The sequence below is a fragment of the Convolutriloba macropyga genome, chromosome 15 (assembly GCF_964194025.1).
Source record: "Convolutriloba macropyga chromosome 15, txConMacr16.3, whole genome shotgun sequence".
In the NCBI taxonomy this organism is placed as follows: domain Eukaryota; kingdom Metazoa; phylum Xenacoelomorpha; order Acoela; family Convolutidae; genus Convolutriloba; species Convolutriloba macropyga.
In genome coordinates this window covers 40633914-40778092 of record NC_134482.1, presented here as the reverse complement: position 1 = coordinate 40778092, position 144179 = coordinate 40633914, and the positions used below count along the sequence as shown (strand labels likewise).

General features: G+C 36.4%; 2 protein-coding genes across 2 annotated transcripts; one reads left to right on the top strand and one right to left on the bottom strand.

The window, feature by feature from the left end:
- Positions 1 to 36178: 36178 nt before the first annotated feature.
- On the top strand, positions 36179 to 127972 carry LOC142353913 (uncharacterized). Its single transcript, XM_075406143.1, has 17 exons — positions 36179 to 36374; positions 55749 to 55819; positions 72160 to 72259; positions 88096 to 88540; positions 107812 to 107860; positions 108412 to 108533; positions 109202 to 109301; positions 111726 to 111824; positions 112481 to 112561; positions 115547 to 115733; positions 118344 to 118699; positions 119039 to 119143; positions 119550 to 119954; positions 120383 to 120553; positions 120738 to 120934; positions 125501 to 125699; positions 125982 to 127972. Exons 1-17 carry the CDS (start codon positions 36227 to 36229, stop codon positions 127590 to 127592), a joined length of 4446 nt encoding a protein of 1481 aa, XP_075262258.1. The 5' UTR covers positions 36179 to 36226; the 3' UTR covers positions 127593 to 127972.
- LOC142353914 (uncharacterized) lies at positions 121537 to 124606 on the bottom strand. Its single transcript, XM_075406144.1, has 3 exons — positions 123893 to 124606; positions 122173 to 122310; positions 121537 to 121817 (listed from the first exon to the last, which is right to left on the bottom strand). The coding sequence occupies exons 1-3, from the start codon at positions 124325 to 124327 to the stop codon at positions 121644 to 121646; spliced, it is 747 nt and encodes a 248-aa protein (XP_075262259.1). The 5' UTR covers positions 124328 to 124606; the 3' UTR covers positions 121537 to 121643.
- Positions 127973 to 144179: the final 16207 nt, after the last annotated feature.

Below are 144179 nucleotides of genomic sequence, written 5' to 3'. Positions count from 1 at the left end.
GCCTTGCTATACAGAAATGAATATGCCTGTGGAGAGTATACAGAAATGAGTATGCGCGTGGAATGAATATGTGTGTTGCATGTAAAACGAGGGTTAATAAATATTTTTGAAGACATCGTCGGAAGAAAAATTCTGCAGGTTTCATCAATTTTTTCAATACCGTTTTTTGTGTTGCGAATGCCATAAGTCATACGTGTTTTAGATAGCTACATTGGTGCAAAAAATAAAATAACATTTTGTAATACAATTTTTATTGCTTGCGTATGTCTTTCTTTCTGTTCATTTTCCGGCTCCTTTACTTGCAATAGGAGATTGCAACTTGTATTCTGAAGTCATCTTTGTTCATGAATCCTTTATATTCTACAACATCACGAACTTCTTTTCATTCACAGTCTGTTTTTCAAAAACCTATTCAAGCTTATAAATAATCTAAGGATCAGCAAAAAATTACACGCAATTAACAAGTTTTATGGATTTAAATGTTCAGAGTAGAATGAACCTAAAACGAAAAATTTCTGATGAGAACGATCGGTTGTCGTAAAAATTTTAACGCTGAAGCCCGTGAAATTTGGGAATTTTGATCACAGTAGAGAACAACAATTCAGCGTATGTTTGTACCAATTTTGATATTCTAACAACAATTAATAAGCGCAAAATTAGTGGTAGGAGTTCATAACCGTGAAATACTTTTTTCAATGCTTAAGCAAACAAATAGTTTCTCAATTAAAAAGGACTTTTAACAAGAATGTGCATTTTTCATTGAGATCTGAAAAAGCAACGGAATGTAGAAGTGATGCAGAGGAGCCTCCGAAGAAAGCGAGAGTTTTCATCATTACATCCTTGATGCCCATTTCATTAGAGAACGTCTATGCACTATTATTGATCTTCGCCCGAAATAGACCGTCAATGGCTAAGAGAAGAAGTGACAAAGCAAAAGTAATCGAAGAAAAGCAGGCGAAATTCAACACACAAAACTAGAAAAACTGAGAACTGATCTTAAACGCTTCTATCATCCATTATTAATTCAAAAAGCAAAATGATTTTCTGAGTAGACTTAAGGCGGTCAATGCGACAAGAGTGCTATAATTCTGGTTTACGTGTCGAATTTTGGCGGACATTTTCGATTTATCTTTTTACGAAAAAAAATGAAAAACAACGAAAATGTTTGTTCAGCACCTACCAAAGTGTTACAGGAGACACGTGTAGTTCGGAAACGCAAGAACTTCCGTTGTTTCTTAAATGAAATTTGTCTTTTTTCTAAACTATTTTAACTAGGCACGTCACAGTGACTTATTACAGCTTCAATTTCCTCTTTGTGCTGAAAGCCTAAAGCTGTCCAGACACAAAAGTCATATGGGCTAATCCGTTGTTCAAAAAATCTTGCAAATAATTTTTCTTGCGAATAGCTTCTTTGGGGACCGCTCTTGAAAACACTCCCTGTGTGATTTGGAGGCAGTGGTGACCTGATGCTAAAAACAGGTTAGAAGAAGGCATAAAAAAGTACACAGTAAAGAGTCTTTGCTCAAAAAAAATACAGTCTCACAGTGCGCTACTCATGTCGGTCTGGCACCCACGGTGCGCTGCTCAAGTCGGTCTGGGATCCACAGTGCGCTACTCAAGTCGGTCTGGCACCCACAGTGCGCTACTCAAGTCGGTCTTGCACACACAGTGCGCTACTCAAATCGGTCTGGCACCCACAGTGCGCTACTCAAGTCAGTCTGGCACCCACAGTGCGCTACTAAAGTCGGTCTGGCACCCACAGTGCGCGACTCAAATCTGTCTGATCAGAGCCGATATTGATCTGGACGGTCTGATCAGAGCTGGTTTGGGTTGCGCACCTCACCCTGGGTTCCCTTTTCCGTGAACATTTGCCATAGTCTTGTTAAGTTAATAAAAATAGAAAACCCTTGAAAAAAAACTATTTGCAAAAAACTGAGGCCGCCATAAGTATATAACAATATGTTTTTGTAATACAAGCGCAATCAGATTTAAATTCCAGGTTGAGTTGCAAACCCAAGTTTTTGTCTGATCAGACTATCCAGACCGAAATTATTTTTGACCTGACTTTCCAGACGGAAATTAACACTGATCAGACTTTCCAGACCCAAGATACCTCTGATCAGCCTTTCCAGACACAAAGGGTCTCTGATCAGAATTTTCATACCGAAGGTGTTCTGATAAGACGAACTTCAGACCATGGTCCAGACTCAAAATCAGACCATTGCCCAGACCTTAATCAGACTATGATCAGACTCAAGTGCGCTCGAAGAGTTTTTGATCAGACCCAGTTGCGCTCGAAGCCATTTATGATCAGACTGAAGCGCGCTCGAAACCGGTTCTGATCAGACTCAAGTGCGCTCGCAATAGTCTGATCAGAGATATATTTAAATTACGGACAAATCGCTTAATTTTGCTATAATATATTCCTTTCATAAAAACTGATAGTTGCAGTATTTAATTCATCTAAGGAAAAATCAATTATAAAGGTATTGCTGAAGAAAAGGAAACCCAACTGTTGGGATTAAATTTTTCTAGAGTACCGCTTAGTGTTTTTCTGACTGAATGGATGAGTTTAGACAGCTTTCCATAAGAAACATCGTGGTCTCCATTTGATCAAAATTTTTTCTGAAGGGGACCGGCCTTTGATATCAGCTGGAATCCTGTTTTCTGATCAGAGCTATCGGACTTCTGATGAGTCTCTGATCAGAAAGCTGCTTTATTGTTGCTTCTTCTTCTTGGCGGAGTCAACATCTCTCAGTAAAAAAAAAACAAAAAAAAAAGAAAAAATAGGGCGCTCAAAACTGTCCCTGATCAGACCCAATTGCTTTCAAAAACATTTCTGATCAGACCCAATTGCGCTCGAAGACGTTATGATCCGACCCAATTGCGCTCGAAGAGGTTATGATCCGACCCAATTGCGCTCGAAGTCGCCTCTGATCAGACTCAAATGCGCTCGAATCCGCCTTTGATCAGACTTTTCAGACCCAATTGATCTCTGATCAGACCATCTCTAGACCATGGTCCAGACTTTTCAGACCAAAATTACTTTTGATCAAACCATCTCCAGACCATCGTCCAGACCGTAGTGCGCTCGAACTTCCGGCCAGACCCTTTAATTTCGGTCTGGGAACACACGATTGTGCGCTCGACTGGGTCTGATCATAAACCAATTTGGGTCTGGACCATAACCTGGATTACCAATACCCGAGGCAACAGATTTCTTTAAAATTAAACTTTACGGCGTAATGTTAACTTAAGGGCTACCGATGGGTTTTTTGTTGGACAGGGTGGTGGCTGAGACACAACGCTTGAGACTGCACAGGGCAGTGAAATGTTTACTAGCTCTTTGTTAGAAGCGGTTGCTCTATGATAAGTTGCTAGAAACTATCAAATCAAGATCTTTGATAGCCGTCGAAGTTCCGAAACTGAAGTCGTGAATGCGTAGATCACGGAATCCCTTCACAGGACAGTTTTACTTTTGGTTAAGTTGATCGACATTATAATTTCTTTGGTTTTCTTTTCCAAACTCTTTTGACGTCAATAACAGGAATATTTGGATTGGATATATAGTTCGCATTGCACAGGTAGTAAAAGATATGATTTTATTGATTACGAAGCTTTAACAGTATAGAAAAAGAGTGTGGCCCCGGGCCGAGGATTTTACCCAAAAATAACGGGGAAAAGAGTGCTAAAATAAAAAAAATTTACCCCTATTTCTCCGCTTAATTAACGGTGGAAGGGTGTAATTACAAGAGTGCAATTTTAAAAAATAAAGGCAGAAGGAGGTGGTGAGGCTCGATCCCCCACCCTTCCCTATGTCCAACTTGTTACTTTCGCTTAATGCATTAACCATTGCGCCAACTGCTTCAAAACCTAAACGTTTCATTTTGGTTATAATGGTAATTGTATAAGAGTGTAATTTTTTATCAGTCCACCCTAAATTACACTCTTTGCAAAGAGTGTAAAAAGAGTGGAGAAAAGAGTTTAAATACAGTGTAATTTTTTAAAATTTTACCTTTACAATCTTTTCCCCACTAAATAGGAGTTGAATCTGCATTACACTCTAATCCCAGATAATTAGGCCTGGATTAAGGGTAAAACTTCGGCCCGGGGATGCAAGAGGTGACTAAAAAAGAAAATTAAGAAACCTTAAGTACGACAATAGATATAGCAAATATCTGCAAATAGGGCAGTCACATTCTATTGACTCAGTACAGGGTAAATTGTTATTATTAATAGAGTCACAGAAGTTCTGAGAGATTACCCAGAAGAGATCTCCAATTCGTTATTGGCCTAAGTAGATTGAAAACTCTATAATAGTTCAAATCGTTGTCAACAATATCGAAGCCATGAAAATGTGTTGCTTTTAGCGGACAAAAAATATGTTGAACACAACCATTTCTTACAAATCAGTTATTCTGCACAATTGTAACGTATGCGCTAATTAGGAAACAACTTTCACCACTTCTAATAGCAATAAACTAAAGTGAGATTGCCTTCAATCAAGTGATACAATATCGGAGTGCAGTTAGCACGTTGCAAGAGAGATAAATGTTCCGAGTTTCCAAAACACAATTAAACACATTTCAGGTGAAATATACCGTCAGTCGAATATAAAACACATCAGGACAGCATACTTGTGGTCGACATCGAAGAGTCGATAAAAAGCAACAATAATACAAGATTATGTTGACTTTGCTTGACATACAACATGGTGCCTTTGCTAAATGAAAAATTTAGATAATTGAAAACCTCTGATAAATGAAAACTTTTCAGGCATGAATTGACAAATTGATATAGTGGTTGAGCGAATGAGAAATTCCCATTTGAAAGTTGACAATAAATAAAATCCGAGGTCCAGAGCTCAGGGGTACAATCAATATGTTTCGGTATTTGATCATCTGTTATAATGCAACAGTGGAGTTGGCAGAAAAACCAATTAAATCGCAGTGGCTGTGATTAATGATCAAACCATTTTCTTCGCGCCCTATAGAAAGTCCATCAATATTGATCTGAGAGTTAGAAAAAACAATTAGGTTGTAGAAAACAAGCCTTTGTTTCTTCAATAAAACAAAAAAATTTAGAACTCATAGTTAAAGAAAGCATTCATCTAGATACAAGAGGATTAAAAGCGCTTCAAGTAGGCAACCCTGGGTGATACTGCTTGTTATGTCAACTTTGCCTAACATATTTCAATCAAGTCTGACAAGCCCAGTTCTACCTAATAAATATCCGGTGATAGTTTCTTAAACTAATAATGGAGACCAATTGGAGACAATTTGTATGGAAAAAAGTTGAAATAAACGTAGTCATTATATTTGGATAGATGACCACATCTATCAAATTAGCGTAGAGTAAATCAATAAAAAAATTTGTTAAAACATTAGTGGAAAGGATCATTTTAGAAATTTATTCTATTTTGTTTTTTGGAGTTAATTAATGAAAGAGGATTCAATGAGTCAGGAATATCGTTTTGTTATTGAATTTTTTCTAAGGAACTGGGATTACAAAATCTGAATTCCAAAGCTAAGGCCATTCATAGGTTTCATAAACATAGCATAATAATTGGTAGAAATGATAAGGCAAAATTTTCAGCCCAAAGACTCTCAACAAAATTTGGACCATCATCACAAGTTGCTAAGGATCCCTGCGGTATCCTTGTTGCTTCAATGCAAAATTTTCTCCTTCCTAAACCGATCTTTGAGAAGAAAACAATGAGTTTTTTGCTCTGCCAATGAAAAGTTGAATCACCCGTGTTCCAAAGTACGAACTGGGAAACATAAAATAAAAGTATTGGCTTGATCATCTTCAACTTCTGCGATAGATAAAAAATAACTTACAGCTCCGGATAACCGTTTTTGTTAATTGAAAGAGTCTTTAACTGTGAAATTTTAAGAGGAGGGGTTAAGTGCACTTTTTACCACTTTTTATTTTCCTGATTTCACGACAATGATTTCCTTGAACAATGGTGTTTTGAAGATGAGCAATAAAAGCATATTCCATTATATAATGCGTATTCGTTTTAAGGCGGGGGTAAGTGTTTAACAGAATTTGAATTTCAGCAAGAAAAGGAAGCATCAGCTAATTATAATACACATGCAGCCTGATACAAATGAAAAAAAAACAGATATCGCTGTCAACGCTGCTAGTTGAACAACAGATTAATATTGGCGTCAGACAATTTTTTCTCTTTATGCTGTAAGATGATTGTATTATGATCCGAGCGAGAAAAACTTTATATCACATTATCTTTTGAGTATAAATGTGAAATGGAAACAAGATCAAGATTTTATTCCGTTTGAAAATTGAATATCGAACGGTTTGTTCATGCAGAAGATCGTTCTAAAAATAACAAAAACACTATTTTTCAGAACAAATAGGTCAAATAGCTGTGCCGTTAACGTCAAGTACATTTAAATGACAACAAAAAGCTCTTAAAAACTGTTGGGATTGAATTGCAATTAGAAAATATCAGAACTCTGAGAAATTATTTGTATTTTTTCTGGCTCCTAGCTGCTGATTTATTTAAACGATTAGTTGGTCTCTAGTTTTCCAGTCCAAAATCTGCAAAGTTACTTATAATTTGTGCGCAATAGCTAAAAAAAAGCCCAACATACCTTGCTGGCGTTCGATTTGATCCCATGTTGAACAAAGCATACGGCAAAAAAGCAACAAAAGCGCAGATGAAGGTCTTGAGCCAAGTTTCAACATTTCTAGCGACTGCTGATTTTTGTTGAAAAATGGATTCACAAAGATTTAACCTATGATTGCTCCTAAAAATGTTTTGGACAGAATGATGCTGAAAATCGTTTGGATTTAATTAGCGGCCATTTCTGAAAATGAATTTTTTTTCTGTATCCTTTTGCGGCAACATGCTTTTCTTCATTCTCAATTAATAAATAGCTTGACTCTCTAAATTATCGGGTTCCATAATTTCTGTGTGATGTTCTGATGGCACGCCGGGAAATCTCTTCTCTAAAATGATTCTTGCAAGCTTAATTATTGAAAACTGCCTTCCTTGGACCTCTCGTACTTCGAAAAATTGTTTGCTTCAAAATCTTGATCAACCATTTACGATTGATTTCCATCGGCTCCTTCTGTTATCAACACCATTGTTAGTTGTTTCAGAGGGAAAACACAATGGAAATCAGACTCAATTTTCCATAAATGTTGCTGAATTTGTTCGTTGCATAATTCCAGTGCAATGCAAGGTCGTGCTTTCTGGTCCTGTCGACAATAATTGACCAGTACGCTAGCATGGTTGCCTTTTGCCTGTTGCGCGGAAGTATCCCAAAACCCAAACAAAAAATCACGAGAACAGTCAAACTATGTTGCGACCACAGACTTGGTCACAAAAGAGCATGAATTTTGCAATTCCATTGGCTCCTTCTGTTATCAACACCATTGTTAGTTGTTTCAGAGGGAAAACAATATGGAAATCAGACTCAATTTTCCATAAATGTTGGTGAATTTGTTCGTTGCATAATTCCAGTGCAATGCAAGGTCGTGCTTTCTGGTCCTGTCGACAATAATTGACCAGTACGCTAGCATGGTTGCCTTTTGCCTGTTGCGCGGAAGTATCCCAAAACCCAAACAAAAAATCACGAGAACAGTCAAACTATGTTGCGACCACAGACTTGGTCACAAAAGAGCATGAATATTGCAATTGATTTCTTTTCTTAAATTTCGTGATGTTGTCGTTGTTTTCACAATGCGTGCGTCAATTGACGCCACTATAACTGGAAACACGAGCAGAAGAAAAAACACAAAGGAAATCAAGAATGTGCAAAAACTGCAACCAAATTGTCTGCAAAAAAAGGGGCAAACATACTCCAAGCATTGAGCACCTGAGAAAATATTAATGGCTAAGGACGACAAGATTTTGCCTGGGATTTGCAATCTGCTGGCGGAACCTAAAATTCCATTAAAGTGAAACTGACCAAAGAAAAATGATGCCTAGCATCAATATAACTCAGTACTCCAGCTGGAACAGAATTATTTCACCCTGGGGTGCAGGTTGAGAGTAATTCAAAGATTTATCACAACAATTAGGCAACACGAATTCAACCAAGACATTACTCGATTAGGTAAATCATTTGTAATAATCAAGAAGGAGAAGCCCCGGTAAAGATCCTTTTGTTCCGCTGTAAATTTTGAGAGGGCTGCACGTTAGACTCGAATTTGTTAAAGTTCGTTGTCTGCCTACAAGTTAACGTTTGATTAACTTCAGATGAGATCCGTGCACTCCTATGGAAAATTTTTTCCTAGCCACCTGGTTGTTGACTTTGTCAACGGTATATGTTTATTGGAGAATCTATTGTCCAAAGCAAAGCAATAACACCATCTAAGGCTAAATTCTAACGCTAATGCATTTTTCAAGCAAGTCATAAGCCCTAACAAAACTCAAAGTCCACCTCAAACGTCAAAAAGCCATTAGTAAACAAGTTCAGAGCTAACGAAGATTAGCTTCCTTCAATGAATTTTTCACGCAATTTTCCATCCGAATGAAGATTCTAGTAAAACGCTCTCACGAATGAAAAACACAAACTTTTAAATTTCATCCTCAGGAAAATGTTCGTGAAAAAATGTCACTTGTGAAAAATTTAAGATCTGGGGGACCAAATGGTCTACCTCAAGCGTGCCATTGAAATACTTGTGGACACAACTACTTGTCTTTTAACGAGTTTTTAAAAACATTAAGCGCACGCGTACAATACCTGATATATGGAAAACTGTTGCAAGATCACCAATACACAGAAAAAGACCATCAACAAAATGGTGAAAATTTCAGACCAGTGTCTTTATTAGATATGAAGAAGTGCTTTGACTTTGACAAAGTGTTATCAACAACGTTCTCTATAAACAATTTAGCAATTTTCTTACTCAGTATCAGCACGATTTTGAAAAGAACAGACCTGTCGAAGCCAACATGCTATTTTTCTCAGAAGCGTGCTTAAAGCTCTCAATGAAGAACCCCATTCGGAAATTATGGCTTATAATTTTGAATCTCTCATTCATCAAGATCCACATATTTTGTGTAGTAATCTGATGACAAACTTGAATTTGTCAAATTTTCCATGAAATCACTTCTCTTAAGTGTATCTTGCATTTTGCAAAGTTGTTTGCTTCAAAATTATGATGGGCAACTGATGGCTGATTTTTGTTGCCTCTTTCTGTTTTCAACACGATCAATAATTGTGTAAGAGGGACAATAACTTGATAATCAGATTCAATTTTTTAAAATCTTTCCGAAACTGTTGGCTGCTTAAATCCCCTGCAAAGCATGATCATGCTTTATTGTCCAGTTGCTGATAATCGACCATTACGCTCGCATGGTTGTTTTGTTCCTGTGGCGCGGAGGAAGTCCAAAACCACAAATTTGCGAGAACAGTCAAACTATTTTGCGACCATAATATTGGCCACAACCAAACTTGATTCTTGCGATTGATTAGTTATCCTATGAGATACATATTGTTTATGATAACTTGATGACAGTCCTGACCTTTCTGGTAAATCACTTCTTTTCAGAGCATCTTGCAAACGTAATTATTAAAAGTTGCCTTCCTTTGCTTCTCTTATTTTGCAAAAATGTTTGCCACAAAATCAGAATCGACAACTGAAGGTTAATGTCGGCCGGCTCTTTCTGTTATCAACACGATCAATAATTCGTTAAAGGGGAGAACGTTTTGGTAATCAGAGTCTTTTTTAAAAGTATTCTGAAAATTTTTGCTGCTAAATTCACGTGCAATGCATGATATTGCTTTTTTTGTTTTGTCGTCAATAATCAACTAGTACATTTGAATGGTCGCTTTGTTCCTGTGGAGCAAAAGTAAACCTAAACCCAAACACAAAACTGCAAGAGCAGTCAATTTGTTTGGCGACCCTAGGCTTGACCACACGGGAACATGAATTTTGCAATTCATTTCTTCTCCTATGAGACATTACTCCAAGTTGTGTGATGTTGTCATTATTTTTACATTGTGCACTCCAATTGACAAGGCTACCACTGGAAACAGAAGATTAAAAAGAAACACCAAGGAAACCAAGAATGAGCTTAAACTGCTACCAAATTGTCTCCAAAAAAGGGCCAGCATGCTGCAAGCATTGAGCACCTGAGAAAATTTTAATGGCGTTGGAAGTGTTGTTCCAATTGACCAAAAATTTGCCATGGATTCGGTGTCTGCTGGAGGAATCTAAAATCCCATTAAGGTGAGTTTGGCCAAAAAAAATTTGTACCTAGCATAAATATAACTCAGAACACCAGCTGGAACAGAATTGGTTTTCCAGGGGTGCAGGTGGAGACTAATTCTGAGATTTATCACAGCAATTAGGCTAGACAAAAACCAACTAAGGCATTATTCGATTAGGGAACTCATTTATGAAAATTAAGAATAGTAAGCCCCGGTAACGATCCGTTTGTTCCGCTGTAAACTTTGAGAGGGCTGGACGTTAGGCTCAAAGTTGTTACAGTTCGTTGCCTGCCTACAAAGTAACGTTTCAGTAACTTTAAATGAGATCCATGCACTCCTAGAAAACATTTTTTTCTAGCCCCCTGGTTGTTGACTTTGTCAACGCTATATTTTTATTGAAGAAGCCGTTCTCAAGTGCAAAACTATAACACTATCTATGGCTCTATTTTAACTCTAAGCATTCTTCAAGCATCTCAGAAGCCCTAAGAAAATCCAAATTCTATCTCAAACGCCAACAATTCATTAGCAAACAGGCTCGGAGGTACCAGAAACTAGCTTCGTTCAATGGGTTTTTCACTCAATTTTCAATCCGAATGACGATCCTAGTAAAAACGCTCTCACGAATGAAAAACACAAACTTTTAAAATTCATCCTTATGAAAATGTTCGTGAAAAAATGTCACTTGTGCAAAATATAAGATCTGGGGGACCAAAAGGTCTAACTCCAGCGTGCTATCGAAATACTTGTGGATACATCTACTTGTGTTCTAACGAGTTTTTAAAAACATTAAGCGCACGCGTAAAATACCTGACATATAGAAAACTGTTGCGAAATCACCAATACACAAAAACACCATCAACAAAATGGTGAAAATTGCAGAACAGTGTCTTTATTAGATATGAAGAAGTGTTTTGACAAAGTGTTATCAACAACGTTCTCCATAAACAATTTAGCAATTTTCTTACTCAGTATCAGCACGATTTTGAAAAGAACAGACCTGTCGAAGCCAACGTGCTACTTTTCTCAGAAGCGTGCTTAAAGCTCTCAATGAAGAACCCCATTCGGAAATTATGGCTTTTATTTTTGAATCTCTAACTTATCAAGATCCATATATTTTGTGTAGTAATCTGATGACGATCTTGAATTTGTCAAATTTTCCAAGAAATCACTTCTCTTTATTGTATCTTGAAATCTTAATAAATAAAAGCTGCCTTCTTTTGACTTCTCGCATTTTGCAAATTTGTTTGCTTCAAAAACTTGACGGACAACTGGCAGCTGATTTTTGTCAGCTCTTTTTGTTATCAACTTGATCAATATTTTGGTAAGAAGGACAATACTTTGATAATCAGACTCAATTTCTTAAAATCTTTCTGAAATTGTTGTCTGCTCAAGTCCCCTGCAAAGCATGATCGTGTTTTTATTGTCTTGTTGCTGATAACTGACCAGTACGCTTGCTTGGTTGCTTTGTTCCTGTGGCGCGGAGGAAGTCCAACACCAAAACACAAAACTGCGAGAACAGTCAAACTGATTAGCGATTATAGTTTTGGACACAACCAAACTTGAATCTTGCAATTGATTACTTATCCTCTGAGACACATATTTGTATAATAACCTGATGACAGTCTTGAACTTGCCAAACATTCCGGAAAATCATTCTTTTTCAAAGCATCTTGCAAACTTAACTATTAGAATACGCCTTCCTTTGGCTTCTCGCATTTTGCAGAATTGTTTGTCTCAATGTCAGAATTGGCAAATGACGGCTAATATATGCCGGCTCCTTCTTATATTAACACGATCAATAGTTTGTTAAAAGGTACAAATTTTTGGTAATCAGACTGTTTTTCAAAAATATTCTGAAATTTTTTGCTGCGTAATTCCCGTGCAATGCTTGATCTTGTTTTGTGAACATTACTGGTCCATTATTGTCTTGTCGTCAAATGTACTGGTCGATTATTGTCTTGTCGTCAATAATCGACCAGAACATTTGGATGGTTGTTTTGTTCCTGCGCAGCGAAAGTAAGCCCAAACCCAAACAAAAAACTGCAAGAGAAGTCAATCTGTTTTGTAACCCTAGGCTTGACAACACTTGAACATGAATTCTTGCAATTGATTTCTTTTCCTATAAGATATTACTTCACTTTTTGTGATGTTGGCATTATTTTCACAATGCGTACTTCAAATGACGCGGCTACAACTGGAAACAGAAGATTAAGAATGAGCATGAACTGCTACCCACTTTTTTGCAAAGAGCGGCAAGCATACTGCTAACATTGAGCACCTGAGAAATCATTAGTGGCGTTATATGTGTTGTTCTAATTGACAGGAATTTGTTTTGGATTTGCAGTCTTCTGGCGTAATCTAAAATCCCATTGAAGTGAGGCTGTTCAAAAAACCATGCCTGGCACCAATTTAACTCAAAACTCCAGCTGGAACAGAACTAAATAACCCCTGGATGCACGTAGAGAGTAATTCAAAGGTTAATAACAACAATTAGGCGAGGCAAACTGAATTCACACATTAACTGATTAGATACGAGAATAATTATCTAAGCTCAATTAATTTTCCGCTAAGTCTTCAGTTCAAAAGAAGATTTCAGTAATAACGCTATCATGATCAAAAGACCAAAATGGACAAATTTTAGCGTCTCAAAACAATAAATACATGAAATAATGTCTATGGTGGATATTATGAGATCTGGTGGACCAAATTGTCTACATCCTTTTCTCTCAAAGTACTTTTAGATATTTTTTAAAAACGTAGAGCAAAGGCGTAAAATGTCGAATAAAATAAAAATTAATTCTGCAAGACCACCATTACACTGAAAAGACAATCGACAAAATCTTGAAAACTATCGACCAGTGTCTCTATCAGATATCAAAATCAAAATGCTTTCAGAATCCAATAACATGTTTTTGACGAGCATTTCAGCTATTATTTTACTCTGTATCAGTACGTTTTTTGAAGAACAGACCTGTCAAAAACAACATGCTGTTATTTCTCGAAACCTTGCGTGAAGCTCTCGATGATTATATCCATTCGGAAATTAGGGTTTTTTATGCTGACTTCTCAAAAGCCTTTTGGGAAACTCCTTCATTCAATATTTTCCAAAAATGTTCGCATGTAGGAGTAGTTGGAAGCAAGCTCGATGTGCTGCTAGACTGTTTGAAAAGTTGGACAGAAAATGTGTGTGTCGAACTCGTTAGTTCCAAAACATTGAAGGCGAGTTGAGATCCACACGGTTCATTGCTTGAACCACTTCTTTTCTGCACTTTTGTAAAAAAAATTCAAGACTCTCTTGTTCTTGCTAAACCGTTTGAATTTGCAGATGACTTGAAAATTCTCTATCAATAGAAGTTTCTACGAAACACAAATGGTAATAGATGCCAGGCCACAGAAACTAGAGTCCTATGAATCAAGATGGAACTACTGATGGACAAATGTGCAAAACCTACTTTCCGAGAATATCTTGTTTTCATCTTGATGGAACCAATGCTCCGAAGAAGTGAGTGAATAGAGGACTTGAGAGTTCACATAACTTGAGACCTATCATTGCAAACGCTCTTTAAAAAAAGACTAAAGAGAGCAAACAAAGTGTTTTATTTGCTATCTCTATAAAAAAATTTACTCCGCTATGAACTTTGAGAGCACTGGACGTGAAGTTCGCTGTTAATACAAATGCTTGTCCACCTACGATGTAACCTAATTTCAGACGAGATCCGTGCACTCCTAGGGAACATTTTTTTCTAGCCATCTGGTTGTTGAACTTGTATATATTTTTAGGTGGGAAATTAAAATCTAGTGCAATATTATAACACTATCTAAATCTATACTCTAACTCTAATGCATTTTTCAAGTTCGGAGCTACGAGAAAAAATATCTCAGCTCAATTAATTTTTCCCTCAGTCTTCAGTCCATTAGAAGATTCCAGTAATAACGTTATCAAGACAAAAAAGGCCAAAATAGACAATTTTTAGCGTCTAAAAACAATAAATCCCTGACATAATGTCTCTGTTGGATATTGCGAGATCTGGTGGACTAAATGATTTATATCCACTTTTCTTTCAAACTTTTTCCAGATAGATCTGTTTGTCTTTTTTTGATTTTTTAAAAACGTAAAGGGAACGCGCAAAATACTGAAATAACAAAAATTCTTTAAAATGACCGTTACATAGAAAAGACAATAGACTAAATCTTGAAAACTAGCAACCAGTGTCTCTATCAGATACCGAAAGCAAATAATAAAAAAATCCATTAACAAATTTTTGAGAAACATTTCAGCTATTATCATACACAGTGTCAGTACGTTTTTAAGAAGATTAGACCTGTCGAAACCAACATGCTGTTATTTTTCAAAATCATGCATGAAGCTCTCGATGAAGATCCCCATTCGGAAATCATGGTTTTTTACACTGACTTTTCGAAGGCTTTTTGACAAAATTCCTAAATCAAACTATTCCATAAAATTGCAGATTTACGAGTGGTTGGAATCATGCTCTAGCTGATTATAGACTATTAGAGAAATCGGAAAGGAGATGTGCTTGTCGAAAATGAAGTTTTTAGAATCAAAACATTTCGAAATGTCACGAGTTGAGTCCCACAAGGTTCCTTGCTTGAACCACTTCCGCTCTACATCTTTGTAACGGTTTTTCAGGGGTTCTTTTGTTCTTGATAAAAAGATCACATTTTCAGATGAGCTATAAATTCCACCTTTCAATTCCACCTTTCTACGAGACACAAAATGGCTTAGTTGCCACTGGAACTTGGGTCCAATGGATCAAGACTGAACTACTGATGGACAAATGATGTGAGGGAATAACAGATTTACGAGTTCACATAACTTGAGACTTAACATTGCACATAGAATAGAAAAAAGACTAAAGAGAGCGGACAAAGTGTTTTACTATGTGTCCCTATAGAAAAATTAAACCTGCTATGGACTTTGAGAGGGCTGGACGTGAAGGTTGCATTTTTTACAGTTTCTTGTCGGCCTACGATGTATCGTTCCACTAAGTTCAGACGGGATTTGTGCACCTTTAAGGAACAAATTTTTTCTGGCCAACTGGTTGCTGAGTTTGTCAAGGCTATGTTTTTATGGAGAAAGCAATAAAAATAATTATAATAAAAATAATAATAAGAAAGACTTAAGAGCAAAATATCATGGGTCACGGGACCCTCAGTTTTAGGAGTTCTAAGCTCGTAGTTTAGGAAAAATTGAGTTTTTTACTTCTTTGCATTTGGTACATCAGCAAACAATTCTCCATGTACATGAGATGTTCTCGTCATATTGATTGTAGAAAAACAGAAAAAAAAGATCCAAAAATTTATTCTTGCAGTCTTCTTTAAACAAAATTTCCCTTTTGAAATAATCGTTAAATATATAGGCAAGATTACGGGCTCGCATCCAAAAATCTGACTTGCATTTTTTTAAACGAAAATTGAGGCACTGGAAATTTCGAGTTGTCTGCGCTCTTTTGTTTCCAATATCTGATGGCGAGACGAATTTATGCCAGTCAATATCAACTTTATGCCAATCGGTAATCTAGCACAATTTTAAAACACTATCTAACTCTATCTAGCTTCAAAGAAGAGAGGGAATACAAGATATACGAACTCACAGAACTTGTGACCTATCATTGCACATTGAAAAAAGACTAAAGAGAGCAAACAAAGAGTTTTACTAAGTGTCCCTACAGAAAAATTGACTCAGCTATGGACTTTGAGGGACCTGGACGTGAAGATCGCAGATATTACAGTTTCGTGTCGGCCTACGATGTAACGTTTCATCAAGTTCAGACGGGAGTTGTGCACTCTTAAAGAACAAAAATTTTCTAGCCACTGGTTGTTGTTTTTGTCAACGCTATATTTTCATTTGGAAAGCAATAATGTAGTACAATATTATTACGCTATCTAATTCTATAGTCTAACGCTAATGCATTCGTCATGCATCTCAAAAGACTTATAAAAGCTAAAAATTTATCCCATACATCAAAAAACCAACAGAAAACAAGTGTGGAGCTGCCGGAGAAAGTCACCGTGCTCAATGAATTTTTCACTCAGTTTTCAGTCCGAAAGGTTATTTTAGTAATATAATTAGGCTGTCAGGCTTGAAAAACACAAATTTCCTAATATCAGCGTCTCGAAACAAATTCGTAGTTTAGGAGAAGTTCGTAGTTTAAGAGAAGTTCGTAGTTTAACAAATTCGTAGTTTAAGAGAAAATGAGTTTTTTCACTTCTTTGCATTTGGTACATCCGCAAACAATTTTCCATGTACATGAGATATTCTCGTCATATTTATTGTAAAAGTACAGAAAGTAAAGATCCCAAAATTTATTCTTGCAGTCTTTTATAAACAAAATTTTGCTTTTGAAAAAATCGTTAAATATATAGGCAAGATTACGGGCTCGCATCCAAAAATCGGACTTGCATTTTTTAGACGAAAATTGAGGCACTGGAAATTTCGAGTTGTTTGCGCTCTTGTGTTTCCAAAATCTGATAGTGAAAGGTATTTATGCCGGTCAATATCAACTTTATGCCAATCAATAATCTAGTGCAATTTTAAAACACTATCTAACTCTATACTCTAACTCGAATGCATTCGTCATGCATCTCAAAAGCCTTAAGAAAGCTCAAAATTTATCCCATACATCAAAAAGCCATCAAAACTCAAGTGTAGGAGCTGCCGGCAAATGTCATTGTGCTCAATGATTTGTTCTCTCAGTTTTCCGTCTGAAAGGTTATTTTAGTAATATAATTAGGCTGTCAGGATTCAAAAATACAAATTGGCTATTATCAGCGTCTTGAAAGAAAGTTTCATGAAATATTGTTCACGCTGGATATTACAATATCTGGTGGACCAATTGCTATACCTCCAGCTTTCTATGAATCTATTTCTGGATATATGTTTGTCTTTCAACAAACATTTTGAAAACGTAGAGCAAACGCGTGAAATACTGGATGAAATGAAAATTGATGCAATATCACCATAATACAGAAAATACAATCGACAAGTCGTCGAATATTACAGACCACTGTCTTTATCAGATATCGGAAGCAGATTGTTTCAAAAATCCTTGACGAAGTTTTCTACAAATATTCCAATTTTTACCTTACTCATTGTCAGTGCTGTTTTGTGATGAGCAGACCATTGCTCCAAAGAAGTGAGGGAATAAAATATATTCGAGTTCACAGAACTTGAGACCTATCATTGCACATTGAAAAAAGACTAAAGAGAGCAAACAAAGAGTTTTTCTAGGTATCCCTACAGAAAAATTGACTCAGCTTTGGACTTTGAGGGCCTGGACGTGAAAATTGCAATTATTACAGTTTCTTGTCGGCCTACGATGTAACGTCTCACTACGTTCAGACGGGAGTTTGGCACTCTTAAAGAACGACAATTTTCTAGCCACCTGGTTGTTGTTATTGTCAACGCTATATTTTTATTTGGAAAGCAATAATCTAGTACAATAGTATTACACTATCTAATTTTATACTCTAACGCTAATGCATTCGTCATGCATCTCAAAAACTTAAGAAAGCTAAAAATTTATTCCATACATCAAAAAACCAACAGAAAACAATTGTGGAGCTGCCGGAGAAAGTCACCGTGCTCAATGAATTTTTCACTCAGTTTTCAGTCCGAAAGGTTATTTTAGTATTATAATTAGGCTGTCAGGCTTGAAAAACACAAATTGACTAATACCAGCGTCTCGAAACAAAAGCTTCGTGAGATAAATTTCACTCTGGATATTACTCGATCTGGTGCACTACGTGCTCTACCTCCAGCTTTCTTGCAATCTACTTCAAGATAAATTTGTTTGTCTTTCAACAAACATTTTAAAAACGTAGAGCAAACGCGTGAAATATTGAATGAAATGAAAATTTATGCAATATCACCTTTATAAAGAAAATACAATTGACAAAATGTCGAATACTAAAGACCAATGTCTTTATCAGATATCGGAAGCAAATTTTTTCAAAAATCCATTATCGAAGTTGTCCACAAAGATTTCAGCTTTTAACTTACTCAGTGTCAGTACTGTTTTGTGATGAGCAGACATGTCGAAACCAACATGCAATTTTTTCTCAAAACCATGCATGAAGCTCTGGATGAAGAGCCCCATTCGGAAATCATGGTTTTTTACACTGACTTTTCGAAGGCTTTTAATAAAGTTCTTAAATCAAACCATTCCAAAAAATTGCAGATTTAAGAGTGGTTGGAATTTTGCTCTAGCTGATTATAGACTATTAGAGAAACCGGAAAGGAGTTGTGCTTGTCGAAAATGAAGTTTTTAGAATCAAAACATTTCAAAATGTCACCAATTGAGTCCCAAAAGGTTCCTTGCTTGAACCAATTCCGCTCTACATCTTTTTAACGGTTTTTCAGGGGTTCTTTTGTTCTTGATAAAAAGATCATATTTTCAGAGCAGCTATGTTAGAATATCGATCAAACTACAGTCTTAAACTTAGTGAAAATTAGAAAGAAAATTTGACTTACCAGATTAGAAAGACAAGCAATATGATTTCGATCAAAGAAATTATATAAATGAATCGTCAAGAAATGGTGCTGAGAATCAATATTCGGTTCAAATTGGGGAATCTAGATAACTATTATTAGAGTTAGATTAAGTGATGTAAAATCTTCCCAGCATGTATTAAATGATGATGATATCTCCGGAAGTGTGAATGAATTCTTAGAAAAGTGCAAATGCATTCCATTTATGGTTCCCTTTGCGACTGATTTGCACAAGCAAACCATATTGGGTAACCCTTGCGACCCCCACCATAAATCACGGTGCTAAGATTAGTTTTGTATCTTGACTTTTTCACACTGATAAGGGGTATATGTACAGCTGATTTTTGAGTCCTTTTTCATCCCCAAATTCAAATCACCATCTTGATCTAATAATCAGATCTCTCCTGTAAATCTCTAAATTCTATTGTAAAATATCATTTTGTTATTCTCTCAATTTTTGAGAAATTAATTCTTTTACTTAGTTAAAAACGCTTTTTATTCCGCTTGCGAAAGTCCATAACCCAACAGGTTATGGGCCCAGCAATTTTCTAAGTCATAAAATTGATTTCCAAAACAAAACCAATTTGTTGTTGACAGTCATAATCCTTTTCTGCTTAGTACCTTTTCTTTTCACAACTGTTTTGCCTGCTCAAAGTTCAATGGATCAACAGACAGTGAAGCTGCTGACCTACACAGGAAAGGCACAGGACTTTCCAATCTGGAGCACAAGATTTGTGGCGATGATGCAGACGAAGGAACTCTGGTCCACTGGCCTGCGCCACTGGCCAATGGGGCAACGAATAATGAGAAGAAGAACCACAAGGTGCTGAAGGATGCATATGAGAAGGAAGTTGCAGACATCAAGGACAAACGGAACAATGTGTGGTGCCATTTGGCACTGACTCTAGATGCAACAACCCTCATGCTGATGAGACATGCCTGTGTGGGCGATGATGGCATTGGAGATGGAGCAAAGGCTTGGAAACTTTTGCAAGAGAGATTTCAGAGTGTGGAGACGCCGACAGTGGTGACTTTAGTGGCACAGCTTGCTCGACTGCAGCTCGAGGATTCTGAGGATTTGGACAGCTTCTTCATCAGAGGACAGGAGTTGCTCATAAGGCTACAAGAAGCAGGGGAAGCAGTCTCAGAGACCCTCTTCAACGCCTTGGTCCTCAATGTTCTGCCAATGAGGTATGAAAGTTTTGTTATACAGGAAAGCTTCAACCCGGCAACGAACTTCACAGAGTTGAGGAAAAGGCTGCAGAACTTTTATGAGAGCACGTTGCAGAGACACAAGGGACAAAGTGGTTCAGTGGCACTGGCAGTGAAGCGTGACTTCAAGAAGGGACCCAAGAAAGGAAACTGCTTTGTTTGTGGGATCCCTTAACACTTTGCCAAGGACTGCAGGAAGAAGGAGACAGCACAATGCAGCAAGTGTGGTGAGAAGGGTCACCTAGACAGGGCATGCAAGAGACAGAGAGATGGAGGCAAACATGAGTCAGTGGCAATGGGTCCAACATTGGCTACACCAGACGAAGAATGCTGGGCAGCTCTTGCCCAGTGGAAGACAGCAGGCATGCTAGTGGACAGTGGTTGTACAGATCACATAGTGACGAACATCGATGCGTTCCTGGACCTTGTGCCCATTCAATCAGTGGTCAGAAATCCCAACGGAGAGGCTTCCAGAGTGGTGGGCAGAGGCTGTGTGAGGATCAGCATACCCTCAAACAAAAGGGAATTCCAATGCGAACTCAAAAATGTTCGGTGTGTGCTGGACTATTCTTCAAACCTCCTATCAGTCTCAAGATGCACGGAGTGGGGACATAGCTTCACTTTCGAGAGAGGAAACAGCTGCATGAAACTCCAGAAGGGAACTCGGGTAAAACTAACACAAGAAAATAATTTGTTTTACTTACCCTGCAGCGTTCTAGAATTCAAGATGAGTTCCAACAGCGTGAAACTTGACAGTGCAAGGAAGTGGCACAGATGATTGGGTCATTTGAATCAAGCGGATGTGGTCTGGAATGCACCAGAGACAGTGGGGGAACTCGATGATGTATGCAATGTGTGTGCATTGGCCAAGATCACAAAGACTCCAGTACCAAGAGTGGCAGCGACCCAAGCAGAAGAGAAGCTGGAGAGGGTGTTCACAGACATGATGGGACCTTTCAGAGTAGAGTCACTGTCAGGGTTCCGGTTCTGCATAGTGTTTGCAGACCAGTACACGAAGTTTGTGTTTAAGGACTTGCTTAAGGCAAAGAGTGAAGCACTGGCCAGCTTGAAGAAATTTGTTCTCAGTGTGGGGGCGCCCAAGAAGCTGAGGCAAGACAATGCGAAGGAGTTTCTCTCAGAGCAGTTCAAGAAGTACTGCTTAGATGCAGGCATTCTACAAGAAAAGACCATACCAGAGACGCCACAACAGAATGGGTTAGCTGAGAGGTGCAACAGGACACTGCTGGAGATGGCAAGATGTTTGCTCATTGACTCAGGACTTCCCAAGATGATGTGGGGAGCAGCAATTCTTCACGCAGCAAGGATCAGAAATTTGGTTGTGAGACGAGGAGAAGAAAAATGCCCAGCAGAGCTGATGAGAGGTATAAAACCTAAGCTTCCATTAGTAAATTATCTATTTTTGGCTGGACAGTCTTCATGAGGAAGAGGGACAGAGACGTCAGCAAACTTGAACCCAAGGCACTGGAAGGAAAGTTTGTGGGTTACACTGAAGGAGAAAATGGATGCCTGGTGTACATACCCAACACACGCAAGGTGATGGCAGTTCGAGATTTGATCATCAAGGAGTCTGAAGTGGGCTCAATCCCTGACAACAAAGAAACGGCTGACCTACTAGATGATGGGTCGGAACTGGGAATCTGGCACCCAGATGATGGTCATCAAGATGATGACAACAGAGAACGACAGGACACATCTACTGCAATAAAGGAGGAGTGGCATGATGCAGGGAGCGTGAATACTCAAGAAACAACACTGAGACCAGAGGCCTCAGATGTTGGAGAAACAGCACTAGATGAAGGATCTACTGCAACAAGAGGGAGTTACAGAGACTCAGAGTCACTGGAAGACAGTGACACAGAAGACTTCTCACAGTTAAATACAGTTGGCTTCAATGAAGATGCACTGGAACACGCGGACAGAGCAGAGCCCAGACGAGGGACACGAGCAAGGAATGTTCCGCAATTTTTTGGAGAAGTCAGGACCCATCTTGCTGTGACTGAGGGCGACTATGTGGAACCCAAAACAGTCTACGAAGCCAAGCGAGGTAACGATTGGGACCAGTGGCACCGGGCAATGAAGGACGAGGTCTAGGCACTCCAAGACAACGAGACTTGGAACCTAGTGAGACCACCCACAGACAGGGACGTCATACCGGGCAAATGGGTCTACAAAGTTAAATTGGGACCCAGTAGTCAAGTGGACAAATACAAAGCGCGCTACGTGGCGAAAGGCTTTAAACAAGTGGAAGGACTGGACTACTTTGAGACTTTTGCGCCTACCTGTAAGCCAGAGACATTCAGGATTCTACTTCAGCTATCAGCGAAGCAGGGCCATGTGATGCACCAATTTGATGTCAAGACTGCTTTCCTGCACTCACCAATCGAGGAAGAAGTGTATCTGGAACAGCAACAGGAGTTTGTAAAACGCGGATCAGATGGGGAGAAGTTAGCATGTCGACTAAATAAATCAGTTTATGGTTTGAAACAGGCTGCTAACAACTGGTACAAAGAGCTGGCAAACTTCCTACTGAGACAGGGGTTCACCAGAAGCAGGAACGATCACTGCTTGTTCGCAAGATCAGAGGCAGAGGATCACACCTTCATCTTGGTCTGTGTTGACGACATCATAGTAGCATCAAGAAGTATGACAGTGGTCTCTGATGTCAAGAAGGCACTAGAACCAACCTTTCACATGGAAGACAGAGGGAGACTACACTGGTTTCTGGGTCTAAGAATCAGACGAGAAGAGGGCAAAGTCACAGTCGACCAAGAACGCTACATAGAAACAATGCTTGAGTGGTTTCAAATGGATCAATGCAAACCCTCAAGAACTCCAGCTGATTTGAATTTGAAACTTCAGACAGCACAGAACGGAGACGAAGAAGTGGACCAGAGGATCTACAGAAGCTTGGTTGGATCACTTCTGTATCTGACCAAACAGACGAGGCCAGACATCATGTTCACAGTCAACATTCTGTCCAGACACATGAATCCACCTACCAATCAACACTGGATGTGCGGAAAACGACTTCTGCGATATCTTCAAGGTTCAAAAGTTTTAAAACTTACTTACACAAAAGAGGCTAGTTATGATTTAGTGGGGGAAAGTGATGCAGACTGGTCTGGAGACGTGAACGACAGAAAATTAACAACGGGCTATTACTTCAAGTTCAACGGACGTGGCGCAGCACTCAGCTGGGGTGTCAAGAAGCAGGCCACAGTTGCTCTTTCTTCATCAGAAGCAGAATATCAGGGCGTTGCAGCAGCAGTTCAGGAAGCACTCTACCTGAAACAACTTCTAGAGGATTTTGGCATCCAACAGAAACGTCCAATAGCAATTGGAGAGGACAACCAAAGTTGTATCAGACTCTGCCAAAACCCAGTCATGCACAAAAGGAGCAAGCACATCGAAACAAAGTTTCACTTCATTCGTGACAAGACTGAGGATGGGACTATTTCAATTCATTACGTCCCTACAGACAAAATGGCAGCGGACATCTTCACAAAGTCCTTACCCGTTTCGAAAATGGAATCATTCAGAGCAGTTTTGATGGGAGCGGACTCTACGCAATCAGCTCAAGTCTGAGTGGGAGTGTTAGAATATCGATTAAACTATAGTCTTAAACTTAGTGAGAATTAGAAAGAAAGTTTGACTCACCAGATTAGAAAGACAAGCAATATGATTTCGATCAAAGAAATTATATAAATGAATCGTCAAGAAATGGTGCTGAGAATCAATATTCGGTTCAAATTGGGGAACCTAGATAACTATTATTAGAGTTAGAATAAGTGATCTAAAATCTTCCTAGCATGTATTAAATGATGATGATATCTCCGGAAGTGTGAATAAATTCTTAGAAAAGTGCAAATGCTTTCCATTTATGGTTCCCTTTGCGACTGATTTGCAGAAGCAAACCATATTGGGTAACCCTTGCGACCCCCACTATAAATCACGGTGCTAAGATTAGTTTTGTTTCTTGATTTTTTCACACTGATAATGGGTATATGTACAGCTGATTTTTGAGTCCTTTTTCATCCCCAAGTTCAAATCACCATCTTGATCTAATAATCAGATCTCTCCTGTAAATCTCTAAATTCTACTGTAAAATATCAATTTGTTATTCTCTCAATTTTTGAGAAATTAATTCTTTTACTTAGTTAAAAACGCTTTTTATTCCGCTTGCGAAAGTCCATAACCCAACAAGCTATAAATTCTAACTCTCAATGGAAGTTTCCACGAGACACAAAATGGCTTAGTTGCCATTAGAACTTGGGTCCAATGGATCAAGACTGAACTGCTGATGGACAAATGTGCAAAATTAATTTTCCGAGAAGATCTTTTTTTCATCTTGATGGAACCAATGCTCCAAAGATGTGAGGGAATAACAGATTTACGAGTTCACATAACTTGAAACTGAACATTGCACATAGAATAGAAAAAAGACTAAAGAGAGCGAACAAAGTGTTTTACTATGTGTCCCTGTAGAAAAACTAAACCTGCTATGGACTTTGAGAGGGCTGGACGTGAAGGTTGCATTTTCTACAGTTTCTTGTCGGCCTACGATGTATCAGTCCACTAAGTTCAGACGGGATTCGTGCACCTTTAAGGAACAAATTTTTTCTGGCCAACTGGTTGCTGAGTTTGTCAAGGCTATGTTTTTATGGAGAGAGCAATAAAAGTAATAATAATAATAATAATAATAATAATAATAATAATAATAATAATAATAATAATAATAATAATAATAATAATAATAATAATAATAATAATACTAATGATAATAATAATAATAATAATAATAATAATAATATTAATAGTAATAATAATAAAAATAATAATAATAATAATAATAATAATACTAATAATAATAATAATAATAATAATAATAATAATAATAATAATAATAATAATAATAATAATATTAATAATACATACAAATATAATAATAAGAAAGACTTAAGAGCAAAATATTATGGGTCACGGGACCCTCAGTTCTAGGAGTTCTAAGCTCGTAGTTTAGCAAAAATTGAGTTTTTTCACTTCTTTGCATTTGGTACATCAGCAAACAATTCTCCATGTACATGAGGTATTCTAGTCATATTTATTGTAAAAGTACAGAAAGTAAAGAACCAAAAATTTTTTTTGCAGTCTTCTTTATAAACAAAATTTTGCTTTTGAAAAGATTGTTAAATGTACAGGCAAGATTACGGGCTGGCGTCCTAAAATTGAACTTGCATTTTTTTAAACGAAAATTGAGGCACTGGAAATTTCGAGTTGTCTGCGATCTTGTGTTTCCAATATCTGATAGTGAGAGATATTTATGCCAGTCAATATCAACTTTATGCCAATCAATAATCTAGTACAATTTTGAAACACTATCTAACTATATACTCTAAATCGAATGCATTCGTCATGCAACTCAAAAGCCTTAAGAATGCTCAAAATTTATCACATACATCAAAAAACCATCAGAAATCAAATGTTGGAGCTACCGGCAAAAGTCCTTCTGCTCGATCAATTTTTCACTCAGTTTTAAGTCCGAAAGGTTATTTTAGTAATATAATTAGGCGCTCAGGATTCAAAAACACAAATTGACTAATATCAGCGACTTGAAACAAAAGATTCACGAAATAATTTTCACGCTGGATATTACAAGATCTGGTGGACCAAGTGCTATTCCTCCAGCTTTCTATAAATCTTTTTCTAGATACATGTTTGTCTTTCAACAAACATTTTGAAAACGTAGTGCAAACGCGTGAAATATTGGATGAAATGACAACTGATGCAATATCACCATAATACAAAAAAACAATCGACAAAATGTCGAATATTACAGACCACAGTCTTTATCAGATATCGGAAGCAGATTGTTTCAAATATCCTTTGACGAAATATTCTACAAATATTCCAAATTTTATCATACTCAGTGTCAGTGCTGTTTTGTGATCAGCAGAACATTGCTCCAAAGAAGTGAGGGAATAAAAAACATACGAGTTCACAGAACTTGAGACCTATCATTGCACTTTGAAAAAAAACTAAAGAGAGCAAACAAAGAGTTTTACTAGGTGTCCCTACAGAAAAATTGACTCAGCTATGGACTTTGAGGGGTCTGGACGTGCAGATCGCAGTTATTACCGTTTCTTGTTTGCCTACGATATAACGTTTCACTAAGTTCAGACGGGATTCGTGCACCTTTAAGGAACAAATTTTTTCTGGCCAACTGGTTGCTGAGTGTGTCAAGGCTATGTTTTTATGGAGAGAGCAATAAAAGTAATAATAATAATAATAATAATAATAATAATAATAATAATAATAATAATAATAATAATAATAATAATACTAACAAAAATAATAATAAGAAAGACTTAAGAGCAAAATATCATGGGTCACGGGACCCTCAGTTCTAGGAGTTCTAAGCTCGTAGTTTAGGAAAAATTGAGTTTTTTCACTTCTTTGCATTTGGTACATCAGCAAACAATTCTCCATGTACATGAGGTATTCTCGTCATATTTATTGTAAAAGTACAGAAAGTAAAGAACCAAAAATTTTTTTGCAGTCTTCTTTATAAACAAAATTTTGCTTTTGAAAAGATTGTTAAATGTACAGGCAAGATTACGGGCTGGCGTCCTAAAATTGAACTTGCATTTTTTTAAACGAAAATTGAGGCACTGGAAATTTCGAGTTGTCTGCGATCTTGTGTTTCCAATATCTGATAGTGAGAGATATTTATGCCAGTCAATATCAACTTTATGCCAATCAATAATCTAGTACAATTTTGAAACACTATCTAACTATATACTCTAAATCGAATGCATTCGTCATGCAACTCAAAAGCCTTAAGAATGCTCAAAGTTTATCACATACATCAAAAAACCATCAGAAATCAAATGTTTGAGCTGCCGGCAAAAGTTCTTGTGCTCGATCATTTTTTCACTCAGTTTTAAGTCCGAAAGGTTATTTTAGTAATATAATTTGGCTGTCAGGATTCAAAAACACAAATTGATTAATATCAGCGACTTGAAACAAAAGATTCACGAAATAATTTTCAAGCTGGATATTACAAGATCTGGTGGACCAATTGCTATTCCTCCAGCTTTCTATAAATCTATTTCTAGATACATGTTTGTCTTTCAACAAACATTTTGAAAACGTAGTGCAAACGCGTGAAATATTGGATGAAATGACAGCTGATGCAATATTACCATAATACAAAAAAGCAATCGACAAAATGTCGAATATTACAGACCACAGTCTTTATCAGATATCGGAAGCAGATTGTTTCAAATATCCTTTGACGAAATATTCTACAAATATTCCAAATTTTATCTCACTCAGTGTCAGTGCTGTTTTGTGATCAGCAGAACATTGCTCCAAAGAAGTGAGGGAATAAAAAACATACGAGTTCACAGAACTTGAGACCTATCATTGCACTTTGAAAAAAAACTAAAGAGAGCAAACAAAGAGTTTTACTAGGTGTCCCTACAGAAAAATTGACTCAGCTATGGACTTTGAGGGGTCTGGACGTGCAGATCGCAGTTATTACCGTTTCTTGTTTGCCTACGATGTAACGTTTCACTAAGTTCAGACCGGATTCGTGCACCTTTAAGGAACAAATTTTTTCTGGCCAACTGGTTGCTGAGTGTGTCAAGGCTATGTTTTTATGAAGAGAGCAATAAAAGTAATAATAATAATAAGAATAATAATAATAATAATAATAATAATAATAATAATAATAATAATAATACTAACAAAAATAATAATAAGAAAGACTTAAGAGCAAAATATCATGGGTCACGGGACCCTCAGTTCTAGGCGTTCTAAGCTCGTAGTTTAGGAAAAATTGAGTTTTTTCACTTCTTTGCATTTGGTACATCAGCAAACAATTCTCCATGTACATGAGGTATTCTCGTCATATTTATTGTAAAAGTACAGAAAGTAAAGAACCAAAAATTTTTTTGCAGTCTTCTTTATAAACAAAATTTTGCTTTTGAAAAGATTGTTAAATGTACAGGCAAGATTACGGGCTGGCGTCCTAAAATTGAACTTGCATTTTTTTAAACGAAAATTGAGGCACTGGAAATTTCGAGTTGTCTGCGATCTTGTGTTTCCAATATCTGATAGTGAGAGATATTTATGCCAGTCAATATCAACTTTATGCCAATCAATAATCTAGTACAATTTTGAAACACTATCTAACTCTATACTCCAAATCGAATGCATTCGTCATGCAACTCAAAAGCCTTAAGAATGCTCAAAGTTTATCACATACATCAAAAAACCATCAGAAATCAAATGTTGGAGCTGCCGGCAAAAGTTCTTGTGCTCGATCATTTTTTCACTCAGTTTTAAGTCCGAAAGGTTATTTTAGTAATATAATTTGGCTGTCAGGATTCAAAAACACAAATTGATTAATATCAGCGACTTGAAACAAAAGATTCACGAAATAATTTTCAAGCTGGATATTACAAGATCTGGTGGACCAATTGCTATTCCTCCAGCTTTCTATAAATCTATTTCTAGATACATGTTTGTCTTTCAACAAACATTTTGAAAACGTAGTGCAAACGCGTGAAATATTGGATGAAATGACAACTGATGCAATATTACCATAATACAAAAAAGCAATCGACAAAATGTCGAATATTACAGACCACAGTCTTTATCAGATATCGGAAGCAGATTGTTTCAAATATCCTTTGACGAAATATTCTACAAATATTCCAAATTTTATCTCACTCAGTGTCAGTGCTGTTTTGTGATGAGCAGAACATTGCTCCAAAGAAGTGAGGGAATAAAAAACATACGAGTTCACAGAACTTGAGACCTATCATTGCACTTTGAAAAAAGACTAAAGAGAGCAAACAAAGAGTTTTACTAGGTGTCCCTACAGAAAAATTGACTCAGCAATGGACTTTGAGGGGTCTGGACGTGAAGATCGCAGTTATTACCGTTTCTTGTTTGCCTACGATGTAACTTTTCACTATGTTGAGACGGGAGTTGTGCACTCTTAGAGAACAAAAATTTTCTAGCCACCTGGTTTTTGTTTTTCTCAACGCTATATTTTTATTTGGAAAGCAATAATCTAGTACAATATTATTACACTATCTAACTCTATACTCTAACTCTAATGCATTCGTCATACAACTCAAAAGCCTTAAGAAAGCTCAAAGTTTATCCCATACATCAAAAAGACATCAGAAATAAAATGTCGGAGCTGCCGGCAAAAGTCATTGGGCTCAATGAATTTTTCACTCAGTTTTCAGTCCGAAAGGTTAATTAAGTAAAATAATTAGGCGTTCAGGGTTGAAAAAGACAAATTGACTAATACCAGCGTCTCGAAACAAAAGCTTCGTGAGATAATGTTCACTCTGGATATTGGTAGACTACGTGCCATACCTCCAGCTTTCTTTCAATCTACTTCAAGATATATTTGTTTGTCTTTCAAAAAACGTTTTAAGAACGTAGAGCAAGCGCGTGAAATATTTAATGAAATGAAAATTTAAGCAAAATCACCATAAAACAGAAAAAACAATCGACAAAATGTCGAATACTACAGACGAATGTCTTCATCAGATATCGGAAGCACATTGTTTCAAAAATTTTCTAGAAATATTCCAGCTTTTATCTTACTCAGTGTCAGTACTTTTTGTGATGAGCGGATCTGTCGAACACAACATGCTAGTTTTTCCCCAAACCATGCATGAAGCTCTCGATTAAGACCCGCATTCAGAAGTCAATGTCTTTTATACCGACTTCTCGAAGGCTTTTGATAAAGTCCTTCAATCAAACTATTCCAAAAAGTAGCTAATTTAAGAGTGGTAGGAGGTATGATCGAGCTGTTTATAGACTATTTGAGAAATCAAAAAGGAACTGTGCTTGTTGAAATTTTCAGTTTCAAAACGTTCCAAAATGTCACGAGTTGAGCCTCACAAGGTTTTTTGCTTTAACCACTTCACTTCTGCATCTTTGTAAAGGTATTCCAGGAGTCCTCTAGTACTTGACAAAAAGATCATATTTTCAAAACTAGCTTTCCGAGGGAATCACAATTTAATCTTAATGGAATCAGTGCTCTAAAAATGAGACTAAAGGAACCAGGAAATCAAATAACTTGGGACGCATCATGGGAAAATCACATTCAATAGAGACTACAGAAAGCAAGATGTCCTACATGCTCAGGAAAACGCGTGCCATGTAAGAACAATCAGTAAACCGTCCTCAACAAGGCTTATTTTTACAGTTGTTTTTGCTTTTCGGCTCTCATGTGCGGTAACGACACGATCATCATCCAAATACTTGAACGCTTCAAAGCAAGGCCGTTTAGGTGGGTAACCGGTTACGAAGTGGCGTCATATGTTAGTCCTTTAAGATTTTTAAACATCCTACCCCTTCCAATATTCCGGTAGCTAAACAATGTGCTTTACGTTTTAAATCTATTGGACCAACAAGAATAGCTCTAACCCGAATGTACACTCGAAGAACGCCCGAACGACATCCTAGGAGCGCAGACGGAATTTTACTACCCAACGACACGGTTAAAAAATCGAATGTCTAGATACCTGAGCATAACAACTTCAACGGATTAGAAAACCGATTGCATGTGAAATATTTGATGAAAAAAATCTCTGCACGTGGAAATTGTTCTGATCTTGTTATTTGTGCAGAAACACGATCATAAGTTTTTAAGTTAAGACAACTGGGAGTTACTTAATACGAAACTCCAACATCCACAACTCAATATGACCTATAATGAGAGGTGTTCTCTTTTTTGCGTTGGAATTTTGAGGCTGAAGATTTTTGAAGCTATCATAGCCATTTTACTGTGAAAAAAAACGCCGGCACTTGGCATTTGTGATTGTTATCTCAGTAGAAATAAGTGGGCAGTATTTTAGAACTTGATGACTGGAACTAATAACCCCGCGACGGAATTAGCGAAAACACAAAAATAGTTTTTTAGTATCAAACTGAGAACTGTTTATCTTAGTTGATATACAAACTAAATTGAGAAAAGCCCCTCACCAATACTGGCCGAATAGTGGGTGGTCTGGTCTCTCCGAGCACGAATTGTTCATCCGAGCAAGTTGCGCTGCAAACGAGCTCATCCGGTTCAAATTTTTTTATTTGAAATGGAAATGAAAACACTGAAAAATTCCTTCGTCAATTACCTGAAATCCAGAATATCAATTTATTGTGATATGAACTATTTGTGTTCACATTTTATCAAGTGTTAGTGTACATTTTGGCGTACATTAGTCATACATGAGTGTTTTCTTAAACCTTATTTTAAAAGGAATTAGTCTTTTACAACTACTAATTGTTGTATACTAATTAAACTAAGTTTTTTACTACTAATAATTAAGTCTTTTTACTAGACTAATTGTTGTGATAAACTTATTGAATAGAATGCTTTCAGATTATTTGATTGTGAGTGGCCGTGGGGGCCCACTGACATAATTCTGACATCAGATGTTAGTACTTGCAGCCAGTTCATTGCACCACGCAATTTTCCCGAATACTAATAAACGACGGAAGCTCGAACAAATTGTCATTCCCATCAGCCCCGACGACACCTACACAAACAATCCCCGGCCTCAGTTTCAACTTTCGACAACCAAACTTAGACAAGCTTGCCCATAACTTGTTGACCGAGAAGTTCAAAGGCAAGAGAGACGTGATATTGTGGCCGGACTTAATCAACAATTCAGTTTCTAAGCACCCAGCCAACGGTTCATTCCTGTCTCCCCAAGAGTTGATCAACTTATGGACCCAGTTCGAAGATCGTATCAAAGCAGTTGTATACATTCGACTTGAATTGACCCCTGACATCCTGAAAGAGCTCAAAACTACCGATCTCCTCGTTAACGAAGTGATCAAAGATATCCTCTCTCACAGAAAGCGCACTAACGACGACTACGTGAGCAACCTCAGCAAACTTCATATCAATCGAGAACTGGAACTCAGCAGTCTTCAAACAATCACTCAAAGTCAAGACTGTCTGGACGAGATCCCGAACAAGAAGAAGAGATTGACCCCAAGAAGAAAACGTGCAATCAAGTACAAAGAGGAACAAGCTTCGGCCTCAGCTACGACTGAGGTCAACTGATTGAGTTCCTTTCTTGTGACGCCTTTAGGTAGTAAGCTCGAAACCCTTTTATATTCTTTCTGTATATCTATTTACCGCCTTCTATCAATTTACGTCTTCTTCTAAGTTATCTTTCTTCTGAGAAAATTCCCTGTGAAACCTCTCAGTATGAACCACATATCTCCTGTTTTTTGCTCCTGTGATACCTTTAGGTAGGAATCGCAGCTCATTTGCTCCTGTGAAACCTTTAAGTAGGAATTGCAGCATAGCTCCTGTGATTCTTTTAGGTAGGAATAGCGGTTCATTCGCTCCAGTCATTATCCCCTAGACTCCGCCCAAAGCTCGTGATACTTTCCAGTAGGTATCGCCAGCTTACCCCAAAAATGTCGGAAAAAAAGAGACTCCCATCTATTCCTCAGTACTACCCGACGATTAAAAAACTGCTTTCCGCTGATGACGACGAACTGAAAACCTTTATAAGCCGTCGAAAGAAAACATCTCTCGAGTACCTATTGAGAGAGACACTGTCGCTGCTAGGAAGTGTTTTGAGTGAGAAAGAAACCCAAACGAAGAGGCAGTTAAATACAATCTCCGAGACACTGAATGACGTGAAGGATCAGTTGCAGAGATCTGTCGCTGCAAAAATTAACGAGGCCGTCCTCGCCACCTTGTCTAAAGTCAAAGAAGGACTTACCCAGACCCTGATAAAAAAGAATGATGAAAGGCAAACATCCGCGAAGTCAAAGCCGAAATAGCTAACTCAAGAAAGGATGTCACATCACCCTTGAAGAAGCACGACGAAAAGTCTAAGAAAGAGAAACTATCAGCAGAAGCTGAGCTCATTCAGCACCAACTAAGAATTGACGGCAGTCGAGAAGCAACCAAGCACGGGCCTGATAACCCTGCGATCAAACACGAATCGCATAACGACGAAGCTGAACTGGAATTTCTGGAAGAATCCCCAAAAATGGAAAACATTCGCCGAATTGGAAAGCACGACCCCAACTGCACGCGACCACGAACAATGTTGGTTACCCTCAAAAGCATCTGGGATGTGCGAAAGATTCTCGCGAAGTCCAAAACCTTAAGGAGTTTTGAAGCCTGGAGTGTGCTTCTTTTCCCGAGCCTGAATGAAAAAGATCAGAATCTCGAGAGACGCATCCTCAAAAACCGACGAGAATTCTTCACGAAAACGGGGAACGCAAACAAACCGAGCAGAATCAATATAAACAATCTAAAACTGTTTGTTGACGGAGTCGAAGTGAAAAACCTGAGCTCTGAAGAGACTCCAAAAGGTTGACTAGAGAACAAAACTTGTCAAATTTTTAGCTACAACGTGAGAAGTCTCATGGACACCCGAAGAGGAGAGTACTTTGCAAATTTTATATCACTGAACACATTTGACATTCTTTGTTTACGCAAGCCCTGGCTTGACAGTAGTTGTATTTTTAAAGATGGGTAACTTTTATAACCCGACTATTATTTAGTTAGAAGTGGAAGAGATCCTGGACAACATGGAGGAGTCCTCATTGGAATTCGCTCTTCAATTTACTTCGAAGAAGTTACATTCCCTGTGAACATGATTGTCAGCGGCTTCTGTTTCGCTACGGTTCACATCACCTGTGAAATTTTTTTTATTATTCTTTTTGTCTATAATCCTCCACGCAACTCAAATTACCTCTGGCCCTCCACCCTCTTTCGTTCTCTTCTTAGCACACATTTTTCTGTGCATCCTATGGTTCCCATTATCCTTGCTGGGGAAATTAATTTATCAACAGTCAACTGGGACGAAATGTCGAGCATCAACTATTACGAGCAAGAGTGTTTTGATTTCTTTCTAGGTTTAAATCTCACTCAATCAAACAAGACAAATTATCGCATTCTTGACGTATGCTTATCAAATAGCCCATCACTTATCGTATCTGTCATCACATATTCGTCACCAATTTTGGATGACAGCCCAAAATCAGATCACGAACCGCTCTTTATGCACACGTTGATGTCCAATGGCTCACACAGAACGACACGCAGATGCCTCTTTAACTTCAAGAAGATGGACAAAGAGAGTATCCTAAAAGCACTGACAGAAGATCCATGCATTCCATACTACTGGACAAACCCGTCGCTGATGGTTCAACATTGGCACGAATGGTTAGAACCCAAACTGGACACCTTTGTTCATAGAAAAAATTCACATCGAACATCACTGCCTCAACTGATTAGGCCAACCCCTTCCAACGTCATCAGGTGGCTCAAAACCGCAGAAAACCGAGCTGAAAAAGGCATAATAACTGAAAATCAGAAACACAAAGTTGCTCAGCTGAAAACTGATGTGGAGCGCATGTCTGAGGAGGATCTATCTGAATATCCAGACAAACTTTTTGCTAGACGTTCTACAGAGAAAACCTTCAAACATCTGAAGCGAGTCAAAGGGGCACCTATTCTACCGCTTGTAATGAAATTAGCAGACGAGAAAACCAGAACAGCGCTAGAAAAAGCCAACGCGTTCAATGAGTCCATCATCTCAGTGTACAACCCAAGAGGCACTTGCAAAACTGAGAACCTCCAACATTCACTAGTTGGTGACTTTGACACAAGTTCTGAGAAAGTATGCGTAATACAAAGAGAGCTCGACAACACTAAGGCAACGGGTCCTGACGGTATTTCCCCATGTTTCCTGCGAGGTTGCGCGGAAGGGTTAGCCCAGTCCGTGTCCTACATCTTCAGAAAAGAGACAAGCAAATTACCTACATGCTGGAAAATCTCTTGCATTAAGCCACTGCACAAGGTAGGAGCCAAAGACAAGGTCGCTATCTGTCGCCCAGTTGCTTTGTTAGCTTGTGTCGGCAAAGTTTTTGAGAGATGCTTTTACGACAAACTACTCAAAATCGTTTAACCCTAAATCTTCGAGTGTCAGTTCGGATTTCGAGGAGGCAGATCATCTGTACTCCAGCTTCTGGTCTCTCTGAACAAAATCGCGCAGAGCAAGGACAGCTCGATTGAAACTCATGCTGTCTACTTAGAACTGAAGAAAGCCTTCGACAAAGTGGATCATTCCATTCTTTTAGCAAAACTTCAAGCTCTAGGAGTTAGTGGTCGATTGCTCCAAATAATCGAAAGCTACCTACACGATGGAAGACAATTTGTTCAAACCGACGACGCCAAGTAATGAGAAAGGAAAGTGACCAGCGGTGTACCCCAAGGCTCTAGATTAGGACCGCTCTTCTTGGTGTACATAAACGATCTTACCGAAGCTCTCAATGATTTGTTCGTGAGTGTGTTCCTCATGACAGACGACAGCGAGTCAATCGGCGCGGTGAATAGTCACTGGGACTTGGGCCTCATAGTTTCTTCAAATCTGTCATGGTCAGAACACATCCAGAAGGCTTGGCAAGGCATACTGATCACTCAATCTGCTTAAGAGGAACGTCTCCATCAAGCTGAGAGTTAGTGCGAAGCTCAATCTGCACAATATCACAGTCGTCGCTGTCATCAGCTACGCATCGCCCTGTTGGTACGCTTCAATAGGCGACATGAGGAAGTTAGAACTGCTCAAGCGTCGCGCGACGAAATGGATTCTGCCAAATCATCAGTGACTACAAAGAGCGCTCAGTCTTTCTGGAGGTGCTCCCAATTCTTCTTTACCTTCAAATGTTGGACGTTCTCACTTTGACTAAGATATGCAATGGAGCATACGATCTCAGGACTTCATATCTCTGAAGGACGGACCCAGACGAGAAAATAGAAGAATTCCGAGTTTCAGAAAACCACGATTTGACTCATCCCACGACGAATTTTTTGCTCGCACAACTCGACTATTATCATTTCTTCCATCTATTGACATTACAAGACCTATTGGGCTGAAACCATCGTTACTTCGAATATTCTGGCGATACTTCACTGAAAACTTTAGCGAAAACAACCTTTGTTCATGGAGAATTGCTTCTGATTGAAATCTGTATTGGCTGAAATTTCAAACTTTTAGTTCGGGACGAGAGTCCCTTCAACATGTTGTAAATTCAAATTATCATTATTATTACTACTACTACCTTTTCATAACGCATATAAGCAATATTTAGTGTTTAGGCAATATTTTCGGCTGAAATTAATTCTGCTTTACATCATATCTTGAGTTGACTTGATTATGTTATTTTTTTGAGGTCAAATGAATTGACGACCGGTTTTTGATTTGACATTGTTGAGTGACAATATATGGAGGTTGGAGAGGGCTGTGAGAAATTACAGTCCGAAGAGGTATTTGAATCCAGATGCGGAGGAGTATATGTAATTAAACAATTGGTCAATGGACCTGAGATTGTGCAGTACACTACAGCAGATGGAACTGTGTATCGGCGTGGTGGTTAGTTCTGTAATTTGAGACTAACAGTAAACTAATATGCATTTCACCCTGAAAACAGTGCTCAGGTAACTTAGGAGAGAATATCGGTTCAATATTTTATTGGGGGGGGGGGGGGCTTTTTTGAAAAGAGTGCAGTCTTCAGGGTTCTTTGGTCCTATGACCTAACTTTTTTTTTTAGTGTTTTATAACTTACCGCGGTGGTGCCCTTGCTGATTGCTCTTCAAGGCAGATCTGTTAAAGAAAGTCCAATTTTGTAATCTACTGAATTCTAACAGAGCTGGAAATAGTCGCTTAGCTCTTTTATGTCAAAAGAGTCCTTTTGAAAAGATTTACTGTTACGAGAGCTCAACTCTGGCTATCTCTGTATTAAAATTACTTGACGGAAATTTTTATTTTACTTGTCTTCGATCCAAAATTCATTAAGGACTATATTGTCGAAAGCTTTTTTGTATTATTTTAGGCTGAAATTTCGTAGATTTTTTGATCGGAGATAAGAGAATGTATTCTCTTATTGCGTTGATGACATTATCTTAAATGAATTTGTCTTATAGATTAGTGCTGATGTGATGTTCAAGGTCATGGCGCAAAAATACCAGTTTCATTTCATGGGTAAAAGCAAAGACAAAATAGCAGTGTTCGTTTCTGCTTTTTAAAATGTGAAAACTTAATAATAATGCTTATTTTTCAACGAGATATTTCCAAAATAGAGACAAATGAAGGCAATTTAATAATAAAAACATGTCAACATAAATTGGAAGAACCGATAAGGAAGTTTATAAAATAGATTTTAGCCTACAAAGTGCCCTTGTGTTAAAGGCCACATCGCAAAAAGATTCCCTTTCAGAACTAAAACTGTACCTGAACTATTTCACGTCAAGATGATGTCAAGGTGGTCTGAGAGACTTGTTCTGGGAAACTCATGAACAAATTACTTGTATCCCAGAGCTGTGAAGTCCTGTGTTTAGTTATACGGAGAAGCTACTTTAAGAGACCTTCTCTTGCTAGACCCCTCTCGAAAGCTGAAAACTGTTATCATAGAAGTTCCCCCAATGAGTTCACTTTTGTCTGGCATTGTTTGTTTGATTTAATATATGTCAAGTTTGACCCGTCAAATTTTATTGTTCCTCAATACTATTTTGTTTTCTAATCAACCTCACAAATTCTCATGTGATAATCAGTCTTTCGCACGAATATTAAATTTCCTAAACTATTCATTTGCTCCTTTCTAAATTTCCCAGCTATCCCTCCCGCAATGTCCTTAAATGCGAGTCTGGCCCTGCATATGAAGTATTCATAGATCAGACAGATTACTGCAGCATCATGACGGCGGTTGGCTTCACGTACGTTGTAACAGCCTAAAGCGCTTGTTTGACCACCCTCCCGGATTCCGTTGTCCCAGATGTCAATCTCCGCATAACTCAAGCGACAATCAAGAAGAACAGTCCCATACACAAGTTTCTTTGTTCTCGAACGCCACAGGTGTGGATCGTTTTGAAAAACCTGACAAACACCTCACCGGGTGACGAAACCCTATCCAATGATGATTGCGGTTTCGTCCCAGCATCGAAGAAGATTTTGCTCAACAAAAACAAAGTGGGGCTCAAATTTGTCTATTGTGTTGTCAAAATTTTGAATTGCTTTCAAGAAAAGAAAAAATTTTGTACCTTATCAGGGTCGCAGCGATTTTTCCACACTTGATTCTCCCATGCGTGAAAACTAAACCACGGGTCAATGACGATTACTTTTTATCTAGGCGGCTTCAACAGTGGTGTGAAAGTCAACCTGACCAACTTTTTCTTGAAAGCAAAGCCCTGCAAAACAAGCTTTGTAGAAGAAATGCAAGCGAAAAGAAGGTTGAGCCGAAACAATTGTTCGCGGAGACAAGAAAATTTTTGAACGCAATTATGTGTTTAACAGGAGAGTTCATCAGGGATCATCTCACAGTATAAAATCTGAGGAAACACTGTACTTGAACTACTCCATGAAAAACTCCCACAGCACTCTCCAGTCAATCTAAACTTTTTTGATGACCCCCGAGCTTTCCATTCCATGCCACACATCTATAATTGAAAACATAGGGGCAACGGCAATCATAAAAGCTTCAGTGAAAACCCATGGCATCCACGGTCCGTCCTTTTTGGACGCAAGCGAACGGAGACAAACTTTGACATGCTTCAAAGAGAAATCAGTCAAAATTGCAACGTTATCTAAAATTGCCATCAGATTAGCCACCGAAAAAATTCTAAACATTTGGCAGCATACAGCGTTTGTCATCACATAACCCTGAGCAAAAACCCTGGGTTCAGACCAATTGGCGTTGGAGAAGTCTTCCGCCGTATTACTGAAGTGTATCATGAAGTGCATAAATTGACCTGCAGAGGCAATAGCCGTTTCTGTCTAGGCCAAAAGCGCGGATTGAATATGCCATACATTCAATGCGGTCTGCCATATTAATGCAGACCGCTGAAAACCAAACAGTACTCCTAATAGACGCCAGAAATGCATTCCATTGCCTCAATGGTAAATTAGCTCTTGGAAAATAGAGAATATCAGATAAGTTTGCCCTGCTTTGAGCTGTGTTGCTCACAAATTTGTACACGGCCCCATCCGACCTGTTTATGGCCCGGAGTTGCCTGCAGTCTCAAGAAGGCACCACCCAGGGAGAACTTATTGCCATGGCAATGAACGGGTATAGCCATACTCCCTTTGATTGACCTCACGTGGAACTCAAGCATAACTCAAAAATGTAATGCGGACAATGGCAGTGCTGTAGGAGGTTTGAAAAATCCTGTTGAATTTCTTCACGGGTTTATCCGATCCTGGTAAGCATATTAGAGACATAGTGGATGCTACAAAATGCCAATTGATTGTAACGGACCTTTCGAAAGTCTAGAACCCACGAAGTTTCCAAAGGAACTGATTCTGATTTTTTTAGACGGCTGCCGCGTGAATCTTTTAGCAACTTCCTCCAGTCAACATTATAAATTTGGAAAAAGTGCGAAAACCCAAAAATTTTGCGAAACTCCTCATGATTTACTAGATCTGTTCATCAAAAACTTGCTTTCCTTGCACGCCACAATTAACGCTCAGAACGTTTTCTTGGACCAAAAGGAAAATGTTCAAATATTGTTGCCGTCGTTCTGTGACTATCCCTTCACAGACGACCCGCGTCATTTGTGTTCGCTACCAACCCTGGAGGGCGAAATCAACTTCAGGGGCCCAACAGAATACGACATTGACTATGCTGTATCTCTGGTCGCTATAGGATTACGCAAGACAGCTGCAACGCTTGACTTAGGAAGTTGGAAGCTGGCAAAACTATATTCCACGCAAGCTACCCGAAATCAAACGTTACGTTGCTGGCTTGCCATCAGAAAAAGGTGACTCGAACTGGATCACAGCCTTGACACTGAAACGCTACGGTAATATGTTGATAAAATCAAAGTGCGCGACGGTTTGTGTTTCGGTACAATCTTGAATAAAAAGTACGCCTATCTACTGTCCTATTGGAGAAAAGTTCACACTAACTCATGCCCTCCATTGTGCAAACGGGGGATGTACACACATGCGGTACAACAAAATTAGACACGTTTGCGAAGATAATGCATGACGTGCGCTGTGACGTCGAAATTGACCATTCACTTCCGCTGCTCGAAGGCGAAAGCTTTTACAAATAAAATAGCAAGTAGTTTTGTTCCATTCGTGTTTTTCTGCATGAGAGATGCAGAACTCACTGCAACACGAACTATAAAGCAACTGGCTGCAAAAACTCTCTGAAAAAGAGGACGACACCTACTCGGACACAATAACATACATTTGAACGAAGATAAGTTTCGCTGTCTCATGCAGTGCAATTATATGTCTGAGGCTGCCGCGGTTTTAAACGTGTAACTGAGGTTGATAATGCCTATGGTGTGTTTAGTAATTTATGCTTTTTTGCTTCTCCGAATTTATGTGAGCATCTAAATTTTCTAAATTACTTAATGTTGTTTTCCCTTTGTATTTGTACTTGTACAGATTGAAAAATTAATTGAATTTTTGTTTTTTTTTTGTTCAATTTGTTAGTGTTCTCTATTCTCTGATGCTCATTGTGATCAGAAACTAGGTTAAGATAGTCTTCTTTTTCTTTGATGCTCACTGCAATCATAAACTAGATTTTTGTCAGGTTGACTTTTTGGCGAAGCTATCTTCGAGTCTTTTCCGGAGTTCTTCCGGCAATGTGTTTTTAAATGAGTGAGCAAGTTCAGGAGTGAAAAAATCAAGACCGGAGAAAAGAGAGAGTGGTTCTTTTGTTCATGCCCTTGTATGAAACAGTTTAAAAGTAGGTGTCAAAAATTTTTGGTAAGAGAGCAATTTTTTTTGTTAGTCTGCGGCTTTTTCAAGCTGTTTTTATTGCTTTATAATAGCCGCCGTCAGCTCCCCATATGGCTATTATTTATGCGCTCTGATTTTTCTTATTTTGATTTACCTTTTGATCACGTTTTTCGTTTTAGTTGACATAGTTTTCACGTTTGACTTCTGACATACCTCAATCACGTTTCAACTGAATGGATTCTAAATTATTTCACGCATTGAATTACGCAATGCAATGAATACGGTCTATGTCAAATGAGCAAAATCAAAAGAAACGGGTTAAACTGATAAAGTCCGGTCATTCAGTCATAGTGCATTAGGTTATTAGAGCGATTGGTAGCTGATATTAGTATGAAGCCTAATACCCTTCTGTTTAGAAACTTAAGTAAATATAGGTTTAGAATCTAACTGAAACAGCACGTTGAGTTATAACAAATTTTGAAATATAGGAAAAAATTGCATTTTTTCTTCAATCCCGATGTGCGTCTAGCGCGTCAGCGGTCGCTATTTTACGGCAATCTGTCGACTGTTTTAAAATTTCAATGTTGTCTAAAAGGTTAATTAAGGCTCAAGTTATAATTTTCAGGTTGTTTTGATAGCGTTTCAAAGTTTATTATTATTGAAGGGAGTTTTACGCTAATTTGGAGGTTTTTCAATGTGTTCTCCGCTTTGAAGGCGTTTAGCAATTTTTGGCCCATTAATGTAGGATTGCTTATACTCATTACCGAAATTAAGCTTATTGCTCTTGGGCAGTTTCTATTACAATTTAAGTGCAGATTCTTTGATACCAAGTAACGTTTTGTTTTAAATTTTGACAAGAAGTTGCAAAAAAGTATTAGAATTCCTTAATTTCTTGGTTTTTCGCTGTAACTCAAAGTTTGAGTTGCTTTTTGCGATTATTTTGGCTTGTCCGAGTTTTTCTGAGCAATGAAATTGTCTCGATTTGAAAGCTTGTTTTCTCTTTGTTTTTGTGCTGAGACAATTTGAAAAAAGTTTTATGTTTTGTTCAAATTATTCTCTGTTAAGTTTCCTTTGTCTCAATTAAGATAATCTTTTCTTCCGGAATATTTTTATAATTCAAAGATTTTGGATTGTATTGGGGCGGTGTGTTTGTTTAAGATGTCTTCACATTTTTTCAATGAATTTGATCTTTCAAAACAGGATAAACAGGTAAAGCCCAGCGGGCATTAAGTTCCAATAGAAGCCCAAAATGGGCTTTAGTAGTACTTCAAGTGCTTAGAGTGGTGCAGCTGCTTGGATGGCCTTAATTTAAGGTTAAAAGTTCATTTTCAGGATTTTTCGGGCTCAAATTGGTGCAGTTTTCCTTTTGTATTTTTGGTTGGATTAAACTTAGTTTGAACTTTTTAACTTAATTTGAACTTAGTTAATGAAGGCTCTTTTCAAGAAGAAATTACTTGTCATGACCTTTTTCTGAGCTATATTTTTTGTAACTACAAAAACAAATACGCCAATTGATACTAATTTTTACATTTTTTGAAGATCTGTCATTTTTCAGCCTCTGGGGCCAGTCACCCTCTTTTAGGTTTTGATAATAGGGCACAGCATAGTTTCTAGTAACAATGGAATGGTGTTCAACATTGTTGTGATAAATAGTTTAGCCTAATTGTAGTGATAAACTTATTAAATAGTCTCCACGTGCACCCGGGAGGCTATTTAATTTTGTTTGTTTTAATTTTGATTGTAATTATTTACTGTTGTATCAGAGGCCGGACTTTGTTTTGGTAGCCCCAGTTACCGGGGATTTCAGATTCCGGCGGAGGAAACTTGTACGCTTCATATTCGACTATTGCAAACGGTGTAGTGTTTAACGAACACTGAAGTCCTGACTTCCGAGATCAAGCTTTTTGTGCAAGTATTCTTCGCAATTGTTTGAGTTTTGGTTACATTAGGTTATTCTCTCAGTCAACATTTGGCGCGAGGGTTCTCGGCATTTGTTCGACTGATTTAATTGTCTTATAGTTATTTATTTAGATAAAGGGATTTAGATTATTCGTTTAATTATGACTTATTCAGCGCTTACTGCAGTCTTTGAACTGTTTTTATTTGTCCCAAACAATGACGTCTTTGTCCCCGCCTCCTCCCCCATCCGATCCGCCATGCACTGTGTGCATGGGTATATGTACAGAAGAAGAACGCGTTATCTGCGGTCGATGTAAATCTGAATGTGTTCATGGATCGTGCCTTGGAATTGCTCAGACAACAAGTTGCATTGGAATGATATTTTTGTCCGAGTTGTTTGCCAACTTTTACAACAGAGTTATCAGCCCATGATCGAATATCTGCTCTCGAAGTTAAATTAGAGAAAGTAGACTCGCTGACTTCTGAAATTCAATCACTGAATCTGGAGATAAATTCTCTGAAGAAACCGGATTACCCGTATCTAAGCTGCTTTCAGAAATCGGACTGACAGTACTGCTAGTGATCGTAATTCAAAGAAACGAAAAGCTGAAGGCAATGAAAATGTGCTTGCCGGCAAAGAGTCTCACGACAGGAAACCAAAAGTTTTCAATACGGGCAGAAATATTAATCATCAGACGGCAGTCAGTGCAATTAAAAGACCACAGAAAAGACGGCATCTCTACATTGGTCGTTTAAGCAACTCTGTCTCTACGGATGATATAAGAGAATGTTACAAGAACAGGGGACCTGATATACTGTGTATCCTTGAAATATCTAGGGAGGATTCTTGTCTGAACGCTTTCCACTGTGTATTCAATTTCGATAATCATCAAGTTGAATCTCCCGATTTCTGGCCCGAAAAATGTTTCATTTTCACGATTTTATTTAAATCAGAAAGCGAGGGAATGGCTAGCCTCCTTTGATACATGACTATCAAATTTCAAAACTGTCAATGGCCGTGTAAAAGTGTGTTTACATAACGCAAGATCGGTTCGCAACAAGACCTGGCAAATAAGAAATCTTATTGAAGCTAATGATTTTAACCTCATAAGTTTATCAGAAACGTGGATCAAAGATAACGCAAATGATGAGTTTTATCTCCAGCAGTGTTTCCCAAATAGCTATTATTACTTAAGTGCAAACAGAAAAGAAAAAAGTGGCGGATGATTAGCGGTGTTATTTGATAGATTTTTACGTGTCGATATTTTTTCAAACAAGTATTTTACAAACGCGGAGGTGGCTTTTCTTGAATTTACGCAGGGCAAGTCAGTGTGTCTTTTGGTTTGTATATGCCGTCGACCAAATACTAATGTTCGTGTCTTTTTAAGCGAGTTAACATCGTTTATTGAGGAGAAAGTGCTGTTGTTCAAAAATTCACTTATTGTAGGCGATATCAATATTTCTATGCTGCTATCAAATGATGCGCCAAAAATTGGATTTCTTTTTTGGATGAATTTGGTTTGCAACAGCAAGTTAACGTTCATACTCACAAATGTAGTAAAATTTTAGACCAGGTTATTACATCCGAGGAGGTTGAAGTATCAGAACCTCTTGTAAGTTTCGTTACAAGCTCTGATCATGGAGTTGTGCACTTTGACCTTCTGCAAAAGAACAAGAATTTAGCTGTAAAGAAGGCCTCGTGCAGAAATTGCCAAATTTCGACGTGGTAGCGTTTGCAGGAAGTGTTGTTGCTCCGATCGACAGAGATAATCCTGAAAATGTTTGGAACTGTTTTAATGAACGAAATCAGCTATGCCGATAAGAACCATCCTCTGAAAAGGATGGTGCCCTTTCTTTGACAATGAGCTAAGAACTATGAAAAGATTGAGAAGAAAGTTTGAGAAAGCGTTCCGAAAGAATGGTAATTCTTTCGGAAAGCCGGTTTCTTAATGCAGTTTTGGAGTATTTTGAGCTGTTTACCAAAAAAGATAAGTGAATACCTCGAAAGAAGTGTCGCTAGTGAAAATAAGCGTGATAGGTATTCTATGCTGCAGCAACTCTTGGGAAAAAATAATGTTGTCCTGCCGCAGTCACTAGGGGAGCCTGAGTGTCTAGCAAATAAGTTTAATGCTTCCTTTGTTAAGAAAATAGAAGCCGTATTAGTTTCACTACCTCCAACGAATGGTCTAGAATTAATTGATTCACATACAACAACCCTAGAGAGTTTCCAAGTTTTCACATTGAGCAAATTGCAATTACTTGTTCCAAAAATTTTGAACAGTACGGCACCAAGTGATGTAATACCAACGAGGTTATGTAAAATTGTTTTAACAAATTCTCCGGACTACTTCATTGCGTTAATCAATTTAACTCTCAGACCGGATATTTCCGAAATGAATTCAAACAAGGAGTCGTGAGGCCGCTCATAAACAAGTCTAACCTTGATCATGAGTTGTTGTCGAGTTATCGCCCGTTGACAAATCTAAGATTCCTGTCAAAAGTTATTGAAAGAGTTGTTTTTGAGCAAATTAATTTCTATCTGGAATCCAATAATCTCATGAGCAAGTATCAGAGTGCTTTTCGTAACTCGCATTCAACAGAAATGGCTTTGCTTGAAGTCTTTTATGATCTTCTTTGCTATCTAGACGAGTCGCACTCCGTGATGTATATTGAGCTAGACTTGTCAGCAGCGTTTGATATTATTGATCATCAGTTTTTATTTGAGATATTAGCGAAAAGGATTGGTTAGCAATCGGTGGTGTTACTGTTTATTAAAAATTTTCTTTCGCATCGTTCGCAACAAGTTATCATAAATGGATGTCTGTCTGGTGATGTTAAAATTAAGACGGGTGTGCCACAAGGTTCGGTTCTTGGCCCTTTACTTTTTTCCTGTTACATGCTGCCTTAAGAAGATAAGCTGAAAAAACTGGGAATTAAGTATCATTTTTACACAGATGATATCGTTCTTTATTTTGTATTCGGTTCGACCCTCAGTCAATGCATGTTTGATGATATTTTGACCTCGGTTCATCGTTGGTTCAGCAATGCAAATTTGAAATTGAATGCGGATAAGTGTGAGTATTTGATTATTCGGAAATGTAGACTTGTTAAACATCGTCGTTTACATCTGCCGGAAGATGGTGACTACACTGAACGGGTAAAATTCTAGGTTGTTATATTGATTGTCAACTTACTATGCAACGACAGGTCAACTTCGTTTGTTCGAATTCATTTTATTATCTCCGTCAAATGTGGTCAATTCGTGATAGTTAAAACATCAGTCCTAATTGAGTTTTAGTGTTTTCACGTGTTGACTACTGTAATTCTCTTTTTTATGGTCTGCCAAACTTTTTATTTGCAAAACTTCAGCTAATAATGAACTCTGTCGCGAGTTTGATATTTCGATTGTCACCTTCAACACCAACCTGGTCGTACCTGAAGCAGCTACACTGGTTGCCAATTAGTCAACGTATTGTGTTCAAAGTCCTATTGTATGCGCAATGGCTTTGTACATCAGCCTGGCAAACTCCCATATTTATCGGAGCTAATGAAACGAAACACGATGGTTACAAGGTCTCAATAATTTTACAATTTACTTTTTCCCAAATTTCGCTCTAATTTTGCAAGACGTTCGTTCTCGCATGCTGTCGCTGTTGACTGGAATAAACTCTCATTAGATTTGACACTTAAACCCTCTGAATTTTTTTCAGGCGAAATTTCAAAACTTATCTTTTTAAATTTTCCTGCACTGTTGGGATTTTAAATGGTGCTTAAACCAATAATTATAATATTTTAATGTCTCGAATTTTAGCATTTTTTTGGTTTCCTTAAGTTTTTCTATCAATTTTCGGTACTTGTCCATTCTCAGTTGCAAGAAAACCTATTCAACAGTCTGATGAGAAGTTACAGCATGGTTGTTAGTGTCAATGGAATTCTTTTCAACAATTTAACATTCCGAATTGTTTGATAAAGTTTGCTTTTTTTCAAGTTTTTTGAAACTGTATTTTGTTCAGTTTTTTTGCCTCAGTACCCATGTAACTTCCTTCAGGGTTTGATAGTTTGTTATTACATAGTTGCTATGGGGATATGGAGTGCTTTTGAACATTTTAATTGAACGAATTTCTATTCTTGAAAATTTGAAATTTTTCCTAAAAGTTATTGCCTATCGACCTTTGAGAAAATGAATTCTTTAAGGCTTGGAATTGATTTACTGGATAGCCTCTAGAAACACGGAAATGATTCTTAAGACATTAATATTACAATTTTGAGCAACCTTTCATTAAAATTTGCATTTGGTTTCGTTTTTTAAAAAATTTCTTGTCTGAGTTAATCGATCTGCAAGGGCCATTGTATTTTTTTCAGTTCTTGCAGATATAATTTTGGTCCGATTTCAGAGACAAAAATTGTATTTGGACAATTTTTTGAAAAAGGTATATTTAAAGGGATCAAATGTTGCCTTCGTGGTAAAAGCTTCAAGATTTTTAGTAATTTTTGTTAAGTTTGTTTGATGTTTTAGTTTCTCAACTTTTTAAAATAATTTTTTGTGTTTTGGCTGGCCTGATGGTCAGGATGAGTACTTCTAAGTTTTTCGTTCATTTCTTTGGATTGTATTGCAGGACTTGTCTTATGTTTTTTTATTCGCTTTTCCTTATGATCACGTTTTTCATTTTACACGTCACGATTTCCACGCTTGATTTGTGACTTACTTCATTCGCTGCTTCAACTGAATGGATTTTACATTCTTTCACGCATTGAATTACGCAATATGGTGAATACAGTCAAAGTCAAAAGAGCAAAATCAAGGAGACGGTATAAGCATATGAAGCGAGGTCATTAAGTCATAATGCATTAGGTTATCAAAGTTCATAAAAGCTATCGCTGGCTGGCGTTATTTCTTTGCTTAATAGCCTTCAGCTTGGAAGGTGAATTAAGTGTAATTTTAGAATCTACCCGATTATGCAGAATTTTCACACCAAACAGGAACACTTTGACAACTCGAAAAATTCTGTCAATTTCTTCATTTTTTATTCTGTTTCAATCCCACTGCGTCAAGCAGGTCAACGGCGGCTATTTTCCGGCAAGTTGCCGGCTTTGTTTCAATTTTTAAAATCAACTCAAGTTTTTATGGATTTGTACTATGAAAACAAGTATCATCGGCAAACTTGATTGTTAAAATTATTTTGTACTTTTTTTGCAATCCTTGATATTTAACCAAAAAGGCAAAAATGTGCCTTGGAGAAAACATCAGTCCTAATTGAGTTTTAGTGTTTTCACGTGTTGACTACTGTAATTCTCTTTTTTATGGTCTGCCAAACTTTTTATTTGCAAAACTTCAGCTAATAATGAACTCTGTCGCGAGTTTGATATTTCGATTGTCACCTTCAACACCAACCTGGTCGTACCTGAAGCAGCTACACTGGTTGCCAATTAGTCAACGTATTGTGTTCAAAGTCCTATTGTATGCGCAATGGCTTTGTACATCAGCCTGGCAAACTCCCATATTTATCGGAGCTAATGAAACGAAACACGATGGTTACAAGGTCTCAATAATTTTACAATTTACTTTTTCCCAAATTTCGCTCTAATTTTGCAAGACGTTCGTTCTCGCATGCTGTCGCTGTTGACTGGAATAAACTCTCATTAGATTTGACACTTAAACCCTCTGAATTTTTTTTCAGGCGAAATTTCAAAACTTATCTTTTTAAATTTTCCTGCACTGTTAGGATTTTAAATGGTGCTTAAACCAATAATAATAATATTTTAATGTCTCGAATTTTAGCATTTTTTTGGTTTCCTTAAGTTTTTCTATCAATTTTTGGTACTTGTCCATTCTCAGTTGCAAGAAAACCTATTCAACAGTCTGATGAGAAGTTACAGCATGGTTGTTAGTGTCAATGGAATTCTTTTCAACAATTTAACATTCCGAATTGTTTGATAAAGTTTGCTTTTTTATGCAGAATTTTCACACCAAACAGGAACACTTTGACACCTCGAAAAATTCTGTCAATTTCTTCATTTTTTATTCTGTTTCAATCCCACTGTGCGTCAAGCAGGTCAGCGGTGGCTATTTTCCGGCAAGTTGCCGGCTTTGTTTCAATTTTTAAAATTAACTCACGTTTTTATGGATTTGTACTATGAAAACACGTATCATCGGCAAACTTGATTGTTAAAATTATTTTGTACTTTTTTGCAATCCTTGATATTTAACCAAAAAGGCAAAAATGTGCCTTGGAGAAAACCATGTATTAACTTTAACCAATCAGAATTCATGTCATTCAAATGAACCTTTCTTTCGATTAGCTAAAAAGGATTTAATTATTTTTCGCATCCCCGTAGAATCCAAAGTATTGTTTGAGAATGCAGTGTCTGATATTGATTTAAAAGCTTCTGCAAGACCGAGGAATATGACTAAAAATTGTTCATGAGTAATGTAAGGGTGTGGCAAGATTGCAATTGAGTGTAACAAAGCATGTGTTTAGGATTTTTGTTTTGAAATCCAGATCGTTTCTTATTGCATTTTTTCTCCCTGAAAAAAATTTGTTCTTATTAAGGAGGGCTGTCTGGGAAAATTTTGGAAATATTTGACTGAAATAGGCAGAGAGTTTCCACTTATCTTTAAGTATCTTTTTTGTTGATTGGTTTAAAAAGCTATTTCAATTATTTTTCTGGAAAAATATGACGCAAGTGTTGAAGACGAATAGTATATGCGTATGCTATTGATTGTTTTTGCAGCTTTGATGACCAATGCATGAAACATACCTAGACCAGGCGCTTTACCATTGTGCAGAGAATCACTTATTCAGCGCTTACTGCAGTCTTCGAACTGATTTTATTTGTCCCAAACAATGACGTCTTTGTCCCCGCCTCCTCCCCCATCCGATCCGCCATGCACTGTGTGCATGGGTATATGTACAGAACAAGAACGCGTTATCTGCGGTCGATGTAAATCTGAATGTGTTCATGGATCGTGCCTTGGAATTGCTCAGACAACAAGTTGCATTGGAATGAAATTTTTGTCCGAGTTGTTTGCCAACTTTTACAACAGAGTTATCAGCCCATGATCGAATATCTGCTCTCGAAGTTAAATTAGAGAAAGTAGACTTGCTGATTTCTGAAATTCAATCACTGAATCTGGAGATAAATTCTCTGAAGAAACCGGATTACCCGTATCTAAGCTGCTTTCAGAAATCGGACTGACAGTACTGCTAGTGATCGTAATTCAAAGAAACGAAAAGCTGAAGGCAATGAAAATGTGCTTGCCGGCAAAGAGTCTCACGACAGAAAACCAAAAGTTTTCAATACGGGCAGAAATATTAATCATCAGACGGCAGTCAGTGCAATCAAAAGACCACAGAAAAGACGGCATCTCTACATTGGTCGTTTAAGCAACTCTGTCTCTACGGATGATATAAGAGAATGTTACAAGAACAAGGGACCTGATATACTGTGTATCCTTGAAATATCTAGGGAAGATTCTTGTCTGAACGCTTTCCACTGTGTATTCAATTTCGATAATCATCAAGTTGAATCTCCCGATTTCTGGCCCGAAAAATGTTTCATTTTCACGATTTTATTTAAATCAGAAAGCGAGGGAATGGCTAGCCTCCTTTGATACATGACTATCAAATTTCAAAACTGTCAATGGCCGTGTAAAAGTGTGTTTACATAACGCAAGATCGGTTCGCAACAAGACCAGGCAAATAAGAAATCTTATTGAAGCTAATGATTTTAACCTCATAATTTTATCAGAAACGTGGATCAAAGATAACGCAAATGATGAGTTTTATCTCCAGCAGTGTTTCCCAAATAGCTATTATTACTTAAGTGCAAACAGAAAAGAAAAAAGTGGCGGATGATTAGCGGTGTTATTTGATAGATTTTTACGTGTCGATATTTTTTCAAACAAGTATTTTACAAACGCGGAGGTGGCTTTTCTTGAATTTACGCAGGGCAAGTCAGTGTGTCTTTTGGTTTGTATATGCTGTCGACCAAATACTAATGTTCGTGTCTTTTTAAGCGAGTTAACATCGTTTATTGAGGAGAAAGTGCTGTTGTTCAAAAATTCACTTATTGTAGGCGATATCAATATTTCTATGCTGCTATCAAATGATGCGCCAAAATTGGATTTCTTTTTTGGATGAATTTGGTTTGCAACAGCAAGTTAACGTTCATACTCACAAATGTAGTAAAATTTTAGACCAGGTTATTACATCCGAGGAGGTTGAAGTATCAGAACCTCTTGCAAGTTTCGTTACAAGCTCTGATCATGGAGTTGTGCACTTTGACCTTCTGCAAAAGAACAAGAATTTAGCTGTAAAGAAGGCCTCGTGCAGAAATTGCCAAATTTCGACGTGGTAGCGTTTGCAGGAAGTGTTGTTGCTCCGATCGACAGAGATAATCCTGAAAATGTTTGGAACTGTTTTAATGAACGAAATCAGCTATGTCGATAAGAACCATCCTCTGAAAAGGATGGTGCCCTTTCTTTGACAATGAGCTATGAACTATGAAAAGATTGAGAAGAAAGTTTGAGAAAGCTTTCCGAAAGAATGGTAATTTCCAAGCCAAAAGCCGGTTTCTTAATGCAGTTTTGGAGTATTTTGAGCTGTTTACCAAAAAAGATAAGTGAATACCTCGAAAGATGTGTCGCTAGTGAAAATAAGCATGATAGGTATTCTATGCTGCAGCAACTCTTGGGAAAAAATAATGTTGTCCTGCCGCAGTCACTAGGGGAGCCTGAGTGTCTAGCAAATAAGTTTAATGCTTCCTTTGTTAAGAAAATAGAAGCCGTATTAGTTTCACTACCTCCAACGAATGGTCTAGAATTAATTGATTCACATACAACAACCCTAGAGAGTTTCCAAGTTTTCACATTGAGCAAATTGCAATTACTTGGTCCAAAAATTTTGAACGGTACGGCACCAAGTGATGTAATACCAACAAGGTTATGTAAAATTGTTTTAACAAATTCTCCGGACTACTTCATTGCGTTAATTAATTTAACTCTCAGACCGGATATTTCCGAAATGAATTCAAACAAGGAGTCGTGAGGCCGCTCATAAACAAGTCTAACCTTGATCATGAGTTGTTGTCGAGTTATCGCCCGTTGACAAATCTAAGATTCCTGTCAAAAGTTATTGAAAGAGTTGTTTTTGAGCAAATTAATTTCTATCTGGAATCCAATAATCTCATGAGCAAGTATCAGAGTGCTTTTCGTAACTCGCATTCAACAGAAATGGCTTTGCTTGAAGTCTTTTATGATCTTCTTTGCTATCTAGACGAGTCGCACTCCGTGATGTATATTGAGCTAGACTTGTCAGCAGCGTTTGATATTATTGATCATCAGTTTTTATTTGAGATATTAGCGAAAAGGATTGGTTAGCAATCGGTGGTGTTACTGTTTATTAAAAATTTTCTTTCGCATCGTTCGCAACAAGTTATCATAAATGGATGTCTTTCTGGTGATGTTAAAATTAAGACGGGTGTGCCACAAGGTTCGGTTCTTGGCCCTTTACTTTTTTCCTGTTACATGCTGCCTTAAGAAGATAAGCTGAAAAAACTGGGAATTAAGTATCATTTTTACACAGATGATATCGTTCTTTATTTTGTTTTCGGTTCGACCCTCAGTCAATGCATGTTTGATGATATTTTGACCTCGATTCATCGTTGGTTCAGCAATGCAAATTTGAAATTGAATTCGGATAAGTGTGTAGTATTTGATTATTCGGAAATGTAAACTTGTTAAACATCGTCTTTTACATCTGCCGGAAGATGATGACTACACTGAACGGGTAAAAGTTCTAGGTTGTTATATTGATTGTCAACTTACTATGCAACGACAGGTCAACTTCGTTTGTTCGAATTCATTTTATTATTTCCGTCAAATGTGGTCAATTTGTGATAGTTAAAACATCAGTCCTAATTGAGTTTTAGTGTTTTCACGTGTTGACTACTGTAATTCTCTTTTTTATGGTCTGCCAAACTTTTTATTTGCAAAACTTCAGCTAATAATGAACTCTGTCGCGAGTTTGATATTTCGATTGTCACCTTCAACACCAACCTGGTCGTACCTGAAGCAGCTACACTGGTTGCCAATTAGTCAACGTATTGTGTTCAAAGTCCTATTGTATGCGCAATGGCTTTGTACATCAGCCTGGCAAACTCCCATATTTATCGGAGCTAATGAAACGAAACACGATGGTTACAAGGTCTCAATAATTTTACAATTTACTTTTTCCCAAATTTCGCTCTAATTTTGCAAGACGTTCGTTCTCGCATGCTGTCGCTGTTGACTGGAATAAACTCTCATTAGATTTGACACTTAAACCCTCTGAATTTTTTTTCAGGCAAAATTTCAAAACTTATCTTTTTAAATTTTCCTGCACTGTTGGGATTTTAAATGGTGCTTAAACCAATAATAATAATATTTTAATGTCTCGAATTTTAGCATTTTTTTGGTTTCCTTAAGTTTTTCTATCAATTTTTGATACTTGTCCATTCTCAGTTGCAAGAAAACCTATTCAACAGTCTGATGAGAAGTTACAGCATGGTTGTTAGTGTCAATGGAATTCTTTTCAACAATTTAACATTCCGAATTGTTTGATATAGTTTGCTTTTTTTCAAGTTTTTTTGAAACTGTATTTTGTTCAGTTTTTTTGCCTCAGTACCCATGTAACCTCCTTCAGGGTTTGATAGTTTGTTATTACATAGTTGCTATGGGGATATGGAATGCTTTTGAACATTTTAATTGAACGAATTTCTATTTTTGAAACTTTGAAATTTTTCCTTAAAGTTATTGCCTATCGACCTTTGAGAAAATGAATTCTTTAAGGCTTGGAATTGATTTACTGGATAGCCTCTAGAGACACGGAAATGATTCTTTAGACATTAATATTACAATTTTGAGCAACCTTTCATTAAAATTTGCAATTGATTTCGTTTTTTAAAAAAATTTCTTGTCTGAGTTAATCGATCTGCAAGGGCCATTGATTTTTTTTCAGTTCTTGCAGATATAATTTTGGTACGATTTCAGAAACAAAAATTGTATTTGGACAATTTTTTGAAATAGGTATATTTAAAGGGATCAAATGTTGCCTTCGTGGTAAAAGCTTCAAGATTTTTAGTAATTTTTGTTAAGTTTGTTTGATGTTTTAGTTTCTCAACTTTTTAAAATAATTTTTTGTGTTTTGGCTGGCCTGATGGTCAGGATGAGTACTTCTAAGTTTTTCGTTCATTTCTTTGGATTGTATTGCAGGACTTGTCTTATGTTTTTTTATTCGCTTTTCCTTATGATCACGTTTTTCGTTTTACACGTCACGATTTCCACGCTTGATTTCTGACTTACTTCATTCGCTGCTTCAACTGAATGGATTTTACATTCTTTCACGCATTGAATTACGCAATATGGTGAATACAGTCAAAGTCAAAAGACCAAAATCAAGGAAACGGTATAAGCATATGACGCGAGGTCATTGAGTCATAATGCATTAGGTTATCAAAGTTCATTAAAGCTATCGCTGGCTGGCGTTATTTTTTTGCTTAATAGCCTTCAGCTTGGAAGGTGAATTAAGTGTAATTTTAGAATCTACCCGATTATGCAGAATTTTCACACCAAATAGGAACACTTTGACACCTCGAAAAATTCTGTCAATTTCTTCATTTTTTATTCTGTTTCAATCCCACTGTGCGTCAAGCAGGTCAGCGGTGGCTATTTTCCGGCAAGTTGCCGGCTTTGTTTCAATTTTTAAAATTAACTCACGTTTTTATGGATTTGTACTATGAAAACACGTATCATCGGCAAACTTGATTGTTAAAATTATTTTGTACTTTTTTGCAATCCTTGATATTTAACCAAAAAGGCAAAAATGTGCCTTGGAGAAAACCATGTATTAACTTTAACCAATCAGAATTCATGTCATTCAAATGAACCTTTCTTTCGATTAGCTAAAAAGGATTTAATTATTTTTCGCATCCCCGTAGAATCCAAAGTCTTGTTTGAGAATGCAGTGTCTGATATTGATTTAAAAGCTTCTGCAAGACCGAGGAATATGACTAAAAATTGTTCATGAGTAATGTAAGGGTGTGGCAAGATTGCAATTGAGTGTAACAAAGCATGTGTTTAGGATTTTTGTTTTGAAATCCAGATCGTTTCTTATTGCATTTTTTCTCCCTGAAAAATTTTGTTCTTATTAAGGAGGGCTGTCTGGGAAAATTTTGGAAATATTTGACTGAAATAGGCAGAGAGTTTCCACTTATCTTTAAGTCTCTTTTTTGTTGATTGGTTTAAAAAGCTATTTCAATTATTTTTCTGGAAAAATATGACGCAAGTGTTGAAGACGAATAGTATGTGTATGCTATTGAATTTTTTGCAGCTTTGATTGACCAATGCATGAAACATACCTAGACCAGGCGCTTTACCATTGTCCAGAGAATCACAGGCAATCTAAAATTCTCTTCGTATTACTGGTCTGAAGCTAAACTTTTTACTCAAGTGTGAGAAAATGCTTTAAAAAGCGACTCTTGGCTTAAATTTTGGTAAAGTTTCCTTTTGCTTAACTGATAATTTCTTTGTTTTTGTATGATTTTTCCGTCAGTATTGCTATTGCATTTTCGGGTCTTTCCCATTATACCCCCCCCCCCCCCCCCCAGCTTAACCTATAGCCCCCCCCCCCCCATCATGGTAATTATACCATAATGGGGGGGGGGCTCTAATTTCATGGGAGGGCTATAATGGGAAAGACCCGCATTTTCAAGTAAGATGCGATAAGGTCAATACAACAATTTAGAGTTTGATTAACGACTACATGAAGAAAAAAAACTTTCAAATTATTGCTTGATTTCACTTTGTTTGAAAAATCTTAGCGTTTTAAATTAAATTTTCGGTGTGATAACATATGTGCTAAATCCGCATATCTGAATCATTTTCGGTCTATTAGTGGAATCTATAGAGCCATGTCAATAGTTTTTTCTGAACAATTTTGCGACATTAGTCGTTTGCGTTTGATCTGCTAATCAGAGCTAGACGGGTTTGTAGATAGAACATATTGGGTGAATAAGTTGACTATTTAAGTACAATTTAATACGGATCAAATGTGTTTGACTTAAGTTGATTGATAGAACAGCAGGAACTGTTTGCTGAGGGATTAACTATTATTTAATTTTCAGATTGTGTCTATTTGGAGAGCCGATCAAGCGACACTCCGTTCTATATCTGCAATCTTCTCAACTTCAAACTGGTTAGTTAGTATTTAGTTAGTACTACTAGTAGTAATAACCGTGCCTCCAACTAATGTTATTTCCCAAACACAAATATAAACATTACCATTCAACTGTAAACACAACTTAGGGCAAACTTTATTTGCAGTGCTAGAAATGTTGCCCGACAGGGGGGTTAAGCCGACAACTAAAAATGAAAAATATAGCCGGCAGCTCAGTTCTGATTGGTCCTCAAATCTGATTGGTCAAAGTATTATTCCGTGATCCAACCATTAAAATCGACATTCGGTCGGCTGAAATTCTCAATTCTTGGTTATCGGCTAAACCCTCTGTCGGCAAATTCGTTGATCACCTTTCTATGCCTTGTTGGCTAACTCAACCTAACTTTACTTGCAACTAATGCCAACATAATCAACAAAGTTTAACTTAACCCACTCCCCCCCCCCCCTCCCGCAATTCACAGTTCCCAGGTTCCGGTATATCCTATGCACAATTGAATTGATTTCATTTGGAGCTTGTTATTATTTCAAGTGCCTTAGCAAGTTGTTGCTAAGCCGTTGTGAAGTTGTATACGTGCAATTGTTAACACAATTATAACCTCTAAAACCGTTAGGCTGTCCCGATTTATTTCAGCATGTGACTAGTGGAGATATAAAGTGGTTTATGATTTGCTTTGTTACTAACAAGTGTTTGACCAAATTTGTTGTCCTAATATTGCTGCCAAATGTCGGGAAAAATGGGAAAAGTTAAATCAAATCCTCATAACTTCAGATCAACCCGAATCTGTTTCGAATTGCCATTGATAGTTTTAAAACCCTCCAAGCTTGTTTTTCGTGATTTCTGAAGTGATTTGATTTATTTGACTCAACTTTCGATCTTTTACTACTTCGCACGTAATTATCAGTTTCACAAGGCTGCTTAACTTCATTTCAAGCAATAATTACATTAACTTGGCGGATCGTTTCACGTAATACGGTTGGTAAGTTTATAATTTTTAGTAATAAAAATTGAAGAATAGATTTTTCGCTTTTAGTTCTTAAATCGTAATTTTTCCTGTAAATTGGTGGAGTATATCGCCGCTTAAAAATAACTAAGTTCTAATTTTATGCTTAGTAACTTTCTTTGATCCAAGTTAGTGAAAAAGAATTTATTGTTCCTCACTTCTTATAACCGCCAACTTGAAATTCGCATATTTGCTCACATATTTGTAAATTAACCCAGATGGAAGTGCATACGCCATGCGGCTTATTTCATTCAAGTCAAATACTACACTTCGTTGTTTTTCGGTAGCATAAATTTGTTTTGGAACCAATAGCTATACGTTTTGGCTACAAAATTGACTACGAGTGTTGATAGTTAACAAGGAGGCTTGGTAATGTGCGGTTGCGCATAATGTTGACAACCCGTTCATCAACATTCTTGGCTTAAATATCTATCAACTCAAGAAGAGATTGGAAAAAGTGAAAATAATAAATGGGTGATCATGCTGTGTAATTTAAAATTGATATTTTCTCAACTTATGACAGACATAAATACCCGAGAGGTCACTTCCCGTCTGATTATTTTTTCCTCCACTGAAAAGAACAGAAATTGAGCCCGTTAACATTTCACATTCAGTTGAAAAATAAATCAACAATACGATTTCTCGAGCAGACAAAATTTGGCCAAGTAACCGCCTAATTTTGTCAAACACTGAAATGAGATTCTGAATTCAACTTCATTAAGGTCCTTCAAGAAACAGTGTATTTGTATTGCTAGTTTTTTCGGCATTATTTTTTTGGGTGGCGCAACTTGTGATGAAATTTTTTCTCGAGATTTTTCCAGATATCGTTTCTGGCCGTTTTCATCTTATCGTTCGTCTGCTATTGTTTCAAAATGATTCGCAGATGTAATTAGCAAGCTCATTTTATTCTTTGAGTGGTTTTTGGGGCCTAAAGGAATGTGTACTTTGATTCGGTTCCGGAGTCTTCCGGTTATGTTTTTTTTAATTTATAATGACGGAATTGACTTCTTGTATTTTAGTGTATTAGTGTGTAAATCTTATAGACATACATTCTTTGAACCTATGCGTTTGCCTCGAGTCATGTGAGTTATGGCTTTGAGAAGCAGTTGAGATATTGTATTTGATAGATTTAAAAATCAAAAGATGGATGGAAGAGAAACGATGAAACTTTAGGTTTCTCTTTCCTCCATAAAAATTTAAGTTTCATCGTTTCTCTTCCATCCATCTTTTGATTTTTAAATCTATCAATGCAATAATATCTCAACTGCTTCTCAAAGCCATAACTCACAAGAGATAAAATGATGAGAAAGTACGGGAAATTGAATTCATCTGGGTTAATGACTGAAAAGAAAAACAGCGTAAAAAGTGTGTAAGATATTCCTATCCTTGAAAATAATAAAGTCCACAGAAAGCATTGTGATATGTTTTTTTCTGATCTAGTTAACATGCTAGCACTTTTGATATTGTATGTAGTGTCCAAATATGAAGTTTTTCTGAGGCTTATTCCTATTAGCTTGGAATTAATGCCGGTAAAAAATATGTGGCTATTTATTGCGCTGACATCCAGTTTGCCGATCCTCTAGAAATGTTTTAAATATATTAATAGCTGCGTCATCTTCTAAGCTGGCTCTTATTGTGCTCCAATTTTCCAGGTTAAGCAGCTTTTTGTTTCGCTTTACATAATTTTACTGCTTTTTTCAACATGCTGCGTAATATCTTTTTTACTTATTTCGGTTAGTTTCATTATCGGCTCAATCTGCATTTAATGCGCAATTTCTCAGTGAAGAGAGCTAAAACGAGCGGAGTGAATGTAGAGAATTTGAATTGAAAATATAAGTGGGATAAACCAATAGTTTTTGGGTGTCAGTTGTATAAGCTTTGTCTAAATCAGTCTTAGTTGCTTCGTAAAATGCTAGTGTTAGCTTATTTTTCGTCCTCGCCTTAAGACAAAGGTATAAGCCTAATGTCTAAGTCCAATCTAAATAACAAGTACTTCTTAAGGATTTTTGCACTTAGATTAATTTTCATCTCAATCCCAGACGGGGATATAAAAATCAACAATCGAGGCTATTTTTCCGGCATTTTGACTGGTATGTCTAATTTTTTGTGCGGCCATTTTCTAAAATTCGTAAATTGAAGTCATTGACTGCAGATATTGCGTCCCCCTGTACTGAATTTGGTTTGTTTTTTCAACGTTCTAACGATTGGCGGGACATAGCTGGTGGCTTGGAATTGATTATTGTTTGTTGATATCGAAAAATGTGAATAATAATGTAGTAATGTCTTTTTAATTGCTGTTAAACGAAGTTCATAGCAATTATTGTAAACGTGTGTGTCTTTTTAATGCAAATTTTTCGCATGACCATTTTTTGCTTTTCTAGAAAATTCTTTGACTTCTCAATTGACTTTTTCACAGTTTGGGAAAATAAGTGACCCATCGCGCAGTGGTTAGTGAAGGGGATATGGATCGGGAGGTCGAAGGTTCGAATCACGTTGGGGGCAAGGTTTTTTGCACCCATAAAGAAAAATTGATCTAGGCTACAGCCCCTGAATTTAAATGCCTCGCCTGTCGGTCAAGAGCAATTCTTCGAACATTTGTCGGTTCATGTTTAATAACCGCCCTCATCTTAGCCAGCTATAATTTTGGCCAAATTTTTACGACTCACAGTGGAGTTATGATATTTTTTATCGGTGACTTTGTTTGACACAGGATGAAAAGTCAAATTCTGAACGTGTAAACAAGTTTTTAAGAGAATCTGCTAAACAAGAGTCAAAAGCAGAGCCAAAGAATGGTTTTTGCTCATGCAGCAATCTTAAGAGAGGGCACTTTCTTAAGGGAAAAGGGAAAATTTTTTGATCGCGTGCGGCTTTTTCCGAGCGTTTTTTTAAGTTTTACTCCACTTTTTGAAGCTGTTGTGTTTGTCGCAAATATCTCCATTTACCGGCCTTGTCTTCTCAGCTGGCTATTAGAGCAGGCCTGTTTCCATTCGTCGAATGAAAATATGGTTCACTTTACCGTACATCACAGCTTTTTCAACATTTTGCTTTTTCAACTTTTTCTTCGGTCATTCTTCTCAGTGCATCTAAACAGCAGTTGCTCAGTCAAGCAATCTAAAATGAACGGGTCATAAGAACGAAATTGAGAACGAAGCGGGATAAAACTATAGAGCCCAATTTTAGATGCCCGCTACTTTTTGCAAATTTTAATCAGCATCTCTAATGCTTTTTTGTATTGATATAATCTCCACGTTAAGAATCAGAAGTATGTCTAAATACGTAATGATACAAAAAATTTTTCAATCCCAGATGGGTTATGGGACTCGATGGCGGCAATTTTCCGGCAATGGTTCGGGTATGTTGGCTAGTATTAGTATGTTTGAAAGCACTTATGACCCGCCGGGGCGAATATTAGACTTTTAGATGATATTTTGAGCTTTCTGCCATTTTGCATGGGTGAACTTTTTAACACTATGCAAAATTCAGTTTTTATAGAAATTGGGGTCTTTCTTCTTTTAATGATAGTTGTTTTTATTGTTTTTGGTGAGCTTTTGATTTGATTGCTGTCGATTTTGAGTTGTGTTTGTTGTAAGTAACAGAATAGTTTTGATCAAATTTTGTTTCAATTTGTGTTTTTAGTAATATTTTCTTATTTCTGATTTTGAGCTTTTTAATTGCCCTGGAACGAAACTTAAAGAATTCATCGTAAACGTGAGTGTCTCTGAAATTGTTGCTTGACGCTTTTGTTCTAGAATATTCTTCAACTTTTTGAGTTACTTGTTTACATTTTAATTCATTTTTAAGTAATCTAAGTTGCTCTTTCTGATTTACAATTGGTTGGTAAAAGTGATTTTGAGAGAAAGAAGATCAATGCTTTTGTAGTTGAGTGGTTGAGATGTCTCGTTGCCAATCTCGAGGTCCGGATTTGAACCCCAGTGCGTGGGGTTGTGTTTTTGCACCCTTATAACTTCTCGAAGCTACGCCCCCTCTAAATGAAACTGCCCCTGTCTGTCGATCGAGAGCAATTCATCCGATGTTAGTCGGTTTATGTTTGTATTAGTTTTGTGTTCATGAGTCAAAGAAGAGTTCTTGTATGGGTGTTTGTTACTAAGAGGTGATACTTCAAGGTTATGTGCAGTTTTCAAAATATAATAGATACAAATATATAATTTTTTTAGGTTTTTGGTTTGCATTTTTAATGGTCGATTTGATGTCTCCAACAGGCATTAAGTGGTTCACTGATTAAGCAGAAACAAATTTGTTCTTATTAATAGCCGCCCTCATCTTCTCAGCCGGCTATTATTGCGCTCGTATTTTTTTTTTACAATTCAAAGAATTTGAATTGTATTGGGGCGCTGTCTTTTTTTTTTTAAGATCTGTTCACACATTTTCATGATTTTTGAAGTCAAATTGGAGTAGTGATTTTGGTCACGCCGAAACAGGAAATGGAGCGAAAAAGCGAGTGGTTTTGCGGCGTGAATTTTTTTCGCTCTAATTTTAAAGTAGAGTGAGAAAATGGTGTTTGAACAAAAATTCGGTTTCTCGGTAGTGGTTTTTTGTTCACATGCGGCAATTTCACTCTAATTTTTACTGTTTTCTGGATCGGATTTTTTTTCTAAATGGTTTTCCCAATCCGTTCACAGCTCATTCTAGGCCTAGTTCTTTGTTCGAATTGATTTTTCATTTCTCGCTAGTGGTTTTTTTGTTCACATGCGGCATTTTGACATTGATTTTCTGTTTTTTTTTAATTTTTTGAACTGATTTTTTCTCAATTCACTCATAGTCCATTCAAAATGGTTTTCTCAATTCACTCATAGTCCATTCTTGGTCTAGTTTTTCTGTTTAGTCAATGAAAATTCTTTGAATTGTACGTCAGGACTTGTCCTGCTATGTTTTTTTACTTCGTCAAACTTTTTTTCGCTTTACCATTTTGCCGCTTTTTCGACATTTTGCGTGAAATCTTTTTGACTTCTCTAGGCTAGTTTCTCTCTTCTCTCATTCTGCTAAAAGTGAATTTGAACATCAGTTGCTAAGCAAAGCAATTCAAAATGAACAGAGTCGGTATAAAAAATTGAAGTCAGAAATAGAAACGGGATAAACCCATAAAGCCCAATTTTGGATGCCCGCTATTTGAACGTCGTTCCTATAAGTCTTAATTACCACCTCTAATGCTTATTGTTGTTGATAGTAGCCCCTGTAGCCTCTCTCTAAGAAACAGAAGTATGTTCAACTACGAAATGCCATCAAAATAAATCAGACTTAAAAAATATTTTTGTACAAAAATCTTTTTTTTTCAATATATTCTATTCGTTCAATCCCAATCATGCTTATTGGAATCAACGGTGGCTATTTTCCGGCAATCTGCCGGGTATGTTTTAGTTCCCATCAGCCTTAATTGTAATAAAATTGAATACAATTGGTAAACGATTTAAAAAACAATGAAATATTACAAAAATGAGTTAACAGTTATCTCTAATAAAAGAGTTAAGTAAAATAATTGCAATTTCCAAGAAACTTATTAACAATTAATTTTTACTGCAATATTTTGTCACATACCGTAATAAAATTTGAACATTCTCATCGCGTAGTCCTTTCAGAATGTTCAAATATAAAGATAGGGTTTTGATGTGGTTTTCTGTTCAGTTATCCGATGCAAGGTTTAGTCTTGGCTAGGTCTTAACTTGTCTTGAGCTATGTTCTGAAAGACGTGTTCATCAATGGGAATGAATACCAACATATACAATGCTCTGCTTTTAAATATCAGTGAAGTGAAGAAAGCACAGGCAGACACACCATTGTTCGAAAAATTAGCTTCTACGAGAATGAAAAAGTATCATATATTAATGTATGATATTTGATGTATGCTTGTCACACCTATTTTTTAGAGGGGTTTTTTGGTGAATAGCTGCATTTTAAAGTAGTAATGATTAGTTTTCGGGATAGCTTCTCAGTAATGCAAATCAAAATTTTTGACAATTTTTTTAATTTGCTTATCCATATCATTTTCCCAAAACTCGGTGTCATTATTTGTTTATAAGTGAATACGTTGCTGAGATTTGACTAAAGACTTAATACAAGACGTGATCAGCAATGATTTGGTATTCCACATTAATTTCACTGGAAAAGTGTTGATCAGTACATTCAATTCAGGCATATTTTCTATGGAAAATTATAAATTATGGCCACCTCAAAAATTTTTCATCCTTACGTCAGGTAAATTTGGTGAGCTGATATAATTAAGAAATCAGGCATTCAGGCTAGTTTTGCTTAGACAATTGGTTGTTACAATTTCTGTCGAAAAGGTCAACAGCACAAAGCTGAGTGGAAAGGTGGGAATAGATAGACAATGAAATGGCAATAAGGAAACAGTAATTGAACTGCGGTACTCAATGTACAATCCCTAGTAACCCTTTTCTACTTATCTTTTGAGCTATCTTTTTACTGATCGATATCCATTCCTCTTTTTTTACCCCTCATTCATTCTATGCGTTGCCTCAATAGTTTAATCAGCGATATAAAGTAAGCTGGTTAAGTCAGGTACGCGATAACTTCAACCCGTACGCACCAAATAATAGTCTTATTCCTATTATTCGATTACAATGGTCAAATCTCGTTCTACGAACCACCCCGATTTCTACTTTTCAATTTCCCCTGGGGTTGTGATTTTTAGAATGTCCTTTTTTAGCGTTCTTCAACCCCCCCCCCCCCCCCCCCCCCCCGCTACCCTTTTACCCCTTTTTGAATCGCGCCCTTCCCCTTTACCCTTTTGAGGTAACAATTGCTACCAATTTCGAAAATCTAATATATGAATGGTCATAGCGTGTATAGAAACTACTATGGTTCAGTGGGCGGTGCTCGTTCTATAAGTTGTGATGTTCATAATCATAAGTTGTCTAGTAATCCTTTCATGCTAAATAATTTTAAGGACGTGGGGTGTGTGTGAGAAATGGACCTAAAATTATCGATTGAATGTCTGAATTTCATTTGTTGCACTTTCCCAGAAAAAGTTGTCACTTTAACATTGTGTCATTGACGTTGTTTTCTCCCAGTATTTTTTATAAAGTAGGATTATTTTTTTTTCGAGAATAATATTCGAGAAAGTGTTGGGTTAATTTTTTAATGTAATTTATCACTGAAACAATAGAAGTTTTTTTTTGCTAATTCAGTTTTTAAGTTTCATCGGGCACATTTTTGTTCACGCCCGGAGGCCTTAAATTGTTTAAATTGCTGAGCAGCAGTTTTCACAATGCGTGCAAAGGAATAGAGACAAATTGAAGGAACGTTTTTACAACTGAAAAGGGGGAAGTGAAAGCAGGCTAAGTACATTTCATTCAACATCAATCGTGTCCGTAGTCTAAATTGTAAATCCCTTTTAATTCCATTCCCATATTTTTCCTCCTTTTTTCATTCCTCTTTTCCTAGCGCGTTTTTTGCCACACCAACGTGGTGAACAAAAGTAAAGTAGACAAATTGTACACATTATTATTCGCAATTTCAACTTACAACTCAGAAGTATTATAAATACGGCACAACTAAACACTAGCGGTAGTGTTACAAGTACAACTGGTGGTACATTAAAACAAACTGCTTTCTGATAGCAATACACCGACATCGCACCACAATCAACAAACCATTTAGAAAGTATTTCAGCTGAAATTGACGCCATTAGACACAAAACATTAATAGTCCAACTACAAGTTTCATCCATAACTGAAGCTATATATCTATCTATCTATACGCTTCTATATCGGTATATATCTATCGATCGATCGTTATTTGCATATTTCAGTCAGTTAGAGTAAACGCTGTTACTATACGCTAATATTTTGAACGCTCCCCCTCTCGTAGTTTCAATTCAATTTAATAACGATTCAATTTGTTTATTGCAACACTTGCATTCTATGAAGGCGTCCAAGTGTTTTCTCTTTGATTTTCTTTCTCCAGTTTAACTTTGTGATATTAAAGTGTGTACTTTGTATTTACTTGATCATTTGATCGACGTTGTATCTGGAGTGTGAAAGGGTAAGTGATTTGTTTTGCTTTGATATCTATCGGTTCAAAATTAGTTTGCAAGAATTGACTTTGCTTTAGTGTTTTCCCGTATCTGAATTGAGCCGCTATATTCGGTGAGGAAAATGTTTGATCTGAAGAAGAATTCAAATTACACTTTTCAGCGTAAAACCTTCTTTGAATTTTTTTCGTAATTTTATAGCAGTAATGTTGTTCCTATCGGTTTTTAATTGCTCTCAAACGAAGTGAAGCAACTGTTGAAGTTGTGTGTATTTTTTCATGTTGACTTTTTGAGTTTTGCGTGATTTAAAATGCTCTATCATTCACGATTTTAAGCCGACCTCTCTATTTGCGGCAGTTTTCTACTAAAAGTCAAATGAAAAGCTTGCAGAACTTGGTTTTCTTTTCTATCATTTTCGAGGTTATATAATGATGATGATGAAGAATGATGAATATTAGCGTCACCATTTTTTCGTCACCCGAAATTGACGATGATACACTTCAATGACAGGGGGAATAAAAAGGGGTTGTCAGCTTTTTTCTGAATCTTACATATGGTATTCCAGCTTGTAAATACTCCTTGGAAAAGTAACCCATTTTCTAGCGCACTGGTAACTATATGATGTCGAGCAATTTTATTCTAGAATTTTGTTGAATGAAATAAAGATGGCCTGTTGAAGCTCATTGTTTTAACATATCCTGTAGATAGTCTGGATCTGTGCTCTTTTCAACATGGTACATCAAACAATAATTTGAAATCTATTGGCTGATTCTCTGGTAACCAATGTTGATGATAAAGCAGCTTGCCTGCTGAAACAAAACGACTCGCATCAAAAATTTTCTATCACTGTTCTCGATTCGTTCCAATTCTTCAACTTTTTTGAGTCCAATGTACAGGACCTTACAATAGTCTAAAACAGATAAAAAAATGGCACTCTAAATACACACGCTGCTAAAGTTTGATGAGGTTTTTATTCCGTATAACTCATTCAGTCGCAAATAGCCTAGCGGGCAAACGTTATGCATCCAAAGTAAATTCCAAGCAACTTCACAAAATCAATAACATTAGAAGATGCCAAGCTGACAGAATTTGGATACGAATTTGTGTCTCGCATGCCAAATAAGATTACTTTGACTCTTAGAAAAATTCTGTCAATTTGTATCTCTTAGTTTTCTCTTTTTGTTTCAGTCCCAATGCGCGTCAAGCGGGTCAACGGTCGCTAATTTCCGTTAATTTTCCGGCTATGTTTAATTGCTCTTGAACGCAGTTCATAGCAATTATAGTAAACGTGTGTGTCTTTTTTTTAATGCAAATTTTTCGCTTGACAGTTTTGCGCTTTTCTTCTAGAACATTCTTTGACTTCTCAAGTGACTTTTTCACGCTTTCGTTCTTCATTTTTGAGTGATCTCTATTGCTCTGAAGTAAAGCTAATATAAATTCGGTTGCAGAATAAGTGAGGTGTGTGCTCTGTAGCGCAGTGGTTAGTAGTTGTGGCTGTGGTCGGGAGGGCAGTGGTTCGAATCCCGGCGGAGGAAAAATTTTTTTTGCACCCATAATTTGATCTAGGCTACAGCCCATGAATTAAATTGCCTCGCCTGTCGTTCAAGAGCAATTCTTCCGACATTTGTCGGTTTATGTTTCTATTTGGTCTCAAACAACGTTTTAGATATTTTTGGGTACTGTTGGCTTAAAAGGAGATCAACTGATACAGTTATAGGGCAATCATTTGGTACAGTGAGGTTGAAAAACACTGCAGAGGGCCTATGATCGTATGGTGTACGGGGCATTTTTATGTCATGGACCCCTTATTATGACTTTGACAGTGATTTTACACTAAAGTTAAAGTTAGCTACAACTGAATCTAGGCTAGCTACTTAAAGTCTTTGCTAGTGGTGTTTTCTTTCTTCAAAAACTTTTTCCCTGTCTGACTGTTTGTTTTGTTGTACTTTCAATCTTGTTTAATATTTAGCTCAATTCAATGAGAAAAGCTATTCATCTTCGATGTTCTATAAAAAAACCAAATTGAGGATATTTTGAATGCAATTCTCGTGCGCTGTTTATATTTTTTTGACATTGGCTTCTGGGAAGTATGTTATGTTGTTATGCTCTGACATGATCAATGCATAAAAGCCCCAAACATCGTATGTCGCTAGTTCGTTGAGTACAAAAGAAATTTTTTATATTCGTTTCTGGCTTAACCTTAAAAAAATATTGTCATTGCTCAATTTTTTGGATCTAATAAAACTTTTTGGTAGTTGTTTGAATTGAATTATGCTCCTTGAAATGACATGTCACATTACATTCTCGTCTACTTTTTTCACAATCTAATTGCTGTATGGTTTTTGCATAGTTATAAATTTCACTTTCGCATAGATGGACAATAAGTTCTTATTTGAGGATACTATATCGGATATTTTATTTTGGCTCAGCGCCATTTGAAAAAAATCTCTACTCAACGGCTATTATTTAATTTGCTCTCATTTTTTAGTTCGCTTTACCTTTTGATCACGTTTTACTGAAGATTTTCCCGTTTGATTCGTGATTATACATATTTAATTTTTCACGCATTGAATTATGCAATGTAGTGAATACGGTCAATGTCAAAAGAGCAAAATCAAAACCAAAAGAAAAAAGGGTTAAACCGATAAATCGCGGTCATTACGTCATAGTGCATTCGGCTATCAAAAAGTGATTGCTTGCTGATATTAGTATTGAGTTTAATAGTTTTCAGTTTAGGAGTTGAATTAAGCATAGGTCTAGAATTTAACTGAGACTGCACACTGAGTTAGACCAATTTTTGAAACTTAGGAAAAAAATTGTCAATTTCTAGTTTCTTTTCTTGTTTCTTTTTTCAGTTTCAATTCCGATGTGCCTAGCGCCTCAAGAACGGCTATTTTACGTCAATCTGCCGGCTATGTTTTAAAATTTTTCATTGATAATTTTGTTTGTTTAAGAACTGTATCGATTGTGTAGGTCTGAGTTTTTTCTTTTAATATTCTTTGAAAATAAAGATACTTTTACTACTTTTCAAAGACCATTATCACTAAGTCAGAGACAAAGTTAAGGATTTGATGAACTCTTCTAGTATTCAGGACTGTTTCCATGTCTTGTATATCGATCAACAAATATCATACTGCAGATATTTCACTCATCCCGAGCGCAAAAAAGTACGAACAGGGGAATTGCTTACTTTGTGCAAAATTAACCGAGGCGCCAAGAAAAAAAACGATTGCTTTAAGGAAAGTGGTTGCTTATTTTATTGACCTCGAAAATTCTGTCGATAATTTTCTCGAAATCTGAGGCTATAAGGAAAAGACTTCTAAAGCGTTGGAGCCATTAAAAGGATGTGAACCAGTGAGCATGGAGACGTAAATGCGCGTTAATGAATTTTTTGCTCTGGCCCATTGTTTTGGTTAACTTTAATCGAGATTGATAGCAATCAGAGCGGCAAATTAAATCGCTCAAATTGGCATTCTGTGGTTTTACTACCTACACTTAATTCAACTTACAGGGCAGGTTTTCTTTACGTAGAATATAACAATAAGAGAATTAAAGTGGAGAAGAGATCAACAGAGTTCCCTCAAGGTGGTGTTATCACCAATGCTCTACAACATTTATATGTTCAAGCTGCCTCTACCCCTTAGAGGTATAAACATCGCGTCTTCTTCTGATGATATAACTGTAACTACATCTCACCCACATGTTGAGAATTTACTTGACGTGGTAACTCTCTCAAGTATTTTACATGACTGGCTAGAATCAAGAAAACTTAAGTTATCAGCTGAGAAATCAAGTGCAACTGTGTTCACAACCTGGAGCAAGGAATCCAAGTTTGAGCTAACCCTCACTGTCAATAATTCGCCAATACCAGTAAAGTCCAAAGTACTTGGTGTCATTTTCGATAGTATGGTCAATTTTGCAGAACATTTAAGGAGCGCCAAAGAGAAACCACAAAAGCGCAATAACCTACTGAAAAAGTTTGCTGGTAGTGACTGGGGCTGCACCAAAAAGACACTCTGAGTGACTTACAAAGGTATCGGTTGGAGCGTCCTGAACTACGGTGCTCCCATTTGGGCTTCCACAATCAGCAATACAAACTGGAGCCACCTGCAAACAAAACATTACTCTTTGTACAGATAATGGCTGTTTAAAAATGTGTGACATCAATGACCTACGCAATGAGGGTGAACTGCTGCCTGTTAGCTCACACAGAAATGTTAGCAGAGCTTTTTCTAGCTGGTAGTTATCAGAGCCACTGTGCTGATCATAAAACAACCTCCTCAACCAGTTTTCGTCCAATGAGACTGACTTTAAATGACACTTATCGGGACCGCCTGAAACAACACACAGACAATAAAGAGCAATTAAATCGCCAGCAATACAAAAATGCGCTCAAAAGTATCACCGACACACGGTCCGCACTCACGTTGAACGAAGACAGCAAGCAAATACACACCTCCGCCAAAGATAACAGAAGATCAAACGCTGCCACCAATTGCATGTAATCGATTTGCACAACTGAGAACTGGATACTGCGCCCTGTTAAAATCTTTCTTGAGTGGGATCTGTAACAATGTTGATAACCGCTGTCCCAAATATGAAGTATCACCACATGACGTAAACCACATTTTCAACTGCAGTAAGAACACCATGGACTTGAAAGTGATTGACCTGTGGGTAAGACCAGCAGAGGTAGCCAACTGGCTGGAATTAATACCATCAGTCCAACACGACCACACTGCACAGAATAATCCACCTTCCTTTCCCCGTTGTTGACGATGCCCCTCCTGACCCACTCACTAACCTGGGGACTGCATGTCATTCACCATGGCGTAGATGCAGAATTGTCGCCACACAAGCATTTTGTGGATAGCCAGTCACACTACTACTAATATATCTATTTTTATTATGATACAAATGCAACTAATATACCAGTTAAAAACGGCAATAAGCTACCGTAACCCGCCGAAATTGCCTGTGAATTTGAGCTCTGTGCGACAGCTACAACAACTTAAATATGTTAGCGGGCGGAGTTCTCTCAGTTGTATTGCTTTTTGCAATTTTCAGCGGCGGGCTTCCAAAAATGGCTTTTTTATGAGCATGAATTCCAAAAATTGAAGATAAGCTTGTCAAGAAGCTCTAATTGTTCGACGGAAGCTTAATTTGAGAGGAAGCCTAGAAAAACCAGCGAATTGGTTTAAAAGATGGCTAAATTTTTTAGACTATGACAAGTAAATGTAATTTTTAGCAAAGCTAAAGTTGCAACCAAGAGATGTTGGTTCCGTTGCGAAATTGATATATTGTGGCAGTAGTTGCGCCTGCTTAGAACTTATTAACGAACTCGCTATTTTCATTTGAAAAACCAAAATTTTATCTCGTTATTTTCAGTGATATAAATTTTGGAGCTCAAAAGCAATTTGCCGAACTGGTTCTTGCCAAGTGTTCCTTTTTCTACCAAACTTGACATTAAAATAAGGAAGTCTCATTTTCTGATAATTTTTGTCGATGGATTCGCGATTTTTAACTACTACTTACAATCCGTATCATATTCATTATCATTTAGTTCTATTAGTGGAGTCGGTTTTCGTTTCTCCTTCATTAGAATTTCCTCGCAAGAAAGAATGAATGAGTTAATTTTTATTGATACAACAAACTTGGGCAGTTTTTTTTAAGTTGAACTATTCATGAGAGAGAACCGATACAGGCAAGTTTTATTGCCTTCCGTTGTTCGGCCTTCACGTTGGTTTAAGAAACCTGATGCCGAAATTCGGTATCCGTGCTGTTTGGCCCACATTTAATAAAACAGCGTATTAGTGTTTGCTGAAGTTAATTAAGTCAATTTTCACTGACTTACTTCTACTAAAGTGACTAAACTAATCCACTTTTAGTTCTTTTCTCTCGTTTGTAGGAAGAGAGTCTTATTGGTGAATGTGTGGCTGATCTTTTAGACGACATAAAAATTAAACGACATACATTTTAACCGAAAAATTGGAAAAATTTCGGTTGGCAACCTTTTTGAAAATTGAATTTCAAAGTAATTTCCTGCGAACTAAGCGGATAAAATAACCACCCTCCCTCTTAAGGCAAACATTAATGTTTTCTATCAAGTACAAGTTTAAAAAGCGAATTTTTTATATTGCACTAACGAATTATGCGATAATGATCAATTTTTGAGTTGTATTGTTTGAATTTTGTAAATTTTGTGTTATCAAAAAAAAATCTATCATTTTCTATCTTCTAAGTTATATGTCGGCTAATACCCCCTCCTCCCCCCCCCCCCCCCACCCGGTGTAGAATGGGGGATTTTTGGTGGTAGATATAAGAGTTGATACTTCTCATATTTGCGTGCCAATTTCACCGCTTCACAATTCCATTCATTTATTTTGAGCCTTTCAAGTAGTCTGCTTATCCCCAATTGTGTTCCCATTTTTACAGTTTTTATTCTACTTTTTCTCCATTTTACTCTTCATATATGCTTGCACTATTTCCCATTCATTTCATCCCGGTAGCTCGTACTTTGTAATTTTAGTACGTATTTGCTCTGCCAAGTGTACTAAAAAATAAGCGATGAATTCAATTCTCTCTCTCGGTGCGAACCATTCTCAACTACCACACAGTTTAAGTTGGGCCGGGCTCAGTGAATAACCGTGTAAAAAGGAGACATAACGCTAAAAAGACAATTTTAAAAGTGACACAATGTTAAACTCGTATAGAAGCGATAAACCTTGTTCCCCACCCCCGATTCGATTCGCTTTTTCTTTTTAAACTTTCACTTGAGCTTAGTTGCAGGCTCTAATACCTGTCATATTATTACAATTCCTTACGCTTTACCTGTGATAATAGATATAATCAGAATTTTGCTGCATTTAATTGGGTTGAAAATGTATCATTAATTTAGCGGAAATTTTCATTATTGTTATTTTAACGCAAACTACAAAATACGGTTTTGTTGACATTTTCCATTTTATTTATCAGATTTGTTGAAGTATTGCCTTTTGCAAGATTAGAATTTTTCCTTTTGATTTGCTTAATTTGGATCTACTTCGCTAGATATAGCTTTTGAATAGAATTGAAGGTTAGACACATTTTTAAATCGCCTCTTCGAAGACAAATAAAAAATATATTTTATTTGTTGAAATAATTGAAGTTTAATTGACATTAATTGGTAAAAATTGAAGTGTCTAAATGATATTCATGAAATTCATTCACAATTTTGTATTTAATTGACTATTTTTTCAACCCGAATACGTTATTTGTTCTTATTTCAAACAGGAAGTAATTTTCTTGTGTCTGTTTTCGACTCTTTCGACCTCGTTTGAGGTGATTAAATTCGCGTTTACTTGTTTAAGGACAAAAAGGACAACTTGTTAGTTCACGTGAAGTGGTACTACAGAGTGACAGAACTACCGGATCAGCTTTACACTCTTCTACTTCAAGACCGTGATTCTGGTAAGTTTATACCTCTTGGCTTTATTTAAAACGTGGGGTCGTTTCCGTTTGTGCACCCCCTCTCACAGTACATTTTGGAACCCCAGTTACAAAGCACGTGCGTGCCATTACAAAGAAAATCAATTAAAATGGCTCGTGCGTCTGTGGCGGGTTGCAAACGTAGGAGCTTTTAAAAAGTTATTTTTATTTTTAGGAAGAAAACAATCGGAAGAAAATTTTGTGATTCTTTAAGAAAATTGTTGATGTTTATTATTTTATTTTGTTTGAATGATTTGAAGCATTTTTTTGTTTCAAGTATATTTAACCGTATGGTTATAATTTTAAATACTTGTTGCAAAAAATAATAATATGCATCAAAATATAAAATCCAAAAACTTCAATAAAACGAAGACTCCCCTAAAAGGACAGTTGGTCAAATCCGGCTAGCTTCGGACAAATTCACCACCCCGATTGCCGTTCAAGAGTTGGTTATGTGCTATCCTCGCTTTAACGGATATGAATTTTTTTTTACTGTTTAAGGGTTCTATTTTGGTTCTTTCCATGCAATCTGTCTGGTATGCTAACAAAATTTCGTGTGCTTTGTAATAGATAGAACTAGTTTTGAGAATTAGCATATCATTGTTTTCTGATTTTTGATCGCCAGCTTTTTTCGGTATCGAATTCCGAAACCATTTTGTGATATTAAATACTGCAGCTTGCTCAGAAAACGTACTTCCGTTTTTTTTTCTAAAAACTGATTCTTAGTGCCGTACGAGATCTATAGTACGTTGTAATAGTTTTGTGAAATTACAACCATATCGCGTCGTTTGTCAAAATGGTGGTTGTGATTCAGAAGAAATGGGCGTTTAGAAAAATGGAAATTTTCATGGAAAGAATGATTTACCGATTGGCATTTTAATTGTAATTGAGATAAAGTAAAGTCCGTTAGTTCTGACAATGCTTCAAGTATTTTTCAGGATATCACGCCCAATCTGTAATTTTGGTCTGGTATTAACTTTTAACTAAAATTTTAAATAGGAGACGTAATAATGGGTCTTTCCCATTATAGCCTCCTCCAAGCTCAGTGCTCATTTAACGTGTCCCCAATTACCCTACATATTCCAAAATAGAGGGGTGGGGGGGGGGGTTGTTGATATATTTGTGTGGGGTCTATGATGGGAAGGACCCAAAAAAACCCAAGTTTTTAAACCAGTTGACTATTGTCGCCAGGTGGTTATAAACAAACCACCAGTTGATTATTGCCGCCAGGAGTTCGATATACATCTGCGTTCCATAAAATATGGACTCATAACTACAGTTTTGCTATTTGATTACTTTTTTAATAGCCGTCCTCGTCCTCTCAGCAGGCTATTATTGTGCTACTATTTTTTAACGACCCGCTGTAGATTTATGGTGATCTTTTTTATCGGCGACTTTGACACAGGATGCAAAGTCAAATACTGCACGTGAAAACAAGTGTTTTAGACCAATCTGCTGTACAGAAGTCAAACGCAGAGATAAAGAGAGAGAGAGAGAGAGAGAGAGAGAGAGAGAAGAGAGTGTGTGGTTTTTGTTCATGCAGTATTCTAAGAGAGCAAGAAAAGTGAGGGTAAAAAAAATTTCGCTAAGCGAGCGATGTTTTTTTGATCACGTGCGGCTTTTTCAAAGCTGTTCATTTAGTTTTAGCTCCAAGTTTTTCAGCCATAGGTTTTTGTCTCATCTATTTTGGCTAGTAATGTTTTCAATTTTTTTTTTACCATCTGATGCAAATTATATACTTTTATAATATCTTGAGCGAATTTTGCCATTTTACACTATGATGCACCTCCCCTTTGGCCGAAGCCTTAGGTATTTAGTCATCAGACCTTTAGAGCAATGAATTCCAAGCCATGAAGACTAGAGCATCGGTGCTAAGACCATCTGGGGTCCCGTGAGCCTCAAGTCTCCTTAAAACCATCTCTCGGGACATAGCAGAGCATGTGTTGTCTGGATCATCTTTCTTGTCAATGCAATATTTCCTTCTAGAAGACTTTCATTTCAGATACTAATTGTGCGCAGGAATCACACACACAGTTTTCTCTTCCACTACTCATCAACGTTCAATGAGTACAGTGAATAATGTAGCAGTCGTCCCAAGCTCCCTCACATCTCAACCATACTGACCCTTTGTTCGTTGCCTACAAACAAGGGGTTCTCGTCAATTAGAGTTCGCTAGAGACTTTAAGTGGAGTCTGGCCAAATCACTACTAAATGATCAAAGCTTCATATACTAGTCTTGATTTCACTTTATTCACTTTGTTGGCTTTCGAATCTGTTAACTTTGACCATCTTTCGCTCATTGGGGACATTTACAACAGGTAGAAGTTGGCGAGCCATGGCTACAAGAGCCAATTTTATCACAGCCCACTGCCAACAACCACGTTTGCTCCCTTCTTTCAAGGGCGCTATTCCAAGCTCTGCCTCAACTCGTTCATCTCAGGCTCTTGCTTGCGCTGATGAGTATCGGACTGGCAGCAATTCAGAAGCAAGTTTGCTTTGAGTCCGAGGTGGCTTGCTCAGGGCCCAATCCCCAGACTATCCGCTTAGCTAACTACCGCCAACTGAGCTGGAAGCAGTTACCCGGGGGCACACCGTGGAGGATACGGATCACGTCTACACCCTGGGATACTAACCCCCATTTTCACGGTGGTACGCTTTTTAGCAGTTTTTACGATCTTTCATTTTCTTATGGCAATTGGGGAATTTTTATGGTTCAGCTTAGTTGTGATTTTATTTAGTGATATTTTGATTTAATGTTCGTTCAAGAAAATGGAATAATTTTTGGCTCATTTTTGTCTTTTTTTGAGAATTTATGCATATTTCTGATGTTGCACTTTTTGCTGGAGCTTTTTTGCTCTCTAATTGACAGATCTTTTTGTAAGTATTGTTGCTTAGAGTTAATAATTTAATGTTGAATAGTGCAGTTTAAGTAATATAATCAATGATACAAAATTGTAATTAATAGCTCTCCGATTTTGCTTGACCGTTTTTGACTTTTCGATCGACTTTTGCGCTCTTGACTGTGCGTGATGTAAAATTCTCTCTCATTTACAATTTCAGGAAGCTGAAATCAATTGGCGTCAATTTAATGCTAATAGGGTATATATATTGTTACGCACTAACTTTAAGGATGTTTACTCGGTGTTTCAGAGGGTAATTTTAGGTGTAAATAACTAGAATTATGGCCATTGTACAAGGACCTATTAGGGCTGTTTCATGGTGCGATTTCAGCGGATATAATTTCAATACAATTAGCTACCAGTCGCCATTATTTGAGCGGTTCAGATGCTTGATAATATTCATTGCTTGCCTTGTGTTTTAATGGTTTTTCACAGCTTTGTTTTAGCTATATGGAAGTTTGTTATAACTTAAGTTTTGTAAAAAGTTTTCCTGAACAATCTTTAAATATTATATCCAAATATAAATAGAATATTTCAAAGGTAGAATGAAGTTTTAACAGTATTTTATAATTTGACTATCAGGCTGGTTCTCTGTTGTTCTAGTTATCGTAGGTTCCGCAGAGTTGTACCTCAAGCTTTTTTTTACTGATCTCTAAAATGGGCAATTCAGGGTTTTGCTCGTCTCTTGATGTTTGTTATGTACATATACAATTTCCTTATTAGCACTTATTTTATCAGCATAATTACTTCACCAAGTACATAACTTCTCATGACTTTTTTTATCAATTATTTTTATTCATCTTCACAAATTAGAAAGTGAATATCGAGGCTCTTGGGTACGTGATATGTTTATCAGTAATCTGCCAGTATGCGATTGTTTTTGGTAAACTTAAACAATATAGAGGTTAAAGGCCTAGATGGAAATACTGGCTAGATATGGCCTTGAGAACTCTTTGATTTTGAACTAAATTATAGCACTTTATATGGATATTTTAAGGGAAATCATCACGTAACTATGAGGCACGAAATAGGGGCGTGACATATGTTAACCTCAAATGACATTATTTGAAGCCCTCTAGTAAACTTCTTAATCCCATTCAGGCTACCCCCGTGCAACTGAAGCAAGCTGCAATTGATTAGAGCCTCCATTAGTCGTTCGAGAGCAATTCTTCCGATGTTAGTCGGTTATGTTTTCATTTTTTGTTGTTTTTTTATTAGGTTGCCTCTGTTAGGCAGGCCTTGGGTAGGTGACTGATCAAGTAAAGAAAAGTTTTGGAAGCGTTGTCGCAGACTAAATGGGAAGCAGCATTTTGTAGGAGGTTTTGTAAGCAAAAAATTTTAGTTTGTTCCTGGGTTTTCTCCGTGTAGTTTTTTTTTAATTGGTAAGCATTATTTGAATCAAAACTTTTTTTTCTGCAAGTGTTTGGCATTGTTTTTGAAGTCACAGAATTTTAGCAGATTTTTTAAATCATGTTTTTACATTTGTTTATTGGCGTGTTCTTTCTGTTTTTATTTCGTCTGTTTCAAAATATCCATTAATGAGTTGAGGCACATATTGGTTGATCAGTAGTTGGCTAAGGTCTAGGTGAATATCTATTTGAAGCGATTTTGTAGTCTTCCGGTTACGTTTTTTTCACTTTGTCGAATGAATTTTTTTTTTCGCTTTACTTCATTTTGCCGCTTTTTTTGACTTTTTGCAAGAATTCTTTTCGACTTCTCTGGGCTAGTTTCATGCTTCTCAAAGTGTTTTTAAACAGCAGTTGCTCAGCAAAACAATCTAAAGTGAACAGAATCAGTATCAAAAAATGAATTCAAAATAGAATTATGATAAATCCCATTAGGCCCTATTTTAGATACTCGATACGTGAACTTTGTTCTTCGTTAACATCTCTAACTAATTGCTCTCGACTGAGAAGCTATTTTTGTAAATGTGTTTTTAATGCAATTTTTTTTGCCTGAGCGTTTGTGCTTTTCTTCTAGAATTGACTTCTCAGGTGACTTTTTCACGCACTTCTTGATTTTTTTGATAGAGACAAGTTTGTTCGAACAAAACCGAGTGTTAGAGACAAGAAGACAAGGTCCTTATAGCCGAGTGATATACATCCGCCGAGGAGACGGAATCGGACTCAGGAAGTCGAGGTTCGAATCCTACCTTGGGTTGATGTTTTTGCAACCATAAAGAAAAATTTATCTAGGCTACAGCGCCTCAATTAAATTGCGCTCTCTGTCATTCGAGAGCAATTCTTGCGACATTATTTGGTTTTTGTTTACAGGAGTACGTCTAACTACAAAATGCAATCAAATTAGTTCTTACTTCAAAATGATTTGTACAAAGATCATTTTTTTTCATTGTTCTGTTCCTTCCATCCCCATCGGTTTTGTCGGAATTAATGGCGTCTATTTGCTGGCGATCGGCAGGGTATGTTTCTCCATTCTGACATGTTTTTAGCAGGAACGAAAATTTAAATGAGCAAATTGAAACATTACTTATTGTTATGCCGACAGTTTTGTGTCAGTTCTTTTCATATTTTTTTTGTTAAACACTTTTTCAATTTTTCATATCTGTACGGTTATTGAAATATTTTAATTGCTCTCAAACGAAGTTTGTAGCATTTATATTAGTCCTGTCGGTAATTTCCAGCGGGCATTAAGTGCTCTTAGAGCCTTTCAGCTCGCTAGTCTCCATGTATGCCATTCACAGAAACGGTTTTGGAGACTTATAATTATGGTGTGAAGGGCGGTTCTTAGAGGTTGAACCCCCCCCCACACTGTTGCCCCCACCCCACTGTTGCCCCGGCCATCAGCCCCCCTGTGCTCCGTCGCCCCCGTGGCTAGCTACTGACGAAGCCAACCGCTCGCCAGTCGTTTGAGAGCAATTCGGCCGACGTTAGTCGGTTATGTTTTTAGAGTTTTGTTTGTCAAGTCTTGCATTCAAAGTTAGACCTATCTTACTTGTCTTATGCTGACTTGATCAGCAAAATTGGAATGTTTTCCAAAATTTGAGGTGATTGAATTTTCTTATTTTTGCAACAGGCCAATTTGTCCCCTATAAACGCTATATGAAGAATAAAACCCCCATTTTTCTTAATTAGACGTTCTTTCGGGAAATTTATTGAACAGTTGCTCTGAAATGAAATTGTCTCAACTATGGTAGGACTTTTTATGCAAATTTGTTCTTGCGATTTTTTTGTCTAACCATTTTGTCGTTGGGCCAAACAATTTAGTGAATTTTGTTTTAAGAAACGAGATGAACTTATGTACGTCAATTAGCTAAACAGAAGTTTTTTCCTTCACAGTCAAGAGACAACAAGAAAAGGAGCCGTAAAAAATTAATCCACTGTTTGATGGTCCAATCTTCCTTGAAGTAATTGATTCAGTTCTGTAGTTTTTACAGGCCTATATCCTATTTGTTTTAATTGTTAATAGTCGCCGTCAGCCTCTCAACAGCTATTATTTAGGCGCTCTCCTTTTTTAATTGGCTTTACCTTTTGATCACATTTTTCGTTTTACATAAGTCACGATTTTCACGTTTGACTTCTGACTGACCTCACTGTTTCAACTGAATGCATTTAAATTTCTTTCACCATTGGTGAATACGCAATATGGTGAATACAATGAAAGTCAAAAAAGAGCAAAATCAAAGAGACGGGATAAACCGATCAAGCCCGGTCATTAATTTATTGAAAATTAGGTTATCAAAGTTCATTAGAGTGTTTGCTATCTGACATTGGTATTAGGCTCATTAGCTTTCAGTTTTGAGCTGAATTAAGTATAGTTTCAGAATCGAACTGAAACGGCACGCCACATCAGAAGTTTTTGATACTGAAAAAAAGATTCGGTCAATTTGTTTTTTTTTCTTTTACTGTTATAATCCTGATGTGCATCAAGCGCGTCAACGGTAGCTATTTTCCGTTAATTTGCCGGCTATGTTTCTAATTGGTCTCAGACAACGTTTAAGAAATTTTTGGGTACTGTTGGCTTGTAAGGAGATGAACTGATACAGTTCTGGGGCAATCATTTGGCATAGTTAGGTTGAAGAACACTGCAGAGGGCCTATAATCGTATGGTGTACAGGACATTTTTAGGTCATGGACCCCTTATTATGACTTTGACAGGGATTTTACACTGAAGTTAAAGTTAGCTACACAACAGAATCTACGCTAGCAACTTAGTCTTTGCTAGTGGTATTTTCTTTTTTCAAATATTTTTTCCCTGTCTGACTGTTTGTTTTGTTGTATTTTCAATCTTGTTTAATATTTAGCTCAATTCAATGAGAAAAGCTATTCATCTTTGATGTTCTATAAAAAAAAACGGCTATGTTTTATTTTTCAAAAAAAAAGATTAAAGATTGTGAAAATAAAGATTTTGGTGTTTCATTTCTTGCATTTTGTGGTCTTCTTGGTGTACATCGCTGTCTCTAACATGCGATATGTCATTTATTGGATGAACTGATTGACATCAGTGCACTTAATTATTTTGGAGTTGCAGATCGTGGAGATTTTTCAAGAATGTCAATACATCCTGTTTGCTCATTTATTTTCGTTTTTTCGAGGTTTCTTATTTTAACTAAATAGTACGTTGAACTAAATAATTGGTTCAGATTATCATGGTAAATAAGTCTCTGTGGCTGTGTTTCAAGTTTCGTTTTTTGTCGAGTCGAGTCCATAGTCTTCCGGCCTCTTTTTGTCGTCTGAAGATCTTTTTAATTTTACACTCACGCTGCTAGCCTCAAAAAAGCGGCTTTGGCATTCATGCTGCTGTTTCACTGCTCTTCTATTGTTTAATTGGTCTCTAACAATGTTTGTAGCAATCATATTAGTCCTGTCTGTCTTTTAATTTGATTTTGCGCTTGACAAATTTTTCGTCTGACCCATTTGACTTTTTGTCCTTAAAAACGAGATAAACAGGTAGCGCCCAGCGGGCATTAAGTGCCTTTAGAGCCTTCCAGCTCACTAGTCTCCAAGTATGTGATTCACAGAAACTGTTTTGGAGACCTATACTTATTGTGTGAAGGGCGGTTCTTAGAATTTGATCCACCCCCCCCCCCCCCCCCCACAACCTCCCTCCCCCCACATCAACCCCCCATTCCCCAACCCTGCTCATTGTTCAGGGCGCTTAAGGGCCCTGCCAAAAACCCGTGAAGCCAAAAGTAATTTAGCACCCCCTGGTTTTAAGAAGTAAGAATTCAATTTTTGAAACATTTTTACTGCAACTCAAAATCAACACAAGAAATAACACAATTTATCCTTTACACTAGTCCTCTCATTCTACCTATGAAAGTCAGATAAAACGCAACGTTCAATTACGAGAAAGCTTAAGGCAAATTTGTTGAACTGCATCTTCTAAAACATTCATTGACTTCTCAAGTGACTTTTTCACGCTTTCGTTCTTTATTTTTGAGTGGTCTCTATTGCTCTCACTCCGAAGTAAAGATTGTTGCTGAAATAAAATCGATTGCAGCTTGGCAACAAGAGGGACATGATAGCCTAGTGGACAGTGCTTCTGGCGAGGGATCGGTTCGAATCCCGGATTGGTTAACAATTTTTGCACCCATAAAAAAATTTATCTAGGCTACAGCCCCTAAATTAAATTGCCTCGCCTATCGTTCAAGGGCAGTTCTTCCGACATTAGTCGGTTTCTTTTTCCTCAAAAATTGAATTTTTACTTCGTAAAACTAGGGGGTGCTAGCTTACTTCTGCCGTTCAGTATGTTAGTTTAATCTTAGTAACGTGAGATTTAATCTGAAATACATGATAAGTTACTTGATCATCACTAACATCCCTCTCTAAATTACCTTTTGACACTGATATTAAAGTCACTCAAGGCTACTTTAAGATGTACTTCAAACTCAAGGGTGCGTCTTTCAAGGTCAATAAAGGCGTCATAAATAAATAGAGGCTGCTAATAATAAAACATGGCGGCCAAATTAACGTAAGCATTTTGGTTTTGGAAAAATTTTTTTGAAATGGGTTTTGTTTTGCATCAACCAATCTGTGTCAATTCGGTATCTGTTGGTATGTATATTTTGCAGCACGTAAACCTATTTCGCAGCTATTTCGACAATCTGCTCTCTTTGGCTATCGATTTTTATTTGAGCCGAAGTTTTTAGCGGCCTTAGTCTCGATAAGCTCGTAGTTTGAACAGAATATTCTTGGTTTTTCTTCCCACTTTTTGAAGTGTAAGTTTCATTTCAATTGCTATTGATTGTTCATATTAAATGCCAGTTCTTTTGCTGTTATTCGATCGATTGAAAAGCAAATTTGTATTTAATTCATAAATGCAGCTTGAAAAAACCTTTTGCGTCATTCCACAATTTGAACAGACGAAGCAGAAGAAAAAGATATCCCATCAGTTTTTTTTTACTATCAGAGAGAATAAGATAGGGAGTTATGCCTCCTCTTTTGTGTGCTGGCCTCATATTGTAGATTGTAAACACTATTAGCCTTACTTACACTGTATTTTATTCCTTCATTATTAAAATGTTTCCTAATATTTTCTGACGGCTTATACCCCCCTCCCCCGCCGTTTTATTTGCCTCTTTCCTCAAAATCCATTTCTGCCGTCTGAGCCGAGCGAGCATTCAAGTCTGTGCCTTTGCCGCATAGCTACACATTTAGACAAACATATTCATTGCGACTCCTGCGCCGCGGCCGCCGCCGTTTCAATATCTATCGTGTCGAATTGAGAAAGAGTGAAATGAAAAGAATAAGGCGAATATTTGTTATAATTGTTTTGCGCCTTTTCCTTTTTCCTCTTAAGTATCTCATATCTAGTGAAGAAACGTCTTATTAAATAAATCTGCAATGTCTTATATTGTTGTTGCCAATGTTCACTTTATAACACAATATCACAGTTTGCTCTTATTGGGACGAAATGGTTCGTGTAAAAACAGGCATGTCATGTCAAGTTTATAGTAGAGATTATTTTTGATGTTTTATAGTTTTCGCTCTGCAGATATAAAGCGCCGATGAAAGGCGAGCTATTTATTTGTTTTACCGCTGAAGAAAAGAGAAAAATGAGAAAATTTATTCTTCAAGCAGCTATCTAGACGATTTTCTGCAGTGCTGAGCTGTTTTTATGTGGTATTATTGAATCAAATCAGTGTTTAGTTTTCATATCTTCAAACCTCTTAACTTTAATAATGGACAGTTTTTAATGCAATGTGATTATGATTATTTTGTATTACAAGTTCGCGCTTTTTGCTTTCAAAAATTACCATTTAGTTGTCTAACAATTGCGTTTTTACTTGACTTGCCTAATTTGTTTTGTCATTCATTAAATTTTTATGCGTTTTACAAACGTTTAACCGCTGATTCTGCTCTAATTGAAGTAAGCTATCAACTCAGGTAAACTATTGAATATACGATTTTTCACTGCTTGGATTTACTTTTATAACAAAATTCGTTCATAAATATCTGTTTGTTTATGCGTCATTTGTTCCACATTATGTACACCTAAGGCCTTATTTGCTTGTACCTCAGGTAGGTTTAGAAACTTCAGCAGTTCTTAAGTAGTCCACTTGGTTCAATTTTTAGCCCATAAAAAAACCACATAACACAAACCAAACCTTAAACATAAACCTGTCGGTGAATTTTCGCTCAGAGAAAAAAATTGATGTAATTGACTTTACAGAAATGAAAGATTTTCCTGTTGCATCTCAACAAAAATTATTTTTTCTGGTTGCAGATCGGTCGACCGTTTTATTTTCGATATATTTCTTGTCATGAGACGTTTGTTATGGGGTAGAATTGGCACCGAAGAAAGTTTAGCGACAAATAGTATGCGGTCATGCTTTTTATGCCATGAATCTCAGCGCTCTTTCTCGTTTTTTGTTGTAAGTAAATGCTATCAAACAAAGTTTTTTTGCAATTATCGATAGCTCTCCAGTTACTTTAGTGCTGTTTGCATTTTAAGTTGATTTGTTGTACGACCGATTGTTTTTCTTGGCTTTTTTATTGACGCTTTTTCGCTTTTTAATTCGCTTTACTTTTTTGGTTTTCACTAGTCATGACTGGTAGTAATAACTCAATACCTTTACAAATTCCAATTAATAGTTTTCCATTAAAATTAATAGCCTTGAATGTATTTTAGAGGGTCAAGACGGCAGAATCTTTCAACCTAACTAAGACTGCGTAACAAATTAGAACTTCTTTTGACGCTTAGAATGTTAATTAAGCGATAGCTGGGGCTATTATTGGCATTCTTTGTTTTTATTTCGGCGTCAAGATTTTTGTTACGACCATATGACGTCACAACCACTTCAAATCTGCTTTTTAATTGCTCTTGAACGCAGTTCATAGCAATTATTGTAAACGTGTGTGTCTTTTTTTTATGCAAAATTTTTGCTTGACGGTTTTGACTTTTCGAGTGACTTTTACGCCCTTGACTTTTTGCATTTCGCGTGATCTAAAATTCTCTCTCAATCACAATTTCAAGCAGCTGAACTCAATTGGCGGCAATTTAATACTAAAAGTCAAATAAAAAGTGCGCCGAAACTGGTGTCATTTTTTTACTTTAAATCTTAATAGTGGTATATGTTAACCTCTAATATGGTTATTTGAAGCCCACTATAGAACTTCTTAGTCCCATTTAGGCTACCCCCCCCCCCCCCCCCCGACTGAAGCAGGCTGCAATTGATTAGAGCTCCCACTAGTCGTTCAAGAGCAATTCTTCCGACGTTTAGTCGGTTATGTTTGTTCATTTGTTCATGCCATTTCAACTGAATTGCATGCGTGACATCATTTCTTACTCTTAGTGTAGCGAGTTTTTTTCATTCGCGTGATTAAGTTTTTGGTCACACGTGACTTACCTCCTTCTCAAAAATGACTTTCTATTTTTAATTGCTCTTGAACGCAGTTCATAGCAATTATTGTAAACGTCTGTGTCTTTTTTTATGCAAATCTTTTGCTTGACAATTTTGCGCTTTTCTTCTAGAACATTCTTTGACTTCTCAAGTGACTTTTTCACGCTTTCGTTCATCATTTTGGAGTGATCTCTAGTGCTCCGAAGTTGCTAATATAAAATCGGTTGCGGCGTAGTAGAATTAACTGACTTTTACCGCAGTGGTTAGTGAGGGTGGCCATGGATCGAGAGGTCAGTGGTGCGAATCCCGGTGGGGTTGAAGTTTTTGCACCAATAAAGAAAAATTGATCTAGGCTAGAGCCCCTGATGAATTTAGAGCCTGTCGTTCAAGAGCAATTCTTCCGACATTTGTCGGTTTATGTTTGGAATTGATTTTTCTTCACCTTAAATTCAAAGAGATAATGTCAAGTGAATATGTATCCCTCTAAATAAAGGTTATTTGGTAGCAGCTAATAGAGGTATCAATAACTTATGCAGATTCTTATTCGAAAACCAACATCTCATCTTTTAATAAAGAGTAATTTTTTGTCTATCTTTTACTGTTTTTTAGACTGCAGATCTACGAAGCTATTGCGGCTATTTTCTAGTAATCTGCCAGCTATGGTTTTTTTCCGATTTTTTTAAATCACCATGGTTGTGCAGGGGTCAATGGCGGCTATCTTCCGACAATCGGCCGGCTATGTTTAATGTTTTCGTTTTGAGAAATCTATTTGCATCTCTTCCGGGGTCTTTATTGGAAATCTGGCGTTAGTGAAGATCGACATTACCAAAACTAATTGACTGGTCAAACCGAACATATTTGATGGCGCGGGATTGTATCGTTGATCTCATCGTTGCTTTTTTGTTACAATTCAAAGGATTTGAGTTTTATTTGGGTGCAGCCTTTTTTTTAAAAAAAATATCTATCCATATATTGTAATGATTTTCATCAATTGGAAATCAAAATTGAGTGGTGGTTTTAGGCACGCCGGAGTCTTAAATGAAGCAAAAAAACGAGTAGTGCTCTTGTTTTGATTATCACCTGCAGCGACAATTTGATGACTCCACATTTTTTTATTCACTGATCTACCGCTCAGCAAATGAATTGGAATCTTCAGTTGGTTTGCTTGATTTATTTTTTGATAAGTGACTCTTTTCATTCAACACCAGACATCTGAAGTTTAAATACCGTTAACTAGCGCTACTCTTGTTAGAAGGTTGAGAGCGAACAACCTAATATAAATGTGCATAAGATAAGCTTGACAAGAAGATGAACTTTTTGAACGCATACTTGGCTAAAGAAATGAAGCATTGAAGAACAAGAAAGAATGTGAGAACGGGTTATAAGGGATGCCCAAGTTCGAGAGCTTAAGACCATTTGGTGTAAATGGGTAGCACACTAGGCTTGCAAGTGAGAGAGAGATGCTGGTTCGAATCCAGTACTGTTCCATTTTCACAGTAGCTGCACCTGCAAAGACCTAACAACTCTCAGGTTCATATAGTTCATCATGAGCAACCTGCTTATGTTTAAAACTTAGTTAGAATTTTTCATTAATTTGAGTGGTTCAATCGAGATGAAGGTTCGGTTTCTGAATGGGGATATTTTAACGGCGATATGCCGGCTATGTTGGTTTATTGGTGATTTTTACTTTGCAGTATTTTGGAGGTTAGTGAGTATATAGATTATGCCTCTTGCATTAAGTTTGAATTTTTATCAGAAGTAATTTGATGAGTTGGATATAGATTGATAAGATGAGAAATGATATGTGGTACTTGACAAGTTTGCTTTGAGAATTCTCTAAATCAGTTGTTTTTGTGTCACGCTGAAATAGTAATATTTATGGGGTAATAACATAGTTTATGTTCAAATGAACCGAAATTGTATCGTTTTGATTTTTATAAAGTTGTTACTTTTTATCGGCATTTTAACTTGGAAGCTATTAAGTATTCAGCTATCTTCTCGTAGATATTGCAAAATTAAATAGGTTGCCTTCAGATATTAGAAATAAGTATATTCACCAAAATTGGTTGATTTGAATGAGAAAGTGGAAGTTATGAAACCAATTCAAATATTCTAAATGCTTTAATGTCAAATTTAGTTAGCCTCTTTTGCTGTTTTTCTTCGCCTGTTTCGTGTCATGCTGGCTTTTCTGTCTATTTGCAGATTCCTAAGCTGTGGATATTTTGAGTGACGGAAGTTTGTTAAAGGATTAATTGTGAAATCAATTCAATTTAATCTTTGCTCTGAGGAATGAAATATTGAAGGCTCTGTTATTGTTTATTACAAGTGCACTTGCAACTATCGCGCGGAAAGAATACCTAATCGATTTAACCCTATAACAGCCTTAAATCTCCCTCTCCGAGTAACCTTAAATCCTCCCAGTAAATATTCAACGCTGTCTTAGATTATTTTTTCTTTCTGTATTCCTTCTTATTCCCAAGTTGAGAGTATACTATATGCGTGTAATTTGTTCCTACTGTATTTCTACACTACCACCAACACCGCTACCATTGCCGCTTGTTGTGAACATTTTTCTGTTGTAGCATTATTCCCCCTCCTTTTTCTCTCATTCCTTTTTTGCTTTTTTCCATCAATCTTTATTTTGCGTCTGTTTTTTGTTCGCCTCATTTTTCCTGCGTGGCGGTGGTGGTCGTTTTATCCCTGTGAGCCAATTTGTTCAATCCATAAATGCTTCACTTTTTCATTATCAAATATCTCTCCCCGGTTTGTTTAGCTACTTTGCTTTGTGATAGTGTTAGAGTATGGACGTGTGATTGTTTGAATAGGTGATTTGATAATAGAAACTGAAAAGGTGCAATTTGTCTTACTTCACATCAATTATTAACAAAGCAGAAATGAGCACAAAATATATTTTACAAAACAATCACTGAGAAAGCTTTCTGCGGACACACAACATAAATAAAACATGCAATATTCGGACGTATTTTCAACATTGCCGCAGAGGAAAAAGAAGTAAAGCATTGATAATCTGCGGCTGTTTCTTGTATAACAGTCGAGGTAATCATTGATAAAAATTGCTACCACTTGTTTTATATTATATTGCCCTAACTGTTATCTGAAAAATTTATTGTTGTCCTCTTATTGTTGAAGTGAAACGCTTTTGTGAAAAGACGAGAATAATAGCGTTGAATTTTGATAGCTTCCCTTTTTCAAATCACTAAAGCATTACCCCCAAAATTTATGCCGTTTCCCCTCTGTCGAGTTTAACAACACCTAATTGATTCAATTAAGGGTCTTCATTATATTATATTTGCTATTCTATCAATAGCTTCTCATTCTGATTAGTTCATCAAAAGTAACCTTATCGAAAATCGAGGCACTTCTTTCGAAATTGGAATGCTGATTTCGGTAAGATTGACATCTAGCATTGTTCATTTTGATCTTTCTTTCCAGTTTCATTGTGGCAATAGAGGTTGCTTCAAATTTAGTTATTAAAAAAGTTATTACAATAAAAGTTATTACAACAGAGCAGCACGATCTGAAACGCTATTTGTCTGAAACAAAGTATGTATGTACCATTTATGTTAGTTCTGCCTGCCTTCGGGAATTTTTCGTTTAATTATTTTTTTTTTTCGATTTCACCGAATTGTTAGCCTACATCTTGTTCAGTTTTGTGTGATCGAATTGGCTTGTATTCAGAATTGTTAGCAGTTTGTCTCAACTGGTGACAATTTGCTGCGAAGTTGAAATCAATGGTGCACAAAAAGTTTTCCTTTCAAAGCTTTTAAGTCTTTTAAAGGCTGTGGATGAAGTTTTAACTCCCCTTACCGCTGAAGGTGGTTACAATCAATCGCTCCCCGTGCCTGTTTTTGGGAACAATACGATGGTAGTTTTCATATGTACATGCATGAGGGGTTCTATATGTTGCGGAAATAGCTGTTGTTTTTTGGAACTGACTCATGTACTGCAAATTATTTTTTTTGCCTGCTGTTATTTTTTTGTACATTTCTGTTCTCTTTTTTATTATTTTTATATCCTGTTCTGATATCGGAAACTAAAGGAATAGTTTCTGAGCTAATTTAAATAAATCTTTTTTAATAAGTTTGTTGCTTCAGAATGGTTAGAGTACCGATCTAAAGTGCGACGCGAGCGAGAGCTAGCCTCAAATCCTGGACATACTCAACAACTGCTGCTTTCAAACCATAACAACAACAACGATGCCTCCACATCCTCCCATTGCAATGATGAACCACCTGGACTCGAATTCCCAGTGGTGAGTTCAGTTTCCTCTTCTGCGACTGACCTCTACAGTGCTACATTGGACCAACTTTCATCGTCGTCCTCTCCTGTCGAGAATTGGCTCAACGACGAATTCAATTTCTCAGAGCAAGAGTTCAAAGAACGGGAACTGTTCTCTTCTAAGACGTTGACCTACGTTGCTGCGAAGAACCTTAGAGGTCACTGCTTCATAACCAACTTCAGAGATATTACCGAGGCTCTAGAGTTCGATCCCCTGCCGGACCATTTCTTTTTTGTTTTGCAGTACAATCCTCAAAATAGGTAAGTTTAGCCTTTGTATACGAATAATGCTCGTGTTTTTATGAATTATTTTAAGACATCCTAATTCAGTGCTGTGTGTTTTGTGTCTTATTGAGAAGTTTGTCAGCAACAGGATTTTTTTAGTTCGTGAAGTTCGCTTTTCAGTCAGGAATTCGTGCAGTTGAAAGTAACAGTTCTGTGTGTTTGGTAGAAACTAGTTTCGTTTTTCTTGATAGTTTTCAGTTTTCTGAGTATAACTTCGCTCATAATGATAAGTTGTTTCCAAAGGTAGTTTTGGATAAACGATTTTAGTTTCATCGACTGCCTAAGGTTTTTATTACCTATGAGTGTTATTTTTGTGTAACAAATGTGTATTTTATTTTTAACTCAGTTAGTTGAGAGCGATTGTCGATCGGCCTTCTATTGGTTCTTAGGTACGTCAGAAGTCAGTATATTTTTTTTCTGTTAGCTTTTGAATGTTTTTTTAATTAGCCTCAAACAAAGTTAGTAGCAGTGACAGTCATGCGGTCTTTTTTAATTGCTCTCAAATGAAAGTTGTAGAAATTATATTAGTCCTGTTGGTCTTTTTATGCGATTTTTCGCTTGACTGATTTTTCGTCTGACCCATTTGACTTTTCGTCCTCAAAAACGGGATAAACAGGTAGCGCCCAGCGGCCATTAAGTTCTCTTAGAGCCTTTCAGCTCATTAGTCTCAAAGTATGCGATTCACAGAATCTGTTTTGGAGACTTATACTTATGGTGTGAAGGGCTGTTTTTAGAGGTCGACCCCCCGCTGCGCTCACCTCGCGCCCCTTAATTTAAGCTAAAGCTAGCCTCACTAAACCGTAGCTAGCTACTGACGAAGCCAATCGCTTGTCGGTCGTTTGAGAGCAATTCGTTAGTCGGTTATGTTTATTCGATCTTTTGTACTAATAATTTTTCGTCTTCCAACGTGATAAACAGGTGAAGCCCGGAAGCCATTAAGTCGCTGAGCAATTGTGTTTTAGTCTTATGCCTTACTAGTTTCTAAGCATGGGAATCACGGAAACTGGTTAAAAAAGGCATAAATTCAGGGCGGTTTTTAGATTGACAGTTTTTAGAAACTCAGTGCAGTATCCTGATCAGAAATATCATTCCTGGGGCTTTTTTTATGCAAACAATTTTTGCTTGCATTTGTGCAAATTGTTTGCTCGAGCGTTTCTTCGGTTAACTCCTGATAATGGTCCACTTGTCTCTTAATGTGACTTCTGCTCACTTCACAAAGAAACTTCATTTGAAATGAAAGCATCAAACTCGTGTTTTTTGAATGCGTTAATAGAGCTGTCATGCGAGCAAAACTGTTTATTGATACTGTAGAGTACGTCAACTGTCCTAAAATACTACCTATTACTTGCCAGTTTAGGTAATAGCAAGCATTATTGGATATTTGACGTAACGGGCAGCTGTATCATTGGATTGCTGACTTTTTATTCAATGCGATGACCAATTATGCTCGTTACTGATACAAAAATCACGCACAATTAAATTAATCGATAATTCTTCATAACATAGTTGATAGTTACAATGTTGGTGGTTGGGGTCAACAAAAGCTTTTTTTCAGCAATCTGGCATGTATGTTTTAAAATTAATTTCCGTGCTCTCGAAATTTATGCCTGATCACTTTGGTCGAAGTACTTGATTGGAGGGCAAAGTTTTTGAAATCATTTCAGGCTGAGACAATAAGCTTCAGTTTGACGCATCGCTTTTTTGGATGAAAGAGCTGCAGTTTCTCAAAATCACTCAATATCGCGGGACTGTGGATTTTCTCCTTTGGATTTTTTTAACAAAAAAATCACAATTTTTCGTCAACTCATCGATGCCCTGTTTTTATGAGTAGAGGTCGTTTATGCGGAGTGGTAAAAAGTCGCTTTAGTGGCTTATATCTGGCAAGTTTTTTCTATTAAAATTTTCATTTTCTATTAAAATACGTGATTCAAAAATTACCAACATTTCATTACTTTTGCACACTCAATACTATGCGCCATTTACTGGTTAAAGTAACTGGTTCTGTTTACCTGGTGAAAGTAAATGAAGGTTCATTTTGAATTTTTGTGGACTCGGAAATGATGCTTAGCAGAATATTGATGTCGATACTCAGAGTAGCCTAAAGACGCTGTTTTTACAAGTTTGCCTAATTTTTGAGCGTTGCATGTTCTTTTTTACTGAATTTTGTGGGCTGGTCGGGGCTGATACTATAATTTACGACAAACGCCTGTCGTCTGTGTTATGTCTTGCTGTCTAGAATTTTCCCTCTTTGATCTAATATAATCTCAAATGTCCAATTGCGTCGATCGGTGGATTGAGAGGAGCTCTTCCATGTGGCAGATCATCCACCCTTCCAATCTAAAAGAACCCTAGCCGTTACAATTGAGCTGTAATCTGTTTTGTTCAAGTTGGCAGTGAGTTCAAAGACTGTTAACTACCCCTGGTGCTGAGCTGGGCAAAGCAAGATTTGCCCAAATTTAATTGAAGTGCTGATAATTCTTCTGAGAGAGATCGGGGAATGGATTTGCACGCCAATTGAATTATTTATGTTCAAATATATCAGCAACAGTGCGCTCCAATAATCAATTCAAAGTGTTCTTAAGTGCTGTGAATGGTACCATTTACCTGCCTGTAGCTTAATGTTGCGTAGATTGTGACGCTTTTTATTCCCCCCTGTTCCGTCCCGTTACCGCTTGTTGCGTGTGAAGGGAAAAAGTGGTGCTAGTCGTGTTGTATTTGAGCGGTTTGTAGTGCAGTGGATTTATACCCTGCAATACAACTAGCGCAAACAAGCCTGTATTGTATGGGATTTATTTGATCCATTAGCTGATATATTTGGCTAATATAAACCAACAGTGCTAATACCCCAATTGAAAATCGAATCAAGTCTCAAATCACCCATAAATTGCCATTTCCATAGCCCCCGGTGACAAAATAGCAACCAACAATTTCACTCTACTCTCCACCTAAATCAGCTGAAGTTTCAACTATTTCACAACGCGTCTCTGTCCGATCGAGCGGACCCAATTTTAACCTAGTTTACTTTATAGCCCTATCTCTTTTAACTAGTGCTTTATTGCTAAAACATTTGCGGAAATTTTCCTTACATTCTCTGTTTGATTTGTTTGTTGAGTTGATTTTGGAACCTGCATTGTCACTGTCGTGTTGTTGTTGTCTTTTCCGATCTGAAGGGTAAGTTGTTGATGTTTATCATAAACATTCTGTCCGAGTTTGTCTCGCAACTTTTTCAAAAAATAATAGATCCTTATGATTTAGTAGAATGAACTTTGATCAGTTATTTGCCTGTTAGCTTACACAAATTAACTCTGAACATACTGAAAGCTTCGTATCTTGTACCCCCCCCCCCCCCTACCCCCCCCCCCACAGTTGTAACAAGCTTGATTGTTGGTTATAAAAATATACTGTGAGGGGAGGGGGTGTTCTGAATCCCGTTTATAGTTTATATCTCTGTATCTAGCAAGCAATTTTTTGCTTGTTGGAATCAAGTTTGAAATGAAAAAATCTGATTTTTTTGTTGCTGGTTTTACTAAAACGTGTATAAGTTTTTAATGGCCATGGGATATTTGGCAGTCATATCCTGTAATATTTGGCGGCGGAGATTAGGTGATAGTTACCAATATATCCCTACACCACCCCCTCCCCGCGCCCTTTCCCTATCCAATGTGGGGTGAGGGTGCGTGTGTATATTGATTTGTGCCGTGTGCTAATACAATTACTCCGTTCTCATATCTTCCATTCAATCAGAGAATATTTATGCCTATCTGTTTTGTGTGACTATTTTGTGTTCCTTATTTCCCGTCTCAAATCAACACATATCCTTATTAGGGTTCAGTTAATACTTTTAACCTAACCACACACGTATGCCCAATCCGAGACAATAACAGATTTCACACCACACCGAAACTGAAAAGCAAACCCCACCCCACCCCCCCCCCCCCCCACCCCACTTCACACGGTTTTTGTGTTAGAATTGACAAACAATCAAAAGTGTCCACTTAATGTCTCTAATAACTTCTTGGGTGTCAATTTATTCGCATTCCTTCCGCTACACGGATGATAAAATACAAAGTCTGTGATTTTCACTATTTAATGGCCTTCTTTTTCTTGTAGAGAGTTACTGGAATTCTCCGGTTCAAAAACTGGTGATATTTGGGGTTACCCCTCTTTGAATCATAAACTGTGGTGATTCCAGTTAATTCCCTTTTTTGTGACTATTGTATGTGAAATTTTATTTATGGAGGTAATTTTTACGCTATCTGATTATGTTTCCTTTAATGTTTCCGAATCCCCAATTCAATAAATGAACAGTAGTTACATAATGTGAATTTTTGCAAAGTTTTTCGCCGGAAAATATGACGAAGTTCAGTTTGAACTTCTAACATTTTTTAAGTAAAACCAATTAGACCGTTGGTGCATAAAATTAGCTTATCAAACCCCCCTTTTTTCCAGTTCCTCTTGAATGGTCTCAATATAAGTAACTAAATGAATTTCGAACACATAATCTAATTTTGAATAGCTCTGTAACGGTGCTGAAACAGGCAAATTGCCTCCTAGCATTCGTTCAATACGACGCTTTAACTCTAATTTGGTTTAATTATTCGAAGCTTGAATATTTGGTACTGAAAACAAATTTATTATTATTATTATTATTTTTACCTTAACGTTTCCACATTGGAGTTTCAATATCGTCGATACCATTTTTTGGTTTTGTAAATATTTGTTTTACTTGAGCAAAAAATTACTTCGTATTTTTTTCTGAAATTGGCTTACTATTAGTCATAATTTTTTTGATTTGTTTTATGTTTAAGCTAGTTACTTTTTGGAAAAAAAACAGGCAGCGTACAATTGTGAAACTTTTATGATACTTGTAATTTCGGAGAACGGATGCTGTCGTTGACAGTGGTCTTTGTCTATCTTGTTTGGATAACTATTAACTGCTTGTGACTTCTAGTTTGCACTTTCTATCTATATCATAGTTCTAGGACAGTAGATCAAAACTAAAAACTTGGAAAGCGGAATTTTGTTGATTTGGTTAAGTACCTTCTAGAACCCACAATTGTGTTGTGTTTTTAGAATGCTAGTTTTTGATAGTTTCGTATCGAGGCTGAATAATAATAATAATATGATTTTCGGTCTATCGTTCTTTCGATCTACTGCCCAGCCACCATCTATTATATGTGATTCTTCATACTATAGCAGCTTTTACTAATTTTCAAATACAAAATAGTCTAGTCTATGGCCGTGGTCGCCAGCAACCGCCCAGTTTTCCACCATAGCCACCAGAATAGATTCTAAGTCAATATGCCAATAAAAGTGTCCTAATTTTCCCCTGTGATAATAGACAAAGTCCCCCACTCATAAACCGAACACAGAGCAGGAAATGTTGCCTTCTGATCAAATTAACTTGTTCACGTTATTCCCAACTCTCATTTCAACCACCTTTCCGCTCAGACCAGTTTTTCCCACTTTTTTCCCTTAACACCCTATACCACCCTCAGCTTCCATTTGAGAACTAAAGTCGAAAATTTATTCATTTACATTTACTTTGTCTGCTATAAATCAAGTACAGATTTTGTAGATCAAATACAATTCTGGTTTTCTTTTAAATCACAAATTGCGCACCATCAAAACCAGCTTGCTGATAAACTAGGCCAGACAAGTCAATTATCTGTGTCCGACCATTACTGGTCTCAATTCAGATCTGGTTCATATTATGCGGCGGATTGGTATTAAAGCAAATGCTGCTTTGTAAAACTGAAGCTAAACAGACAAACAAAGTAAAACATTTAGAGCTATTCAAGTTTCAAACAGACATTAAAAGAAGTACAATTAGAGCTGAGAGTGGAATTTATTAGCAGCATTGCAAGCAAATAAAGAGAAAGCTGCAGACAGATTTTTGGGTTAAGGAAAGGGGAAGTTTAGGGGAGGGGGGGTGTGGTTGGAAAATTCAGTTGGATTAATTATTGATACTAAGGAAAGCACTACACCTACACAAAAGCACTCCTTTCTTCCCAGTATTAACAACAAAAACACAATGGCTTGAATTGTTTGTGAATGCAAAACAACAACCAAGTCGGCGGTCGCTAAATTTGATTTAAAACAATCGAAATTGGCTCTTGAATCGATCGATTTATTTCAGTGACATTTGCGAAGAAATATTCAACTGTTTTTATGCTGTCGGTCAATATGTGAAATTTTGTGCTTTTATTCGTAAATTCAGAATTCCTTCATTGTTTACAAAGAAACTGTTAATCAAAACAACCTTTTTGTTTGCGCCTTGTGTGGACATTGTTTACACCATTGCTTTGTTTTGTTGCGAAATTGAATGAATTTACTCAAAATTGAACACTTTTACGATTTAAAGGTACTTGTGATGTTTGTTGTGCAAAGTTTAAATTTTACTCAAAATTCTTCAAGTTTGTTGATTGTTTAAATTGGAGATTTGATGGTTATAATTGATGTCAAATTTAAACTGAAAAGGAAAGAAAAGTGGAAGGAGGTGAGTTGTTGAAAGGCTGTTAAAATTGAATAAAATTTGTATTTAAATACGCGGTTGGAGCTTTATTATCAATAATTTTAACGCGCAGTTTGCTTCAGTATAGCCGCCAATCTTATTATTAAACATACATTACAACACTATCTATCACAAACCACTTGAGTGCTTTTTTAATGCGAGAAAGAATCACTAAAACTAAAGCTTTTCAATTATTTTCATTCTCAAACATACTACATAAATAATAGTTCTAAGCGCAAATTCTTCTGTTCCAATAACGCCACGCTAGAAGGCTCCAGCTCAACCGCTTCAGACGTTTCAACAAGGACACTTGGGAAAACTGGGAATAGTTCTCCTTCCTTGATTCAGTTTCTACCTCAAAAGAGTTGCATTAATTTCATTCACATTTTGTCTCTCCTCAGCCGAATACTTTTGTCTCAAGGGCGCCCATATAGCCATCAACACGTTGATTGAGACTAATATTTCTGCAAGTATTGTTGGAAAATAACATTGCTCTTTTCTTTCCGTTGCAATATCTTCGCTCTAATAAACGTCTGGATTATTTGCGGGTTTTAATCACTGTTCTGGAACGGGTGTACCAACAAGCAGGTATGATAGTTGTAACTATGGTAATTTTTGGTATAATCAAAACAAGGTTTCCTTTTTTCAACAGCTTAACATTATTCAAATATAGTTTTCTTACATTAAAATAAATTAATTTTTGCTATCAAGCAATCTTTGGTGCAAAAGTGGCTAAATTGTAAAAGCTCAGCGCCTATGTTTTTCTTTAAAATTTTTGGGAAATTTTTTAATTACTGTTTGGCTGTTAATGTATCATCTGTGTTTAGTTGTTGATTAGGATGGTTTGTTCAAGATTTCAAAATTTTGTTGCAAATGGTTTGATATAGACAACGGCTACAAGTACTCCTTTTTGTTAACCTTTTTTGAGTGATAAAAAATGCATGATTTTTTAACCTAGCATGTGGATTGTTTTATGAAATGGTTCATTCACACTCAGTAATAAAACTTTGCACGTGAGCAGGCTCAGGTTGTTTTTTCGCGATGATTATTTATGGAAATGCAAACCGGTGGTTGCGCTGCAATATGCTCCCCTTGCGAATCGTACAGATTGTATTGGAAGATGATCTTTATTGTGTCAAAAAGTGGTAATACTAACTTCTAATTTTTTCTGCCATTTTTTTGAAGATCAATTTTGTCTTTTTTGAAGCAACTTTGTCTTTTTTGATAATATATGAGCTGTGTTTAATTGCTCTTGAACGAAGTTCATAGCAATTATTGTAAACATGTGTGTCTTTTTTAATGCCAAATTTTCGCTTGACAATTTTTGCTTAACTTTTCGTATGGGGAAATTTTTTAATTGATGTGGATGTAAAATCGTAGTTAAATTTTAGGGTTGAAGTATTAGGGATTAAAAATATAACAATGCGTCGTATCTTGATTTTAGCTGCAGAAGATAAATCTTGACATTTTCTCCTCGAATTGAATTTTAATAAAATATCAAAAAGAAATTTTCTTTTCAAAAAGGAAAGTAACCAAATTGTCAGACTTTTGAATTTTAATATTTCATTGGAGTAATCTGAATTGACAGCAAAATTTTGTTTTGAAATTGATTAATTAAAGAATAATGCGAAAACAGCCAAGCTTAGTATAAATAGATAGAGCTCTAATGTAGTGAATAGATTTCTCCGATATGAAACAGTTATGAAAGACACATTTTTTGTAGATATTTTGAAGACCGAAGTCTGCTTCGATTATCAGTTATTCACATGCTTAAGCGGCTCTAAGAAGAGGAGAGAAAGAGAAGGTATTGCAGTTTGATTTACTTACTTTTGATCGATCGTTTGTTGGTTTTGGAAGCGTGGCATTTCACTAAGCTAGTTGAAACTAATTTGCCTAGTTGTTATCTCACCCGTTTGTTTAATTGCAGTCTTATTTGGGCTCAATAGCTCGTCGCGTTTCATCAGTGCCTTTGTCAACCTTACTCAAGTCATAAATTCACAAGTATTGGTCTGTAAGTGTTACTTTTATTAATTGTTATCTGACAAGTTGAAACCAGCCGAGAGCAAACGTGAAATCGACACGACATTTTGCAACCTGAGGTGGTATGTCTATACTAAACATATGCTTTGTTTTCTGAATTTTCCATTAAATGCAACTGAACGGTCTATCTCGGACAGTTTTATATGATTTTATAGGGTTTTTATGACTAGCGTTGCAAATATTTGAGATTTTTATTACGTAACTATTGACAACGTATAACTATTCAGTGAGTTTTCTGTTTAATTGGGCTCAAACTAAGTTTGAAGCACTTATTGTGAACATTTGTGTCTTTTTGAGCAAAATTTTTTTAATTCTGTTTTCTAGAATATTCTTCGGTTGAAAGAATTGACTTAAGCGTGATCTAAGTCGAGCTTTCAGAATTTAACATTTTTGAAAGCTCTAGTAAGAAATATTGCTAACATGTAACATGTTGCTTGTTTCTATTTGGTGTGTAACTAATTGATGAGGTTTTATTCCAATTGATTAGTCTAAGGTGAACCTCATTTTTCAACCTAAAAAGTATCAAAAATATTGATTGAGAAGTATCAATTTAGGATGAGTTCGATTATGCTGACCTCATCATTCGCAAGTTCTGTGAAGAAAGTACTTAGATCTATAACCTGATGAGATATAATCAGCCTCATATAACTGATATTTCATCACTCTTGAGTTGTGTGAACAATAATGGATAATGTCACCTCTTGTACGGCCACTATTAACAATTATCCAATAACTGATTCTAATATGATTGCAGATCGCAATAAGTTTTTATTAAAGGCAAAACAGTTTTTTTTAAATGACAGTTTGCCGATATTAAATGAGCTTTAATAATCATCACTAAAAATCTTTGTGTAAGTTATGTGGGTTTAGCAGTGAGAAAAGTAATCAATTTTTCCCACCTATCGCCATAAGACTCTTGTGACATGACAAATACCCCCCCCCCCGCTGCCACCATCACCTACGTCTACCTGCTTAGCTGAAGTCAACCTCCCCTCCCCTGTTTTAAACTACTTTCTCCTTGATCCTATGTGCACTCTGGTGTGCTTCCTTTTCCCACATTCCATCTCCTATCCCCCTCTCCTAATTGTCACTTTTCCGTTTTGAATCGCCTCTTAGCTTTATGACTCCACTCTACTCTAACCATAGTACCACTAACCCAAATTTTCCCAACCTTTTTTTTATTTCTTTTCCGCAAGGCACAATCCGAAAACAGAACCCCAGTTATGCACAATATATGTAAATTGAAATTTTTGTCATAATTAAGCAGCAAAATTTGAAAAAAAATTGACTCCTATTTTCTGCACAATTTTATCTGAAGTATTGAGCTCAAAAAAACGTTCCTGCTAAATTGCTGTTATTATATGGCTCGCGTTTCGTATAAAATGCTTTTCTCTTAAGTAATTATACAGAGTATGGCGCCATTATTGATTGTTTTCTCACTTTGCATTCGGCGGGAAGAGTTTTGTTTCCATTTTTGATCTATATTTAGGTGTTCATGGCGTGCTAGTCAGCAAAAAGAAGGTGGAATTAGGCATTGAAATTGAAAAAATCGAATAAGCTCAACAAAAACTTTCAGTTGAGCTGAGCAAGCTGTTGACAACTTAAATGGTTTTTTCAAAATATTTGGTTCTGGGTATTAACCATCTCCAGGTGCCGATGTCGTCGAACACGTTTCATTGAAATGTTGCTCGTAGATACTCGAAATGGTGGCTATAGAGTTCTTGAATTCGTTCTGGGGTGTTTTGGCGGCTGCTGAGGAAGACTGCTCGTACCCAGAAATGTTTTTCTGTCTTCTAGCGTTTTGTCTTTACCCAGTGTACTTCCCCGTTCGGGTATTTGTTTTTTGCATCGATTTCTCGACGGTCATTCTTGAACCGTTTCCAATCGACGGTACCGTATGAGATGAGGGGAAAAATGTAGCTCTTGTTCATAGCCGCGAAGCGATAGCTGAGGCTATTATTGGCCTCCTCTTGGGTTTTTTTTTATTTCGTCGTCAAGATTTTTGTTACGACCATATGACGTCACAATCACTGCAAATCTGTTTTTTGTTCATGCAATTTCAAATGAATTGCGTGCATGACGGCATTTTTAACTCTTAGTGGAGTGGGTAACAACGTGGCTTGCTTCACTCTCAAAAATGACTTCCTCACTCTAAAATTGTCTGTTCTTTACTTTAATTCAAGATAAGGTCAAGTGATTGTATATCACTCTAATTGAAGGGTATTTAAGAGCAGCTAATAGAAACATCAATAAGTTATTCGAATCTTAATCAAAATTTAACATCTCAGCCCTTAATGAAAAGACTAAATTTCTTTTTTAGTCTGTCTTTTTTTTTACCTTTTTGAGACTGCAGATCTATGAAGCTATGACAGCTATTTTCTGCAATCTGCCAGCTATGTTACATATTTTTTTTTGTTGTCGGTGTTGATTTAGCTATATTTCTTACGATCATGAAAAATGGTCTGATGGCTTTTTCACATCTGCTGTTGGTCGGTTAGGGCCAAGTCAGGCCCCGTGAGATCATTACTCCAAGATCCTTTCAATCATTGGACTTTATATTTTTTAATTGCTCTTGAACGAAGTTCATAGCAATTATTGTAAACGTGTTGGTCTTATGAAATTTTTTTGCTTGACCATTTTGCGCTTTTCTAGAACATTCTTCGACTTCTCAAGTGACTTTTTCACGCTTTCGTTCGTCATTTTTGAGTGATCTCTATTGCTCTCACTCCGAAGTAAAGCTTGTTGCTGATATTAAATCCTTTTAGCATGTCATTATTAAGGGTTTGATAGCGCAGTTGTCAGTGCATCAGGTAATGGATACGGAGGGCAATGATTCGAATCCCAGCGGGGTAAAAAAAAATTTTCTACTTGTCGTCCGAGAGCAATTCTTCCGACATTAGTCGGTTTATTTTATATGTATCTATATTCAATGAGTGAATGCAACACCACTTCGATACATATGTGGTATCTATTTGCATGGTTACGGGTTGTTTCAATGATCTTGCAATCGTATGTGTATCTGAAGCTGTTGGACATTACATTTTTTGGAAAATGTTTTATGAAAATGATTGAGAGGGGGGGGTGTAAGAATTGAGTCCTTAGGCACACCGCTGAGTACTTCTAGATTTCTCGAGGTAGCGTCTCCTATTCCCACGTGATAGAAAATTTTAACCTTTTTATTTCTTGTGAAACAGTCTGCTAGCTAATTTGAGCTTATTTTCAGTGGAGATATTTTCATTGTTTTTCGAGAAATGAAGGTTAATAGTATCAAGTTTTTCATTGTTCTGGTCAATAATGTACGCTAAGTTCAAATAATATTTTTGTTCTGAAAAGTTTTGGATGGCGCGTATACCCTTTTTCGAAAACAAGCAAGGTGCTCTTGCGATTCTTGGTTTAAAATCGAAGGTTTCTAATTTGTTTAGTTTGAAGCAATCATTGTAGTCGTGCGTCTGTTTTAATGCAGATTTTTTAGGTTGAACATTTTTTTTGCTTTGGATTGGCTTTTGTGACCTGAACTGTTTGAGGTTTGCGTGATTTAAATGATTTAGTTGCTCTTCAAACTTGAATGAATTTTGACGCAATTGTTTGTCTTTTTAATGCAACATTTTTGCTTGACCGTTTTTTTGGAGTATTCTGCGACTTAAGTGAAGCTTGACTTGCAGGCGATTTCTAAGCAATCGTTTTTATTCTTCTTTAACTGGTATAGAGTGGTCTATCAAGGTATATGAACGTCATTTGTAGACCTGTAGTGAACTTATTGCCCTCAAAGCCATCCATGGGACTGCAGTGGGCTACAATTTAATCGAGCCCCCACCAGTCGTTCGAGAGCAATTTGTCCGACATTGGTCGGCAATGCCTCTTCTCATCTTGTCTTTCTGAAGTGTTCAGCATATTTTTAAGATCAATTAGAATTGAAGTTCTTATACTTCAAGATGGAATTTTAAAATTCAGTTTTCTGTTCAATCGTTAAAAAAAATGAAAATTTGTAACATTTTTGGTGGCCAATTTCTCTAGAAAAATTTAAAATTATATGATTATAGTAGTGGTTTAGGTAATTGTTTTGATTGCTAAAATTGACTTACCAATTACTAGCCTGCAGGTTCTGCACAAACTAAATTATTTTAATGTCCTTCATAAGTATGTTTTCGACAACTTCGTTATTCTTCTAAAGTTCCGCCTCCTATTTGCAGAATTTTTTTGACTTGATTATATCTCTACATACGCTGTTCTTATGATCATGTTTTTATGCCATCAATTTAAAAGTACATCAGAGAGTCCGATGCTAGTTTAAGTATTTAAAGAGACTCTATTAAATTGTTGGTTAAAAAATGATTGTATCCCTTTTTAAAGTTGTCGTCAGTTTTCCATAGGTTATGTTAAATTCCTAAAATTGTAGCCTTTTGCCAATTTTTGCATGAATGACTTTGCCAATTAACGAATCGTGGTATTTCGTATAAAATTCCTAAAATTACCAAATGCCGAGTTTCTATATTTCCTAATTTTCCTAAATGTCCTTTTGTTATAAAGTTAACGACATCGGTAAGTTGTGATATTTTCAAATTGACTTTTTGACATTTAAGCAGCAGCTAAAGCTCATATTAAATGATTGCTTAAAGCCCATTTATGTTATTGAGTGCTGGGGCGAGCACTGTTTGCTATCGTGGAAATTTTAAAGGAGCAAAAAGGTAATCCTTGATTGAACAAATTCCCTATCGAAGGTTTCATCAGCGCCAATCTGACATATTTGCTCAGGCAATTATTCAAATGCTTTCTTTTCAATTGAGGAAAATTTAAAATTTATGGTTTTTGATGTTTCACTCGAATGGTTTTTACAACTCACTTCAACATTTTAAACGACTCTTCTCTGTAGGACCACCTTTTCTTTCCATTCTCTTTTTCCTCTCTCTTGAAAGACAGAAGATATAGCAATTGCTACTTTTTGTTCATTGTTGAGTTATTTATTCATCAGTATTGAGTTAGCGTGCTTCTGTATTCAAAGGTGAAGTAAATATAATATTTCGCTGGGTTATTTTTTCGTTGATGAAAAGTCTTAAGTTTGTTAAGGGTTTGTACTCCAGCCCCTGAGAAAATAGTTGATATTATTGGTTCATAGCAATTATATTAGTCTTGTGGCCTTTTTTTACGCGATTTTTCGCTTGACCAATTTTTGGTCTGACCCATTTGACTTTTGGTCCTCAACAACGGGATAAACAGGCAGCGCCTAGAGGTGAACCCCTCACCTCACGCCTGTTGAAATGAGCTAAAGCTAGCCGCACTAAACCGTAGCAAAGAGCTTGGTATCAATATCAAGCTCTTTGCTTCTTCAAATTCACTTCAAAGAGTAATTTCAAGAACTCAAATTCCGAAATAGTGGGTGAGAATTATTTTCGACCCTTTTGTGTCCCACTTTGAACGCCTTTCAACACCTTTTGTCGTTTTGCGGACGTTTTGCCTATCGTGGACCAAATTGCTCCTTTTTGGGCTGCCTGAGAGAACAAAAAAAATTGACTTCAAAGCTTGTTTCATGATTGTTTGCTCATGTATTGAAAAAAAATATGAACTTTGATGACACTTTTTATTTGCAATTTTCTAATTTTCTGGAGTGAATACCAGATCAACTTGTGTGGTATCATTGTAGATAATTACTCATCCTGCAATGCCAAGAAGTCAAACTGCTGTCCTTTGATCTCGTCAATAGGCAGACTGAATTGATTTGCACTGTGTACCTGGATATTTGTTTATTAATAGAGGCAAAGCGATAGCTGAGGCAATTATTGTCCTTCTCTTGGTTTTTTATTTTGTCAACAGGATTTTTGTTACGACCATATGACGTCACAATCACTTAATTCCGCTTTTTGTTCATTCGTTCATGCAACTTCAACTGAACTTTTCTTTACTTTAATTTGAAGAGATGAAGTCAATTGAGTGTGTGTCACTCTGTCTGAAGGGTTTTAAGGGCAGCTAATAGAATCAGCAATAAGTTAAAAATATTCTTAAAATACAACAGCTCAGCGTTTTAAAAAAAGTTTCTTTTTTGTCTTTATTTTATCATCTTTTTGAGACTGCAGATCTACGGAGCTATTGCGGCTATTTTCTGTCAATCTGCCGGCAATGTTTTTTAATAGCCGCCCTGAGCTTCTCAGCTGGCTGTTATAGCGCTCCTATTTTCACAATTCGAAGAACTTGAATTGTATTGGTGTGTGTGTTTTTATTACGACTGGAAGAGTTTTGGTGATCTATTTTAATCGGTCCAGTTGTTCTGAAACAGGATGTAAAAGTCAACGCCACACATATGAATTTTTGTTGAATGAAGCTGGAGAGCGGAGGGAAGATAGAGTGGAGTGGCTTTTTTGTTCATACCAGCTATCGGAAGAGCAAAAAAGTGAGACAATTTTTGATAAGCGAGTGAAATTTTTTGATCACTGTGTGGCTTTTTTGAAGCAGTTTTTTTTTAGTTTTCACTTTATTTTTTGGTTAAAGTGGTTTTATAAACCATGTTAATAAGCAACTGTATTATTGGAGCATTTTTGATCATCCCAATCATATACTAGTTTTGTATATGCAATTTTGAGGTATTTTTGTGATTTCGCATTTTTAGACGCTTTTTTACGACTTTTGTATGTTAATATTGTTTAAGGTAATTTTTTTGGTTGTGAATGGTCTTCATGTTTGTTTTCGTGGACTTTTCATTTCGTTAATATTAGTTTAAGTTTGTTTTAGAAGAAAATAGTCTAATTTTGTAATTTCTTTGCCTAATTTCTCTGTTTGTCTGGTTTTTGGAATTTTTTGTCATATTTATTTGTTTAATTAGGGTTGGTGCTACGTTAATTATAACTTAGTGAAAACAAAAGCTTGATAGCTCTTATTTTCATAAAATAAATTAATCAATTTTGGTTTTTTGGTAGTTTTTACTTCTTGCGCATTTTTATGTTTTCAGAACTTTTGAGTGTCGCGTGGTTGCCTAATGATTAAGCAAAGATAGTTAGGTAAGCTGTGTTAAGAACAGCTGTGTTGTTTAGTAGACTTTGTAATTTTCAGTGAATTATCAAAAAATTTAACAGATTTTTTTTTATTTTCGTGCTTTTGTTTCTGTATGCTCGATTTTTCTCCTTTTTCGAGATGTATCGTTCGTTTTTGCTTTCGCATTAATTGATTTTCGTTTGAAATCATTTAAACACAATTGAATCAAACCAGACTGTATATTAGAAACTGTGATTTTGGAGTCGCAACTCATGAAGTGTTTCCCAGAAAGTTTTTCATAGTTTGCTTTTTTCCCCTGGTATTTTCTTTCGTCAGTTTGTTTGTTTTCAGTTGAATGGTATAATGACGTTAATAGTTCGATCAGTTGGAGGTTGGCGAGGGTTTAAGTTGTATTATACTTGGAGTGGATTCCGGAGTCTTCTGGTTATGTTTTTTTTAAATATCTTTACACTTTTGCTGACCTTTCCTTGTCAATGAAAATTCAAATTAGAGTAGTCATTTTAGTCACGCTGGATTAATAATAGGAGTAAAGATTGAGTAGTTATAAGGCTTGACTTTTTGTCAAAGTTGTTTGAGAAGTGCAGAGAGAGAAAATGGTGCTTAATCAGATTTTTGGTTTTTGAGAGCAAATTTTTTTTCACGTGCGGCATTTTGACTGCGGCATTTTTGCTGTTTTTTTCTTTTGTTTACGATTTTTTTAAAGTCATTGCGTATGTTCTAATACTGCATCGTTGCACTTATTCAAACCTCTCAAAAGAAAAATGATGTTTTCCAAAGACTGTGACCCATTTGGTTTTCAAAAAAAATGAGCGGTTTTCGGATTTTCCCATCTTTTGGTTGTTTTTGTTCGGTCATTTTGTCCAATTATGGACGGCTCTAGTTGGCCCTCTGTTGAGTTTTGTTATGATCAATCTAAATGTTTTTTCTTATCAAACTGTTTTTACTATTTTAACATGCTTGCTGTCAAAAAAAAATCAAATTTTTTGGATTCTGTCCTATTTTGTAGTTTTTTGTTATTCTGTCTCTTAATCTCATTTTCTATAGTTTTCAATGGCTTTTTTAAAGTCTTTTTTGAGTTTTGTTGGTCTTTTAGTTTCAAACCTGCAGGTTTTAACTAATTTGACACCAATTATTTACCAAAAAATTAGTCGAGATGTCTTGGATTATTACCGTTTTTAATTGCTCTTGAACGCAGTTCATAGCAATTATTGTAAACGTGTGTGTCTTTTTTTATGCAAAATTTTCGCTTGACGGTTTTGACTTTTCGAGTGACTTTTACGCCCTTGACTTTTTGCATTTCGCGTGATCTAAAATTCTCTCTCAATCACAATTTCAAGCAGCTGAACTCAATTGGCGGCAATTTAATACTAAAAGTCAAATAAAAAGTGCGCCGAAACTGGTGTCATTTTTTTACTTTAAATCTTAATAGTGGTATATGTTAACCTCTAATATGGTTATTTGAAGCCCACTATAGAACTTCTTAGTCCCATTTAGGCTACCCCCCCCCCCCCCCCCCCGACTGAAGCAGGCTGCAATTGATTAGAGCTCCCACTAGTCGTTCAAGAGCAATTCTTCCGACGTTTAGTCGGTTATGTTTTTAATTGTTTTCTATTGTTATGTCGGTTAGTCTCATTACGGATAGGTCTTCAGTTAATCTTTGGTCTTCAGTTAGGCATAATTGGATTCAAATAATGGATTATGCTTATAGGGAAAATTTAATTGGCTTCGACACCAATTGTTTTCGACTATTATTCGACTTTCAATTGTTGCCACTTTTGTTGCTACTTTGTTGCGTGTTCCCGCAATTGTTTCTTTTAAAGTTATATATTCTTTCTCTTGCGAGGTAGTGCAATAGGTTTTGAAGAATTCGAGTTTTAATTGAGTGTTCCATTGACTCTGATGCCTCTTATTTTCATGACATTCGTAAAATATTTTTTGCTAAATGTCGTGTTTTGTCCTTTTATTTTGTTTGCAGAGGTTTTTTACAAAATTGGTCTTAGCTGTCAAAACTGCTATTGCTGACATTGTGTCAACGTTCTTGTGAATAATATCTTAGATAAGTTTTTTCTATGAATTGAACTGAATTTGTTTTTCTTCGATTTTTGTGTGTTTTTGTATTTGTTTTGTTTGTTATCCGGGGCTGTTCTTTAAAAAGCCTAATACTTTTGTCTTCATTTGCTTCAGTTCTTTGAATTGTTGGTTTAGGACTTGACACTTTTTTTGCTTCGTCGAATAATTTTTTTTGCTTGCCCCAGTTCACAGCTTGTTCAACATATTGAGGGAAATCTTGTTGACTTCTCTAGGCTAATTTCATTCTTCTATCATTCTGCTCGAAGAAAATTTGGCAAAAGTTTATTGCCAATTTTTGTCAGGAAATTTGAAATATAAGACCCCTTTTTTGCTTTTTTTTCGTTCGGTAGTTGATTTTATGAGTTTATCGTGAGAAATGCGAAGATCAGTAATTAAGAGTTTATCAGAAGTGAATTAATTTGATTAATGTACCAATGGCAATTATCATACACCATATATCCATCTGTGTGACATTTTACACAGCTCTTTCACTTTTATAAGCTAATTATAAAGTAATTGCAATTAATTAACAAAAATAATAACTGAATGCTCAACAAGTGCACTTCAATTGCTCTCAAGCTTTCAAGCACAGCATCAAAAACAGAAAACGAGTGAAAAATCAAATCGAAAGAAACGAGAAGAACTTATGCTGTCAAGTGACAGCAATTTTGACAATTTTCCACCTTGATTAATCGCAAATATACAAATACAAAACAGATAGATAGATAAGTTGTTGTTGATCATTTTTACATAAATAATACTTCTACCACAACGACTGCCACCAACCACCACAACTATGACCATAGCCAGAAAAACAAAGCTAGACGCTAAACGCCAACAATACAGCAACAAGAACAATAACAACAACGGATCTAAAGCTTCTGAGCTGGCTAGCTCGCATTTGTCAACTACTTTTATTTAATTCGTTCACTCTTTTTCTTTCTTGTGCCGAAGTGATCCGATTTGGTTATTCATTCTTAACATCTGGTCCATAATAACCATTGTAAACTCTTAACTACAAATTGCTAATCCTCGATTAGCCCCCCGAGCTTAGTTACCTTTTGATTGCATAATCTGTGATGCAATTCAGTTATTATCAGGTGGCGGTTCCATTACCTAACTGTTACTTTTCCTGTTTTTCAACTTGAATTTGTTGGTCTGAGTTACCTAGACAGCTGTCTAGATTGCCGAGATTAAATTGTGTAAGTTTGAAGTTTTTGCGGTTTAGAGATCTCACTTGTGTTGTAAATGATTTGTTGATATTTACTGATTAAATTAGTGATTTGAAAAAAAAGTTTGTCTAAGTGCTAAGTTTTTTTAGTAAATTTTGGTTTAAATTGGTGTTTCGTTGACTATAGTAAAGAAAACGAAAAATAATCACTTTGGTATCAAACCACAGATGTTCGATGCCAATTTTTATTTTAGGAAAATTTTGTAAATTCTAAATCTTTTGTTTGTTTTTTTTTGTTTTACTGGGAACAACTTGTAAATTGGTCTCTCCAAAAATATGGTTATACTACCATTACAGTGATTTAATAGTTAATCAAATTGAAATTACGGTTCGGCCATTAATAATTGAGCCGCAAAGCAATTATTGATTTTTCGTGGTAACTAATTTTGAGTAGATTAATTGCTGTTTTAGAAGGCTGGCTAACTTCAAAGGTGAAATCAAAGTGGGGGCTGCTTACCAGGTGAGCAAAAATTCGATAGTAAATCTACCTGTAGATATCTAGAGCTTTGTTTATCTAGAGCTGTACATGTAATTTTGATTGATCACTACAATATTTATAGTAAAAAAAAATAATCCCCCCAACCAATAGTATGGTAGAAATAAGTTAAAGGAACTGATTTCTTGAAATGAATGCTTATTAGAGTGAAATATGAAAACGCGAGCTGATCTATTGAAGCGTCTTTTATAAAACTCTTGGTAAGAATTCTACAACCTTTAAATTCTGGGTGGTATTAATATAACGTCAGTTGAGTTTGTTCAATCCTGTCTCTACTTTACTATTTATGATTCCTTATAGATTACAATGCTGATCTTTACTACCTAACCAGAGAAGATACCAAACAAATCTTTGATTTAAATGAATCCTATTTTTTTTAAAAAAAAGTTCCGATTTGCATTGCAAATCTAAAAAAAGAGTTTCGATTTGCATTGCAAATTTTATCGATTGCGTCATTTGGTCAAAGTTACGTAACCTACGCTTAAGCTCTATCCATTATGTACTGTTTATTCCAGGCAGTGTTGCCCGAAATTCGAGACGAGTCCCTTGCTGAAGAGGATGAATTAAAAGAGGAATCGGCCTTCATTCCAAACAGAATCTTAGATGAAGACCTTCACGTGTTTCTTAGTGCTGCCAGGTAAACAAATCACCAAGCTGTTTTTTGGACGAATTGAAAAGTTCAATGCATGCACTTATTGTTTTTAAAGCATAGTTAAATCTACCTGTTTACAGTTCATTCTTGATTCCAATTGTAATCTTTGATGCTCTTTCTTTAGCTCATCCCTTGTTGGTGTTTTTTCTTCAATTTTCCGTAAACTTGGTATGAACGTACATTTGACAAGCTAAGCCTTCAATCTTAAACCAATTTTTACAGAGTATTCTTACCAATAGTTATAATCACCAGAAATTTGCAGGATGTTCTTTATTTTGCACAATTTCAATTTGCGTTAAAAAAATTGAATATTTTTTGGTCTATTCTATATTTGATCGTGCTGAGTCAATTTTTTAGTTTGGGCTTGTAGATTTTTCAATGATATCACTTAACTTTTGCTGCAAAATGAGCACATTAAGATATTGTCGGAGCTTGCCAGTCATTTTGGTCTCACAGATTTTGATTAGAAAAAGGTAAACAAAAAATTGGCAGATCGAACCGCGATCATTTCACAAATTACCGAATCCTAATTTTTTGCGTGACCCAAAATGTGATCAGAAGGACACAGAGAATTTTGTCTTTGGTTAAAAATGTCAGAAATTTCGAATAGTGGTTTTTCAAACTGATCTAGCAATTCTGATTTGTGATTTTAGGTCTTTGGCAGCTACCTTTGCAAACATGAGATATGGTGGAGTGGAGCATGCGAGAAAGGCATTGTCTAAAGACGTCGTTGTCATCAAGGCCATTGATGCGGTAAGGCCACTGAAAACATTTATAGTTTGAATTGTAGCGTATAGTAACTTGTTGGCAATGAAGTTCAATTAAATTTATCCCGATAATCGGCCAATGGTTTGTACTTAAAATTTTTATCAAACTTAATCGGTAATGTGCAATTGATAAGCCAAATGGATGGAAAATTTTTTCTGATAACTGTGAATCTGTTAAGTTTATAGAGTTTGTCAAGTCGATATTCGTTTTCCCAAAAGATATCGAAAAATTGTAAACGAAAATTGTCTAAAAGCTTTGATAGTAATAGTTGAGTGGAGCTATTATTGACCTGCTCTTGGCTTTTTCGTCACAATTGTTTAACCCTGTGACATCAAGTTCAGTTCAAGTAAGAAAAAGACTTTGTGAATTCGCTCATGGAATTTTGTGACAATTGTAAGTGTGACATATTTGTAATAGTGATGCCAAGACTGGTCGCACACGGCTTTCCTTGCTCTAAAAATGAGTACTACTTTCTTAAAAAGTCTCAGCAGTTAGCAAAATTTTATAAAATCTAGTTATGAACCAAATCTAGTTATGAAACCAAATTTTTAAAATAATAATTTTATATATACTGTAAAGAATTTTAAATTATTATAAGTATTTTCTTGTATAACTTTTATGATTTCGTTGGTATTTTGAGAACGTGTCTAGGAAGGAGTGGCAGATTTTGTAATTTAATCTTAAAGTGCGGTCATTGTTTGCTAGAACTCTTTCCAGAACAAGTTTTCAGAATACCGAAAAGTAATTGAATGTTCTTGACACTAAACGCCGTGTAAACAAAGATGCAAAAAATTGAGTACATGTTTAAAAAATGGATCCCATTTTTGATTGTTTTAAAATGAAGTTTGTATCAATTATATTGGTCTTGTTGGCCTTTCGACAAGCGATTTTTCGTACCACTGACTCGTCCAATAGTTTTTCGTGTGACCATTAAACTTTTTTTCAAAAACTGGAAAAACAGGTAACGCATAAACAGGTAGAGGGCAGTACGTCGCTGAGCAGTCTTTTTTATTAATCTCTAAGTTTACTCATTACAGAAGCTGCTAAGAATACACAAAATTATCCTTTGAGGGGACAATCCCCCATGCTCCCTCTTTTCTACTTATTTTCTCTTCTCTTTGTTAAGTTTAGGCTATTATCCTGAAGCCACAGTTAGCTACTGATGAGCCACTCGCTCGTCAGTCGTTTGAGAGCAATTCTTCCGATGTTAGTCGGTAATTTTTCTGTAAATTGGTGTTGTTCAATTGGTCTTGAACAAAGTTCAGCAATTATTGTAAACGTGTTGGTCTTTTTTATGCAAATTTTTTGCTTGGCTGTTTTCGCGCTTTTCTTCTAGAACATTCTATGACTTCTCAAGTGACTTTTTTACGCTTCGTTCTTCATTTTTGAGTGATATTTTTTGCTCTCACTCCGAAGTGAAGCTTGTTGCTAATATAAAATCGGTTGCAGTATAGAAATAAGAAGGACCTGATAGCCGATGATGGGCAGTGCTTCTAGTTTGGGATCAGGAGGTCAGTGGTTCGAATCCCGGCGTTGTCAATTGTTTTCCACCCGCCTGTAGTTCGAGAGCAATTCTTCCGAAATTAGTCGGTTTATGTTTGTCTTTGAGAAGAAACAACTTAACAACAAATTAAAAAGTTTTATTATATGCCTGAACAAGGAAAAATTTGCAGCTAATGATTACGCTTATTCGAATTACCCATACGAATGTTATTTTTATAAAACGGCAATATTAACAAAACTATCCACAACGGAAACTCCCGCAAGGCTTTCCATTTGCGCGTCAACCCATTCATGTGTGCCACCTTGAGACTTTTTCACTGACTTTTAGAACTTTTTGTGCAAGTTTCAAACATTATCTATTTTTAAACAGAAAAAGCCAGTTTTACATTGTTTTTAATGAAAAAAGTGCTAAACATGAACATTGTTTCGCATACAAAATATGAATATGCGAAATCTGCAAATTTGAAACAATTTTCAACTTTCTAATGTTCCTCGAAAAATCAGAAATTTCGAAATTCATTTCTAACGATTTCAAGGCCTTCTTGCTGATACCAGAATAATAGTGTATATCTTACGCAAAGGATTTTGCCTGTCAAAGCTGACATAAAAGTACAGCCTGCATAAAGTCGGCACAGTTTGAGGTTCAGAAAAATTATAACTTAGTTAAATATCATCCCATAAAAATTTATCATTTTGAAGCTGCGAAGCCAATTTTACCTTAAGAAAAAATAAAGGTCAGCTGAAAACAGGTTATTGTTAATGCACTGCAGACTAAAAGCCTAATGCTGCTCCTTGGTGATTACGCAAAAACAAAATTATTATTATAAAATGTGGTATAGAAATATTGTTTGTGGGATACTATGAAACTATATATTTATCGAATGGTTGTGATGTCTTTTGTTCTAGCTGCACCAAGCTGACTATGACAGGAACAAAGCGATAAATCTGCTTCTTAATGACCCTGCACCCAAAGCACCCATGGACAACTGGAGCTCAGAGGATAAGGTACTAAGGATCAAAATAATTGGTTCAGCTATAAATTAACTTCAAATCTGAAAAATTATGGAATAAATGCAAAATCATCATCTAGATTGATTGATTGACATCATTTGGAGTAAATATGCTGATTGTATCTTCTGATTAAGTAAGAATGTTGATCGTCTTCATTTGTTTTCGGCTGATTGTACGAAATGTTTCTGATTTTTTGAACCTTTAGTGTGGTATTTAATAGTTGCAAAAGGCTAGTGGTGATTGCAATTAGGCTGTATTCGTTATTTTTTTGTATGTTAAAAGATAAACTCTAGTCACTTGGGAGCCTGATTATTATTTCCCATGATTCTCTTAGTAAAGCATTAGATCAAATGGGTCGATGGAAAAATTTGCACACGCAAACAACCGGTTGACACATATCACAGATCATTTGGCTGCAATCATTTGTGCTAGATTTTAGAACACCCCCCCCCCCGCTGCAGTTCAGACGACATATATGTGTATAGCCACCATTACGTTAAATACTACAGGAAAGACACGGAAGATTGATAACAGGATTTATGTTAGTACCCCCTATCCCCTCAGTGTTTTTTATGCCCCCAATTAGGGGGGAATAGAAAAGATCTGGATAACATAACTTGATGATGTCTTAAGAAAGTCTTTTGTTTCAGAAAGTGTTTGTGAAGGCCCTTAGACAAGTTGGCAAGAATTTCAACACCATCAGAAACGACTATCTGCCCCATCGCACAACAGTACGTGAGAATAGATTCCCATATTCATCTCAAAGTTGCCACCGATCAGAAAAATATTTTATAAATTGGATCAGTTGCTCATGCGGCTTTGTATAAGTAATACCAGCGAAGAATAGGATATACGCGATAACTTGATTTACAGACATACGTGATTTTGGATCTGCTCTGCCCCCGCACGGCATTGTGGGCCTATAATTTTCATGCCCCCAGATGTTGGTGCTGTTTTTGTGCATATTAACATGCTATATAACTAAACATAATTTGTAAGCGGGGGTCATTATTAATACAAGGGACCGAAACAGAATAGATCTAATTTTTTGTCCGTTCGTTTTCCAATAAGATCAAACCTGTTCACTTTTCTCGAACAAATTTGAAGCAATTTTTGTAAACGTGTGGGTCTTTTTTATGAAAAATTTTTTGCTTGACCAATTTTTAGCTTTTGTTCTAGAACGTTCTGTGACTTCTTCAAGTGACTTTTTCAAGCTTCACTTCTTTCATTTTGGTGTCTGTCTTTGTTGTATCTTGATTATTTACAAAACATTCTTGATTATGTATCGTTTAGATGCATCAAGATTTTTGTCCATCTTCATTTTTCTTTTTTGAAAAAAGAAACAATGTAATTGTCATTTGGGAGTGGGCATCCTTGCCTTCGCTCTAATAGTCACTTCTGAATTCCCCAAAGGTTAGCTTTGCATGTCAGGACACTTTTTTCAGCTATTTTTTGCAAAGCAGGTGTCGAAAATTGATTTATATTCGATAAATTCATCGTGGAGAGTTGAGTGGTATCATCAAAAAGTCCACGCATAGAATTTGAAACAAAGACTTTTATGCGAATCTTTTTTTCCTGAGGAGTTATCAACGTTTAAGTTACAGCGAAAATTTGATATTTGTCATTTTGTTCGCTTTTAGCGTCGTTTTTGTTCAATTTAAGATTTTTGGATTATTATTTAAAAACTATATTTTACGCTGCATGCTGGAACAGTTATATTTTCTAAATAGACAAGGAGCAATAAAAAGTCTCATTGTGGAGTTTTACCATTATAAATCAAAGTTCTATAGCACCGCTATTCTGTAAACATCTTCAGAATTTTTTGTCTTGCATATCCATTATAGAAAAGTTCTTTTCATATCAAGTTTCCATGACAAATTACATTGTTGAAATTAAAATGAGGTACATTGAGCATGTATTTAGTTTCCCGGGAATAGCTCATGGTTTTTATGGCTTCGACATTGGTTTGTAGTAAGTTATGAATAAATTTTTAAGTTTTGCCTGCATTGGTTTCTCTTTAGATTGCTGTCACTTAGTCTCATTAATTAAGTGTTTTGTCGGCTCCCTGAAGAGCAATTCATGAAAATATCTAATGCTTTGAGTTGATACCTATTAGCTGTTATCCTTTTACAATTGTTTCAAAATTCGGTTTACAATTGGCGTTAAAAGGATGCTCAACTGAAATTATATAAAAATTTTTATGAACAGATTATGGTTTTAAAGGCTTCAACACTTCGCGGACTTTTTACTCAATTTTTTGGGTGTTGCGTATATCTGGTGTCCTTTTGTAGTCGAAAAAACTATTCTGATTAATTACAGATCGCAATGACTTCCTGGCATCTTATTGAGGTATAACTTAAAATATGCTTTGAATTGAAATTTAATGGTTTCATTGTTTTCGATACTACGAGCTTTCTGGACAATTTTGTGATTATCGGATATCCATTCCTGTTTGTTTGTTTTTTTGAAGTCCGATTATCACAATATGAACAGATCACCTTGGCGTTCAAAAAGAGCTCAGTTGATCATATAAAAAAGTTCTCTCTGAATAGATTATCTTTTAATTGCGTCGACACTTTTCCCACTTTTATTATTGAAATGAATTTCCTGTTGTTTCTACGGCCAGTCTCAATATTTTTCTATTGATAAGTAATTAAACTTTCAAATTTCGTCAGTTGATAGCTAAGTGTTTCAATGATTTCGATTTTATTTGCTTAAAAAAATTCGGATTATGTGGAATACCCCTTTTTGTGCTCTTTTTTTTGGTCAACTTGTAACTAAGTCTCATCAATGAGAGGTCCCATCCATTCTATTTGAATGCAACTGGAACCTTGTTTTTGTTGTTTGTATTTTTCAACTGTTTTATGAATTAGAGCACTATGCATCTTCATAAAACATTTACGAGTGGTCAATATTTGTAGTTCATTTCGTTTTCTTAACATATTTTTTTGATAACAGGTCCAATTGATTTTCATTTGTATCCAAAGTGAACATATACAATGTTTCAGTTTTATTTGAACTAAAATAATGAAGAAATAATAATGAGATAATATTATATTCTGGGAGTAGCAGATGATTTTTAATTGCTTCACTTTGTTTTTTCGTAAATTGTTTTGATTTACAAAAAATTGTTTTGAAACATCTGATTATTTCTGTATCTGTTGTTATTTTGTAGTCCTGTGAGATGACTTATTCTCACCCAGGACAGGTCCCATTTGTTCTTGGAGTAGTTATATGTAAGTCTGTCAAGAATTTTTTAGTTAAATCTAATGGTTTTTTTTTTCTTGAAAAGCAGATTTTTTTTAACTTTGCTTATCTTTCTTCAAATTTTTACCTAGTCCCATTAAAACAGGTCTCATCTGCTTTCTAGTTTTGATACTTGATCGATACATAGTTTTTGCCATATATAATATTTGTGTTTTTTTGTTTCTGTTGTCTCGTAGTCTTACTAAGGGCAGGTCTCTTGTGCGTTCTAATGCGGCATGGAATTATTGAATTCTTTTTAGAAAGTTTTATTTCAATTTTTGTCTCTCAAACACCAAGTTTTGGACATCTTTTCATTTGGTAGACAATGGAGTCACAAACATAAACGAGCGGAGCCGGAACGTTATGTGCAAACACACATTATCGAGCCTCCCGTAGTATTTATTTGCAAACATTTCGAGAAAAACTTCTTGAGCGAATCAGTAACATTCAACCATTTTTTTTTCGTTTAGTCTGAACTGGTTGAGTTCTACTACGTGTGGAAGAAGAGCCCAGGTGCTCAGACCTCCTCATCCTTCGGGACTTCAACCCGTGTGAACAGCTCAAAACCATCGACCAAGGGCACAAAACCCTTCAGTGGGAAAAAGAAGAACGGAGGCAACAGTGGGGCTGCAAGGCTTACCAAAATTATATCGTCTCGTAAGTTCTTCATCTTTGATTCAGATTTGATTGTAAATACGATTAATATTTAATAGTAAATATAGTCAATATTTGATAGTAAATATGATTAGATATGTAGTTTCAAAAATTTAAGTATAGATTCATAGATAAGTTGCTCCGATTTTTTAAACCAAAAAAACTTGATTAAATTAGGCATGGCCGTTCGACAGCTCGGTGTCATTGTTACTAAATCAAACCTCAAACTGAAAGTTAAACAGTCAATCGCATTCCTCGTGTATTTATATTTATTTATCTCTCTACGCCCTCTCGTCTTCTTCAAAAGTGCTTCTACCGCTTTGAACAGTCGTCGTGCCTTTTGGTCCTGACGTCCCCCCTCATTGGGTGAGTTGTTGGATTAGATGAACGCTTAAATCCACCACAGTTATTCTTGGATGGTCTTGTACAGACAAATGGGTGATACCCGTTCGGATGTTGTAAAATGAAAAAATTATCGAGCATCACTTTTCCCGTAGATGGTTGAATGACCATCTGTGATTGGTTTATTACACCTTTATTGCATCTTATGGTAATTCCTAAATTCAATTATAAACATTGATTACTAATTCGTAATTAATAGCCGCGAAGCGATAGCTGAGGCTATTATTGGCCTTCTCTTGGTTTTTTATAGCTGCGAAGCTGTAAGCTGAGCGTAGCTATATTGCGGTGCTCTTGGTTTTTTTTTGTTTCGTCGTCTGACGCTATTTTCGTTTTACATTTGTTCTAGAACATTCTGTCTCGTCACTGCTTAAATGGCTTTTTCGCGCTTATTCAGAAACAGAATCTGTTCCTAAAACAAATTTGATTGTAAGAAAACAGATTGTATGGTCCGACAGCCGAGTGGTTAAGGCGACTGGCTGTTAATACGGAGATCGCCGGTTCGAGACGCGACAGGGAAACTTTTTTTGCACCCAAAAACAACCTCCTTTGAAATAAACTTGTAAGTTTTATAGGCGGCGGCGATAACTATTATCAACTCACTTCTGTATCTTTTTCCATCTGTATTTTACGGCACGCAAGTCTATTTCGCAGCTATTCCGGCAATCTGCCGGCTATGTTTTTACAATTCAAGGAATTTGAAATGTATTGGGGCGCTGCTTTTTTTTAATCTGTTCACACATTTTCATGATTTTTGAAGTCAAATTGGAGTAGTGATTTTGGTCACGCCGAATAAGGAAGTGGAGCGAAAAGCGAGTGGTTTTGCGGCGAGAAATTTTTTCGCTCTAATTTTAAAGCAGAGTGAAAAACGGTGTTTGAACAAAAATTCTCGCTGGTGGTTTTTTGTTCACACGCGGCAATTTCGCTTTGGTTTTTACTGTTTTTCGATTTTTTTGGATTGGATTTTTTTTTCTAAATGGTTTTCCCAATCCATTCCTAGTTCATTCTGGTCCTAATTTTTTTGTTTGAACGAAAATTTTTTTTCTCGCTAGTGGTTTTTTGTTCACATGCGGAATTTTGACATTGATTTTCTGTTTTTTTGTTGTTCTTTTTTATCTGATTTTTTTTGGAAATGGTTTTTCTCAATTCACTCCTAGTCCGTTCTAGATCCAGCTTTTTGTTTAGTCAGTGAAAATTCTTTGAATTGTACGTCCGGTCTTGTCCTGCTATGTTTTTTATTTCGTCGTCAAGATTTTTGTTACGACCATATGACGTCAAATCTGCTTTTTGTTCAATCGTTCATGCAATTTTAACTGAATTGCATGCGTGACGTCATTTTTCACTCTTATTGGAGCGAGTTTTTTGTTCATTCGCGTGATTAATTTTTTCACACGTGACTTACTTCACTCTTTAAAATGACTTCCTCACTCTGAAATTGACTTTTCTTTAATTTAATTCAAAGAGATAAGGTCACGTGAGTGTATATCCTTCTAATTGAAGGTTATTGAAGAGCATCTAATAGAAACAGCAATAAGTTATTCAGATTCTTAATAAAATTTGGCATCTCAGCCCTTGATGAAAAGAATTATTTTCTTTTTTGTTCTGCCTTTTTTACTTTTATGAGACTGCAGATCTACGAAGCTATTGGGGACATTGCTAGCTATGTTATGAATTGAGATACAATTTTCTGATTTTTTATATTAGTAATCATACTATGATCATACTTGTTTTAATCGATTCCATGCTAAAACCGTACATGAAGTTCCGTCATATATATATATATATATATATATATATATATATATATATATATATATGTATATATATATATATATATATATATATATGTGTATATTTATATACATATATATATATATATATATATATATGTATGTATGTATATATATATATATATATATATATATATATATATACATATATATATACATATATATACATACATACATACATATATATATATATATATATATATATATATATATATATATAAATATACATATATATATATATATATATATATATATATATATATATATATATATATTCCTTATATGGTTAATAAATCTTCTCTCAATAAAAGAAAATTCTTCTCATAAAAAACGCGACTTGTACGGTTCCTATCCAGAGCACGATCGTAAAACGTACTAAATTTTTGTTAAGGGGAAAGCGGAACCGGATCTGTTTATTCTTTAGAATTGGGAAACTCAGGCACGGATGTTGAATCAGATGACAGTATAATGGACCCTCAGGAGTCAGCCTTCAGCTGCAAGCACTGTGGAACCACTGCATCCAAAAACTTCGTCCACTGGGGAGCTGACAAACTTCTCCTCTGCTTCGAGTGCCGTCTCGACTACCAGAAATACGGCAGATTACCCAAAACAGCGGAGGCGCCATCTCCATATTTGTTTAAACCTGTGGCAGGTGCTGGTGGCGATGTGTCTTCGGTTTTGGGTTCGGCGGCCTCTTCGGTTACGAGTGGAAAAGGTGCAAATAGGGCTCCCAGTTCGTGTTCTCTACCGGTTGGGGAAACGGCGTCGGAAAGTGTGGTTGTAAGTGTTTAACAACACTTTGTTTGTTTTGTGCAAGGACATAAATTTAAAATGTAATCGAAATATGGTTGAACTTGTTGCAGCAAAAGTATGTAATTTTTCAAGCAATATCTGAAATTAATTTGTTTTCAATATCTTTGAATAGAAGTAAATTTTCATGGTCAGCGATTGTGAACAGCATTTAATATCCATAGCATCTGCGTCTCATTTTTATGTACAGTTGATTGCGATAAAATTCCAAATAAGCGTTAACAGTGCAAATTCGTTAAACGATAAGGCAGTACTGATTTAACAAAGCAGTTGACAAATTTCAATAGTTTTATTGGGTTCTGTCTTCAGGATTCACCAGTCCAGAGCCCGTCTGTGCAGAAAAAGAAAAGGAAGTCGAGGAATAGTATTGAAGGGACCACTGAAGTCTACAGTAAACGGGCCAAACAACAGAGGGTGAGAATTATTTCATTAAAGTCTTCATTTTCATCAATTTGGGTCTCTTTTATTGCCACACCTACTCCCAGGGGTGTGAAATTAACCCCCATTATGGTTTGTTTGCGGTTGTTGGGAGGCGGGTGTACGCTCTAGCTTTATGCCTACTAACTAAGTTGGGGTGGGTGTAAAATATTTGCGAAAGACACCACAGAAAGTTCGCACTTCTAGAGGTACTCTGACGCCATAGCCGCATTTGATTTTTGGGCATAGAATTTTAACTACCTGCGACTTATTAAATATCATTTCGGCAGTTGTGGACTTAGTTTCTTAATGGTGGCCCTGAATGCGAAAAATAACCTATTTTTGCAATATTCATCCCTATTCAACATATTCGTCTGCATATTCGTCAACATTTTTGTTCTAGGAGGCTGCGAGTCGTTCTGACACTCCTAGTAGTGAAAGCACGGAGAGCAACGAGACTACATCCTCAGGTCGTCAGACAACCGAGACTACAAGCACTACACCTGAACCCTTTGAGGCCGAATCGGCTTCTACCACCACTTTCTCGAATCCATTGGTTCCCGCGAGTCAAGAGCCAGACACGATTAGCTCATTTATGACGAAACCTGATCCAATTCCCCCCGCTGTTGAGGACATCAAAAAAGAACCTGTCGCTAATATTGTCCAAGAGATCAAGCCGAAACTAGAAGCATTTAGCGGACAGTTTCCACCCATTATTCCTCCGGGTGCGACGGAATCTAGAACTTCTGTTCCGGTTGGCATCGCGACTCAGACAAACCCTCCAGTGTCTACGCCAAGTGACCTTAAGGCAAGATTTTTACTATTAATTATCCATGACTACGTCCTAATGATAATAATTTGGTTTCTGAATAATTGGTGTCAGTGTGAAGTTTGGTCTCTGTGTAAAACTAGTAATTTGGTTTTAGTCTTAGGCCTAGATTGACATCTTCTTTGCTTTCTTTTTGTCTTGCATGACATGACTAGTGCTAAATTAAGTTTCAAATTTCTGAATATCCAAATTTCTATGTCAGTTTGAGAGTGTTTATCCTCGGCTATGAGCCTATAGCTGAATTGAAATCAATAATTCAATGACTAAGCGATGAAAATCATATTTTATGGGTAAAAAGGACTTATGGGTTAGAATATAATGGAACTGCTTGCTCCCACTCTAATAAAAATATGACCATCTACGTTCCGAGCAGTGTCGACAATTGAAAGAAGTTGTTTATTTTACAGGCAATATCAGCAGCGATCGCAGCTTCCAATGAGAACAGACCCAGCACAGTACCATTGCCGCCACAACCTCCTGTGAAAATCAAATCCGAGCCCAAAGAAGAAATTCCCACTCTTCAAAACTTCCCAGCTCCGACAACGGCTTCTACTGCTGTTGCATCGAATAATATTGGGGTATGGGAATTTGAATTTTGGATCTTTCATTTCCTCAAGAGTCTTTTATGCCTAAGTAGTTGCAAAATATGACATAGCATAGCAAATCGCTTTGTGATAATATAGCCAAAATGTATGCATAGGTAATCTAACTTTTAATGGAGATTTAACATATATTTGGTAAGTAAAACAAACAATGTTTTAGCTGCCACCAAATCTAGACTTGAAGTTAAATTTGGCCACCGAGATCAAAACCGAACACGTTGTGGCTGATCAGCTTCTCAAGGTCATTGTGGGTAGATCTGGGCTAACTCCGCCAACCTCCCCCACTCCCATGTGTTGCAGTGACGAAGTGCAAATACCTCACCCGAGACAGGTTGCAGAGCAATCTCCAAATAAGAGGTTAATTTCAGTAACAGTCAGCAATATAATGCAGTAAATTTTTCTATTTGACTAATTTGTTTGTTTAATTGCTCTCGAACAAAGTTTGAGGAAATTACTGTCAGTGTTTTTTATAGCTACGAAACTGTAAGCGGAGCGTAGCTATATTGCGGTGTTCCTGGTTTTTTTTAACGACTCGATGGAGAGTATTCGTGTTCTTGAGGTTTTTCTAAGGAAAGTACTATTTGTTCAGCTCACGTTTTGACCTAAAACCAAAAGTGAGTAAAACCCGGGTACTGAGTGCCAGTGTCGCTCTCTAAATGCTCGGAATGGCTAAAAAAAAATAAGGGATCTACTGCCCAGTACCCAGTGAGGCTAGCATCCCCTCGCTTAAGTCAGGTAACCCAAAACCAACACCAAGTTAGTCGTTTGAGATTATTTCGTCTGATCTTCGTCAGTTATCTCTTGGTTTCTCATGCGCATCTTATTTTGCTAAATTTGAAGTGCTCTTATCTGAATTTCTTTTTTTGGGGGCTAGAGGAGCCAGACATTTTCCATCCGTCATTTTGTCACCGTTTCAATCATAACACGAATTTTTTCGGTCCACACAATCGTTTAAAAAATTACAAAACACTTTTTGAATTCCAATTCATTTGGGGAAAGATAGGCAAATCTAAGTATTACTAGTACTGGATGCAGAGTTCATTTAGCAATTGAATGAGTGAATGAGCTAGGGTGACTTTTCACCCTCGTCGATTGTGCTTTCTCGATTGCTGTCGAGAGGTGCGTTGTTCTGTGCGAGTATGAGTACTGTGGCCATGGAGTTGCGCATGTCGTATGCCTTCTTGCACACTTTGGTAGTTGCAATGTGGAGGTCGTCTGAGATTCGATCTTCTAGTTGAACCTGATACAAAAACGGACCAAATAACAATTTTGTATTTTTTTGTTAACTCATGTGGCTGCCTCGGTAATTTATGACATTAAGACATAAAGTCATTTTTTTCGAACAAAGTAGTTTTTTTCTTATATGGAATTTTAGTCGTTTCAAGCTCTATTTAAATTTTATCGGTTTGTCTTTTATGGAGTTTTAGTCGTTTTGCAAGCGCAATTTAAATTTTATCGGTTTCGGAGTTATTTTTGCGGGTTCAAACTTTGTCAAAAAGGCTTTGAACGCATCGATCGTTTTTACTTGAGCTCCATGGAATTGTGTTGTTAATGAACTAATCAACGCAATCTGGTAGATATGGTCTGTTTCTGACCTTGAGGACTCGGTAGTCTGGGATGTTTCCCCAGCACTTCCAAGACCTCTCCGTGAGTCCCATGGCTTCCTCCATAAAGTCGGGTTCTGCTCCCTCTTCGTCACACTTTGTGAATAACACTGCCAAAGGTGGACCCATCTATACACAACACGTGAAATTTGAACAAAAATATCATACCAACTCTTCTATATTTTTGTATGTAATGACTAAATTCCAGTTCATTTCGCGATGCGAGCCACTTAATAGAGACATGAAAATGACTCAAAGAAATAGAATAGTTACATTGATTGTTTAAAGACACGCTTTAGGTTAATTTTTACTCTCGAAATCAAGTTTGAATCGGAAACCCTTTGACGAAAAAGATAAAACTGATTTAATGCTATTAACTGTGGTCTTTTCCCATTTTATTTGTTTTGATATTAACAGCTGCGATAGCTAAGTGGAGCTATTATTGGCCTTGTCTTGGATTTTTACGACTCGACGAGGAATAATGGTGATCTTCTGCTTTAATCGATAAAGTGGCACTGAAAGAGGATTTAAAAGTCAATACCGCACGTGAAAACAAATGTTTAAGACAATCTGTTGAACAAAAATTTACAGACGAGACACGGAGTTAATAAAACATTCTGAGAGAGAACGAGAAGAAAGGTTGTGAAAAATTTTTTTGCTAAGCAAGCAATTTTTTTGGTCACGCGCGGTATTTTCAAAGCAGTTTTTTAACATTTTCGATCAAGATTACCTTATCTATTAAGTGCATGTTTTGAAGACTTTTTCACCATCTGAAGTTTTATTAGTCTTTTGGATGCTATTTGAGCCAATTTTCCTGGCAGTTTGACTTATGTGGATGAATTACCAGTATTTATTGCTCTCAAACAAAGTTTAGCAATTATATCAGTCCTGTGGTCTTCTTTAATGCGATTTGTTGCTTGAACGATTTTTCGTCTGACCCATTTGACTTTTTGCCCTCAAAAATGGGATAACAGGTAGCGCCCAGAGGGCATTAAATTCTCTTAGAGCCTTTTAGCTCACTAGTGTCCAAGTATGCGATTTACAAGAACTGTTTTGGAGACGTATGCTCATAAGTGAAGGGCGGATCTTAGAGTTTGAGTTAGGGCAGTTGCTGAGCAAAGTCGCCTAAATTTAGCATAGTCAGTATCGAAAAACGATAGGAAAATAGAAGCATATGAACCCATATAGTTTTAGATACCCGGCATTTAGACTGTTTTAATTAGTTACCAGGCATATTGTTTATCGGTATTGATGCCATTCCCTGTATCTTTTCATTGAAAAATGGGAATATATCTAACTACAAATTTATAATTTTTTTTACCTAAATCAAATTTCAGTTTTATTTTGTTCTTTCAATCCCAACCGGGGTTTTGTGAATCATTGGTGGTTATTTTTCGACAATCTGTGGATATTTCTGACATTAGTTTTGAGAATAAATTTTTTTTGTGGAATAATAATTCAATAAAGTCTAATTGTTGGACATTTTTGCCTATCTCAGATGCTCTTTTGTCGTCAAGATTTTTGTTACGACCATATGACGTGACGCTCTCCCAATATACATCTTTTGTCTCGCAATTTGATTTTCGCTAACTTCAAGGAGTCGAAGACAATTTATGTTCACTTAATTGATGGTAATTTTAAGGCGTAGAGATATCACAAAGTTAAAATAGAGACTTGAAAATTTCCTGTCCTCGGACCTTAACTTACTTACCCCATCGCCATAAACAAGTTGGAGAAATTTCTCAAAAAGTGGCCTTTCCTCGTGCAGCTCCCATCTAGCCGTTGAGTCAATAATATACATGATAACTGTAGCGGTTCGCAACTGCTTCAAATAATACTCCGACTCAAGACTATACCACGAATTCCTCATCTCTTTAAAATCGATTGTGATTGGATGCGAATTGGCCAATGAGGTTATAGTATCGGCAGTCAAGCCGAACCATGCTCGCGACGTGACTGTAACCCGGGTTTTCATTTTGGGTTTCGGTTTTTCTAGAAGGTTCCGAATGCTTGTATGGCTTTTGGCTGATTTCTTCTCGATTTCTGGTTGTTCGCCGAATAGAGAGTCTAAGTTGTTTCGAATAGTAGTTTTGCCCGAATTTTTGCGACCCCAAATAACGCACGAAATGTACGGAATTGATGGCATTTTACGAAACAGTCCTAGCTTTGAATTTTACGTAGTTGGTGGTTTTTGGTTAGTGATGGTAATGTATTTGATTAATAAATTGAACGCGTTCAGTTTTACAAGTTGGCAGTTTGTTTGAGTTTTAAAAACGTGCGTTATTATTGTTTGAAAGAGCTAAAGAAGCTTGCTTTACAATAATGACTTGAGTTTGAAAGCAAGTGAACAAAAGCGGTGGTGCAGCTGCGCCAAAGTTAATATGGCTTTAACTGGATGCTTTTGTTCCGGCGTAGACTCGGCAGAATTTTATTACCAAGTAATATCAGCAAGTTTTCTGTTTTTATGACCGTTTCGTTGAAGTTAGCTTATTTTTTGGCGGAATTTGTAAACCTCGGATGTAAAGACAGAAAATTAGTGTATGAAAAAAATTTAATTATGTGTATAATTGACTTCAGCTCAGCTTTTTCTTCACGAATTTTTTAATTGAGAAATTTAAACTATTCAACAGTAATTCAACGCTGTTGTTTATGTTTTGCGTATTTTCTGAAGTGCTGTTTTTATTTTATTTTCAAGTCCTTGCACCTTAATTGCTTATAATTTGCAAGTTTTTGTTTACTAATGGCAGAAAGACAATAATCACAATTAAAATGTAAATACGGTTTTAAAAATGACAAATCAGCAAAAAAAATTTTTGCCATATGTTTTTAAATTACATAATTGACAACCAAGACTTTTTAAGTTATTTCTTTTAAGTATCTCTAATTGTAAGGCCCCTGAACTCAATTATCAGTTTATTTTTTGTTTTAACCAATCATGAGTTGTAGTTCAATTACTGTAGTAATTTTCTTTTGGTTCGTAATCAACAGTTCTCTGATATTCCTACATTGTGAGGCACCTGAAAACGGATCAACTGATGATCTAATGGTGTGCTCTTTTTCTGTTGAACTTCATTGTACACATCTTTTGTGCACAATAAATAAACTTCTTTTGTGTTGCTCGATAACAGAGAATGAAAAATTTATTATTATTATTGTTATTAAAATAATCGAAGCCTAGCGGCTGAATTAGGAGCTACAAAAAAAAAACAGCCCATATTCGAGAGCATTTAATAGGTTATGTCAATTTAACCAGTTGCGACTGGTTGTAATTAAAAAAAGTTAATTTACAATCCGAAAAATGAATTTTGATGCGATTTAGGATATTCAAGTTGGTGCGCAGTTGGAGACGCAAATGCAGACTGGATCCGAATCAAGCTGGCCAACAGCAACAGTTGCCTCCTGGTGTAGGAAGCAGCAACAGCTGTGCGAGAACAGACATCAGATGTGTGCCTCTATTCGCACCCTCCTTCCACTCCACAAAGAGCAGTAGCACCAATTCTCACGTCAAAAAGGAAAAGGTATATTCAATCAACCCCCCCCTCCCCCACCACCTCGCCGTAACAATATTTTGTTTTCATTGACCATAACCTATGCGAACCAACTCATGCCTATTTTGCGCTGACTGAGACGAGACTATCTTGTATGATTTCCACAATTCCACCCCCCCCCCCCCTCGCACTTGGTACCTAGTAATGAACATTTTCAGGGGAATAGTTCCCGTTGTATTCAACTTCACTTTTACAGGAACAAGCCAAGGATGGACATTTCTTAAATGCACTCGAGAAATATTTGTTTTTCAGCTGTCCTCAAATGAGGTATCCCGCGTTCCACCTTCGTCCCGAGATGTGCCATCGAGTGCGACGACAGCAACAAGTTCTGCGACATCAGCTACGGATAGAATAACAACCCCGTCGATGACTCCCCAGGCTGGCACTTTCCCACAGACCCCAGTTACCCCTGCGAGTGCCGCAGTGTCACCCGCAGCCGCGGCTCCTGTCAACATCAACACTAATATTCACCCACAACCTTTACACCCATCCTTACTAAATGCACCGAGGACTCCAGTTGGCATTCGTGGACCTCACCCCTCAACTCTGCCTTTGCAACAACTCTCGTCGCCTCTATCGGCCCTGCCTCAACAACGTCCCCACCCAGCATTGCCTTCGTCTTCAGGAGCAAGCGTGACGCCGGGCTGGACCCCGGAAGAAATCGCAGAACGAAGCCTAAGAGGGGATGTAAGGTTAAACGCTGAGTTGCTGGCACGTCTAAAGGAGTCCGCGAATTTGCATCCAGGACCTGGTTCTAACCCTGTTGCCCCAGGTGCAATTCCTACCAGTACGGCGATGGCCATCCAGCAGTTACAGCAAAACGAACAAGCTTTGGCGGCTGCGTTACTGCAACAGAATTTAAACCCAGCCGCTTTGACTCCAGGTGCATTACCATCAGTCGCTGCCTCCGCCCTGGGTTCCATTCAAAATTTGGACCCTGCTTTAATGCTACGTCATATCCAAGAGGAGCAAAGAGTCCACGAACATTTGGCTACCCAGTCTAGACTAGCTCAACAGTTGAACTCAGCCGCGGCTGTTGCGGGTCATCATCAGCCGCAGCAGCAACATCATCAACACTCGCATCTACACCTACATATGCACCAACAATTGGCTGTCGCCCAAGCGGCGGCTCAGGCAGCATTGGGTGGAGGTGGAGGTGGTGCTGTCGGCGGAGGTGGAATTCCACCCTTCCCAGGTGCGGTCGGGCCAGCATCATTGCAGAATGCGGCTGCGCTTAATGCCGCCGCGGCGTCTGGTGGCTTGAACCCGAACAACGCAGCCGCTGCTGCTGCCGCGGCAGGTGTGGATCCAGCACAACTTGCAGCACTTTTGGGTCTTCCTCCTTTTGGAAACGGCAACTCTGGCGCAGCAGCTGCAGCTCAAGCAAATCCTCTTCTTTCAGCCTCCCACAGTTCTCCGGCAGCAAATCCTTTCGCTTCTGTCGGAGTACCCCCGGGTCTGGTATCTAGGGAGCGAGAGTTACAAGCTCAAGCTGCTGCTTTAGCCGGCCTTGTACCAGGGGGAGCTGCAGGGGCATCCGCTGGACTATTATCTAATCACCATCTCATGGCAGCAGCTGCGGCCGCTAACAGTCCAGGTGCTTCTCGGCCCCCATATCTGCCTGAAGATTACCTCTCAGCTTTGACCAACGGCCACTCGCAATACAGCGCCCAAATGGCCCACGAACACGAGTTGAGACGCTTTATGGTGTTGGAGCAGGAACGAAGGGCAGCATTTGCAATGAACGCAACCAGTCTGGCCAATTCTGGCGCGCATTCGGCGACCACACCTTCAGTTAGTGCTTCCGGCCATCATTCGTCAATACCTCCATCGGCAGCGGCTGCTTCGTCTCATCACGTTTGAGCGCTGAAGTCAAAAGAGAACATAAAAAGTTGCTGTACCTTTATATACTTAATCGAATAGTTTATACTGCAAACTTTGACGTTCTATTTTTGTTGCAAATGTATCTTTCAATTTTAGACGGTAATTTTTGCTGTAGAAAACATACCTCCTAAATAATATTGTTCTACAGTTTGTTTCATTTGACGTTGCTTCTCAAGATATTTAAATAAATTAATGTATTTAATGATGCTCTTGAATGACTTTGGATCTTCACTGGCAGCAATTCGCTCTGTTCTTCAGTTGACGATGTATCTCTTTCAAATGAGTCGGTAATGGATATTTGAAAATATGTTGCCTAAAGTAGTGCTTTTGGAAAACAGTAATTAATTATTGCTTATCTAGCCCATTTTTTTCGTCAGTTAAAACGTCAAATTTGTTAGAGAAAGAGATAAGAAAAGGTAGAAATGTAGCAACACCGTTGCAAATCAATTGAGCAACATTATTGTTCCGACCTACTTGTGCGAAGAGGAACTATATACATGGTTTTTTGTTGGTTGGAACTGTATAATTGGTTTTTTTGTTGAGTCAATTTTGGCCAATGGATATATTCATCGTAGAGAGTTGTGACTGGTATCATTGGAAAGCCCGTCCAACGTAGAATAGGGAATTAAGAGGATTTTAGTGATTAATAGCCGACCTCATCTTCTCAGCCGGCTATTATAGGGCTCCTATTTTTTTTACAATTCAAAGAGTTTGAATTGTATTGGGGCGCTGTGTTTTTAAGATCTGTTCACACATTTTCATGATTTTTGAAGTCAAATTGGAGTAATGATTTTGGTCACGCCGAAACAGGAAGTGGAGCGAAAAAGCGAGTGATTTTGCGGCGTGAATTTTTTTCGCTCTAAATTTAAATGAGAGTGAGAAAACGGTGTTTGAACGAAATTTCGCTTTCTCGCTGGTGGTTTTTTGTTTACATGCGGCAATTTCACTTTTAATGTTTTTTCGGCGATTTTTACTGTTTTTCGATTTTTTGGATCGGATTTTTTCTAAGTGGTGTTCCCAATCCATTCATAGTTCATTCTGCGTCTAGCTTTTTGTTGCTATGTTTTTTTACTTCGTCGAACAAAGAAAATGTTTTGTTTTACCTCATTTTGCCGCTTTTTCAACATTTTGCGTGAAATCTTTTTGACTTCTCCAGGCTTGTTTCTTCTTTCATTTTGCTAAAAGTGATTTTGAACATCAGTTGCTCAGAAAAGACTTGAAAATTTCCTGTCTTCGGAGCTTAACTCACTTACCCCCTCGCCATAAACAAGTTGGAGAAATTTCTCAAAAAGTGGCCTTTCCTCGTGCAGCTCCCATTTAGCCGTTGAGTCAATAATATTCAAAAATATGTGCTCGGCTTTAGTTTATAAGACTACTAAGTTCGTAAGCAAGTTTGTCAATTTTCTAAGTTTGTAAGCAACGTACCAGATCTGGCTGTCCAAATTGATTGGCCTTCTCAATCCACTTAATTGAAAGTGATCGCATCGATTGCAGAGTCCTCTCATGTTCTCGGCTTAAGTGGGATCACAACAACAGTAGTTGTGAGCATGGGTACCAGCAGCACCATCAATAAAGGCAACATTCTGTATTGTCTTGTGTCTAAGGTCTTCGACCGTATTGCCCCAACTTGTAAGTTGTCAGCAATGTTATGTTGAGTTACCCAAAGACACAACTGAGTTTCATCGCGTGGTACGTTGATCTTTTACATCTAGCCAAAATCACAATACCAAGAGGCTGCTTCTCAAGACCGCTCCATCATCTCGAACCTCAGACGTTTGGGGATAGCTCCCAAGACTTATTCAACAATGTAGCCTTTCTTAGGACCCAAGAAACATCTTCCCATATTAAAACAGAGGTGGCATTCCTGGACATGGTCCGTGCCAAACCTATGAAGGTAATGAATATTCTTAAACTGTAACTACAAGCCGCTCTCTTGGCAGCAGGTTTAGAAATGGAAATCTGTCGAGCGTTGACCGTTAATGTGGATAAAATCAAGTGAACAGTAGCATAGATTCGCAGTGGTTAATCTCAAACAATAAGCAACCTATCTTTATTTCACATTGTGTGAGTATTTTCTGTGAGTAAACCAGCGTTGAACAATCTTGTCTTCATGAGATTTAAGCCTGTCAGTATCGCGCTGAACACTGACGTCATAGATAAAATTAAGCTCTGTATTGTCATCAAAGAAGAAGATGAGAATATCTCATCTCTGGTTACATCAACACCCACGCGTGTTAAGTAACCGACTGAAATTGATTCTCTTTGATAACTCTGACTGCATCAGCTGCAAGCGCGTTAACTAACCAAGTGGAGTTCTGATTCCGTGTGATAGTTTGAGTTCTTTTCGAAAACTCCTCTGTATGATATCCCGCATGCTAGGTCTCTTACCATCGCACCATCGACGGCAGCATAGTCAATTCGACTGAGCTTGACTAGGCTGAGCGTCTTCTCTATTACTTTGTTCAAATAGGCTGGCTTAGTTCCGAAAGAATTGATCTTTGTGTTATATCCGTCAAAAAAATAGCCCCATCGCTCTGTTTTCACCGTTTGTTGGGCCTCATGGTCTCATCCGTTCTTTTGGTCAACTCCGACTGCTAGTGGAAGTTCACATTTACAATAAGCATCCTGTCGTGCCAGATGCACGCCATTCTTTCGTTACACTGTTTCTGCAGTATACTCTCTTGACAAAAATTACTAACAAGGCTTTAAGTATTTGCGTGCTGAAGTACAGAACGTTATGCCGCCCTCAAAATAGGTCTCTCGCCACGTTCCAGTAAATGCAATTGTTTTGTGCAAACGGTTCTACACGTCGGTTATCCAACCATTCGTGGCTGGAATTCCTAAACAGAAGATTGCCTACAAGTCTCGCACTTCACCAGTACCGGGGTCAGTAATTTTGACCCACTGTACGTCAACGTTCGTCGGAATACTGAGAATAGATGGACGTTTCTCTTCAATTGTCTGACTAATCGTGCTGTCTGTGTTGAATTCGTCCCGTTCATGGACAATTTATCGAGTTCAATGGAAGTGGATCGGTTTGTGTCTCACGGAAGTACACCTGCTACGATCTGGTCAGGTAATAGCACGATCTTATTGGTGCCGAAAAAGAGCTTCGTGAGTCTGTTGAAAAATCGAACAAGACGAATATCGCCGTGGAACATGGGCATGCTTGCAGAAAGTGGAGGTTCAATTCGCCAGTGCGCCACACCATAATAGCATCGGGGGAGATTGGTCCGTAGTTTTAAGAGACTAGTCGGTGCGGGTAGCCTCACTGAGGTTTTGATTACCGTATTTTTTGGTAAACACGCACTCAATTGACGCCCGTTGACCGCGTTGGCGTCAACCCCTCTTGCATAAGCGCAGTTACACCTAATCTTTTTCCACTTAGTGACCAAGCGACATGAATTCCTTCAATCATTGGCGTTGACGATCTTGATCATCGTAAACCGTGCACTCGCGCGCAGACATGTGGAAATGCAGTTTGGTTGCGTCGGCTGAACGAGTATGTACCTGCTCTGAACCGTAGATCTAAGTGGTTGACGCTTTACGAGCAGCATCTAAAGTTGGTTGATTTGTTTCCGATAGTTAAGAAAATCAGTCCTGGGGTTACTATCCCACTTAGTCTTGAAGGACTCCGCTACGATTCTGCCAGCGTCGAACGCTCCGCCGTTTCACTCACGCCATCAGCATTGTTAGTCTCCTCTCTCGTGAAGCTGTTCCCAATCATCACAACATCTTCCGGGTAAGAGAATCTTTCAGAGTACATAATGAAATGAGAAATACATCCTGATAACTTTATTGCGTCATTTTTTTCAACCGTTCAAGCCTTTGAAAAAGATGAGCCGATCAGAATTGAGAAATCTAAAGTAATACCAAATTTTTGCGCAGTGCGTGCAAAACTTGTTTAGGTAAAATAGAATTTAAACCTGCTAATAAACTAAATAAACTAAATGTTAGATCAATTTATGAACTGAAAATCTGATTGCTCTTCGCACTTGTAAATGCCTCTTATGACTTTAAATACATTTTTTTTCTGTCTGCAATGGCAGGGAGTCTGACAACTTTTTAAATCTTAGTTCTGTCCACGTGTAGCTTAGTTTCAATATATACTGGGCAAAAAATAATGCAATTGAAGTAAAAAAGATACTCTTATGGTGGTTTTTCATTCAACTAACGTTTTTTGGGTTATGCAAAATTACATAAGTTTTGAGATTTTTTTGCAAATTTGCTTCTTTTTGAGATTAATATTTGTTCCGTTTCAAGTTATCGCACTAATGACAGGTCCAAATGGCGTGGAAAGAATGCTTAAAGTTAATTATTTTAGTCACTTTTAGTGCTGCCACTAAGGGCTGCGATTCTATTCTCTTGCAGAAATTAATAGAATGTTTCTGTTTTTGCCTCTAATTTTCATTCTTTTTGCTGTCCTACGGCATATTCGTGACAATTAAAGTCCTTAATTTTGTCCCATAGATGTTGAATTGAATATATTTAATTGTTTCAATTTTTAGCTCCCAGCTCTATTGTTGAGATCAAACCCCTTTTTTCATATATTAGTTTTTCTTGGATTTCAATAATTGTGCAGTTGCAAATTAACCTATTTCTGTTTTAAATTGAAAAAAGGTTTTTTGGAAAATTTTGAAATATTCGTTAATTAAATAGTAGATTTTAGATCTCTTTCAATTTTATCTAATTTCCAAAAATGGGACAAAGACAGTTCTAGATGTCTCCAAGATCTTCACAGGTAGCTGAATTTTTTTGAGATTTGCGGTCAACATTTTTCTGGGAATGACGAAGAGATAAAATTTCTAAAGATATTCTACATTCACAAATTCAGCTTTGTTCATTAATAATATTTTCTCGACCGCAGCTGTTAACATTTGAAAATGAACTCAATTACTAAAAAAAATTGTTTTTCAAATCTTTCTGACAGCGTAAGAATTCTTTCTTTGTAAGAAAATTTAACATAAGAAAACAGGAAAATCATAGAACTACAGCAGCTATGGCAAGTAGGCCCAAAAATGGGCCCTAGAGAATTACAGATCTTACAAAAAACGAGCATCAAGATTTCAATTTTTTTCATGACTTTTGCGAGCAAAGTTCATAGCGCACGGGATTAACACCGATTTTAATGGGAGGTTCAATTCGCCGGTGCGCCACACCATAGTGGCATTGGGGGAGATTGATCCGTAGTTTTAGGAGACTAGTTGTCGGTGCTGTTAGCCTCACTGAGGTTATGATTACCGTATTTGTTTGGTAAACACGCACTCAATTGACGCCCGTTGACACCCGTAGGCGCCGACCCGTCCGGCATGGACGCAGTAACACGTAATTGTTGAAATCAAACCCCTTTTATTCATATATTGCTTTTTCATGGTTTTCAATGTCTGTGCAGTTGCAAGTTAACCTATTTCTGTTTTAAATTGAAAAAAAGGTTTTTGGGAAATTTTTTGAAATATTCGTTAATTAATTAGTAGATTTTAGATCTTTGTCAGTCTTATCTAATTTCCAAAAGATGGACCAAAGATAGTTGCAGATGTTTCCAAGATGTTCACAAGGAAGTGAATTTCTTTTGAGTTTTGGAGTCAACATTTTTATAGGAAAAACGAAGAATTAAAATTTCTAAAGATATTCTGCATTCACAAATTCGGCTTTGATCATTAAAAACTATTTTTCGACCTCAGCTGTTAACATTTGAAAAAAAATCCACTCATTACTGAAAACTTTTGTTTTTCTCAAATCTTTTTGACAGCATAAAAATTCTTTCTTTGTAAGAACATTTAACATAAGAAAACAGGAAAATCATAGAACGAGAGCAGCTATGGCACGTAGGCCCAAAAATGGGCCCTAGAGAATTAAAGATCTTACAAAAAACGTGCATCAAGATTTCAATTTCTTATTCATGACTTTTGTGAGCAAAGTTCATAGCGCACGGGATTACCACCGATTTTATTGGTGAAAAATGTATTAACATCAGTGCTAATTAAAATATGCTAATTCAGTCGATTTTTAGACATTCTGCAGACATCAAATTACGCTCTCGAATAACTTTTCAGAACTCTTCTTCAGGTCAGAAATGAATTGAATGAAAACTATTCTTTATTTCATGCCCTATAAATTAAGTACCGTTGAGAAACCGTTCTCATCTTCTAAGGAGTTACAAACAGTAAACATTGCTTGCTTGGTCCGAAGTAACCAAAACTGAAAACTTTTGAAGGGGTTTATACGGCTTCAAACTATCCAAATCGAGTGTTTTTAATTTAGAAAATTCTAAGCATTCCCTTTCGTCAATTGAAATTGTAAGTTTTTACTAATTGTTAAGCACTCAATGGCTGGGCACCAAGTATTTCTGGCCAGGCAGACATTTTTCGACCCAGTTTTTTTAGAGGATAAGAAAATTTGAGAATCACCGTTTTCTGGCAGTAAAAACATTAGCACTCAAGTATTTGTCAGATAGTCTTTTAATGAAAAAATAGACTGATAAGACAATAAATTGTATTTTTTAACTTAAATTTCGCAAAATTTTGAGGATTTTTTAAGATAACAATCCTAACGCCAGAAGGCCATTTTTAAGCTGAGCCAAAGACTACTGGAATAAAAACAACATTACTGTATTGAGTGTAGCCCACTTTTTTCCCTTTTGGCGTAATGTCTTTTTAAATGGTTTAGAAGTACTTTTTCTTCCAATAATTCAGAAGCCAACGGTCACATTTGATCTCGATAGAATTATATTTAGAATTTTACTGCAAAACTGGATGTAATCGTATTCGTGTAGAAGGTAAAAGCAAAAATTTATCACCCAATGTGTTCTAACTTTACTGATTTTTACCCCAGTTTACTGCTCAAGCTTGTCGGATCATGCAGTACTTTCAACCTAAAAAAGAATAAAAATTTGAGTCTTTGTCATTATTGCTAGCAAACTTTATCTTGATTTTCAAATGCAGTTATTTTCACAAAATTTCAACGAAAAAACTATGGAAATATAATGACTGTCCAGATTAAAGTTATCAACTGTTTCTAGGCATAAAAGGCAAACACTTCAGTTTTGCATTAAATGTTTCATCTTATGTTTGTGTTTTAAGAACAATTATTTATTTTCAAATGTCGAATTTATTTTTGGTCTTTTGTACTTCTATCGAAACTGTTTTGCACACTGTTGCTCAACAGCTTATAACATTTTGTGAGGTATAAATTTTTTCTAGAATGAACAATTGGCCACAAGTATTCAGCTTTCCCTCTGCTTCCGCAATCTAAACCAAATAAGCTTTTTTTTTCACTGCCATTGTTACATTCGAAATCTTAGATCTCACAAATAGAAAAGTTGCAATATTCGTTTTCAAAAAAAACGGGCAAAGCAATTTTTGAACATTTTGCTTACATTTCCAATAAAAAAGTATTATGTATTCTTTGTATAGGAGATGCTCAAAGATGGAATTCATCAAAGTTTGTAAAGCTGAGTGCTATGTTTTTTCTGTAATTCTTTTTTTTAATCTTGTAATTTATTTATCGTTACTTTCTTCATAACTTATTATAGCGACCTATCTGTAAGCTTTTTTAAAAGTAAAATCAGGTCTTAGTCATGAAATCAGGTATTCTTTTTAAAGAAAGGTTTATTAAAACTGCAAAAAATAATTGCATAGTTTTGTGTGCTGAATTGGAGCATCAAATTATCTACTTTGGTACACAATAAAATGCTGTTCCAATTACGGAGACTTAAACCTTAAAGGTTCACAAGGCATACTCTGTTCAGACGAAAATTCTTGTGGGTAAAACATTCAAAATTTTTTGAGCCTCACTTGAAGCATTTTGAAGAAGAGTCAAAGTAGAGTTAAATCTCCAAATGACTTTTATTTATTTTCGATGACTCCTTTTGTCATATTTGGTTTGGTACCATAGGAAAGGGAAAAAATGTCTGAGCCGATTTTTTACCAGATGTGGTAGAAATTTGATTCATTTCTTTCAATCATAAAATTGTTAGGCTTCTATCTGATTTATTGATTATATAGGCTATTGATTATATATAAACTATAGCGGCTTCCTATGGAAAATTAACAGGAACTTTTTTTTATTTTTTTCAGTTGATAGCTAAAGTTTTTCATAACCCTTTAATAAAAAGTTTTGAAAATAGCTTGTTTTTAATTTGCATTTTGCCGTATTTCTCTAATTGTTACCAAGTCTCAGTAACTAAAGGTTTTGAAACCGCTTTTTCACTAAATGTTATTTTTAATTTTGAAATGTGATCTATATATCGTTCTTTTTGTAAGCGCATGGCATATTCTGAATAATGACAGACTTCAATGGCTTTTTGAGAAATAAAAAACTTATTAATGAATTTCAGTTCCTAGCTAGTGTTTTTATGTCTTTGAAGTTAATTGTTCTTGAAAAATACTGTGTTTTTCAATTTTCCCCTTTTGTTCCTTTTAAAAACCTGTTACCTAGTTTCTCTATTCAGAAATCACATATCTCCTTTTTCGCGTACAAAGAAGGCGCAGTCGGAAATATTTTAAATTTCACAGATTAGAATTCGGTTTTAACGGCTTTGACGCCGTTTTAATACAAAATTTATTAGATTTTTTTCGTCAGTTTTTTTTTTCGTTTACTTTTGTAGACGTAGGACAATTGAGTTTTCAGGGTAATGACAGGTGTCGATATGTGCATGTTGCGTTATGATTAAACAGAAACCTATTTCAAGATTTCAATTATTGTCTATTGGCTTTCAATACTTGAAATTATTTATTTTAAAAAACTTATACTTTTTCAACTGTGATTTTTTTTCGAATGATTAACTTCTTCATTACTTTGACATCTAGGTTTTTAGAGAACTATCGCTGTTATTTATTTGCATTTTGCTGTTTATTTAGAGTTTCAAAAAGGCACAATTGAACATATCTAAGGTTTTAAGTGCATTGCTTATTGTTTTAACTTCTGGTATCTTTGATACTAGTTTCCTTGCAAATTGATTGTTTGTTTTTATTTTTTGTCTTTCTCTGCTCTTCTACTCTTATGTCTTAGTTTGTCTACTTGTTACCGAGTCTCATCAAGGACTGATCCCATCTTTTTTTCTAGTGAAGAAAAAATCAGTTTCTATAAATTAAGTTTTATTTGAAACTATTTTGATTTTGTTTTCGTGTAGTTTTTTTTTTCAAAAAGTAGACATCGAGTTTTGGATGTAACTGCTTGATGTTATTTGATTTTTTGTTTGTCTTTTCTGGTAGTCTTAACAATGGCAGGTCTCATCGGCCCACTAATGTGGCATTATTTACCTTACTACGTGATTCAAGCTGTAAACCTTTGTTCATAATCCAGTTAATTTGAAAGAGATTTTTTGAAAGTTTTCTATCTCTTCCTCCTTTGGTAGACAATTAAGCCAAGCTTGATGATAAGTGGGGTCAGGACATTATGTGCGATTGCACATTAACGAGCTTTTTGTTTTGTTTTAAAAATGGAATTTACAGAGCATACCAACCCTCCTTGATTTGATTTGATTTAATTTGAGTGAGCTGCTAATAGTTTTTGTTAAACGTTTTTTTTTCAAATATATATCTCAAAACGATATTTAATTGCTGTTGTTCAAAAAATTTTTTGTGCCATTTTTTCAGAGAAAAGAACGTTTCTTAGTTAATGTCTTCTCAAAAAATGTTTATTGGGTGTTATCTCAGACTGAAATATTCAGTGTCTTTTTGTCTATTTCTATTTGACAACACAGTTTTCAAACGGTTTCTTTTAACGGCCGTTAATTAAAAAAATAAGCTTAGGTAATCTTAAGCTATGCTTGTCGACGGCTTCAAAGCGCAAGAAATCACTTGAAAGTTTTTGTTCGGCATTTTTTGAAAACTATAAAGTATCTTTTTCTCCCTGAAATTATTGCAAATCTTTTTGAAATTTGCGTATTGTTACTTATTGCATAACATTACACCTGAGAGAAGAAACAAATTCAAGTTTTCGGCCAGTTGAGGTTGGTCATAGGGCTGCTTACCGTTTTCTATAATGTTAAATCTAATGAAATCTATATACTCATTTTTGTGAGCAGTTACAAAAGATGCATTAATAACAACGATTATTGTTCAGTTGCCAATTTTTTCTGCTTAAAAACAATGAATCTTTTCAACAATTGCCCCCCTTTTGCAAAAGGGGGGACTATTCTTGAATAGAATTTAAGCAAGCCATTTATTAACCAATCAGAGACGACTAATAACGTTCCACGCATGCACACATTATATTAAATTGAATAGAATAAAATACGCCATGGTATGGCAACTAGCCGAATCGGAATACAAAGCGAAAAGAATTTCCGACTGGCGGGTCGGTGGGCGCGCTTCGATAACCGAACCGCGATTTCCGGATTACATCCCACAGCGCATGAGAGGCATGGCCATGAACAGCGGCCCGCAATTGCGCTTAAACTATCTTTCGACTATATAAACTGTAGGCCAAGTAATATTGTGGTAAAGTTTAGCACAGAAGGGGTGGCGATTCTCTACTAGGTACCAAAGGGGGGGGGCAATTGTTGAAAAGATCCAAAACAATTTTTTCCCGCTAATGTTTCGTTTCATAAATCACATTTTCGTTCGTCCGAATTTTCAACATTTTCTCTCGATCTCTCAAAACCTTCAGTTGAACTAATACTGCCAGAACTACAAAAATTATTCCAATTGCTGAAGTCCAGACTACTCGGGCTGGAAACAGAAAATATTGAGCGACAAAGTTCAAACTTGGCGCCAATAATTGCATAATCGATAATGCTGTAATAGTTGTCAACATCGAACCGTGCATTCCTAAATATGACGTAAGACTTTGCGCGCCTGCGGCAATAAGTGACATAATTAATGACGTAATAGCGCACGAAGTTTCACCGCTGAATGGCCGATATGACGTAATACCAAATGTGAAATTTCCGATCATCATTCCGAGACAGCTCAAAGTTGGCGAAATTGTGTGAAATCTTCTAACATTTGAGTACATTATAGTTAAAGATGACCCACTCAAGGCGGCAAAAATAACCCCTTTTAAAGTCCCCGAGCTTAGAATTTCCGAGGATAAAATTTGTTTAGGGTTGCAAATAAAAACAGTCCCAATAATTCCCAGCAAAACTGAAAATAATGTCAAAATTGTTGGGAATATTTTATCTTCTATGGCTTGCATTGTAACAGACATAACTAAAATTATAAAAATACTCACCATGTTATTATCGGACGGTAATATATATTTCAACGAGTGAAAATTAACCCAAATTCCGAAACCGCCGAAAAAGAAAGCACTAACAATGCTCAAATAAAGATCTTTATTTCGGTAAAGTTTTTTAGGTTTGAAGGATTTTTCTAAAGACAGTAAAGCCGTTGTGATTGGTAACCCGAGAATGCCCACCCAAGTCGTGACTTGAGCCGAATTGGCCTCGGAGACAACAAAAGCGAGACACGAAGCGGAATAACAAAGCGAACTTGTAAACAAAAACAATATTCCTTTGCTCAGCATCTTTTAAATGTACACAACGCTATAATGTAATACTTACTATAAAAAATAAATGACCTACGTACAATGATAAGCACGAATAAAGATTACTATGCGAGTAAAAATTCAGTATAAGAATGAAAAAGCTATTATTTGTATCTCTGTAAGCTGAGCTGCTTGAATATTTTTTGTGCTTCAGTGTTTTAAGTGAGGCTAATAAAAATTATTTTAAAATCCTAAATTGAATCTTTTTCTCAATTCTGCACTCTCCCACATAAGATTGAAAATTTGGGTAAAAATTGAGAATTCGAACACTGCTTTCAGAAATTTAGAAAGTCAATAAAAAATAAAGACGCTTTTTTGTTATCTTTAATCTTGATTTATCAACAGTAAAGCTCACAAAAATTCTTAAGTCTATAATCAGATTGCAAATATAATAGTTTGTTTTGGGTTTTCCCCAATTACCAAATCAAATTTACTTAATCAAAATTTCCACAGTCCGTAAGTGTTTACACAACAGTTATTGGTGGGCGTAAGTTACAAGTCTAAGCGAAACTTTAAATAGACTTTATTTGTAATTGTAGAAAATCAAAGTCAACTTAAGGTTTTATCTTGTAAATGTTCCGCCCTACTTTAAGATTGAAGAATTTTTTGATCTAACTAGTCATTCGAATATTATCGAAATTGGGCGGAGAAATTACCCCTAGAATTAAAGAAATGCTGAAAGCGTTTTTGTGAAAAAGCTTTCTCTTAATTACTGAAAAGATAAAAAAAGAGGTACCCATTGTGCAATTTTTTGGAGCCCTAAATATATTGTTTGTCCCATAAGATTTTAAAAAATCAACGTTCAAAAAAGTCACAATATGCAATTGAGCATCAATATAGTAACTTTTTAAACTGCCATTGCTTTTTCCAATTTACTCTCTAGTCATTTTTTTTCTATAAGCTTTAAAAAATCAACGTTCAAAAAAGTCACAATATGCAATTGAGCATCAATATAGTAACTTTTTAAACTGCCATTGCTTTTTCCAATTTACTCTCTAGTCATTTTTTTTCTGTAAGCTTTAAAAAATCAACGTTCAAAAAAGTCACAATATGCAATTGAGCATCAATATAGTAACTTTTTAAACTGCCATTGCTTTTTCCAATTTACTCTCTAGTCATTTTTTTTCTATAAGCTTTAAAAAATCAACGTTCAAAAAAGTCACAATATGCAATTGAGCATCAATATAGTAACTTTTTAAACTGCCATTGCTTTTTCCAATTTACTCTCTAGTCATTTTTTTTCTATAAGCTTTAAAAAATCAACGTTCAAAAAAGTCACAATATGCAATTGAGCATCAATATAGTAACTTTTTAAACTGCCATTGCTTTTTCCAATTTACTCTCTAGTCATTTTTTTTCTATAAGCTTTAAAAAATCAACGTTCAAAAAAGTCACAATATGCAATTGAGCATCAATATAGTAACTTTTTAAACTGCCATTGCTTTTTCCAATTTACTCTCTAGTCATTTTTTTTCTATAAGCTTTAAAAAATCAACGTTCAAAAAAGTCACAATATGCAATTGAGCATCAATATAGTAACTTTTTAAACTGCCATTGCTTTTTCCAATTTACTCTCTAGTCATTTTTTTTCTATAAGCTTTAAAAAATCAACGTTCAAAAAAGTCACAATATGCAATTGAGCATCAATATAGTAACTTTTTAAACTGCCATTGCTTTTTCCAATTTACTCTCTAGTCATTTTTTTTCTATAAGCTTTAAAAAATCAACGTTCAAAAAAGTCACAATATGCAATTGAGCATCAATATAGTAACTTTTTAAACTGCCATTGCTTTTTCCCATTTACTCTCTAGTCATTTTTTTTCTATAAGCTTCAAATATGAAACTTGCAAAAATCACTCGACATTAGTAAAGTCAATAAAATAGAGTTAAATTAAAAGAAAACCCAAAATATTGAGGTGAAGCGAAAAACGGTGACATATGACTACATTGATGCTTATTTGGCTCAATGTTTTGGCACTTTTTGAACGTCAGGTCAATTTAAACTTTAACAATTCATCCAAAACTAGTACCAAACTAATATCAAATTAACAATCATTTACACCACATTTTAGCTCGATAATGGTACGTTTCTAAACATTTGCAAATTATCTCTTCACAAGTCCAAATATGAAAAATTTTGCAATGTGATGTAAAAATTTGCAAACTATTGCCCGAGTTCAATCGGATCAAGCTCTGCTCGAGTTAACAATGAAAGTTATTCTTCTAACAATTTCTCGGAGGTTCTGTAATTCAAATTAAGTTTTTGAAAAACACGCAGAGTAGGAAAAGTGGGCGATAAAAATTGACCTAAAAGTCCAATTTGTAACATTAAAGTCAACAAATTTCTCGCTGTTTGCCAAAATTATTATGTTATTTCTTTGTTTTACAAAATTTGCAAAATTGTTTATCAATTGTTGCAAATCTGACTTTAAGTTTAAACAAAGGATCCTTCAATCCATTGCGTCAAATGACTCTGACCATCCCAGGTCAAAGTGTAATTTTATTTACAAAGTTTATATATGGAAAACTATATTAAAAAGATGAATTAGAACTTTGAGAAATAAATGATTCTTGTGAAATTTGAAAAATTGTGACCTAAATGTGGTAAGCTGAGTACACCCTAATGGGTTTCTTCGCTTGATTACATTAGAGCAAAAAATTAATTTGTCGCAGCAGTTCATCCAGGTACAATAGTTATTATGAACATGGCTTTTCTTCGAGCTGAAAAGCACATTAACCTTTCCACATTCCAAAGCTCTTTCTCTTAATTTGATGGAATCAGTCAAATTTTAGCAACTGGGATCCAACTTCACGCTTGAAAGTTCGAATGCTCACTCCTAATTTTTTAAATGACAATTTTAAAATTGAATTTTTTTGAAACTGTGCATAGATAAAGTTGGGCTTAAAATATGCACAAAAATGAAGAATTGTTTTTGAAATATCAAATGTATTAATACAAATCTTTGTTATCAAACTTCGATTCGGATTCAAAAGTTTTTGCTCATTAAAAGTTTAAATAAGGAAGTTTTTGTTTTGTAGATGAATTCTTCATTCTTCTCAGTCGCTCTCTTTAACATCAGTCTTGTTCTCCTTAAATTTCAGAAATCTTCTCTTTTCAATCTTCTTTAAACTCTTGCGAATTATTTACGATCTCCCCGCTCGTTGGGTGAGACAATGATTACAGAAGCGAACGTCCCCTCTCTCATTGGGTGACAACTCTGAAATGACTCTACTCTTCTTGGAGTTCACAATGATTGCACAAAATAGAATTTGCCCAAAAACTTTGCAAAATTCGAGGTTAGAGGACTCGTGCAAGCAACATTATAGCCGATCCTCGTACAATCACAACGCAAACCGACTGAGCCAATCTATCAAAAGCTATAGCATGTCCTTGCGATTGCTAAATCCTGCTGTGAGCTAACAGAGCTATGTGCTTTAACGTTTCCTTGAGAGTAACGGACAGACCGCCCAATGACTCAACAGCAAGAGTAACAAACAAAATTCCTTGGTCAGAGCAACTGTTTTCAAGTTGTGCATACTTTCGCTCTTCGGCTGCTTCAATTGCGTAACCAGAATTCTCTGCCGCATTATTTATAATGTTTGGTTGATGTAGAGAAGTTACGAAGACGTCTAGAGCAGCTGGATGACCTGATTTCCATGAAGGTAGAATTACGTTGTCAGGGCGAGAACTGTTTCCAGCTATAAAGTTCCTTTTTTTGATGACTGGGGACAAGTTAGCTGCTGAGCAAGCTGATGCAATACGGTCAGGAATCCTGTCGTGCCGTGAAATAGCATCCCCTCTTCCGTGACAGATGACGGCGTGGTCACCAAAAATAACAGTGGTCTCAGACCTGCAGCTGGGGCTTTTTCTTTCATCTTCATAAACTGCACTCCCTAGTCTGTACTTGACACTAATTTGAAATTCACTGGGATTGAGATGGAGACCTAAGGCAGGAACTGGAGGTGCCGCAAGCCATTCGCCGGATTGAGGCAAACAGAGTGATTGCACTCTTGCTTTCTCCTTGTTTGGCGAATGATTTATAAGCAGCTCGGCAATTTTTTCAGTATCTACAGCTTCTTGAGTTTGCTTCTGTGTGTAGGAAGTCCAGTTGAAAGGTTCAGGGCTTGTATAGAGTTCTTTAAAAACTCCACTATCTGAGGCGCGCTGGTTTGTAATTTACTGAACCAAGTCATCAGAAGCTAACACAGAGCCAGAGCCCACATATCTGGCTCTGTATTTATCTTGCCGTTGTCGCACTCCGAGGCCAGAAGTGTTTTTTGGCAAGGTTGACTGCTTCCATGCTTTGTCACAGATGACAGTACCTATTATTTGATTTAACGCATCCCCTTGGCTGGAATCGAAGACGGTTAAAACATCGATCAGATCTCTTGTCAGCGTGTTAGTGCGTAGGGAGTAGACTAAATTGGTGTCCCTAAGCCATCTGCTCGAGTTAACAATGAAAGTTATTCTTCTAACAATTTCTCGGAGGTTCTGTAATTCAAATTAAGTTTTTGAAAAACACGCAGAGTAGGAAAAGTGGGCGATAAAAATTGACCTAAAAGTCCAATTTGTAACATTAAAGTCAACAAATTTCTCGCTGTTTGCCAAAATTATTATGTTATTTCTTTGTTTTACAAAATTTGAAAATTGTTTATCAATTGTTGCAAATCTGACTTTAAGTTTAAACAAAGGATCCTTCAATCCATTGCGGCAAATGACTCTGACCATCCCAGGTCAAAGTGTAATTTTATTTACAAAGTTTATATATGGAAAACTATATTAAAAAGATGAATTAGAACTTTGAGAAATAAATGATTCTTGTGAAATTTGAAAAAGTGTGACCTAAATGTGGTAAGCTGAGTACACCCTAATGGGTTTCTTCGCTTGATTACATTAGAGCAAAAAATTAATATGTCGCAGCAGTTCATCCAGGTACAATAGTTATTATGAACATGGCTTTTCTTCGAGCTGAAAAGCACATTAACCTTTCCACATTCCAAAGCTCTTTCTCTTAATTTGATGGAATCAGTCAAATTTTAGCAACTGGGATCCAACTTCACGCTTGAAAGTTCGAA

Excerpts from the sequence above, each read along its gene's own strand:
- LOC142353914 (XM_075406144.1), bottom strand. The coding sequence starts at position 124,327 with ATGCCATCAATTCCGTACATTTCGTGCGTTATTTGGGGTCGCAAAAAT. Across the intron at positions 122,311-123,892 it reads AACTTGTTTATGGCGATGGG|ATGGGTCCACCTTTGGCAGT; the intron begins GTAAGTAAGTTA and ends TGTTGTGTATAG. Across the intron at positions 121,818-122,172 it reads CAGACTACCGAGTCCTCAAG|GTTCAACTAGAAGATCGAAT; the intron begins GTCAGAAACAGA and ends TTTTTGTATCAG.
- LOC142353913 (XM_075406143.1), top strand. The coding sequence starts at position 36,227 with ATGGAGGTTGGAGAGGGCTGTGAGAAATTACAGTCCGAAGAGGTATTT. Across the intron at positions 36,375-55,748 it reads AACTGTGTATCGGCGTGGTG|ATTGTGTCTATTTGGAGAGC; the intron begins GTTAGTTCTGTA and ends TTTAATTTTCAG. Across the intron at positions 120,935-125,500 it reads GAGCAATCTCCAAATAAGAG|GATATTCAAGTTGGTGCGCA; the intron begins GTTAATTTCAGT and ends GATGCGATTTAG.